The 143,719-nt window shown below is 43.2% G+C and overlaps 7 protein-coding genes, 2 long non-coding RNA genes and 1 other non-coding gene across 22 annotated transcripts in view; 5 read left to right on the forward strand and 5 right to left on the reverse strand.

Moving 5' to 3' along the window:
• Nucleotides 1-16,934: 16,934 nt before the first annotated feature.
• Nucleotides 16,935-23,738, reverse strand: LOC133907301 (carbon catabolite repressor protein 4 homolog 1-like). Of its 3 annotated transcripts, none has more exons than XM_062349310.1 (12): nt 23,409-23,738; nt 20,219-20,978; nt 19,475-19,561; nt 19,308-19,391; nt 19,150-19,236; nt 18,971-19,057; nt 18,623-18,676; nt 18,456-18,547; nt 18,250-18,364; nt 18,020-18,170; nt 17,719-17,874; nt 16,935-17,178 (listed from the first exon to the last, which is right to left on the reverse strand). In XM_062349310.1, exons 1-11 carry the CDS (start codon nt 23,564-23,566, stop codon nt 17,729-17,731), a joined length of 1,821 nt encoding a protein of 606 aa, XP_062205294.1. In that variant the 5' UTR covers nt 23,567-23,738; the 3' UTR covers nt 16,935-17,178; nt 17,719-17,728. The 3 variants fall into 3 exon arrangements, with proteins under 3 accessions (XP_062205294.1, XP_062205296.1, XP_062205295.1); XM_062349312.1 differs by having other exon boundaries at nt 20,219-21,013; nt 23,409-23,545; XM_062349311.1 differs by lacking the exon at nt 16,935-17,178 and adding an exon at nt 17,187-17,315.
• A 10,492-nt stretch (nt 23,739-34,230) lies between these two features.
• LOC133907638 (protein S40-7-like) lies at nt 34,231-36,174 on the forward strand. Its single transcript, XM_062349705.1, has one exon. The coding sequence runs from the start codon at nt 34,313-34,315 to the stop codon at nt 35,075-35,077; it is 765 nt and encodes a 254-aa protein (XP_062205689.1). The 5' UTR covers nt 34,231-34,312; the 3' UTR covers nt 35,078-36,174.
• A 4,819-nt stretch (nt 36,175-40,993) lies between these two features.
• Nucleotides 40,994-44,501, forward strand: LOC133907082 (probable prolyl 4-hydroxylase 6). 2 transcript variants are annotated; one of them, XM_062349092.1, is made up of 7 exons: nt 40,996-41,369; nt 41,474-41,531; nt 41,635-41,739; nt 43,317-43,374; nt 43,477-43,652; nt 43,722-43,782; nt 43,980-44,501. In XM_062349092.1, exons 1-7 carry the CDS (start codon nt 41,101-41,103, stop codon nt 44,288-44,290), a joined length of 1,038 nt encoding a protein of 345 aa, XP_062205076.1. In that variant the 5' UTR covers nt 40,996-41,100; the 3' UTR covers nt 44,291-44,501. The 2 variants fall into 2 exon arrangements, with proteins under 2 accessions (XP_062205075.1, XP_062205076.1); XM_062349091.1 differs by having other exon boundaries at nt 40,994-41,369; nt 43,477-43,782.
• A 288-nt stretch (nt 44,502-44,789) lies between these two features.
• LOC133907081 (glycerol-3-phosphate acyltransferase RAM2-like) lies at nt 44,790-48,976 on the reverse strand. Its single transcript, XM_062349090.1, has 2 exons — nt 48,177-48,976; nt 44,790-45,855 (listed from the first exon to the last, which is right to left on the reverse strand). Exons 1-2 carry the CDS (start codon nt 48,819-48,821, stop codon nt 44,950-44,952), a joined length of 1,551 nt encoding a protein of 516 aa, XP_062205074.1. The 5' UTR covers nt 48,822-48,976; the 3' UTR covers nt 44,790-44,949.
• Nucleotides 48,977-65,024: 16,048 nt separating this feature from the next.
• Nucleotides 65,025-66,188, forward strand: LOC133907619 (thaumatin-like protein). Its single transcript, XM_062349691.1, has 2 exons — nt 65,025-65,225; nt 65,312-66,188. Exons 1-2 carry the CDS (start codon nt 65,150-65,152, stop codon nt 66,094-66,096), a joined length of 861 nt encoding a protein of 286 aa, XP_062205675.1. The 5' UTR covers nt 65,025-65,149; the 3' UTR covers nt 66,097-66,188.
• Nucleotides 66,189-75,628: 9,440 nt separating this feature from the next.
• On the reverse strand, nt 75,629-78,890 carry LOC133907895 (uncharacterized). Of its 2 annotated transcripts, none has more exons than XM_062350001.1 (8): nt 78,649-78,890; nt 78,001-78,098; nt 77,696-77,743; nt 77,568-77,614; nt 76,951-77,017; nt 76,825-76,868; nt 76,341-76,398; nt 75,629-76,049 (listed from the first exon to the last, which is right to left on the reverse strand). In XM_062350001.1, the coding sequence occupies exons 2-8, from the start codon at nt 78,079-78,081 to the stop codon at nt 75,999-76,001; spliced, it is 396 nt and encodes a 131-aa protein (XP_062205985.1). In that variant the 5' UTR covers nt 78,082-78,098; nt 78,649-78,890; the 3' UTR covers nt 75,629-75,998. The 2 variants fall into 2 exon arrangements, with proteins under 2 accessions (XP_062205985.1, XP_062205983.1); XM_062349999.1 differs by having other exon boundaries at nt 78,654-78,888.
• A 7,962-nt stretch (nt 78,891-86,852) lies between these two features.
• On the forward strand, nt 86,853-89,392 carry LOC133906944 (uncharacterized). The gene is made up of 3 exons (XR_009907880.1): nt 86,853-87,162; nt 88,251-88,370; nt 89,213-89,392. It is a non-coding gene; the product is annotated as an uncharacterized LOC133906944 (long non-coding RNA).
• A 4,025-nt stretch (nt 89,393-93,417) lies between these two features.
• Nucleotides 93,418-93,556, reverse strand: LOC133908121 (small nucleolar RNA Z247). Its single transcript, XR_009908092.1, has one exon. It is a non-coding gene; the product is annotated as a small nucleolar RNA Z247 (small nucleolar RNA).
• Nucleotides 93,557-111,705: 18,149 nt separating this feature from the next.
• Nucleotides 111,706-118,687, reverse strand: LOC133907499 (uncharacterized). Its single transcript, XM_062349552.1, is given in 10 exon segments — nt 111,706-112,594; nt 113,950-114,057; nt 114,195-114,368; nt 114,821-114,863; nt 115,106-115,250; nt 115,327-115,435; nt 115,832-115,960; nt 116,072-116,168; nt 116,793-116,857; nt 118,379-118,687. Coding segments are annotated over 9 exon segments (1,101 nt in total). The 5' UTR covers nt 118,637-118,687; the 3' UTR covers nt 111,706-112,594; nt 113,950-113,976.
• A 22,179-nt stretch (nt 118,688-140,866) lies between these two features.
• Nucleotides 140,867-143,719, forward strand: part of LOC133907058 (uncharacterized) — a 4,617-nt gene continuing 1,764 nt past the window's right edge. For 2 of the 9 annotated variants that reach the window (XR_009907910.1, XR_009907911.1), the window contains exons 1-4: nt 140,902-141,720; nt 142,784-142,911; nt 142,993-143,154; nt 143,317-143,719. The exon at nt 143,317-143,719 is cut by the window's right edge and continues 75 nt beyond it. This is a non-coding gene — a long non-coding RNA (uncharacterized LOC133907058). Of the gene's footprint in view, nt 142,912-142,992; nt 143,155-143,316 lie in introns of all 9 variants that reach the window. The other 7 variants (XR_009907917.1, XR_009907915.1, XR_009907912.1 and 4 more) reach the window with 7 other exon arrangements.

A 143,719-nucleotide genomic window follows, 5' to 3' on the forward strand; every position in this document is an offset into this window, starting at 1 on the left:
GAGAGAGAAGAGGGAACAGATCCGAGGTTCCACACCCTCTTGCAGGAGAGCTTCTATGTCTCATATCAGAAGCTAAAGGTTAGTTTGAGCGTTCACAAGACGCTCAACTGGAGGTATATGAGGATAGCTGCAGGGGGAGCAGATGTGAGGCGTCACTTTGATTCTATTCTAGGACTCACTGACCTGCTGACAAATGTAGATCACTATGTGGAGGACTGGGTGAGAGTATTCTATGCCACAGCCTGGATTGCAGAGGATCGATCGTTTGTGCAGTTTATGTTCCAGGGAGACTTTCAGAGATTATACAGGGCAGACATTCTAGAGGCCTTGAGACTGCAGGAGTCTGACAGGAGCCTGCATGAGATCGTTTATCCAGGTGCCAGTGCTCCTCTTCGTGGTCTGACTGGAGGGATTTTCCCGACTGATGATCAGATCCGCCCCTTGTTCAGGCTACCGTTCCCTCCAGGATCTCGGAGACTGCCAGATTTGCTGATCCCTGAGGTGCGAGTCATTCATAATGCACTGAAGCACAGTCTGCTACCGAGGATTGGGAACGCCGAGTCGATCACTAGCCTTCAGCAGTGGCTTATCCTATCTATCTTCACTCACCAGCCCTTCGACATTGTGAATTTCATTCTGTGTGAGATTGAGGATGTGATCACCGATGGGATGACGATGGTCAGACAGCAGCCATATGTGCATATCATCTCCTTCCTGCTTGCTCAGACCACCAGACCACCAGAGTTCTTTGAGACATATGAGTCCTCTCGATCCTTCAAAGTATATGCTCCAGCTCCTCCTATAGATAGACGTCGTGGTCAGCGAGCGATGGCTCAAGCCCAGGAGCAGATCCCCCCTGAGGACAGAGAGAGAGAGCAGCTTCTGAGGATGAGGCCCTTGCAGAGGCCGAGGCTGATCTACCACAGGCTTTCTTAGACATAGCCTCTGACAGTGACTCCGACTCTGCGGATCACGAGTTTTTGCCACCTCTACCTCGATGTCATGATCACGAGGCAAGCGGGTCTGCTCAGGGTATACAGCATTCAGCCTCAGTTCCCTCAGCACCTGAGCCGACTCCCCCAGTGCCACCTCCTGCTGCATCATCTTTGGAGTTCTCTCAGTTCCTGCAGCAGATGCAGCAGCAGCAGCAGATGTTGGTACAGCAGCAGCAGATGATCATTCAGCAGCAGGCAGCTCAGGAGGAGAGGCAGCTGAAGTATCAGGCTGATATCATTCACCAGCAGGAGCAGCAGACTTTGATTATTCAGTCTTTCCAGCAGCAGCAGCAGGCCATGCTTGCAGCACTTCAGCAGCAGCAGCAAGCTCTGTTGGCCGACAGGGAGACTAACACTCGGATCTTCTCATACCTCCTTCAGCAGCCTGGACAGCAGCTTCCAGCATCAGATCCTAGCCCTCTCCCTGCCGGCACCACCAGTTTGCTCAGCACTCCGGAGTCCAGTTTTCCACTATCTGCTTTTTTGGCTTCCGGAATTCTCTCAAAGCCTGTCGGGACATCTCAGAGGCCAGTGTTACCATCCCTGACTTCACCTTTGCCCACTGGTCCTCTACGCTTTGAGGATACTCCGAAGCCGACAGTCCCTGAGCAGCAGCAGCAGCCAGTCGTGCCTCCACCAATTTCTGAGCCTGCACCTGATGCGCCCGATGCTACTCTTCAGTCAGTGCAGCGTCAGCTTGATGAGGCGACAGCAGCTGCGGGGTACAGTCCGTCTAGCTCCAATGATGGCTCCCAGTTTGTCGTGGCCCCCTCTTCTACAGCAGATCCTCAGTCTCCTCCCGCTCCAGATGCTTAGTTGTGTCCTAGTTTCCTCTTTTTGGTGCTTCGTTGCCAAAGGGGGGGAGTCTAGTGATAGGGGGAGTGGGTAGAGAGAGAGTAGCTGCAGGTAGCTGTAGGTTTTTGATTCAGGGGGAGAGAGCTTAGATCTTTGGGTAGTTTTAAGTTTGGATTGTTGGATCTTTTGATTTTTTGATGTAATGACAGGCCATTTGGTTTTCTATATGGATGTGCTTCGCTTGTCATTACATTACCTTCTTGTGCGCGTAATTCCTTTTTTTTTCTATCACTTTTTCTTGCTCAAATTGATATATGCCGATGATTGCATAGTTTGGTAGATTGCTCTTCAATCTCACATCCTTTCTTATAATATATGTTGTCATCAATCACCAAAAAGGGGGAGATTGTAGCATCTAGGCTCCTAAGAAAGAGGCAAGAGTTTCGGTGATTAATGACAACCATATCATTGTGACTAATATTTGAGCTTTTGAGCAGTGTAAAGGATAAAGAAAATTTATTTGACAATGATGCCTTGATACTCTTGCCCGTTAAAAAGCTTATATGGACAATCAAAGGACCGGAACTTGAAGGATAAGGATCTTCTAGATCTAAGTGTCACAAAGAGATGAAGGACACTTAGAGTAGTATAGGTTCTATTTCTATTTAGTCTTTTGACCGTACTATAAAGAGGGGTTAAGAGTTGTAACTTGACCTAGGTGAGTCTAGATATAGTCGATACACACTTGTGACTTTATATTGCTAGGTCAATCTCAAAAAGCTTTTTGTTCAGAATCTAGAAGTTTGTTGAGATCTCCCCAACCACCTCCACACTGAATCAGGATCAATCCCAAACCCTAGGTGTTTAAATCGTGAGCTCAACCCTATCCGACAAGCCGCCGCCATTGAAGCCCAAACCTCTTGCCCACGCCACCTTCCCCTATACAAAGGAGCCTGAGGAACCCTAGCTCGGTTCCGTAATTCGTTCGCTACTCTCTACCCTTGCTCTCATGCCCTAGCGCCGCAGGCGTCAAGCTGGAACCCTCCTCCGCCGTTGGATCTAAAACCGATGTTTGAGATTAGATCTATAACATACCCCTTCATTGGCCAATGGAAATTCGCCACATGTCATGTCTAAACCCAGTCAGCACAACTGCCACCTCAGCCTGCCCCGTCAGCAGCCACCTCAGCCGAAGCGTCGACGTGTCAAGCCACGTTAGCAAGCCCATTTACCCAGTCAATCAGATTTATTTTTAATTCGGGAAAATTGTCATTTTTGCAAATAAGCCTTTGAACTTTTCTGTATTTACCTAAAAGCCCATATCTTTTTACATCTTAGACTCTAACCTTTATTATATTTATAATAAGGCCATGTCCTCTTAGTTTTTATTCAAAATAGGTCATTTTCTTTTTCAGATTCAACCTTAAACTTATTTTTAGCATAACTTTCTCGTTTTAGCTCTGATTTAGATGATTTTCGCGTTTGCGTGTTCGTAGTAGCGTTTATTCTCTTTTAGTACCTTTTTCATAGATGTTAACTATTATTTGGTGTATTATTCTTAGCTAGTTTTATTGTGTATTTTTTGGTGTGTTTCAAGAGCAAATGAGGAGCAGTTCGAGAATCTCCAGGATGAAGTATTTGAAGAGTCTGAGTAGCAAGTTAGAAGAGGCAAGTGTCCTTAACATTCTGAACCTAGTTTTTCAAATGCGTTCTTTATTTCAAACATGCATACTGTTAATTTTGAATCACATTTACTTATAGCACCCTGGTCCATATATTCATTATTACCTAGTTGTCAGTAGTGGTTATGATGGGTAGCTTATGCTTAGCTTTGCACAAGGGTATGGATGGGTTGTTGGTTAAATATGACTAATTAACTATGCAACTATAAGTTGGAAAATTCTGGTAATTGTATAGCAACATGGAACCTTAGGCCTTGAGCAAAGAGGTGTTGGTGATGGTGGTTATAGTTATGTTGTTGGTTTGTATTTGCTCAAGTGATTTAAGTAAGGACTGGTTCGTGGAGCGACAACCCAAGAAGTATCGTATCAACCATGATGCTTGGTATAGATAGGCCTGACCTATTAATTAGCGAATCATCAACATAGAATGAGCCAATGGTGGTGTAGTGGAAGGGAAGAATGAAACTTTCTGGAGCTACAAGGCGCAAGAGGGGGCTTCTGGGTCGTATGATGCCACTTTAACAGCGGTGAAATCTTAGCGGGATTATTCTTGTTGGGAGGATGCTTTGTAACGACCTTATAGTGATTTTCTGGGTGACACACCATAGACGTGTGCTAAGTGTCTTGCAAACACGTTAACATGGAAATCATAACTCGTGGGGAAAGCTGGACAACCTCTACAGAGTGTAAAATCTGATATATTGTAGCATCTAGGCCCCTAAGAAAGAGGTAAGAGTTTCAGTGATTAATGACAACCATATCATTGTGACTAACATTTGAGCTTTTGAGCAGTGTAAAGGATAAAGAAAATTTATTTGACAATGATGCCTTGATACTCTTGCCCGTTAAAAAGCTTATATAGACGATCAAAGGACCGGAACTTGAAGGATAAGGATCTTCTAGATTTAAGTGTCACAAGGAGATGAAGGACACTTAGAGTAGTATAGGTTCTATTTCTATTTAGTCTTTTGACCGTACTATAAAGAGGGGTTAAGAGTTGTAGCTTGACCTAGGTGAGTCTAGACATAGTCGATGCACACTTGTGACTTTATATTGCTAGGTCAATCTCAAAAAGCTTTTTGTTCAGAATCTAGAAGTTAGAACTCAAAATGGTTTTGAAATAGATAAATTCAGCGAAACTTCAATTCACCGGATGATCCTCTGTATCAGAGTGAGTTCACCGGAGCAAATTCCTAAGAGTTCTGACTTGAAAAATTATTGAAGACCACGCTGGATAGTCCGGTGTTCGAGAGGTGAGATCACCGGAGAAATAGAAAGCAGTGAAGTCCAGAACTAATTCCACACACCGGATAGTCCGGCGAAGCAAAACGTGATCACCAGATGAATTTACACAGAGAGGTTGCAAACTATCATCTGGCCCATTTCAATGCGCCGGATGATCCGCCGTAAGTCCGGATTAATCACCGGAGGTTTAACAGCTAATGGAACAGTTAACGGCTATTTTGTCAGAAGTATTAGCACCCGATATTCCGATGTGAAGCATGTTATTCACACCGGACCTTCCAGCGTTAAGAAAAAGTTCTGGGTTGTTAGGCAACGGCTAATTTTCGATCCTTAGCCTATAAATACCCACCCATTTAGACCTCTCAGCATCTCTTGCGACCCTGTAGCAGCTCATACACTTGGTGTGTCATTTAGAAGCAAGAGAGAGTGCACTTGTGTCAATTCTAAGTTCTTAGTTGAAGATTAAGGACTTCTTTGAGTGCTTGAAGAGTAACAAGTGTGCATCTAGCTGTTGTCTAGGCTTGGTCTTTGTCAAGTGAAGCTTGAGGCTTGTTACTCTTGGTGGTTGGCAACACCTAGAAAAGATGATGTACTTGGTTTGATACCCGCCAATTCGGAGATGGAGAAGGGGTATTCAAGAGGAAACACTTGAGCCTTGGTGACTCAAGGGGGAGCTACATCCTTGGTGGATGCTCCAACGAGGACTAGGGGGAAGTGTCAACTTCTCGAAATCTCGGGAAAAAATCGGTGTTCTCTTCCCCAACTATTTACTTTCCCGCATTTTACTTTGAGTATCTTTGCTATTGCGAGTCCTTCTTTAAAATTCTCTCTCTTGGTTATTTTGCTTATTTAGTTGCCTTGTCCTAGTTTAAATCACGTAATCGCATTCTCTTTTATCTAGGCGAAGGTTTTATTTGTTTAAGCGGTAGAAGTTTTAATTAGCGCCCAATTCACCCCCCCCCCTCTTGGGCCATTCGATCCTTTCATATATCAATAGTGCTCACGGTCATGAGAGACTTTGGATACTCACATGATTAGTTGGATGGGTTTGGATCGGTTTGGTTGGTGGGTGGGTTATTACCTGTGATAGGTATCAAGTCGGTTGGTTTAGGAGCTCGATGTGGTTTTCAGGTAGTTTGAAAACATATGAAGATGTTTCTAGGAGATGGAAGTCTAATGATGAATCACATAGTTAAATAGGATGCTTTTATAATTCTATGTTAGCACAGTTGGCGTTTATGCAAATTTAGCATGTTATAACATGTTTCTTTATTTAAGCTTGCATGTCATTTATTTCCCACACTTGCGGAGTACGATATGTATTCACACTTGCTATTTCCATCTAAATATACATCAAACGCTACTCAGACAAGGAAAGAGAATCAGACTACTATATCAATGAAGATGAAGATTGTTAGGCTGGTGGAGTCCCGGTCAATTGCCTGTGGAAGATGTGAGCTTCATTGTGTTTTGCTAGTATGCTTTGAGGTCTTTCTATTTTTGTTTAAGTATTTCCATATCTAAAGTCTTTAATGATTAGATCATTATGTTTCTTGCTAGATATGACAACATAAATATTACTAAATAAGCATATGAAAGCTAAATCATATAGTTGAGCTACGGAAAGCAAATTAATACTAAGAGACTCTACTAAAAGCGCATTAGAGATAGAAAGATCATTAGAGATTACCACCTTATCCAAATCTACCACATTTACTTTAGAATTATCACCAAAAAAATGACTTTATCATAATAGCCTACTCCATCTTTTAGTAAGGTAAACATATTTACATTGCCGGTCATATATTGTGTGCATCTACTATGAAGCATCCAATGTTTGTCACCGGCTTTGTAGGTACCCAAACAAGTTTTTGTCGAATATCTAACTATAGGGTATATATGCATAAAGAGTATACCATATACGGATAAGGTATGTCATGTGCATGCTTAACAACTCAGGATATTATTGAACTGAATCTGCGGTACCTGATACTCTTAGAAATCTAGTAGGCGCATACTAGAAAGATCTTGATTGGTTATCCAACTCGAGAACAACTAGCATCCCAGCCGAATTTATCTGATCTTTCTCGATGGAAAAGATGAAGGACTCCCTGTCGACTACGTCGAGATATGAGACAGTACAAGACCCATACATAAGGCGGGGATCCTAACCCCCGAAGGGAGGCTATCTTTCCTGAGGAACACAACTCATATGCAACTCGACGCAAGCATTAGGGCCATAGAGGATACTCGGTGACTTCCTCATTAGTCTAGTTTAAATCTCATCTATTTCTTGTAATAGATCTAGACACATTGCTTGTACTCAAGTTAATACATATACATCATCGACCACACAGGATATAGGGTATTACTTCAATTGGAGGCCTGAACCTGTATACATCGCGTGTGCCTTATCTCCTATTCAATTCCTGAATCACGAAGACAACCCCGTTATTCTTACGGACATACGGACATATTATCCAGAAAAAACCCTCGACATTTTTGTACCCTTGACATGAGATACAAGAGCTTTAGGCATCCAAAGTTGTACCTTAAGTTCCAATGAATTTAGTCATAATTTTACCACTCTTAAGCTTATGCAATAAGAAATTATTGTCATTGAAAGTAGACTTGTAACTGAAGGTAATGTAGGGAGGGGTGAGTAGGAAATGAATACTTCCTTGTGTGATAGCCGGTAACTTCACAATATTGGCAATATGAACCATGTTTCTTAATTAAGCAACTCTTAATTTCCGATGACTTGGTGATCTTCTGCATCGGATTGTGGAAGCACCCAAGACTTCTCTTGGTGTAGTACATTGTATTACTCATGAGGATTTTCTTGTGCTTGTACTGTCCCTTAGTCAATGGGCCACACATAAATTGAGACTTGTAATCTCATCTTTAAACTCTTTCTCTTTTGCATAGTTAGTCTTAGAAAAAGATATAGTATCACATGAATAGGAGCAAGGTATATTAAGAAGATCATTACAAGAAGTAGATGTATTGACCTTAACAATATCAATAGTAGACGATTCATTAATGCTAGGATCAATGGCATCATAAGCTGGCTCAAATTCTTGATATTTGTATTTCAAGTCTACATGCTCAAGCTTTAGCTTTTTGTTACTCTCTTTAAGAGACTTGTTAGATGTAACTACTTCATCATATTTTTTAAGTATATTGTTATATTGAGCAAATTACTCATCATGACTAGAGCTAAGCTTACCATTAACATTTTCAAAAGACTTGATTTTAGCATTTTTGCTTCTTGATGATAGTAGCATAGTGTTGAAGATTCATTTTCGACGATATGTCTGTAAATAACAGGGTTACCTTCGTTGATCAGGGACCAAGCAAGACACGAGAGACACAATGCAGATAGGTTCATGCCTCCTATTGGAGTAGCACCCTACGTGCTATATGGATGTTGATGTATATGTTTTCTCTTGAGTACAAGTAATAGAGCTAGACATATTACAAGGAGTAGATCAGATATAAACTAACCTAGAGATGAAGTCGTCGAGTATATCCTATGATCTTGATGCTCGCGTCGAGATGTGTATACCTTGAGTTGTGGTCGTCTTCTCCCTCCGGGGGTCTAGGTCCTCGCTTTATATAGGGCTAATATACCATCTCCTATCTAGCCGTAATCGATAGGGAGTTCTTCATCTTGTCTGCCAAGACAAAGTAGATACATCCAGAAGAGACACTAGTCGTACTCGAGTTGGGTAACCAATCGAGACCTTTCTAGTATACACCTTCTAGATTTTTGGGTGTATTAGGTGCCACAGATTTGGTTTCACAATTTCCAGAGTTGTTAAGTATGCGTGCAGTGTACTCTGTCCGTATATGGTGTAATCCTTATGCGTATAGTTAGATATTTGGCAGTAGCCCCTTAACTTTGCTCAGGAGGAAAGGTTTCCACAAGTGCCCACTCGAGTACTGCCAAGTCTAAGCCTGGTCGAGTAAGGTGGATTAGGCTTGCAGTCGAAAGAATCGAGCAAAAATGGATCTTGTTTTGAGTATCGAGTGGAAAAGCCATTGGGTCGAGCGTCCTACTTTTAACCACACTCAAGACTCAATAAAGGACTAATTCTCGACTAGTTGACACCTGAATCTGACTAGAGTTAAAATACCTTTGAAATTTGAACCGTTGGGGTATAAAAGCATTTAATGTCCGTAGACGGGTGTGTGTAGAGATTCGCCCAACGCCATCATCCTGCCTTTCACGCACACCGATCAAGGCACCATAGAGACGGGAGTGATTATCAAAAAGATGATAAGCTTTGGGCTATTTAACCGCACAAACCTGGAATGTAACAATTCTTCATCGCTCTCTCCGCCAGCCTTCTCATACAAGCTTCCATCTTTCTTCGCTCAAACACATGTTATTGCTGGAAAACTGACATCTATGGATTCCGGTTCCCTCGTGAAGATCTCCGCTCCTTCCTCGCTAGAGAAGCAGTTTGACGCGAAGACCGTCGGTGCCTTGCACGAGCAGCTAGACGAGATGAGGTGCCTAACTGATGCTTGGGCGATCTTGTCGATGCAAGAATCAAGACTAAAAGAGCTTGAAGCTGAGGGAATAGTGCATCATCACGATCTGGTTGAGTGGAGGCTTGCATCTGCTGAGGAGTTCCCATCCTGCTTATTCGACTACGAGATTATGGTTTTTGAGTCCTTCTTTCGCTGCAGTTTCAATGTTCCCCCTTCTAAGTTCCTCCTTTCCGTACTCAATTTCTACCAAATTGAGCTCCACCATCTGAATCCGAACTCAATCACTATGTTGAGTGTTTTTGTCCATCTGTGTGAAGCTTTTCTTGGTGTCAAGTCGAGTATGAATTTATTCTAGTATCTCTACCATCTGAAGAGGAACAATGAGAACAAATGTGTCGGAGGTTGTGGCTTCCAACTGCAACCTAGATTGAAAAACTCCTATATCCCAATCACTTTAATCTCCTCCTAGCAAAAGGATTGGAAAATACACTGGTTTTATATCTCCAACCCCGACCCAATCCACTCTCCCTTAGTATATAAAGGCCTCTTTCCCCTACAAAATTCATCCTAGTAGAAGAAGCACCGTAAATCCAACCACACTACCTACTACGTCACGAAAATTGGTGAACTCAGACAAAGTGGCATAACCGGGTGGCACGTGGCCAAAGACTTCATTAGTCGGAGGTTGAGTCCTTCGAAAGCATGAGATCACTTTGCCTACAAGTATTCTGGAGACAAAGATAGCTCCAAGGACGTGGCTGGAGGTAAGATTTATATAGCAGTTTGCTGCTTCTGTTATCGCAGTCAAACTCTTTCGAGTGACTTTTTTTTTCTTTTTATAGCTCCGTCTTCTCCAGATATTGCTGCTCGATTGGGCAAACACTTCTCTGAAGAAGCACAAGAATGCTTTGTACATCCCTACTCCCTCGCAAACCCTCGACCAGAGGTAAGGATTCCATTAAGTAAGAAATTAGCACTAATTGTTGCTTGCTCAACATGATTCAACTTTTTGATTTCAGGTCCCAGACTTTCATCAAGAGCATATCCTCACGACTGAGGTCCTTGATCTTGATGACACTTCCTCCTCTTGTTTTTCGGTAAAAGGTTGATTAAACTCAATAGAGATGGCTAGCCAAACTTCGGAGGAAATAGCTTCAAGATAGCTTGGCATGTGAACTTTCCAATAGACGAAGTTCTTTCCCTCAAACTTTATCACACTACCGCCATTCTCAGGGGCCATTACTCTAGGATGTTAAAGCTATCATGAGAAAGAGGCTATGATACCAATTAAAATGATTGAATAGCCCATGAGGGGGAGGGGGCAAATTGGGCTCTAATTAAAATACTTTTACTAAAGTCTAGAACAAGTAGCAACCTTAGTGTAGATGAATACAAATGCAACTATACGATCAAGCTAGATGAAATCAAGTAAACAAGAGAGCTAGAACAAAAAGTAAATTGTGAAATTGAAAGCTTGCAAGAATATAAATGCTCAAAGTAAATACGGAAAATTAAAGAGATGGACAAAAAGATACAGATGCAAAAAGGCCAAGTGCTATCAAGATGGCCAAAAGTCCTTCCAATGTAAGAAAGTCAAGAAGGAGACCAAGGAGAAGAAGAAGATGATAGACCTCTCCAAAAAGACATCCAACATCCACACCAAGCCCAACTACAAAACTAAGACCAAGAGCAATCACTACAAGATCAAGAAGAACAACAATAATAAAGTAGTTACACACATGGTTCGGAGAAATGATCAGGGATGTAACCAACCTATTTGGGTGCCCAAGTAAGTCATCATCAACATGAAGGGGCCCCAATCAGTTTGGGTTCCAAAGAAGACTTGAAGCTCATAAGTCGACCTGGAGATTTAGAGACTTGGCTCACAAAATGAAGTGAAGGTTCAAACAAAAAAGCCAAGTATACAAGATTGGACACATTGATGAAGATCATGATGATCATATACCCAAATTCTCATCTAAAGGTAAACAATGCAAAGGTACTAAATGTTAAATCCTCTAAATTGATGAATTCACTTTTCTTGTCTAGGATTGCATGCTCTCAATTCAATTTGTTGCAATGGCTAGTGTAGGTTTTTCATATGGTAAATTGTTTGAGTTTCTCTCTTTCTTATGAGTAACCTACATAATTTATTAGTTGTAATTTTTTGACATGGCATTAGTTTTAGAATTGGTATCTTTTATGTGACATGAATCAATCTATAAGGTACCCTCCCTATTGTTATCAATAATAATTGCATATCTCTCATAATTATTAAATACTTATATGCACATATTTAGGAGGAGTATATCCTATAGATTGTGATTTTGAGACTAACATGTGTTTCAAGTAATATCTTTTGTAGTCTCATAGAGTGATCAATAAGTCCCCAGAGGTAAGCATGCTTAAATGCTTCAATTGATATCATTGTCAATTCAAGAAGACCGTTTAAGCTATATCCATGCATGATATGGTTTAAACTTTCTACCTCTACTTATTATCTAGTTGTGTATGTATTGCTACTTTTCTATAAGTGGTATTCACATGTGGATCTCATTATATGTATACACACATGTAGGAAGAGTTTAGATTATATCATGTGAGATTCATGAATTATGATCATTGTTTGTCTTTTTCAATTGATATCAATGCCTCCTTTTATTACAATTGATATATCTTTTCAATTGGTATTAATTTCTTATAATTCTTCATAGGTAGTATCATGGATCATGTTTTATGAAGCTCTCTCTTAAATACTCTAATATTTTCCCTTGAGTTTAATATGTGCTTGTAGTCTTTTGTGATTATTGATAAAGGAGGAGAATTTTGAGATTAAAGTAAGTTACAAGAGAAGCAAGCAAGATGCAAGAATCATCTCGGGTAGATTGTTGACAAAGGGAGAAGCATCTCGAGTTGACAAAGGTGAAGAAACTCTTACAAGGGTGGATCAAGGGAGATAGTGGCAATGGAGAAAAAGGAAGAACTATCTACATGGTTTTCCACAATAAAAAGGGGGACATAATGTTGAGGAAAATTGTAGCAAAAAGGAGATATGATGTTAGTAAGAACATGGTTGTCCTTACAATCGGTATATTAATTTATTCTTACCATGCATCCAAGCAAAGAGGTATGGTCTTGTGAACTTTTGATATCATGTATTTTTTTAATTGATATCATTTGCCTCTTGCTTTGGTTATGTTGTCATCAATCACCAAAAATTGGGAGATTATAGTGAAAATGACCTTATCAGGTTATAATTTTGATTTTGGTGAATAATGACAATATAGTCATTGAGACTAACATGTTTGTCAAGAATATATGTTAGTAGATCTTATGGATGCAATACATGAAGAAACCATCAAAGTCGGGACAAAGTTTAGATTGAATTGTATAAGTCCCGACTTTGAATACTCCAGTGTATACAAAATGACTATACCGGATGCTCCAGTGCTCAGGACTTTGTATACACTGGAGTATTCCTTCCGGGTATGTTATATTCGCCGGATGGTCTGATGCTCAGAACTTTATACACACCGAAGTAATTAATAGAAGAGTTGATTTTTGAAGGAAACTGAAGTTAGGTACACTCGATGATCCAGTGTTAGAAGAGTAAGTACACCAAAGCATTTAACAGAAGCTGTGCAAATGAGGGAAAGAAATATTTCAACACACCGGATGGTCCAGTGATGAAGAAGTCAACACACCAGAGTGTTTTCCAGGAAGATGTCAAAGCAGATAAAGGTCAATACACCAGAAGGTCCGATGATCAGAGGTATTACACACCGGATTAATTGTATAAGAGAAGAATTGGCTTGGCTTGGCGCAAGACAACACACTGGATAGTCCGGTGATGGAAGTGAATGATACACCGGATAATCTGGTGTTCAGAATGAATCTGAGTGGAGTTCCAATAGCTAGTATCCACTGACATACACACCAAATGGTCCAGTGCTTGTACTACTGTTGTCACCGGATCATTCAGTGTTCACAGTAAAGTTAAGCCATTAGAGCAATGTCTAGTTGGCGAGTTTGAGGCTATAAATACCCACCCACTCGGTCATTTGAAGGTGTTAGAGTCCAGAGAACCTCATACACACTTGAGAAGACATCCAAGCCATCAAAGTGCTAAAAGTGTTCATCCAAGGTAATTAGCACACCATTAGAAGAGTGATTAGTGCTATTAGACCTAGAGAGAAGTTTGCTAGGTATTGCAACCTAGAGGGTGGATTAAAGAGTGATCCAACTGTGTACCGAGAGTTACGTTGGTGCTTTGGAGTCTTGGTGACTTGCCGGTAACTTATTGACCCTCTAACTTGGTGTGAAGCGGTGGCAAGAAGATTATGCAGGGACGCGGAGACCCTTGTCTTTGTAACTAAAGCTCCGAAGTGAAGACGACGTACAAGTGACCAGAAGAGAGGCTAGTGGTGAGACCTCGCTTTGGTGGCTTGGTGATTCATCGTGCTTGAGGTCTTATCTTAGTAACTTGGTAGCTCAAGAGCCGTGACCGAAAGAGTCTTGGCGACCGAGAGCATATCCTTTGTAGAGCTCGAATATGGACTATGGGTAGCTTGTGTGCCACCGATACCTTAGGATAAAAACTCCTTATGCCGAGTTTATCTCTCTACCTTATTTATATTTTCGCATTTATATACTTACAATTTACCTTGCTAGAGTATGTTGCAATTCTCTTGAGCAGTAGAGTAGATACATTAGATAAACCTAGAGTACATTTAGATAGAAATTAAGATAGTTTTTAAGTGTCCTAATTCACCTTCTCTTAGAACGCCATCGTTCGTCATAACTAATTATATCCTTAATCTTTAATTAAGAACTTTACAAATCACTCTAGTACACTCTCTTGCTTCTTGATGACACACACAGTGTATAGGCTCTTCTGGGTTTGTAAGATTACTTAGTGAGACAAAATGAAGTGGTATTTATAGGCTAGAAGTCCAAATCTAACTATTGTCCAACCATCTATATTTCTGTTAACCCATCTCATACACACCAGACCATCTGATGTGCACTTTTCCCCAAAAGCTGGCAGAGCCAACTGGCACTAGTAGTTACTACTAAAATTTACTCCAATGTAGTATTCAACTCCTCACTGTACCGAGACACAAACTTTGGAAAATACTCTGGTGTGCATATCACAATCCATCCGGTGTATTCAACTTCATCTTCTGAGAAAATGCACAAGTTCTGTAAAACACTCTGGTGTGCATATTGCTTCAATAGCGGACCATCCAGTGTATTCAATTCCATCCTCTTGAAGAATTTACACTTCTCCTGCAAAACACTCTGGTGTGCATATTGGTTCAACACCGCCCATCCGGTGAAGTTTTCATCTCTACACAGAACCAAAAATGCTCCAGTGTGTATAACCTCCTGATCACTGGATTATACGGTGTATGCATTTTCTTCTGAACTCGTCCAATTCAACTATTCTCAAGTTCTAATTTCTCGACACCTCATCCATAAGCTTTCTAGTGTTAGAATTTTATAAGTGTGTATCTAAACAAGTCTACACTCAATTTGATCAAGCTATTACTTTTAACTCCTCTTTATAATATGGTCAAAAAACTAAGAAAAAAGACATATACTACTCCAAATGTTCTTCATCTCCTTGTAACATTTAAAAATAGAAGATCCTTAATCTTGATGCTTATATACTTTAATCATCTATAGAATCAACTTAGCGACCAAGAATATTAACTCATCATTGTGAACTAAATTTTAATACCTTCAAAACACATTTGTTAGTCATAATAATATATTTATCATTAATTACTAAAGCATTTATCACTTACCTAAATGTCTGAATGCTAGAACTTACTTTCTTGCAGGTACTTTTATACTTTATTATTACATTGTAGCGCTAACCAATCTGATTAAGAGACCTTTCAATTCGGTTTCTAGACCAACTTTGCAGACATAGTGCCTTTTAGGCCTGCTTGGTACTGTGGCGATTTTAGGAAATATTTTTCCTTTTGTTAGATTTGGATACCACGATTAGTTGTGAATTGGGCGTAGCTGACTTACTTAGGGTTGTTACGGTGGAACCTACTTAACAGAATTCGAGTCTTAAATTTAGTATAGGTGTTTGTATTTTTCTTGACATTAATTTTTAAAAAGGATTAATATATGTATATATGGCGCGTTCAGTAGTTAAAATATATGCTTGCGCTATATGAGGTTATATATCTCTAAACGTGTTTTAAGTGGATGAGGACCTTGTACTCTTAAAAAAATACCACGATTAGTCAAGATCATATTTTTAGGACTTGTAGCAGGAAAAGTTACTAAAATCAATAAAAGCTACCATGACATACACACCGAATCTATAAAAATATTAGGGTGACTGATTGACACATTTTGAGTGACAAAAGATGTTCCAACGATCGACAAAAGGATCGGCCTAGTGTAACAATGACAAAATGAAAAGATTAGAAGGACCATAAAATTCCAAGACAATTGTTTCGGATCTATCAACCCCGGCGAACTAAAGTCTCGTTTAAAACGTAAGATGTTTTGTTCTCGACCTTGTAGGAATTTGTATTACTGTTTCAAAATCCCTGCAAAGAGATCTCGTGACAATTGTTTCGGATCTATCAACCCCGGCGAACTAAAGTCTCGTTTAAAACGTAAGATGTTTTGTTCTCGACCTTGTAGGAATTTGTATTACTGTTTCAAAATCCCTGCAAAGAGATCTCGTGACATTGCTCCGCGTAAGCGGTCAAATAAGGGAAAATTTTCTGACGTGCCCTGGCTTTGACTTTTGGCCTGCCTTCACGTCTCTGTCTCGCTGCACATGGGCCCGGAACAGAAGCTTCTCCAGACGCATTTCATGGTCCAGGTCGTAACAAACGGCCTGCCGTTCAGCTCAACACAGAACCACAAGGTTGACCGTAACGAAAGTCCTTCGTCCAACATGGCAACATCTACCAAGCACCCTCCAAGATCCCATAAATACGGAGTATATATCTCTTATCTACTGTATAAAATACGAGTCAATTCTCACCTCACATTTTCTACTTAATCTCATCTCATCTAATAAAAGTATCTAAAATTCAAATAATTTATCTAATTTTGCTAGCTACTGTCGTCTTTCAACCTTTTCATTACGAGCTACATATATAAAATTAGTTTTACTAATAAAAATTAAAAAAATTAACAACTAATCTTCTTTTTACCCCATCTAAAATTATGACATCATTCCCGACATATTTATTTAACAACACTCTCATAACACATCTACGTCTCCATATCATATTTATACTTAATATTATTTTATTTAATATTTATATTTTTGTTGTAAAACCACTTAGCTAATTCTCCATAAATCACCAGCAGCCATGCAAACTTTGTTTAAATCGGCAACGTGTTCGGGTGCCGGATGGTAGGTCGAAGAAACCAAGGAACCGACCTGTACGCACGTCCATGCACGGGCTACATGTTCCCGCCAACTCAGTGACAAGGCGGCACAGGCCAACAACCGCGTGGACCCTCCCTCCGTAGTTCTAGAGGTACCAGCAGCACACCACCACCTGGAAATTTTTTGCAATCCATTTGCACGAAAGCTCAGACGAGCTGAGGAACAATCTCAGTTTGCACGGAGCAAGAATTGTGAGTCCAGAGGCCACAGCAAAGGGAAAACAGACTCCGGTGAGATTAAATCCGAGGCCACCAAAGGGAATGAAAAAAAGGGCTTCAAATCTGTCCAATATTTCTCTCTGAAGGAATTTTTTTTCTTCTATAGAAGGTAGTAGTACACAGGGGCTGATTAAATATCATGAGTTGAAATGTGAGATGGTAAACCAAGTTACAGGCCTCCTCTCCCCTTTCCTGAGGCAACCTTTTGCTTCGTTCCACGAGGACCCGCCGCGCTTCAAGTTCCGCCGTGGAAGAGTGTCCGAGTGTTCCACCACCGATGATGCTGATGTTAACCTTTTGTACAAGACCTGGAGAGAGAGAGAGCTTTGACCACTTGCAGGAATAAAAGGTTGTTGTAATATTCCCAGGCCGAAGGGCTGAAATCACTTGGATGGTGGTGGCTCATATATGAATCAATTGGCTTAAACACATGGTTGTAAAGGAGCTGCACAGAGAGTGTTGTATCTGAAGTATTTCCCAAAGCACGTAGCAGAAAGTTGGCATGGTTCGCAATGTTTTTATTTATTTGTTTATTATTTTGCAGCAAGATCCAACAGAAAGAAACCAACAATGATGAATCTACAACGTAAGTGAAGTCTTGTGATTCAAAAAATATAATGGTGCAGAGAAACAGTATCGCAAGCATCAGTAATATAAAATTATAAAACGCAGAGATGTGAAGGTTTTTGTGCACTTGACTACTTATCACCCACAATGGGAGCAATAGAAAAATAAAACACACTGCAGGTAAAAGAATCTTCCTGCTAAGCTCCATGTTCGTGTGAACAAAGCCAACATGCAGTTCTAATAAGATGCAGTAAGACGGCACTGATTTCCTTGTTACATACCTAACATGTATCACCGTCTGATTCTAGGCTTGCACCGGAACTCGGCTAAGAGCGCTATGTGATCTGATGACCATTCAGGTGAAGGAAGAGCTGTGTCTTTTCTTAAGCTTTCCTCATCCAGAAGTTCCAATAATGACTCTACTGTCAACAAATCCGCTGAAAGAAGGGAGCAAACATGACCATAAAACAGTCAAATCGCAATAGCTGCTTAATCTTATTCCAGAACAATCGAGATATCAAAGCTGCAATCATAGAATAATAGGACTACATATGCAGTGAGCGAGGCACACCATGCACCAACCTGTGTAAAATATGTAATCGACAGTTCCAGTAAAATCTCTTGTGCAATTTGTGAAAAGTGGTTCATTTGTTGTTGGGTCCATCCTTCTCCGCTGGTGATCCAAATCATAGCCAACACCTACCATTCTTGCAAATGAAGAATATGCACTGACCTGTGAACAAGCAACACCTTTGGTAAGAGCTTGACCGGGGCAAACAAAGGATAACAAAGCCATGACAGATTAAGTGTACCAGAGGAAGCTGGTGGTTCAACTTGCTCAGAGGGCGTAAAATTCCAAGGGGGTCTATGGCAAGATCTGGATGTAACTGATCAACTTTGCCCACTGCAAGAAGCCCGTGTGGAGTACTGAAAGGTACAATTGAGTACTTAGAAATTCATAGTTCAAGAAAATATAAAACCTGGTAAATATTGCTCTTGATGGAATATTCACACGCACCTCCCAGGGGTTGAATTAAAGTCTCCACAGACCAACATAGGAATGTCTGCACTAACAGCTATCTTTTCCAGTCCTTTTAGGAGGGTATGAACCTGCAAAACTTATAATTACTGTCGACCTGAATCTTTGAGATGGACTGTAAGTGCACAGAATGTGATGATACAGACCTCCCATAACTTCACATCTTTTAGGTCTTGGTGGACATTTATGTGTGTATTTGCCTGCATAAATCATTGTAAAAACAGTGAGACCCAACCCCCATAACAACAAAATTCATCAAGTCTGGATTGATCTGGAGAATTATATAAGCAACATGAAGAGTCAAGGAAAGACATAATACAATGAAAACAGAGCAACATATAACATAAAGTCTAAAGCAAAGCAGGTTTTGAGATCTAGAGCAAAATGGTAAAATGGTAAAACACAGGTATAGTTCTTCCTAAAAGTTGGTCATCTGACAGATTGGAAGGAGCACAACTACTTTTTACACACCAAAAGAAGAGTAATTCACGTACCACACAAAGGAGCTGTCTTTTACCAGGATTTTCGGTTCCATGGTTACCGAATTTGGCTTCTAAAACCGCAATTAATGCAATGTTATCCTTCAGAGGATATGGAAAAGGTTATAATCAAAATTCAGAAACAGAATTAGTGACGTGGCATGTAATACATTTTTTCTTTTTTTTCCCCTTACCTTGATCAATCGACTTAAAGCTACTCTTTTCTGAGCAGCAGGAATAATTGCATCTGTTAAAGACTGTGCAGCCTTATTGAACTCAACCTACACAAGCAAGTGCAGGAATTTGATAGATGCAAATCAGCATATAAATATGAACCCAGTGGTGGTCGTACCTCATATTTTTTAACATGTGAAAATTTATCTTTACGGAAAAAAGTAGCACAGCCATCAATGGCCAGAGGATTTCCAGAATACACCTGTAACAACAACAGAGCAGAATAAAATGCGACAGCAAAAGGTACTGAACCAAATTGACAAAATATAAGCAACTCAAAGATACCTCTATTGTTCTTTTCTTGTAAAGCGCCTGATATCCATGCTTGTCAAGCTCAGGTGCAAAAAAATCTTCGAAGTGGTTTAATTGTACCTAAAAACAGAAGAATTTAGCTTAATTTGATGAGCGTACACACTTAATGGATTTAGTTATCAAAAGATTCCACCATTTATGCTTTAGGTTTTAGCTTGCCTTTTCTTTACTACATCAATTTAGTTCAAAAATAAGAGACCGATCATGCAAAAAATACTTAACACAACTGCCAGCAGCTTCAGAAACCTTTCGGAAATGTACAAACACAAAATATCATGGCAGCTGAAACATTTGGCAAAACATCATAATCTAAGAGAACTCAAAACAATCAGAATAAGTGAAGGCTCAAAGATAGCTCTAGCAACTCAGCAGAAATATCTAAAAAAGTGTAGACTGTTAGCTACCATTCTTACGCCCATTGGAACACAAAATCGTATCATGCTAGACTCTGTCAGCTGAAACAGCTGACAAAACATCGTAATCTAACAGAACTCAAAACAAGTAGAATAAGTGAGCACCCAAAGATGGCTCAAGCAACTTTGCAGAAATATCTAAAATATTGTATACTGTTAGTTACCATTCTTACACCCATTGGATCACAAAACTTGTATCATGCTAGACTTGCTTAGTTTATTATCTCACATATGTCATAACAAAGAAAAGAAGAAACCACATTGCAAAAAAATTGAATTGGAGAGGTAGGTTAGAATATGATACCTCCTGAAGACAGATGATATCGGCATGATAACCAATAATTTCGCGCAACAAATTTTGTCTTCTGTAAGTCCATGAAAGTGCCCATGTTGGGCAGTAGCTATATGCCTCACCTGTAGCGGATGCATCAGCAAGAATATTGTAGGACAGCACAGTGAATGTCCCCAAGGCCGAAGTCTGGCTGTCCAAATCCAAGTGACCGATAACATCTCCATTCACTTGGATAAGGCGACGTGGAGTAGGAGTTGGTGCTGGGATTACACGTGATGTCATAATTGAAGTTGGAGTTCCCACTTGAGCCTTTTTTTCTGCGTCCACAGCTACACACTCGAATTTTAGTGCATGCCCAATATCATCAGTAGTCGGTGTATACGTCCGCGAGTGCCCCACTTCAAACCAAGTTTCACCAGAGTTCTTATCAGTGCCCGAGGGATACAAAGGCACAGGCCCATTATTAACACCAGGGCTCTGTCCAAAATTTGACATTGAACCAGACCCAGAAGTACTTAGAACCCCAGAACCACCACTGCCAAATCTGCCAAATAGCTCCTCTTCTTCAGCTCCATTTTCATTCAAAGAACTACTAGCTCGCTCATGCAAAACCTTGTGGTGCTGCCAAGCATCAGAGAAGCATTTAGCTGAACAATGGTAGCTCTTAGCAACAGGTATTTTTGACTTGACACAACCTAGGCACTGAATTGTTGCTTGTTCCATTGGATGTACACTGCAGATAGGGACTTTCCGATCGCTTTGTATGCGATACCTTCAAGTAAGAAGTAAAATCAATATAACCACAACCTATTGGACACATGGAAAGCTTAGAAAAACATGCCTCAAAATAGCAAAATCAAGAACAACAATCTGAAGAGCTGATTTTTTTTTTTTTTGGCACGTGTCAGCTCATTCAAACTTGCTATCAGCATCTCGCAAAGCAGTTTATTCGGACAATTTGAGTATGTAAAGTTTTGTTATCAAAATCTTGCAAACATGGCAAGAGGAAATAAGTTGGCTTGATGCCAGTGACATGTCAAATCACAAGTGTGCTTGTACATGAATGCTGACTTTCTTTTAGTTTGGTTTCGGTCCCAGAATCAGCTAATTTTGTTATTGCCTTTTTTATTAGGTTAGAATACATAATAAGCATAATTTCTACAGTTTGGAAATAAATCACAGGAGTATTGCAGTCCCTTGTTGATCATCCGTAAGGACTTACATACCAATAAAATTGTAGTCGGGAATTTATGTAGTCAGGGAAAAATCATTTCAGCATAGCATCCATAATTGTCGATTCTTAGTATTCATTGCACATTTTAACCTCGATGGTACCAGTATCATCAAAAGGGTACTCCCTTCACTTTTTTGCAATATTTGCCAATTTAGTTGGGAAGCGTTATTGCTAAACGATTGTCCACTGAGGAAATCAAGAATGTAGTTATTGCAATATTTTTACTCCCTACCCCTACTTCAATGCTGTGAAAGAGGTTAAATGATTGTAGCATGTCATTAAATAAAGGGATAATGTTTGCCCATTAAGGAAAACAAAATTCTAGTTATTGCATAGTTTCACTCTCTATCCCTACTTTAATGATGTGAAAGAGGTTAAATGATTGTGGTATATCATTTAATAAAAGTTCTGTCACTATTTCTCATTAGTTTTTCTAAGAGAAAGTGCTTCAGTGGTCTATACACATAGTGAACTTGGACAAATTTAGTGAAACAGAGGGGGTACAAACAATTAGTCATGCATGAGATCCAAATAAGTAGTTGAATGAAAGGCCCTAGAATGAAAATTGACCAATAAAAAAATTGAGTCAAGCGAACAAAATCAATGAAACTATAAGATTGCTGCAGGACCAAGCTCCACACTTAACCTCTAAGATCTGAAATCTAAACCTATGCTTCTAACTTGTACAATTTGGCCTACTTGGCATTCAAAATAATGTAAATAATGAAATAAACAAAAGTACAAAGCATTCATGCACAAACATGATCAATCCTGAATAATGAAACGGTTTTTCAAATTCATCTACAGTACATTAACCCTGTCAGAGTGCTAAAACATATGTTAGAACAGTTTTGCATAAAAAAATAATGGTTCAGACAAGGCAGCATAGAGAGATCATGGAATTTTCATGGGGTGGGATGATGGGGGCAGTGATAGGTCAAACAAGGTAGCAAGACACAGGTAGTAAAAAAAGAAGGGGAGGTCTGTTTCAAATTGGCAGAATAACTTTCAATTGAACTGCAAATAAACTAAAATATGGTATCCACTCTAATTTATAGTAACAAAGAAATATTCTTTCTTTTCAAGCTTCGGAGACAAAACAATAATAAAGTTTTCAATCAGTATTGCCCCCTAAAAGTTCTCCTAGTGAAGTTAACTAACTGTTTAGTTCAAGGGATATCCCAAACCTAAAATCATGTGACCCATAAGCTCGTGGCTGCCTAGTGGAAATGAATGACCTAATTCTTGCACCAACTCATCTGACAAGGGGAACAAATTGCTACCCCTAGTGGATCCGGAAAGGTTAGTTAGATGGCCTCAATTCAGTTCCAAAATATTTAGTGAATGCCCCCATTCTGGCATGAGGATATTTTACAGGGCAAATAGCCCATAATAGAACTCCTATGATGCCTCCTATCTAACTGTCTATAGTTCCAGCCACATATTTTGTGCTTCCAAAATTCAAATAGGTCTTAAATCAGATGGCCAGTTGACTTGTTCATCGAATTATCCGCCTGCTAGCTCTAGCTGTCTCCATCCCTGTCCCTGTCTGAGCAACTTGATGAGTGATGGTATGATTCACAAACAGGTTCAAATTTATACATTTTTTAGTCCTGTACCAAATTATGTTTCCAAACCTAAAATCTGTCTATGTGACAAGTGGAAATGGCGAGCACTGTCATTTTACATTCTTTAGAGTTCCACTCCTTTCCAAAATAAAGGAGGCTTTTGTTCGATCGAGAACTTTGATTGCGCAGTCGTATTTCATATATGCACGAATTGGTTGAAAAAATGTGCACTCTCATGAGTTCAGCAAGTTCTCAAGCTTCTAGATAACTGCTAGAAAGCCCTAAAGTTGGTTGAAATTCACTACCACAGGCACACAAACAAAACCTGCGCATTCTAAAATGCCACAATGTCATGTCCTACCAACCAAAGATTACAAATTTACAATCAGCAGCTGCTCACCATCTGTACCGCATGAACTGGCCATCTGCGGGCGCGGTATCGGGCACGTCGTCGGTGGAGACTCCGCCGTCCGGCCGCCGCAGCAGCACATACGGCGTGATCTCGCAGCCCACGATCGGGATCTCCGACGGCAGGTGCACCCGCACCACGCTCAGCATCCTCCCTCCCTCCTCCCCTGCTCTCTTGTCCCCAGCCCCAACGCCGCCTCGGCCTCCCTTCTCCTGCAGACGCAAGCCCTAGATCCCCCACCGCCAGGCGGATCCGCCATCACCTGCCGCCGCCGCGCGCCGCCAGCGTTGCCTCCCCCGATCCAACACCCGCACGCCTGCTCCTGCGCAAAACCCGGGAAACCGCGTCAGGATCCCGCCGCACGGGCAGGGGCGAATGGGAGATCCGGGCGGGGAGTAGGGCCTCGCCTGTGGAAGGTTCTGGAACGTTCTGGGGACGCAGGGCGGGGGCCTGGAAATGGTTGCTAGGGTTTGGGTTTTGATCTTCCTCCTCTCTCCCTCTCTCCTCTCACTATCTGTTTCTCTCTCTTTCTGTCTGTTTGTCTGCTCGCGTCGAGCTGGGAGTTTCGGATTCGTGGGGTTCTCGTTGGAATTTTGGGTGCCGCTGCGGGTGGTCGTGCCCCTGGGTATTTGTAGATTTGGGAAATGGTACACGGCACCCGGAACGAACAGGGTCCGCTGTTTCTGCTCGCATGCCCGGATGAGCCTGAAGGAGCGCGTGTGACGGCCCACCAATGCTCTACGTGTTCTAAGTTTGCATTATAGATTTTGTAGATAAGTTTTTTTATAAACTTGTGAATAAATTTTTGTTATAAATTTTGTGGATAAATTTTTGTTACAAGTTTTGTGAACAGATTTTTTATTACAAGTTTTCTGAATAAGTTTTGAGTTGAACTTTTTTCTTAGCCTGTGGGCCTGTCTGATCCGCACGCTTTGTCGTTTGCTATCGGAGCACGTTGCTAGTTCGTTCACGCGCGGGCACACGCGAATTAGCATCCCCGAGTTATCCAGGTGTGGGCAATCGAATGGGATGAACTGAAATACTAAGTAATAGTGTCTTCTTTGGACAAATTTAGAATGGGGGCAAACCTATAGTTTTAGATATTGCCTAAATTTCTATTGTAATATATGTATGAAATGTAGCATAACTGTAATTTTTTCGAACAATGATAATTGTGATAATTTATGATATTAGTTTTTTAGGCAAGTATGCTCATTTCGTTTTTGAATGTTCAAACTCAATATACAAAAGGTAATTAATTATCAAGGTTTGGATTGATTGACTTCGGACCGCCCAAGAACATTACTTATTTGTGACAGGGTGGTATTTAAGCTAAATTCATACATAAATGGTGGGAAAAAATAAGATAAAACATAGAATACATGGAATGGTACATGTCTAAGGGCCGACCTAATATCCCAGGCAGGAGCCTGGGATTGGATCATCCAAGCCAGCTTGTAAGGAAAAAAAAAACCCAGCTAGTTATTTACAATTGTGATTTTACTCGTCCTTTGAATTGAAATCCATCGGTTTGAAACCTTCGTATTAAGAACCCTTCTTGCATTATATAGTATCTAAGTGCCATATATTTCAAGGCACGAGTCACATACTTAAAAAAAAAAAAATCGGAATCTAACTAAAAGGAATTGTTACGGTCCTAGTGCCAACATCAAAATGAGCGAAAAACTAAGAGGAAATATTCTCGCAAAAAAAGAACTGAGAGGAAAATATGACAGTTTGTTCTGAATTTATGATGCCAAGAATGTCAAAAGCTGTCTTTCCAAAATTTGGCGGGTTCAACCAGCTTCTATGATAAAATTTTGTTAAGGTAGCTGTATTATTTGCACTCTAGTTTGTTATTGGTCAATCTTCCTTTTCATGTGCTTGTTTGAACACAAACGAAATACCAGCGCCATACATAGATTTCATAAAGAAATCTCTACTGTATAAAATATAAGTTATTTCTCGCGTCATCTCTTTCTCTATCCTCCTCTCATCTAATAAAAAAACCTTAAAATTTAAATAATTTATCCACTTTTGCTATCTAACATCGTCCTATAATCTCCTCCTCTCATTACCCGCTACAGATATGAGACTTATTTTACTGATGAAAAAATAAAGAAATTAGGAGATAAATTATCGGATAATCTTCTCCTTTTTCAGAACCTATCTAAAATCAAACTATAGCATCGCTCCTGTCGTATTTGTTCGGCGTTGCTCCTATAGCGCATCCACATCTCTATACCTTAAGTTTATGTTTGATTTTACCACGTTTAATATTTATGTTTTTTGTTAAAATGCACGAGCACTTAGCTAGTAGATCAACAAGTGCAATCCAAGAAAGTAATAATGATAATCTACATAATTAACAAATGCAGCCCTGCTTTGTGGAAATGGAGGTTGGACGCTAATTCTCCATTAGAGAACCAAGCTATTAGGCCGGTTGGACTATCACAAAGTGTTAGCAATGAACCATGTTATCCAATCTATCAACATAAGGATTCAATAAATTGCAAGGAGATAACCATATTATCTTGAGCTTGTTTTTTTTCTGCCTGACCCCCAAACAAAAATGATACACCTACTTAATCCCGACTTCCATCTCATTTGTTTTCCTAACAAAGCAACTATATTGGTGCTTCCATCCAAGTTTTAATGAGAAAAATCTTGCAGTGGTTTCATTAAAATATATCAATAGCTGAAAAGATTTTTTGTAAAGACGGTGTTGCATGAGTATCCACAAAAACATAACATCACACCAGTTATGAAAAATCAATTTATGAATCTTGTTACTATGTCACGAACTGTAGGAGCAAGGTTGGTGTTCATTGAATCATTGTCATTTAGAAGATAGGCATTACAATTTGTACAAATCCAACCCTAGTTTCTTTATGCTTCTACTAGTGTTTGACATAGCTCTTACTACCAACTCCACCTTGATCTTAGTATAAAAATCAAGGGTAGTCCCAACTAGTCATATAAAAACCTCGTGTCAAATGTCCTACGATAAAGGGGAAGCATTGGCCACTAGAGCAACTGCAACATGGAACTAGCGGCCACTGGAATTCATCTCCGATCTCTCACCCCTGCTCTCCGGAGCTCTCATTGGCGCTGAGTGGGTGGGGGATCCATACTTTTTTAGGAGTAAGTTTAGATTTATTTAATTTCTTCTGTGTTATTTTCTAGTTCAAGTTGTTCTAGTTTGTTCTCCTACATGTTTTTCGTTGGATTTTTCTTACCCGTGATGGGTTCTATCGAACCAACTCACTCGGACGACAACGGCGATGCCTACACTAAGATTGATTCCTTGTCGAGATAGTTATAAATGAATTCACTCTTGTTTTCTTTTGACGAATGACATTTGCTACCATGGCGCAAGTCCTACTAGTCCATGGAGATCATTGAAAAGTCTATTTCCTGCTTTTGTGATGTCAGCATTCGTGTTGTTGTTGCAAGATCCTAGGTCATTGGCGAGGAAGATCAAGAAGTTTAGCACATTCATTGCATCAAGAACTTGATAGCAACAAGCTATTCAATAGTATCTTCAATGTAAAAGTTAGGTACTCATATAGTTGCTTGCTTTATTAATAATATAAAATAGATGGTTTTTTTAAAAAAAACATAAAAACCTCTCATTTTTTGAGTTGGAGCTAACCTGCTAGCCAAACACCCCCACTACACTAAAAAAAGCAGGTCATCCGAGCCGGGTCATCAATGTCGGATAGGCTAGAACTGATATTGATGAAGTATCAGTGCTGGTTCATAACTTTTCGCGCTCGATTAATGATTAAGCCGTGTTGAACTGGCACTGATACTTAATATTAGCGTCGGCTTGAATTATAAGCCGCACTTATCAGTGCCGGTTTATAATTCGAACCGACACTGATACTCTCAGTGGACCTAAAATTTTAATACACCCTGATATTTTCTTGTGCTCAGATCCGGCTCATCTCTTTTTCTCATTAAATCCGGCTCATCTCTTTTCTCTCTACCTTATCTCTCTAGGCTGGCACTCACCGGCTAAATGTCACTCTTTCTTTCTCCCTTATCTCTTCACCGGCGTCTCTCCCCTCACCAGCCTCCCCCCCCCCCCTCATCGACCTCCTCCCAGCCTCCACCACCAACAACTCCGCCCCTTGCAAGATCCACGACGGGATCCAGCGGATACGGCCATGGATCTCACTAAGGTCGGAGATCAACACGTCATGGTGGTGGCAGGGCCCGAGCGGCGACTGACGCTACTGGTGCTTCGGCTGGCGGTGCTAGAGAAGGCTGCGAGTGTGTTCGGCACGAGCCGGAGTGGCAACAATAGGCAGAGTGGACTAGTGGTGCTGGAGAAGGCGGCGAGCGGGCTGGGCATGAGCTGGAGTGGTAGCACCAGCATCCGTCTCGTCGTGGGGTCGTTCCGCTTTGTCTTCCGGCTCGACGACACCGGCGCGAAGACGGCCAGCAGGCGGAGCGCCTGGCTGTGGACCGGATGCAGCTGGAGCTTCCTGTCTGGGCACATTGAGGAGTGTGTCGGGGGTAGTCGGCAAGGAGTGTGCAGCCAGCGTGTCCAGTGGCGGTGGCCTTTGTGCTCTGTCTTGTATTGGACAGAGCAAGGCTACGAACCGAGCGACCGGGGGTGGGGGGGGGGGGGGGGCGAGCGAGCACGACGGGGGCAGCATACGAGCTGGCTCGAATCGAGCCAGCTTGTTTACTTTTTTTTTTGCTCCCAAGAACCACTTTTAGTGCTAGTTGTACAACTGGTACTGATTATGGTGACTTTAAGTGTCGACCCATTAGTGCCGGATGCAAAACTGGCACTGAAGGGCTCTTTGGAGCTGACACTAAAAGGCCTTTATGTAGTAGTGTTGACATCTCCAAATCCATAATGGATCTGCTCCATCATGTATCTATGGAGTGAAGCTATAGAAACTGGAGCAGAGCCCTATCAAAGGGGCCTTAAATCAACTTATTTGGACGTGCAACCCTAGATTCTGCTGAAATAACTAAGAGCATAAGACTTATTAAGTTGTTGAATTACAGTTTACAAGTGTGGGTTAGCAACTTACCTACTAAAATAATTAAAAAAACAAAAATCTTAGCCCACTAAAGTACTGGTGTGTCTGATAGCATTAATAATTTAACATAGTCACAACTATCTAACTCATCGTTTAATTTAATCAAATAACAAAAATACATAGTAAACTAACCACCATAAATAATCCTCATGATGTCGGGAGATAATCCCTGATAATGAATCCTGAGTATACCGAACGACGGACGCGTATCCCCACTATAAGCCACCATTTCAAAACCCAACTCAAGAGCCAACCCACCTTATTAGCACACATATTGATCTTGGCTAAGATCAAATTCATTTTTCCTTTGCCCTCTTAGCACTTCTCCACCAGAGAAAGAAGGTACTCATTCTTAGTCAAAAGCTTTTGAACTTGACCTCTAACCCAATTGAGTTTATCCTGAAAGATGGTACAGATAAAATAATTTAGCTACACATCCTTAGAACTCCCAACACTCTCTAATCTAGATTCTAGCTCCTTCAGGTGTTTATCTTTCAGTTCAACATCCTTATAAGCAAAGGGCAATTCTTACAAGCACCTAAAAGAGTAAACCTAAACTCCTTCTCAATGAGCTTCTTCTCGGCACTCTCAAGCGGACTGATGACTTGAGAATGCACATTACGAAGCTCGGCAAGTTTAGCCATGACAATCAGGTAACTCTCACACTCCTTAACATCAGGCCTGGACCTAAGCAATGCAAGTTTAGTAGAGACAGGCTCATACTTAGGCCTAAGATCCTTCAACTCACACATAGCTTTCTTAAGTAACCTATCTTGGCTAACGAGAGTATCATTCAAGGTATCGACTTGGATGAAAAACTAGTTGTAGGAAGGCAATACCTCAAAAAGATCTAGCTCAGGATCGCTATCGTCGTTGTTGTTATCCGCCATGAAGCAGAGGACAGTGAAATCCTTAGCCTTCTTCTTGTTCTTTACTTATGGTTCATCCTCCTCCAAGCTCTCCTCATTGCTGGAAGAAGTATCAATGTCATTGAGAGCAGCCACGAATGCCCTAGGAGCCACCTTGGCCGACTTCTTGGCCATCTTGTCACGGTTCTTTTTAAAGAATGGCTTCTTATTCTTCTTCTTATGCTTGTTGTAATCGTGGTCGTCGTCCTCCCTCTTCTTGAGCTTAGGGCAGTCCACCTTGAAGTGGGTAGTGTCACTACACTCAAAGCAGGTGCGAGAACCATCCCTCCTCCGGTCTTGGTGATGGTTGTAGAAGCGAGTGAACTTCTTCATGATCAGCGCAAGGTCCTCATCATCCAACGTGTTTACCTGCTCCTGTGTGACAGAAACCAAGGAACAAAACAAATCCACTCGATAAAGTGTTAGCATAAGAGAAACCAGCTGCACACTGATTGCCACCACCAGGTCCGAAAACCAACGCCATGTTATGAGATAAGGGATTTTCGAGACCGATCCGAGCAGCCTTGGCTATCTCGATGAATTTGAGCTTGCTGAAGAGTTCATCACAAGTCAATGTGTCATAACTTGGAGACTCTTCAATGCTCGAGATCTTTACATTCCATATGCTACGATCAAGAGTATAGAGAAGCTTGATCACTCTCTCGTGATCAGACTATAACAAAAACACCAGTTGATCAAAGATTGCTAACAATCTCATCAAAACGAGCAAACATCGCATCTAAAGACTCTCCGGGGCCTTGCACAAATATTTGGTATTCTTGGTTGTATGTGCTATGACATCTGGCCTTAATTTGATTAGTGCCTTTATGAAAGACACTCAGAGTATTTCAGATCTCCCAGGCAGTATGCAGGTGCTGGACCATGTCAAACTCATTCCAACTCAGTGTAGTGAACAAAATATTTCTAGCCTTGTTGTTGGCCTCATATTGTTCGATTTGAACTTAAGTCGTGCGAGCATCAGGGATCTCGTAGTTATAATCAACTACTTCCCATATTGCACTTCCTTAGCTTAGAAGATAAGCCTCAGTGCGCACCTTCTAGTAAAAAAATCACAGTCATCAAACAGCGAAATCTTTCTACTTCTCTCCATGTTGCCTACCGACAATAAAGCCGGTTAAGATCAACAAGTGATCAAACCGGCTTTGATACCAATTGTAGGAACGAGATTGGTGATTAGAGGAGGGTGAATAGACGCATCAATAAATTTCTTACTAAATCAACAGCCTTCTTCTATTTGGATCACCTAAGCACCTCAAAACTCAAGCGGAAGCAAAAACTCATCCTCCTCTCCTCTAAATCTGTAGTATAATGCTCTCATATAGGTGGCACAAGGGGCTCAAATATTTTGTTCATCATCTCTTATAGCTATACCTCTCTATTTATAGGCTTAAGGAATTTGATCCTCAAGTTCCCTAGTCTTTTATTAAAATACTTATCTTTTGTAGTACATTTCTACCTACCACCAATGACATTTTAGTCTATTTTTTTCTCTATTTATCGAACGGCTGTGGCACCTTTATGACTTAGCTTCATATCGACACAAGCTTTGTGATAGTATCACGTACTCCTCCAGTCCTCCCACGGTTTTGAGACCAAATCGTGAAATCCTAGCACGCTTCTCAATGTGTGACTAGACGCCACTTGCTTCCACCTGAATCTAGCGCTCTGATGATAACGCGTGTCCTCCGTCCTACGATCTTAACCAACGGTAAGTATCTCCCGCTCTCGATTCCTCGAGCCGCCTTGTCACTTGCACCGGCATCCCATTCGCTTGACTTTGTTAACATGCCATCTTTATCATCTGTTTCATGTTTTATTTTACCTTCATGTGTATATCTAGATCACCCTTGACTCCGCCCAACCCTCCTTGATCATCCGGCACTAAGCACCAGCTTAGCCCCGATCACCCGCCGTCGAACACTAAGTTGCATCCGTCACCTGCACACCTTGAAACAAGTAAACACATTTCTCTCCACACTCCAAAACATCTCCAAGTTAGCACAAAATCAACAACTTCAACTCAGAGCACATCCTGTAGAAAACGTGAACACCGAATATTTCGGTGTGTTCCGCTCCTAAACATCGGACCATCCGGTGAGTGTAACCCTATCTGTTTTAGGAAAACTTTGCTCTCTGCAGGAAAACAAGCTTCCGGTGATCTCATGTCCATCACCGGATAATCCGGTGTATGCCAATACACTGAACCATCATTTTGCAACCTCTCTGCAACAAAGGTCCGGTGCATTCTCTGGTATTCACAATCTCAGCACCGGACTATCCGGCGTACATACTCAAACTTGACGTAAAAAATCTCCCATCTGTAGAAAATACTTCGGCGCTCTTAAAGTTCATCACCGGACCATCCGGTGTTTACCATTTCTGCTTCAGCACTAAAAATGCTCCGGTGATACCCTCTGGTGTAGCCATCACATTCACCGGACCTTCCGGTGCATTGATCTACAATTTCGCTCAAAAATTGCTCTCTGCGAGAAATAATTCAGCGAGTACACACTGCTCACTGGACCTTCCAATGAACACTGTTCAGGTGTGTGTAATTTTTCTACGTACAGAAAATAATCCGTTAATTCCAAACACCGCAAACTAGAATTAGATATAAACAAGAACAAGCATTTATAAACACATGCTAATCAAGTTCAAAACACATCAGTTGTTGTTAATATCTCATAATATACGAAACAAGATACTTCTCCATTTGGTTTCTCGGTTAACATGCCCCCCTAGTTACGATGTTATTTAAATTGTATTGCAAAATTTAAGTTAAAAATATCTAGTTTCATAGTTCCGGGTAAAAATTGAAGATTGGCACAAAGTTAGGGGGTGATTTGGAGTTTTTGGTTAATGATAAATACCCAAAATTTCACTTTTTGTGATTTTGGAGAGTATTAATGCAAGTTAATCCGACATCGATAATGTTAACATTGCACGCATGGACTCACCACCCCTAATCCTATAACTTGTTTTAAGTCATCCACTGGTAATAGATTGTCTCTAACTACGCACTATAGTTTAGAAGTATCCTACGCGCAATCACACTGGTTTGTGTGGACATAAGTATAATATGTGTACGACCTTCTGCAAACAAAAAGAAAAAAAAATACATTTTACTCGCTCAAAGTACCACACCTGTCTACTTTAGCCCTAACGTATGTTTTGGTCTAATTAACCCCCACATGTTTAATACCAGATTAATTCACACCCTCAACCAGTTTTGGTTAGTGGTTCAATGATTTTGCCACGTGCCCTGCCACATCACATATAACCTTACATCTTGCTCTTCTTCTTGTTCAACTCTCTCTCCATCTCTTAATCTCTTTGCCTCGAGCGCTGCATCGATCCGTTGCTCCTATCCTCTTCTGTGTGCCGCACCGCGCTGAGGTTGTGCTCTTAACTAATAATTGATTTATTATCTCCTTGCATTGATAATATATTAGGCCACGAAGCCTTTGATGAGCTTTACCGAAACGGGAAGGAACTTGTCTCCGCGTGCTTGGCGCTGCTGCGGGAGTTCATGACGTGGACAACTCCCAGCGTTGCACAACTAAGGCACAACTAAGTTAAAAATCTAATTAAACAGTTAGTTATTGAGCTGACCTAGGAGAGAATAAACTAAAAATTAGGAAGTAAATTGAGATACGCTTTCTAGCCTTTTGATATACTGAAAAATTAAAAATTTATTAAAAACTAATAACAAAAATCATCAACAGAAACCAAAAGCTAGAAGATAACTTTCCAATTTAAAGACCAGAAACATGAGTCCAACCAAATAAACCTGGATATCCTGAATGAGTTCCAGCTCAACGACCAAACCTTCGGTCCGCTGATACTCGCCGATGTAAGGCCATGTTTAACCGTTTCTCTTCGGGGACTAAAATCTCGTTGTGAAAGGATTTTTGTTTCCTTCATCGTTCCAACAATTTCTTGTCACGATTCCTTTCACAATAGAATTCGCAGGGTCATTCCATTCAAGATAGGATTCTCTTCTTTCTCTTCATAATTTTTCTCGAAAGTAAACTGTTGAAGATGAAAGAATATAAAGGAAATAAAAACAGAGAAGAGAATCCAGAAGATAATAAAATAAAAGAAATATGGTGGGATGGTCTAAAGCACCATTGTGACCAGTGGCGGGGTAAAGCAGGCGACGGTGTCAAGTGCGAACGACACCTGCGAATTTGGTGTGGCCAACGGCGAATCGAACTAGGAAACGTCGCATCAGGTGTGTGTAGTGGCGAATGGAGTTCAGGCGAAGTCAAATCGAGCCGTGCAGCATTGAATCAGGCGTGGACAACAGAAGCCATGGGTGTGGGGAATAGGGGAGACAGAATGAGATAACTCCACATCATCAGAAAGAGTAGTAGGAAGTACTCTTTTTATTTGACCGTGGAGGCCACTTTTTAGGCGTGTGGAGAGTGATGTGGCAGACCAAATAGCAATGCAACCTCCACATCATCAAAGCTGCCAAGATAAACCTGCATAGGGGTAGAGTGACCTGATTTAGGAACATTGGGGAGTTAAATGAACCAAAGAAAATTTTAGGAGGTTATGGGGACTCTGACCTTACATTATAGGGGTAAAATGTACTTATTCTAAAAACAAAAATACCCTAGTATGCAATATTGCTAAGTGGGCTCACTAGTTGGGTATCTCTATAAAAAATCTTTGTGAGATCTTATCTATATGATTCATCCTATGATTTAATAATTGAGTAAAAAATAGAAATAATAAGTAAGTACATGTTATTTAAAAAATCTTTTATAAAATCGTATAGAATTTACTTCTCTCACCATGCGCCGGCCAATAAGAGTGCGGTGCCACGAGGCTCCAAAGTCTGCCAGCGTACTGCCCCCACCTCCTGGCCCCGCCGGCCCTCGCCGGACGATATCCCATGGACGCCGCCGGCCGGCCCCGACGCTCGCCGCCCGCCGACCGCTTCCTCGGCCTCTTCTCTTCCCCGTCCCCCTCTGTGCCAGCTTCCTCCCCCTCCGCTGGCGACGAGCTCCTCGAGGGCGACCTCCTCTTTCCCGCCCCGGCCTCCTCGGACCCGCCGCCCGACGCCTCCAAGAACCCGGGCCGCGTCCTGCGCGGCCACCTCGGCCTGCTCGCCGCGCTCCACGAAGGAGACAGGAAGCTCCTTGCTCGCGGCGGAGGGGGCGGCGCAGCATCCGTGGCCGTGTCCACGGCCACGGCCGGCACCTCCGGGACGCTGCTCCGCCGCAAGGCGACCATCGCCGCAGCGGCGGCGGCGGCGGGGACGTCGTCTTCCGCGACGCCTTCGCGGTCCCCTGCGTCCGCCGCGCGCGCCATCCCGGCGGCCCCCAGGCCCAGGGACCCGGAGCTGCCGGCCGCGGCTCCGTACCACCAGTCGGCCCCCGTCCAGGTCCCCGTCCCTCCCCCCCGAAGGAGCGGGCGAGGGTGGGACGAGCTCGCCAGTGGGCTAGGCAACGAGGCCGACGGTGACGAGGAGCTCTTCCGGGGTGACGCCGCCATGCTGCCCCCGCACGAGATGGTGGCGCGCGCGTCCGCCGGCAGCGGCTACGGTTCTCCCGGAAAGCCGTCCTCGATGCTGGAGGGAGCCGGCCGCACGCTCAAGGGCCGCGACCTCCGGCGCGTGCGCGACGCCGTGCTCCGGCAGACCGGCTTCCTTGACTGAATACGGTAAAGGTGGTAACTATCTTTTTGCCTTTGAGTTCAATAAGTCAATTGTGCTGCATGATCTCCGTTTTAGTTTTGGTCAGGATCATGCCATAAATCTTGAAGTGTTTGTGCCTTGTGTTCAAGGACAGGTGAAACAAGAAATTATGGTTAAACCAAACCAAAATAAAAAAGGTTTTTGGTCCAAACTGTTTCCAATTTTTGTGTCATTGGGGATGTGTGAGATCATCTCCTGTTGTAACTTCAATGAGCGATAAGCAGGGAGGATAGATGTTTGGGGTCAGGATGCTCTCTCTCTCTATGGTGCAGGAGAAGGGACCAAATTTTGTGAGGATGTTTGGTGATTTTGTCATTCCAAATATCCAAACTCCAAACCAATGCACTTTTTGCTGCATTGGAATTTTGCCTTCTGAAATCTTGTGATAAAACTTGAGTCTTTTGATACTCTGCTACTGTTTTTATTATGCTCTCCAGTACAACGAGATGACTGGAAACTATGTTTGTAACTTTGTATGCGGTACTATGCTATATCATGCGGTGATTTGTATGGTTCTCCTTCATAGGCTCTGTTGTATGAGAAATGCACTGTGATGTTCGATTGATTGCTCAGCAAATCATCGATGTGTGAAATGCTCACTGTTGTCATGTTCAGATGAATTCACATGTCTATCTGTTTACTATTTAGGTTGCTTAAAAAAAAGTCTCTTGGTGTTATACTTAAGTTTTATAGCCGAACTTTGAGGACATAAGTGATGATAGTGTATGGTATGTTCGTTTCATATGGCATTTAGTCTCTAAACCTTCATCTGTGTAGTGGATATTTTCAATGATAGTGGCAGTGTGATAGAACGCATTGTGTCATCAAATACCCTTGGCTGTTGGTAATACGATGCTCATGATGCTTAGTATCTAAATTTATCTACTTATCATTCCTTGCCAGTGACCTCTCATTCTATAACGAAGTGCATGTTAACATCCAATCGAACCTTCTCTTGTCTGAACATGACCATATTCAGTGTTAGCTTTTCCTGCCTGTTTTTGGTACAAACTTTTCTACGCATTGTAGCTATTTTAAGATGCAGAAATATACATTAACAAACATGGAGTCCATCAGTATTGACTTGATTCTGTTGTGCTTTCATAGTCTGCATTTGTAGCTTCAAAATAAGTGGCTTGGCTTCTTCACCAGACCCTGAGTTATGAGTTATGTTGAGTACTGAGTCATTGCTATACATCAATCAATGTATACATTGGAACTAGTAGGTTCCTTCACCAGACCCTGTTTATTACACTTGTTTTGAGACTCCCAAAACTCGGCATTAACATGTGGTCTCGCGTGTCCGCGCCCCCCTCCACCCAACGCTCTTCGCGATTCAAGCCACGCCGGTCAACGTGCTCCCCGTTCCCCTCCCAAAACGAACTTGTGTCCGCCGCCGTCGTCGGATCCGTCCCCTTCGGCGTCCACTTGGCCCAATCCGCTGCCTCCTCCACTGTCGTGTCGCTTCCTACTCGTCGCGCCAACGGTTCCACCGTCGCCTCACTACTCCCGTGTTGCCCCTTTGTGACGTGCTGCTCCTCATCCACGGAACCGCCACCCCAGCCTCCCTCTTCCCGGATCCATCGCTGGCTCGTCGCCCTTCGCCAGTCGCAAGCCGCCTCCAACGAAGCCGCGCCACACACCCTCCCATCGAAACCGCGTCACCACGTTGTATTCACCGTCTGGCTTGCGACCCTGGGTGTCACCCTCCCGTCGTAGCGATGCCGCCCTGTCGTATTTGCCCTCCGGCACGCGACCTCATGCACCACACTCCCGCTGAAGTAACGCGGCATCGTGCACTTCTCTCCACTTCTCCGCGCCGCTTTTGTATGCGTCTTCGGCGACGGGATCTGATCAGGTCGGCAACCATGACCAGCGAGCCGCGCCGGCGAGCTACGCATCACCACCGTCCCGTCTCCCCTTTCGCGCTTCACTGCCGCCGTCACCACGCTCGTCGTGCACTTTCACCCCCACACCGCTTTTGGACGCAGCTTTAGTGACAGGATCCTATCGGATCAGCGGTCACGACCGGCAAACCGCGCCAGCTTGCTGCGGTCACTAGCAGCACACATCATGTGGTCTTGTTGCTCGATGTTGAATCCCTTAGAGGTACGTCCAATTTATTTCCATCACTTTCAGTCCCGTGGGCAAGTCTCTTCCATTTGAGGATTGAGCTGATGCATTCTTTTTTCCTAGTGCATGCAGTGAGGTTATGCCTGGATTGGCATTGGTTTGGTCTCCAATTCCATTGTAAATTTATCACGTGGATCCTTCTTTTCTCCTCTTTTGTTCATTTGAGGAAATCAATTATGGAAAATGTGGAGTCGTGTACAAATGCAGTTGGTATCCTAGATTTAATTATTCCCGGTAATGGATAATTATGTGTTTATCTATTAATTCGTGTGTTTCTTAGGAAACCGAGTGGCAAAATTGAATGGGTAAGAACATGCAGAGTCACTTCCATGATCGTGTTCTGCTTGCTTGAATAGTGTGATGATAAAATACTCTTATGTTTTGTTCATATATTTACAAGAATTGAGATAATATATTATGGTGTCCTCCATTTCACCTCAGTTGCTACAGAGACGATTTGGTGCTTCGGTGCCGCAAGAATCACATGTGCAACTCCAACATGTAAATTTGTATCATGGTTATTTACCGTCAGTGCATACTTTTACAATCGAAATTGATACCATGATGATGCAAGATATTGTAGTTGCTTTTCTGATCATGACCATATTAACATCTAATGATGCAATCGAGCCTACATCAATCTTTATGATGAGCTGAACACTCGGTGCCACGATGTCTCCCTCGAGTCAGCTGACCAGCTGGTAGCCACACGCTCACAAGACAAATGGGCAGCAAAGATCATTTCAGAGTGTTAGTTCTTATTTCATTGTGTTGGTTAATATTTTTGTCTAAAAAAATAATGGGTTTTACTTGGTTGCATCATGCAACTTGCACGCCGGGTCAAAGAGGAAAGAACAAATTAGAACCTTCGCTCATGATCTTGGAGCAAAAAAGCATCAAACCTTCTCTGTGATTTGATCGTAGTTTCAAGTCAATATACTCTTCAGTAAATAACATCTTAGTCAGGCAACCTTTGGCAATTAATAGCTTTGTCAGGACTATATCTCGTGTATATACTAGTACTATACTTGTCAAGTTGCAGAATATGTTGAGCTTGAGTTACACTCATCTTGTTCATTGCTTAAGCGAACTTATGTTGGTGTAGAATTTCTGGGCAAATATCTAGAACAAGAGTCGATAATTTGTATACATGAATATCTAAGTAACATTAGAGTTTCTCGTTTTATTTCATGATAAATTGTTAATTATTAAGCTGTGAGATACTTATAATAGGGAATCACTACTATATCTATTGATGGAAGTAATAGTTTTTGTATATGTTTGATGTCATCTTACGCAATTTTATTTCCATTGCAACGCAGGAACACTAAACTAATTTTGTATAATTTGAGCCTAGTTGTTGTAACATCCGCTACTAAAACTTCAATTTTGATGAGTTTGCGCCTCCATATCTTTGGGTTAGAAGTTACTACCAAGTTTGAGTTTGACCATGTTAGAAGAAAATACAAATGGAAATTGTGCAAAGCTGTCTCTATTTTTCTTAAGGGAAAGTCTACTGTTAGGACCATTGTATTTGTAAAAACATTAGTTTGTTGTTGGACTGAGATTTAACCGATGGATCATATAAAACTAACTTATGTTTAACGAAAGAGTAACTTATGTTGGACTGGTCTACATTCACCATTCAGCAAAGCTCCCATCATCATAACAAATAGGAAAAATCTATTTTTCGTCCCTCAATTATTGTTGCGATTTAATTTTGGTCCCCCAACTCTAATCCTAGAAATCTTTTGTCCCCCAACATTTAGAACCGTCCGGCATTCGACCTATTTTAGAGTGGTTTTGCACACGTGATCTGACCATGCTGACTTAGCCTCTCTCATATTGGGGTCCACTTGTCAATCTCTTCTTCTCTTCACTCTCCATCCAAACAGGGATGGATCTGTCGTATCCCGAGCTCCTCCTACTCGGTGTTCTCCAAGACGGATCTAGCATTGCGCAGCCTTCTCCTGGCTGCATCTGGCGTCGCCTCCACTAACGCGTGGTCGGGGCCTCATCAGCTTTGCCTTGGGCCGATGCCACCTCTCCCCGCTGCCCTATCATCTCTTAGTCAGATCCACTTGCGGCACCATCTCCTACCACTATCGGTCGAGACGATGCGACCGGATCCGCTACCGACATCGCCTCTTCCTGCCGCTGGGCTGCTGTACAACGCAGCGGAGGTGGTGGTCGAAGTGGGGGGAGCTGCTCCCTCAAGCCGACACCTCCTCACTAAGGTCCGCCGTGGGCACCTCCTCGACGACAAAAATGGTCCAGTGGTCTCCTACGAGTTCCACGAGCTCCTTCGGGAAATCCATGGAGTTCAGGATTTCATCGCTGCTTGGCAAACCGTAATACGTCGATGATGCCATGAGTTGTTGTGTGATCCATGGCCATGTCGCCCTCACACGGGACGACACTGTCGAGGACTCGACGAACCTCTCCGTTGCTCTCGCCATGCCACCGCACATCTTTGCCCTCACCATGCCACCGCACGTCTCCGCCCTCACCATGCCGACGAGCATCCTCCCTAAGCCTAACGACCACCTCGAGCCAACACCCGTCAACCATTCGATGGAGTGCCTCGTCACTCCACAAGTAGCTCGTGTCGTGGACTTGTCGTAGCTGCAGCCTCTACCACGCACAGATCAAGGGATGGCCAAAGTGGCGACTTACCTCTCCTTCTCGGCGCCGTAGTTGTGTGCTAGGAGGGTGAGGTAGATGAGGGCGGCCACGTCGGCGATTGACTGATCGGCTTCTTCACATCTTGTGTCTGCGCACACCAGTCCACGGTGGTTCGTCTCAACATGCCGCTAGGTCCCTTCGTGACACATGGTGCATGTCCCGTCCATGAGCAAGGTGTCAAAGAGGACCGGGAAGGAGGCGGCGTTGAAGAGCACCACCACAAACGGGTCACACGCCACGAAGGAACAAGACATACCTCTTCACTGGCACCTTCATGCCCTCCACTGACCTCAATGGCGGCTATCGCGTGCTCTCCTACCTCGACCCCGCTGAGCCCAACCACGTGCTGCTCAAGACACTCCTCTTCTACCTCCTCTCCCATTGTTGCTAGCACATGATCCCTAAGTTCCACGACGTGTACGACGACCTCTTCGACCTCATGGAGAATGAGTTCACCAGGGTTGGCAAGGCCGACTTCAGCCACTACAATGACGTCGTTGCCTTCTCCTTCCTCTGTCAGTCACTCTTGGGTCGCGACCACAGCGACGCGCCTAAGCTGACCACCAAGTGGGTGCTCTTCCAGCTCAGCTTGCTGCTCAACCTTGGCTTGCGCAAACTCGTCGAGGACTCCCTGCTCCACTCATTTTGGCTCCCGCCAGTAGATCCATCCCCGTTTGTACGGAGAGGGGGGAGAAGAAGAAGAGGTTGACAGGTAGGCCCCAATGTGAGAGAGGCTGAGTCAGCATGATCAGGCCACACGGGATGTAAGCCAGCAGCGCTACATGTGCAAAACCACTCTAAAACAGATCGAGGGACGAGTTTCAGACTGTTTTAAATGTGGAGGGATGAAAAAAATTAATATTATAGTTGAGGAACGAAAATTAACCTGCAACGATAGTTGAGGAAAAAAATAAACTTTTTCCTAACAAATACGTTTCCTAGCACGGAACCCACACCAGGTGGGACACCGTGCGTACGTAATCGCATTCAGTAAGCTCTCCACGGCCATCTCCCCCTAACAAATACGTTTCCGAAGGCGTATTCATCGAGCCAATCCGTGCCCTTTTTCCAGCCAGCAACACGCAAGCCGCGTGGGTTTGGAGACTTCCGGAACGACCGGACTCCTCAAAGCCACCACGGCCCACCCTCTTCCCTCTCTACTCTCAATGACGATCCGGCTCCACATGTGCCCGGGGCCCTCTGTCAGTCACACTCGCGCGTCCTCACTCGGCTTCTTCCCCAGCCAAGTGCCCAACCCCGCACCCGTCGTCCTCCTCCCATCTCGCCGCGCCATGGCTCTCCACCGCCATCTCCCCCTCCTCCTCGCCGCCGTCCTAGCGCTCCGCCTCGCCGCTGGGGTGGTCTCCGCGGCGTCGAGCCCCGCTGCGGGCGCCTTCGACCCCTCCCGCGTGGTCCAGCTCTCTTGGCGCCCCAGGTGGCGATCTGATCTCCCGCACCCCTCTCCCCTCCTCCTTCCCCAAAACTCTGGGTCGCACGCGACTCTGACCTGACGATCGTTTGGTTCCGCGTGTTGGGCAGGGCGTTCCTGCACAAGGGGTTCCTCTCGGACGCGGAGTGCGACCACCTGATCGTGCTGGTGAGTGAGTGCGGGCGGCTGCCGCTCGATCTGATTGGATACTGGGTGAATTCGCTTGTGATGGTTTGGTGCGGTTGATTGATTCGGTGCGTGGTTTTTTAAGGCCAAGGACAAGCTGGAGAAGTCGATGGTGGCGGACAACGAGTCCGGGAAGAGCGTCCAGAGCGAGGTGCGCACCAGCTCCGGCATGTTCCTCGAGAAGAAGCAGGCGAGCATCCCACACTGGATAATTTGTCTTTGCTATTGACGATCATCTTGGAGGTTGGATTAGTTAGAAGCTGGAAATGGATTCGGCACTTGTGTATGAAATAGTGGAAGGGAATACTTGTGCATCTGCATTCATGGTGATCTCAACATTGAAAGTGAAATTAGCTAGATTGCTACGTAATAGAATGCAACTATATGTAGGGGACTATAGCTCTTGTGTGCATATTTGGTGAAAATATATTTTTCCTGTGCGGATTTGGTTATACTCTTGCTAACATCACTAAATGTGCTTGTTCGTTATGGTAGTAGAGAACCAAAAAAGGACAGACACTACATCTGAATAGTGCATTAGCGCATAACGCTAGTGTGCTATATGCCTATATCTATGAATTTGACCTTAAATTTGGCATGTCTTCTCAACATGGCATGGCATTGTACTGCATTGCATCTAGGTGTTCTTTTTTTCTTTTTAGATTTTTGGAACAGTGCATCATGCACCTCTCACGATTTTCTCAAATGAGGTGCTGTACCCTTTCTGGCCTCAAGCAATTTCCTTCTTTTTCATTCACTTCCCACTTCTCTGTGTTAATTTGAGCATTTGCTTTTTTTTTTTTTTTGTTGGATCTGTGAAATGTATGACAAAAACTTGAATTTAATTGGATGGTGGAGGACCTTAGGTATATTTGTTATATATCTTCCAAATCATGGCTTCAGTTGGAATGATCCTGCTCAAAATTTAGCATTTCTGTTTAATGAAAATGGTTTCTGTTAGGGGTGTTCCTTTACTATATATTTGGGTCAGGGTGATTGAATTTTGATTTATGTCATCTTTGCTGTTTTCAATTTGGTTTGCCAATTTCTCTGCACTAGACAACATGAGTAAGAACGCCATGTTTTGCTTGTACACTGTTTGAAATGGTGTAATGTTCTATTGTGGTTTGTCTGAAGCACCCTTTCTCTGTCCTTCCATTTTATATGTGTTTTGCACATTAGCTTTATATTGTTCTGGTTTATTGTCTTAATTATCCTTAAAGTTCTGCTTCTGTTAGTGTAGGACTTTAGTTGTGCTCTCTCACGTCCTGCATACATGCACAGTGCACCATGGTTTGTCATGTTTTGCAGCTTTTGTTGGTAATTTTTATATGTATGTATTGTTATCTTATTGAATAGATTTTTTTGAGCTATTGCTGAATCATGTTCCCTGAATGGGCTTCAGTGTCTAAATTCTATTCATTCTGAATCCTCCTACCTTGATCATTTAGGTGTTAGGACTTGCCAGTTGAACCTGATCTATTCTGTCAGGTTCAGATATCAGACACATGCACAAGCATGCAGGCACACAATCTTCCTTTCTTGAACAAGGACTTCATTATAAGTTTAGGTGTACTTGCTTGCTTTCAGATCAGTTTGACCAATAAGACATGTTTCTTGTTAGCATGTGTTCACATTTGAGGTGCCATGGCACATGTGGGATTAGTAAAACAGTATACAAGCCCTATCTGGCAACTGGCAACAGTTACCTCTGTACAGACTACAAAATGTAACATCAGTATATTAACTAAGCTATTCAATTGGCAGGACGAAGTAGTAACGAGAATAGAGGAAAGGATATCTGCTTGGACATTTCTTCCACCGGGTACCTTATAGGCTTAAATTAAATTATTCAAACCCTTCTGGGTTTTCGTTTTCTTCCTTTTAATTGTCAATAATTGTATTGTTATTGTTCTGGGTTGCTCAGAGAATGGTGAATCCATTCAAATATTACACTACCAGAATGGTGAGAAGTATGAGCCACACTATGACTACTTCCATGACAAAAATAATCAAGCCCTTGGGGGCCATCGCATTGCCACTGTGCTCATGTACCTATCTAATGTTGAGAAGGGTGGAGAGACCATCTTCCCCAATGCAGAGGTAATTTCTTGTCCTTTATTGTTTTACTATCTTAAGAACTTCCCTTGCAATAACTCAGATATTCCACAGGGGAAGATAACACAACACAAGGATGAGACGTCGTCTGAGTGTGCGAGAAATGGATATGCAGGTATAGTGAATACATCTGATAGAACTTAAGTTATTATCTTGACAGTTCTTACCTAATGCAGTATCCATGATCCTCTTCTTGATAATATCTTACTAGAGTCTAGTTCATCAACAGGCTTTTTTAACTTTGCATATCTTGCTTGTACCTTCCACTATGACTGTTTACTTGGATGTTTAACTGTTGGTTGCTCTCTGCAGTTAAACCTGTAAAGGGTGATGCCCTGCTGTTCTTCAGTCTCCACCCTGATGGAACAACAGACCCTGACAGCTTACACGGGAGCTGCCCCGTTATCGAAGGCCAGAAGTGGTCTGCCACTAAATGGATCCATGTGAGGTCGTTTGACCTCCCTCTCAAGCAGGTGGGTTCATCTGACGGATGCGAGGATGACAACGTCCTCTGTCCCCAGTGGGCAGCGGTGGGGGAGTGCGCCAAGAACCCTAACTACATGGTGGGGACCAAGGAAGCACCTGGCTTCTGCAGGAAGAGTTGCAAAGTATGCACAGAGTAAGCTATCAATCCACTGTCTGATAGGTGACATGGCATGTTACATAGTTGTTCCATTCACAGGGTGTATAATAGTAAGAGCTACCTTATCACCTATATATGCCCGGAAATTACAGCTTGAACTCTTTATGTTCTGTTCAAACTTGCGGCCGATTACCCTTTTTAGTTGAGCAATCTAATCAATGACGACGGAGTGAGCAATCGTGTTTCCTTCAGTTTGTGTGATAACTTGTGTTGTCGGAAAGGATACCATCTTCGTTTGGTGAAACAGGAAGAAGGGGTCTATGGAGTATATCAATGATGTTTGGTGTCCATTTACTTGTTGAGCTGTTCGTTTCCCTACTGAAAAATTCAAGAATTTTATGGCCTATGGGTGTGAACCAATCTACCAATTATGGGTGTGAACCAATCTACCAAACGAAATAACTTTACATTATGTTCTTTGCTGTTGGCTGCAGAGATGCACGTTGCTGACACGCACGAGAATAGTTCCTGTCCCCTCATTTTAGTTTAACTCGTGTGATCTTGCATTCAACTCCCAGCTGGTACATTTTCATACAAGAGAAACAATCGAAACAAATAGAAAATTACTTACCATTGCCATGCATGCATCATCACAATGAATTACTCACAAGCAAAGACACGTTACAATCCATTTGTTTTCTAGCAACCATGAGCTTTCTTCAAGGCGGTCGGCGACGGTGGCTTGGCGGCGACGACACCGTCGTTGCCCGCGAGTGCCCGGTACTTGTCCTTCCTGGTGAGGCTGGTGCACTCGTACGAGAGCGTGGCGGCGATGAGCCTCTGGATGTAGTTGGCCACCTCGTGGCTGGTCTTGCCACCGGCGCAGGTGAGCTCCGGCGGGAGCTTGCTGAGGAACGTGACGACGTAGGCCGGGCTCGGGTTCATGAAGAAGTAGAAGGGGTCCATCCCCTTCCACCCCCTCGCTGTCGTGCCGTGGAACATGCTCATCCGGTTCTCCATCGCCACCGGCACCACCTCGTCCGTGAGCTCCGCGAACAGCGCCGAGAACCGCAGCAGGAACGGCTCCCGGCACGTCGTCCCCTCGGGGCAGATCACGAGGTCGCCCTCCGCCAGGAGCTCCCTGATCATGGCCGCGTCCGTGGCGCGGTCCCGCGTGAGCCGCACCGTCCTGATCGGCGACAGGAACTCGGAGAGCCGCGACAGCGAGTAGGTCACCGCCGCCACGGGCCGGCCGAGCGCGGCGGAGAGGAAGATCGGGTCCAGCAGCGTCCGGTGCGAGCACGTGAACAGCACGCCGCGGCGGCCCGAGGCGCGCTCGGCGCGCGGCGGCGGCGGCGCGCCGCGGACAAGGACGCGCACGCCGAGCGCCCAGAACGCGTAGTACACGAGCGGCATGGGCAGCAGCGCGCCGGCGGCGATGCGGAGGCAGGCGAGCGCGAAGCCGACGGGGAACCAGAGCACGACGAGCAGCGCGACGAGCGGCGTCGGGCGGCGCACGAGGCGGCCGTCGTGGAAGATGACGGGGCGCGGCAGCTGGTCCATGCCCAGGGGCTCCACCGGCGCCCGCGGTACGATGTAGGCCTCCTGTGCCATGCCATGCAATGCATAGCCCCCACACGCGCGTTAATGCCCATGCCCAATCAAGAGGACATGGTCTCAACATTAAAAACCACATTACTCGTAGTACCAGTACATTAAAGAGGTGTACAGCTCGAATGCCATCAGCTAGCATCACCTACAATCCTACATTTAGTATGATCTGATGAACATGTATCATGCGAGAATTTCAAACAATTATCTGTTCGTGCCAAACTCTTGCGAAACTTATATGAAATTTCAGTATTCCAAACAGGACGAAGTACAGAATGGTAACGACTAGTTATTAGACTCCTAGATGCATCGTTCTTACTATTTGAAGGCCCTAATTGGGAAGGAAAAAAAAGGACTCTAGAGTTCAAAGGGAAATTTGTCTAGACACGGGACAAGCTCGCTGGCATGTAAAATTCCAGGACAGGCAGGGACAGCGGTAGCAGCACTTCATCACTCTTTTGACCCCAGCTAGTAAATATGGTTAGTTAGATGCACCTAAAAGGTTCTACTACTGTATTGCTAATTTGGATAGTCGTAACCCGAAGTAATAAAGCTGCTGGTAATAGGCTAAGCCAGCAAGATTTGACACATTGCAAGGCTGGCGTTAGTGGCGGCTCATCCTCTTCCCTCTCTTCTCCTTATTCTTTTTTTTCCAGAATCGAGGCCTACAGTCGCACAGGGACTGTATGAGTGCCGGAGGGGCAGCGCCGGGGCTCGAACCCAGATCACTCCCCCGACGGCGGCCTCCAGAGCCACTCGGCTCGGCTGCCACCATTTCTCCTTATTCCTCTTATTCTCCCCTTCTATTTCCTTCATCCTCCTCCTCATCCATAGCAAATATATATATATATATATATATATTATAGAGAGCTCACGAAAACTTCTATTAACTTACGACTAAGTTAGACTAGTGTATGGTTCTCTAAAACCATACATGTTCAATTTTGTTTGCCACAAGTTAGACGAATAACCAAATTTATAAAACATCGCAATCTTAGCTTGCGAACAAAACCAAAGGCCCTAGCCTACCGGCCAAAGTGGCGTGTAATGTAATCAGCGCCTGCCCGGTAGTTAAATTACCAACCAATCCATTAATGTGTGTAGGTTGGGCAGCATATATGCCGTGCCGGGTCCTTAACCAACAAACACTCTTTACCGGGCAAAGATGTGAGCCAACCAGTCATTCTCTACTATTTGTGCTGTGTGTAGTTTTTTTGTTTTTGTTTTTTGTTTTTTTGGGTACTGGTAGTTGTGACTGTACTAGGAGCTGAATTACAGTATCCTTTTCTGGCCTGGGGTCATATGCAAGATGTGAGCAACCAACCAACCTTGGGTGCTCTACTAGGAGCAAATGGAGGCTGGAATTAGCAATACAACTAGAGAAACTAACCTACATACAACTTGATTAAGCAAGTCTGATAGCTCGTCTAGATATGGCGATTGAGATCCAAATCCTCAATGTGTAGTATAAGTTTAAACTACATTCTAAAAAATTCTATAGCGGTTTCCTATCAAACGAGCTCTAAAACTCCAGTTCTGGTTGTGATAGAGCTATGCTGCAGACCGGAGTGGTAAATCCTCGAAACTCTTTACTACTAGCTCGTAGAGGGTCACGTAAGTGGTAACAAATGAATTGGCTCGCATGTGCTGGTCGCCGATCAAATGACTAGTATATTTTTTTTATCTGAAATTTTGAAGGAATTTTGACTCCCTCTTTTATTTTCTTTTACAGTAATTTTTTGTTTTCCTTGTGCCAGCCACGGTGTTATCTTGAATTTATTGTTATCTTGAATTTATTGCACATGCGAAAACCATCCCTGGCTGCAAACACATGCGCGACGCAATGCAACTTGGTACCACCAACATTCACTTCACTGCCAATTAATCTTGGCAACTTGATTTGACAACCCTTGTACACAATTATCGCACAAAATATGGCTATGTTCGCCGAGCACGTTTCTTAGGGGAAATTCTGAAGAATGTCCGTTTGGAACAAAGGAATTTCACGAAAACTTTAGGAAACAGTTTGGTTTTTCTATAGGAAGGATGAAAATTTTCGGCGTTTCAGACAGGGTCATATTCTATTTGTTGCAAGATTCTTGCGACATTCGTGCATTCCAAATATTTCTATGGACGGAGTATAAATATATAAGAGATGAACCATGATGCTTGCATGCATGTTGCGGTTGGTAACAGTGGAATTGATTACCATGATGCATGTATAGAACATGGCATTAATTTTTGGTTAAGTGCTTACGGTGCAGTACGGTGCTACGGGTAATTCGAAGAATAACTGCAGTAATTACTGTACTAACCTTGCAGATGCTCATGAACGGGTAGTCGGATCGGCTGTCCCCGAGGCCGACGTCGGGCGCGTTGCCTTCGCCGGCGAACATCTCCCGGAGCACCTCGGCCTTACGGCGCCCCACGAGCACACCCCGGCGCGCGTCCACCATGCCCGTGGCGCGCCCGCGCCACGTGGCGAGCTCGGTGCCCGCGATGGCGTCGGCGCCGAGGCACTCCCTGAGGAACGGCTCGGCCATGACCCGCGGCGTGGCCGTGAGCACCACGCGCCTGCGGGCGCACGCCGAGAACACCCGCCACGCCCCCGGGTGCAGGTCGGCGGCGTAGAACCGCGGCAGCACGGCGCGCGCCGCGGACTCGATGTCGGAGACGCGCGCCCACGCCGTGGCCGCGAACACCAGCACGCGCGTCGCCGCGGACTCCGACACCAGGACGTGCAGTGCGGCGGCAACGGGCGCCAGGAGCAGGAGCAGCAGCAGCCGCGGGACGCCGCCGGCCTCGAACGCCACCAGCGCGTAGTAAGGGAACGCGCTGCGGGACCGGAGCAGCGTGCCGTCCAGGTCCGCCGCCACGGCGTGCGCCCCGCGGCCCGACGAGTCGCACTTGTCCGCCGTCGGGAACGGCTCCACCCCGGCCGCCGCCGCCTCCACGTCCATCGCGCTCGCCCTGCCCTGAGCTCTCGCCGCGCACTCTGCCTGCTCCCGTGTGCGAGCTCGAGCTCTCTGGCTATGAGTGAGCTTGCGAGCGCGGGCGTATATATACTGCGCGCGCGGCCGCGAGGGCGGGGTGGCGCGCCCGTGCCCGCGTTTGTGGCGAGGTGGAATGCAGTTAGTTGTTGGAGCGGTAGGGGTGGGCGTTAACACTAGGACGGATGCACGGGGCTGCTGCTAACCTCAGTCCTAATCGTGATTAGCCTTAAGCACCCAGAGTCTGCTTGATTAACGATGGAGGTCTAAACAATTTTAAGAGAGACGGGGCATTTCTCCGTCAATTATGTAAAATTTGGTCAAAACTTGCTCCATTATATATATATATATATACGCACACTATGTGTCTAAGCTCGACATTAGTTATTGATATATCTAGCCAACACAACGAATCATTTTTCTTCTGGCACCAATCTAGCTTGCCATTTTTCTCCCTGCAGGCCAATCAGCTCTCTCTCATTCTTTTTTAAAATAATTTTTCTTCTAAACCGTAAATCTAATGGACAAAACACTTGAAGCATCTTACTTAAAAAAGTATGCTTAACAAAATTAGATATATCATGGATATATTTTGATAAAATTTGAAATAACTACAATCATATAATGATTGTAACTACCTGTTACAACTATAAACATAAAACATTTACAACTATATGCATAGTGAGATTCAAACTTATCTATCCAGACTGATTGATTGTAACTACTTGTGATCATATTATAATCGACAACGTTGTAACTATATTATTTAGCATGTTATAACTAGAGTGTATATCATATTGTAGCTAGTCCACACTCGACAATTGTAGGGAAAATAACCATATTAGGCTATGATTATAATTTTTGGTGATTAATGACAATATATTCAATGAGACTAATATGTTTATCAAGAATATATGTTAGTAGGTCTCATAGATACAATATATGAAGAAGTCACCGTAGCTGGGAAAAAGTTGGACTGAATTGGAGAAGTCATAGGAAGATTTGTCTCACCGAATAGTCTGGTGCTCTAGGTGCTGAACTCATCGGAGCATATTTAAAAAATAGGAGGGAGGCCTGAAGACCTCACCGAAAGGTTCAGTGATCAAAGAAGATACACACTGGAGTATTTTATCCAGAGAAGGTTACAACCATTGAAGTTAAAGATCAAGGCACTAGATGATCCGGTGATCAATGTGTTGCACACACCGAATAATGAACAATGCAAATGAAGAAATTCAACACACCGGAATGTCTGGTGTATGTGTTGTATACACCGGAGGCTTAACACCAGACTAATTTACACAAGGTGTCAAGTGTTGAAGAACGAAGTTCATAGTACCAGATGGTTCGGTGATGGATGCTATGTACACTGGAGTGTTATTTTCAGAGAGGGTCGCATTGGCTCGGTTGGCTGAAGTCAACTCACCGGATAGTCCTTTGATGAAGTGATGTGCACCGGATGCTTTCACCGGAGAAATTTACACAGAAGAAGGAAAAACTTGGATGGCTCAGGATAACTCACCGGATAGTTCAGTGATAAAGATGAAGTATACACCGGAGTGTCTAGTGTTCACATAGGCTTGAGAGAGGGTTCCAATAGCTAGTTTGTGAGAGTGTACTCACTGGATGATCCGGTGTTAGTATTATTGTTCTCACCGGATCATCCAGTGTTAACAACTTTTTTGAGTCGTTAGGTTAACAGCTAGTGCGTAGGGTTGAGGCTATAAATACCCCTCCACTCAGTCATTTGAGGTAGCTGGATTCCAAAGAAATTCATGTACACCTGAGAAAACATCCAAGCTACTAAAGTATTTAAAGTGATCATTCAAGGCGATTAAGCATACCATTAGAGAGTGATTAGTGTTTATAGGCCTAAAGAGTGTGTTGCTAGGTGATTGCTGCCTAGAGATTGGATCAAAGAGTGATCCAAGCTTATACTTCTTGGTATGTCAACACCTTGGAGTCTTGGTGACTCGTCGGCAAACTTGTTGACTCTCCGACTTGGTGTGGAGCGGCGGAAAGACATGTGTATGGTGACAAAGAGACCTTTGTTTTGGTGGCTCAAGCTCCAAAGTGATCATGGTAGCAAAGAACCGGAAGAGAGGCTTGTGGTGAGGCATTGGCTTGGTGGCTTTATGGCTCATCTGGGTTTAGACATTATCTTTGTGACTTGGTGGCTCAATAGCTGTGACCACGTGCTGACCGGGAGTATTTCCTTGGTGGAGCTCCAACGTGGATTAGGGGTGGCATTCATGCCATCGATACTACAAGAAAAATCATTGTCCTGAGATTGCTCTCTCTACCTTATTTACGTTTTCATATTTACATTCTTGCAATTTACCTTCTTAGATAGGTTGCAAGCACTTTGATCGGTAGAGTAGACATACTAGATAAACCTAGAGCATATCTGGATAGAATTTGATATAGATTTATCTTGTGTTATTTTCAGAGCCAAAATAGTTTTAAGTGTCCTAATTCACCCTCCTCTTAGGACATCACCAATCCCTTCAATTGGCATCAGAGTTAGGACTCACATCTAGCTCTAAAATTTGTGTTAGAGCTTCACACCTTTTAGAAGGTTTTATTAATTAAAGTGACATTTGAGCTTTAGTCTTATTGTGATTGGTTAGGCTTTGCTGCCTAGTGAGTTGTGACGTTCGGGGTTAGGATGGATTCTAATAGTGCTCCACTTTTCGATGGCACAAAATTCTCCCAGTGGAAAATTCTAATGACTTGTTATTTATAATCTTGAGGGTTGGATGTTTAGAGAGTCACCGAGGATGGAATGAGATATCGCATCACCAACAAGGAGAGGCAATTAGATGCATTAGCCAAGAGTATCATTTTATCATCTATATGTGTTGATGCATTTAATAGTGTTTATTTTCTCACTAATACACATGATATTTGGATTAGTCTTATTGAAATACATGAAGGCACAAATGATGTGCGCAATGAGAAATATCATGTGCTTGTTACTAAGTTCAATAGCATCAAGCAACTACCCCATAAAAGTGCTAATAATATGAATTCTCGTTTGAACATTCTTGTTAATGAGATCAATGGGTTATATTTGACGCCAATTAAAGATGATCAAGTGGTGAGAAAATTACTTCAAGCTCTTCTTCCGAAGTACAAACTGATAATCTCCATCATCGACGACAACAATGACATCAAGAAAATGACTTCAAGTCAAGTGCTCGGTAAGATCATCGCTCATGAGATGACAATAAACATAGAGGTAAAAGCTTCTTCCTTATCCGATACCAAGAACTTTACTCTCACAACCAGCAAGCTCAATGCCAATACATGAAGGTGAGGATGATGAGATAAGAGTAAGAGTCAAGCTCAAGTAAAAATGATGGAGATAAAGATGAAGAGAGCTATGAAGAAGATGAGCAAAGCACCTCAAGCGATGAAAAGATGGATCCTGAAGTCGCCAAGCTCATCTCATAAGTGGAGAAGAACATCAAGAAGATCAATACCAAGATTGATCACCCAATCTCCATAAAGGACTTGGTCAAAACAATTGATCATATCAAGAAGGAGAAGAAGAACAAGATTAAAAAGATGGAGCCAAAGGGAAGAGCCAATGCACTTGTTAGCATAGGAAGATGAGTGAGTGATGATGAAGATTCAAGCTCAAATGATGAGAGCATAACTATCCATTCCTCAAAGAGAAGCTCTTCCTCAAAGTCATCATTGCGTAAGTCATCACACAAGTATCTTACAACTAAAGGTATGAATAGCAATATAAGTGATGATGAATCCGATAAGGATTCTCCCTCTTATGATGAACTACTTCATTTGATCAGTGAGCAACAAAGTGCTCTTAAGAAATAATAAAAAGAACTTAAAAAATTCAATGCACTTAATGGAATTCATGCTATATTTGTTTCTAATTATAAAATTATTGAGCAAATTTAATTTCCTAAACAAGGAGCATGATAAGCTTAAGGCCAAATTTGAGTGCATTGAGTCTAAAACTAAGGTCCCTTTGAAGCAATCTACCTCTCTATTTAATTTTAATTCTAAGATAGATACTTCTACTTCTTGTGATGATTTAATTGCTTTATGTAGCTCACCATTTTGCAATGAGATTTATGTTGAGAATGTTGTTGTAGAATCATCTAACAACCTCATTACACAAGAGAATGATGAGCTTAAGCAAGAAGTGGAGAAGCTCAAGAAAGACTTGGCAAGTTTAAAGGATAAATGACATATCCAACTCCTCAAAGATAATTATGCTTTCATGATAAAGAAGCTTGCGGAGGGGTCTACCATTACATACTTCAAATAGTATCAAGAAGGCCATAAGTACTTCTAATGCAAATAAGTGAAGAAATAGACTAAGGAGAAGAAGAAGATGACGGAGCTCTGAAATAAGACCTTCAACCTCTACACCAAACTTAACTACAAAAACAAGATAAAAAGCAACCACTTCAAGCTCAAGAAGAAGAACAATGATAAAGTGGTTGTGCAAATAGTTGGAAAAAAGGATTGGGAGTGGAACCAACCTATTTGGGTGTCTAAGGAAGTCATCACCAACATAAAGGGGTCCAATCGGTTTGGATTCCAAAGAAGACTTGAAGTATAAGTTGGCTCAGGAATTTAGAGGTTTGACTTATAAAATGAAGTGAAGATTCAAGAAAAAAAAACCAAGTATACAAGATGGACGCATTGATAAACATCATGATCATCACATACCCAAATCTACATCCAAAGGTAAAAGAGTTAAGTGTAGCTAGATTCTTGTTCATGCGTTTTGTTTTGCGTCTAGATCATTTGCATTGTCTTGGATTGCATATACCTATTTCAATTTATTGCAATAACTAGTATAAGTCTTTCATATGATAGGTTACTTGTGTTTTCTCTCGAACCAATAAGCAACCCATATGGTTTATTAGTTGTAGGTTCTTTAAATGGCTCTAGTTTTATAATTTTGTATTGTTTATGTGTCATGATCCAATCTATAGGATAATTCCCCATTGTTATCAATAACAAGTGCATATATATCTCACAAGTATTCAACACTTGTATACACACATTTAGGGGAGTATATTCTATAGGTTGTGATTTTGAGACTAACATATGTTCCAAGTTGTATCTCGTGTAGTCTCATGGAGCAATCAACATGTCCTCGGAGGTATGCAATACTTAAATGCTTCAATTGGTATCATTGTTAAATCTTTATTCATTTAAGATACCTCCATGCATCATATATTTTAAACTTCCTATATTGACATATTGTCGATTTGTGCATATGTTTCTTTCTTATCATATTTATGCACACATATAGATGGAGTTTAGACTATATTATGTGAATTTCATAAATTATGATCCATATGCTTTCATAGCCTACAATTAATATTATTCATTTGTAGTGATACCTATATAATTGGTATCCTCTTATTGGATCATGATTTGTGAAGCTCTCTCCCATGTGCTCTAATTTTTTTTTCTTGAATTCAACATATGTTTATAGCCTTTTTTAGGAGATTATTGACAAATGGGAAGAATTTTAATGACCAAAGTAAAATGCAAGTTTGCAAGATGAACAATATAGAAGAGATTGTAGCAACTAACAAGATGTCTAGGAACACTAAAGTCGACAAAGGGGGAGAAGAAAATAGTTAGGCGTCTAGATTGATAAAAGAGAAGCTCTTGCATAGGCCGTTAAAGGAAGATAGTGGCAATGGAGAAAGGGAGAGCCAGAATAAAGGGAACTAAGTGGTAAGAACATGCATCCAAGCAATGTGGTAATACTTTGTGCTCGCTTATGATCTTTACATTTGGTATCATTTATTATTTGCCACTTCCTTGACTGTGTTGTCATCAATCACCAAAAAAGGGAGATTGTAGCGAAAATAACCTTATTAGATAATAATTATGATTTTGGTGATTAATGATAACATAGTCATTGGGACTAATATGTTTGTCAAGAATATATGTTAGTAGGTCTTATGGATGCAATACATAAAAAAGTCACCGCAGTCGGGACAAAGTTGGACTGAATTGGAGAAGTCACAAGAAGATTTGTTTCACCGAATGGTCCGGTACTCTAGATGTTGAACTCACCGGAGTAAATTTGACAAAGGGGAGAGAGGCATGAAGACCTCACCGAAAGGTCCGGTGATCAGAGAAGATACACACCAGATTATTTTGTCTAGAGAAGGTTGCAGTCATTGAAGTTGAAGATCAAAGCACCGAATGGTCTGGTGATCAATGCGTTACACACACCGGATAATGAACAGTGCAAATAGACAGAATGATTTCAACACACCGGAAGGTCCGTGTATGTGTTATACACACCGGAGGCTTAACACCGGACTAATTTACACAGGGTGCAAAGTGTTGAAGAACGAAGTTCAGGGCACCGGATGGTTTGGTGATGGATGCTGTGTACACCAGTGTATTATTTTTAGAGATGGTTGTATTGGCTCGGTTGGCTGAAGTCAACTCACCGGGTAGTCCGGTGATGAAGTGATGTGCACCGGATGCTTTAATTGGAGCAATTTACACAGAGAAGAAGGAAAGGCTCAGAACTCACCGGATAGTCCGGTAATGGAGATGAAGTATATACCAGAGTGTCTGGTGTTCACAGAGGCTTGAGTGGGGTTTCCAACGGCTAGTTTGTGAGAGTGTACTCACTGGATGATCCGGTGTTAGTACTATTATTCTCATCAGATCATCCAGTGTTAACAACTTTTCTGAGCAGTTGGGTTAACGGGTAGTGCGCAGGGTCGAGGCTATAAATACCCCTCCACTCAGTCATTTGAGGTAGCTGGAGTCTAGAGAAGTTCATGTGCACATGAGAAGACATTCAATCCACAAAAGTGCTTAAAGTGATCATTCCAGGTGATTAAGCACATAATTAGAGAGTGATTAATGCTTACAGGTCTAGAGAGTGTGTTGCTAGGTGATTGCTGCCTAGAGATTGAATCAAGGAGTGATCCAAGCTTATACCTCTTGGTGACTCGCCGACAAGCTTGTTAACTCTCTGACTTGGTGTGAAGCGGCGATAAGACACATATACGGTGACGCAGAGACCCTTGCCTTGATGGCTCAAGCTCCGAAGTGATCACAACGGTAATGAACCGGAAGAGTGGCTTGTGGTGAGACCTTGCCTTGGTGGCTTGGTGGCTCATCCGAGTTTAGACCTTGTCTTTGTGACTTGGTGGCTCAATAGCCGTGATCGGGTGCCGCCGGGAGCATATCCTTAGTAGAGCTCCATTGTGGATTAGGGGTGACATTCATGCCATCGATACCATGGGAAGAATCCTTGTGTTGAGTTTTCTCTCTCTACCTTATTTACGTTTCTGTATTTACCTTCTTGCAATTTATCTTCTTAGATATGTTGCAAGTATTTTGGTCGGAAGAGTAGACACACTAGATAAACCTAAAGCACATCTTGATAGAATTTGATATAAGTTTATCTTGTGTTGTTTTTGGAGCTGGGATAGTTCTAAGTGTCCTAATTCACCCTCCCCTCTTAGGACATCACCGATCCCTTCAACAATACATGTTGTAACTATGTTGTCTACCATATTGTAACTAGAGTGTTCACCATGTTATAACTAGAGTGTCTACCATGTTGTAACTAATACTTGCTTGACAATGTTGCGATCATATTGCAATAGGCAATGATGTAACTAGAATATCTACCATATTGTAACTAGTCCACACTCGACTACCATGTTACAATTAGAGTGTTTACCATATCGTAACTAGAGTGTCTACCGTGTTGTAACTGGTACACACTCAATAAACTTTGAAATGATTACAACTATATAGTGATTATAACTACCCATTGCAACTATAGGCATAGAGCAGTTACAACTATATGTGTAATGAGATTGCAACTTACCTATCCAAATTGACCGATTGTAACTAATTGCGACCATATTGCAATCGACAATGTTATAATTGTATTATTCAGCATGTTGTAACTAGAGTGTATACCATATTGTAGCTAGTCCACACTCGACAATACATGTTGTAACTAGAGTGTTCACCATGTTATAACTAGAGTGTCTATTATGTTATAACTAATACTCACTCGACAATGTTGCGACTATATTATTCAGCATGTTATAACTATATTATTCAGCATGTTGTAACTAGAATGTATATCATATTGTAACTAGTCCACACTCGACTTCCATGTTGCAACTAGAGTATTTACCATGCTGTAACTAGAGTGTCTACCGTGTTGTAACTAGTACTCACTCGATAATTGCATTATTGTAACTAGAGTGTCTAATATGTTGTAACTATATTGTCATAACTAGAGTGTCTACCATATTATAACTATATTGTTCAGCATGTTGTAACTTGACTTTCTCTAAATCATAATTACAACCCAAGTTGTAACTGGAGTATAGCACAAAGCGAAGCTGGATGTCTACTATATTGCAACTGTATAATGATCCTAAAAATTCATTAAAATATAGCCTTCATAGATCTCATTTTGTTAAGCGTATTTTTTTTCAACAATATGCTTTAAACGGATCAAAAATCAGATATGTAGTTCTAGAGATATTTCATTTTAACGATTCGAATCAACAAAGAAACTCCACATGCATGCTTTGGTGGATGGGTTTAGATGTGTACATGACATCAACGGATTGGCTCTCTTGATTTGTTAACTCACGAAAAACTCAGCTGGGATGTGCACAGGAAGATACTAGCTCGATTGGTCGTAGTGGTGCAGTGCAAGTCTATTCTGTGCCTAGGCGTAGAATAGACTTGCGTTGCACCACTACCCAGCCTGGTGTCCATGCTCCAGTGGCCGCTGGACCTCGGCCTGCCCAGCTTCGCCGCCCTGCTCCCCTCTCCGTGCGTGTCCTACCTCCACTGGTGGTGGCAGCAATGGCCATGTCCTGAGCAGTTAGGGGTTGTGGTGCCACGGTGGCCCAAGATCGTCCCGGATGTCCTGCTCCTCTTGGATGCCGCGCTCTAGGGTGTCATCATCGCCGTCGAGTCCATCACACTCGTCTTCGTGATGTGTTGCTTCTTCCTCTTCTGCGGCTGCACCCTATGAAGCTGGCAGCTACGCTAATGCTGCTAGTATGTATGATTATTTTGTATGATTTGTTTGTTTCACTACGTACTTGGTAAATTAGCTATGCAAGCTAGGTTGTTGTCTTGGTAGCGGTAACTATGGTGCTTTGTGATAATTCTTAATCACTAGAATCAATGACATGAACTGTGTGCCAGTATAAGAGTGAGTATTCTACAACTAGAGACATTGTATTGTACAATTTGTAACTAGTTGTAACTAATCTATCTTGTGGATCGTAACTATACTGCTTTTGGGATCCTAACTGGGGGTGTGCGTAGAGATGAATAAGTTCAATTACATGACAAAATAGTACATAAATATATAATTATGAATATATATATATATATTGTATATATATTATATGCCTAGGCTCAACTCTAGTTACTGTTGTGTCACCTCTAGTTACAATCTAAAATTGTAGAGTTACAATTCGCAAGACGAGGAGCTACAACCAGATATAAATAAAAAAATTTGAGTTGCAATTGCGTTATAGATGAACGTAACTCATAACGAATTCCTTTGCCTAATGATGTAAAACCTAAGGAACACGATTGCAATCGTAGTACAATCTAAAATGTAACTCGTTAGCTTCTCATATTGTAATTATGTACTTGCAGACGTGCGGTTGCAACTGCTCTACATAGCGGATTGTAACTGACAGTTGATTAAGTTGTAACTAGAGGGTGGCGCAACAGTAAACTATAGTGCACCTAGACGCAGAATAGACTCACCGTATATACACATACGGTGAGTCTATTCTATGTCTAGGTGCAATTGCAATCACCTTTGCGCCACCCCAAATTACGACTAAGAAAATAGTCAGTTACGATAGCATATATAGTTGAGTTACGATCACATGACAAAAAATATATAATTACTACTAAATTAGATACCAAATTATGACCACATATATTTGTAGTAACTTACATATCTTGTGGATCACAACTATACTGTTTTTAGGATCGTAATTAGGGATGTGCGCCGAGATGAACAAGTTATGATCACAGGATAAAAGTACATAATTATGACTAAAGAAGGTACCGAGTTATGACCATATATATTTATAGTAACTGACATATCTTATGGATCGTAACTATACTGTTTTTGGGATCGTAACTAGTGGTAAGCACAAAGGTGAACTACGATGCGCCTAGACTAGACACATAATATATATATATATATATATATATATATATATAATGTGTGTATGTATATATATGTGTACGATGACGTTATTCTACACCCAAGGTGTGTAAAATAACTATTCTACACTCGGTCCCCTCTATATATCAACCTCCCCTGGGGCGCCTTGCTCAACCCCCTGCAACACCCCGCTCTGTCACCCCTCTAGTCGCCCAGAATGCCTCCCCCGTGGTGCCCCCCTCCCGCTGTCGTCACGTGTCTGCATAGCGTGCTCCCTCGCCTACCGTGCTATGCGGTATGTGTACCGACTTCATCGGCTTCGTTACCGCCATTCACTAATTCTACGTGATCCCATCCCTCCTGCTACTTCCTCTTTCTCCTCAGAGCAGATCGGATCAGACGGTTTTTACGTATGACCACCAAATTGTTGTGTTGGCTAGCTTTGCTTGATCCTTCCTTTCTGAGTTAGATCTTGAGATGAAACACTGCATACAACTAAATTGCTACTAAATAGTACTGAATGAAACTGAATTGTTGTATTGTGCTCACGATGACTGACCCCCCAGGCTACGGAAATGCTACTGAATGCTATTGAATTGTACTGAATGATATTGAATGCTACTGAATGTTACTGATACTAAAGTTTAATTAGTGAGTGCTAAATACTGAATGTTAATTAGTGAGTACTAAATAGTTAATACTATTGAATTCTACTAAATGCTACCAAATTTTTAATACTGAATGCTACTTAATATCACCTACTATGATTTGAATTATTAAAAAACTACTGACAACTACTGATATTACTAAATAAGTTACTGATACTACTGGTAACTACTGACACAAACCTACTGAACAATTTACTATAACTTAAACTACTAAATAAAAATTGCTGACACTCCTGATACTACTAGCAACTACTGATAATTACTAACATTACTGAACCTACCGAACATATACAGACATAATTACTGAATAAAACTGCTGATGAATATTAAAGCATCTGAATCATAAAAAAAATTATTGAAGAATTAATGAATGATAACTACTGTGCAGCGGTTGAGCGAGCTGGGTGCATATGGGGATGCATGGCGAGGCACCAGCAGGTGAGCGAGTGGGTAGCCACGTGGCGCACACGGGTAGGTAGCACGTGTGTGCAGGACGCGCATGGGCTAGGTGGTCAGCACGGCTGGTCGGGCGGGCTTGTGGCTAGCTTGAGCTGGGCTGAGCCGGTGTGCAGAATAGTTATTCGACACTCCAAGTGTAAAATAGCACATGTATGTGTATATATACACATCAATTGATATGCATATATGTATGTATGTATGTATTTGGATTTGGTGTCACGTATCAATTGATGCGCAAGCAGTAACGATATATGTCTATCGCTCAGTTAACTTGTACTTATTCAAGGAGCTTCTTCGACCTGAGTTTCAGACCTTAGACCTAGCTAATTCCTATCAAGCTCGAGATTTTATTTTAGTACATATATCGTCGTACGTGGATCCACGTAGAACACATGGTAGGAGTATTGTAATACCTAGGTGCCGAATCGGTCGGCACGATGATGTGGCACGACAAGTCACTGAATGGGTGTAATTAACCCAAACAGCACAATTAATCCGTTTTAAAAGATGGTGAAGAACCACATGCATAATAAATGGGCTGCCGTTTACGTGTAAGCTTCATCAACGGTACATGGGTTTCGTGTGCAAAACATCCCCTAGATTTCTCTATAAATAATGGGCTACAGTTGAGCGAGAAAAAGCTACAAAACATCCCCTAGATTTCTCTATAAACATCTTTGGTACCTCCAGCTTTTCATGGCAGCACGCGCCATATCCATCGCACCCTTGGATTATATGATCAGCCACCAGTAGTGTTATACTCCTAACATACATCCTGCTGCGGCTGCATTGCTTGAATTACTTACAAACTGTTTGATGAAAAAGAACCATATCCGACCAAATTAAACATCTTTCCAGTTTCCAGACAAATCGAGTTACGACATATATTTTTCTATCTTTTCACCGATGACTCCGTCCTGCGTGGGTCGAGCAGGGTATGGTCCTCTATGTATTAGTTGGTAGAGCACTTGTAAGAAGTTTCTTGTGTGCATACCTTAATTTCTCCTTCATGGCTGTGTCGAATTCACTCGATGTCGGTAGGAAATACTCCATCCGATTGTAAATATAGATCGTTTTAGATTTGTGCATATGTATTAAAAAAATAGATCAAATGATCTTGTTGCTCTTCATTTATTCTGCATTAGAAAAGATAACTTATTCATTTGTGAGAGTGGTATTATTTATTAAACAAGGGCAAGACGAGAACAAAAGAGAAAAAAATGCTTAGAAGTTCGAAAATGACTTATATTTAGAGAATAGTTGAGGAGACTAAAATGACCTACATTTATAAATAGAGGGAGTAGCTCTAGACTGGCCCATACAGAATTTTGCTCGACAGTAGCTTCAAAAATGATCTGGTAATATTTGAGGCTTCAGAAAGTTACTGTATATATCTTCTCTGCAGAATTTGAAGCCATCACCATCACCAATATGGCACCCCCTTCAGAAAGTTACTGTATTTATGGCTGTTGTAGCTACAACTACAACAGCCATAATACACAATGACCGGATCATCGGAGATGATGGGCGCATGCGGCTCTAATGAAGAACCTAGAATTTATTGAGCTTCTCTCCATAAACCCCCATTTCCTTTGTTTGAAACGGTAGGTCTGTAAATTAACCTTTGTCGATCTTATTCCCATTGTTCATTGCTTTGGACGAGAGCCGCTGAAGTATGTACATCTTAAAAATTAGTATATACATCTTAGAAGAAAAAAACCACTTATAAAAATATATATATTTTAGAAAATAATATATACATATCAGAAAGTAGTATAAACATATAAGGATTTTTCATTCGGCGATTTTTTGGTTTCAGAATGAGTGTTTTCCTGTTTTGTAATAGAGATACTGTGATCGCCAGTTTTTCTATTTTATAATGTGTGATTTTCTATTTTGTATTAAGGATTTTACTGTTTTCAGTTTTTCTGTTTTATAACATGTGATTTCTGGTTTTGTAAAAAGGATTTTCTGATTGTGGATTGATTCGATGATATTAGATTAGCCGTTATTAAATACGTATTTAAGACACAACGCGTGAAATAGTATAACTATATATCATTAAGTTGTCGTTGCACTTGTCCTTGTCAAGCAATTAACGGGGGCATGGGGCTCGACGGCTATAGCCATGGTTTGTCTCATATGCTTTGCTGGTCAATTAGCGGTTGGACCATGTTGATGTGGCATTGTTGGTTATACTAGTTGTGTGTGTTATATGAGCCTGTGTATTGTATTGGAGGTTGGTAGGATCTTAACCTTCGTTTGGTGCTAGCTTGGCATTGATTCCATGATCTTGTTCTTGCAAGTATGGGCTAATAGTTAGTTGATTAAACAAGGCCACCTAATTGATTAAAATGAGGTTTATTGTTGTTTAATGGGGGCAAGAAATTAACTTCAAGAGAGGGGGAAAGAAGGGTAGAGAGGAGATGAGAACATTGTGAGTACGGTTTGGTCCATGTGTTAGTTCCCAATTATACTATATATTACTTTGTGTGATGGATCCGTCACGTCGTTAACGGAATTTTAGATAATACGATCTAGGCCCGTGTTTGAGATATAGAAATTAATAATTTTTTCGTGCCCCCAGGGGGATAGTCTATTATTTCTCGCCAAATTCATATGATCCTATCATATTCCCGTGAAAATTGCCGCGTTTCGAACGTCGATCGTCTCCTCCTGATAATTGCAAGTCGGTAACAGTAGCATCATGAGGGATGTAGTGATCATTCTCCTGTGGCCTAATTAGTGAGCGGTGTCGACCTTAATGGTGCTAAATTAATTACTCATTGTTATCAAGAATGGACTCTTGGCACCGTCCCATGGTATCTCCAGTTCATACGAACAGTGCCGAGCATATATATATATTTATAGTAATTCCTCTGGTTACAAATTTTTAAAACTTTGAGTAACAATAGTTTCAAAATACCTTAAAATTATATGTGTAGAATTGTCTTGAAAAATATTTTCATAATATCACAAATTAAATTAATTTTAAAAATATATTCTAATAGAAAATAGTAATCAAAATTATACATTAAATGCTATGTCTTACATGAACGACATGGCCTGTAAGATGGAGTTAATGATGAATCAGCGAAGCGACTCTACTGAAAACTGCCGCTCCTTTGATAAGTACCCCCTCGGTACACAGGCACTGTAGATATCGGCTTGCAGACATGCACCAATCCTGAGCGACAGCTCATGACTGCTCGCTTCTCCGCTGGAATACACACGACAATGCTTTCAACGATGAATCTGTTAGTGCCGTACATGCCATTCGGTGATGATCCGGATCATCTCACGAATCACCAGGGTTTAAATCATTAGATGAGAAACACGGTCCAGCACAAGAGGAGCGTAACTAGTCAGTAGCTGTGCTGCACGATGCCACCGAAAAAGATGCAAACAAATGCGCAGGTCAACGGAAGGAGAAGCATTGAGACGGTTCTTTCGATGGTTTGGCGGGAACGGCCATGCCGGTGGTTCAACTCCCGGTCTAGATCAGGGCACACCAACTCAGGTGACGCCGGCAATTCGGACAGACTCCATTCCATTCCCTTCTCCTCTGCTCTTCTGCCAATCCCATCCATTCCATCTGATTCCGATCCGCCAGCCGTTACCACCCACCACCAGGCCGGGTTTGGTGGTCGGCCGGCCGGCTGGTTCCGGTCAGGCGTCAGCCATCCCCAATTGAATTCCCCTCCCCCCCCCCCCCCCCCACGCGGGATCATTCTCTGTCGATGGAGTACATGCACATTCCCTAGGAGCACTGCTCATGGAATGGGACCTGGTGCTGCCGCCTCTGCGGATTTCAATTTCTTTTACCCGTGAAAAGACAAAAATTCGTGAAAATTCGTTGAAATTTCAATCATTTTTCGTCCTCTACTGTATGGGTTGAAAGAAAATTTCGAAATTAGATGTTTCGTCTTCCTCCAAAATTCATTAAATTTTGACGAAATTTAAATCCCTTACAGTATGGAACTAGTATCTTATTACAGATTCAGAGTTGAGAGAATCAGAGACCACAAAACAAAAAGAACAGGCAGATCAGATCAGCTGATTGGGTGCAATGAATGGGGTTTGCAAATTGGGGCTTCCTGCAACTGTGCTCTCTGCTGCTTGTGCCGTCTTGCTGTGTCAGTAGAATGTGGAGGAGATGGATGCAGGCTCGCTCTGAGTTTCCTTGCCGATGATCAATGGAGGAGCAGCACCTGGTACAGAGCAAGGTGAGCAGGTGGAGGTGGATGGGATCCAATCCAGCTGCAGAATTTTATTGCGGCTGCTTTGTGGACTAGTATAGACACTGTATTATGGCCCGGGAAACTCTGTGAAACGTCTTGCAATTTTTTTAAATTTTTTTTTTGAGAGGCGTGTAATTTTTTTTGGTTGCTGTGCAACACGTCTTGGACTCTTGGGCTGTGAACTTGGAAGTTTGGGCCAGATTAGAGGCTCCAACAGCCCTGATTGCACTCGCTGTCAAACCCAACTCCTCTCACAAAAAGGGGAGAATTAACAAAAGATTATACATTTGATTTCTTTGAAAAAAGGTGAACAAGTCAGAATGCAGTCTATGGTCTGGAAGGTTTCCCGATTCAGGCAGGAATCAAAGCATTTCATGTAAATTTTGTGTAGATCCTCTGAAATTTCCGCATTCGAAAAGGTGAACAATTCGGCCAAAAAAATCCAAGATTAATGTCGTCAGGGTCTTTGTAGCCTAGCTTCTTTTCAATTGCAGTCGTATCTTTTGCACCCGGCAGGCCCTGCACCAGGTGATCATGCATTTGCTTTGCTTCCATTGCAATGCAAGTCACACTGACACACAAAGCTCATCCTATCCAAAGCCAAAAGCTTACTCCTTCCTTAAGACAAAAAGAAAAGCCTTCTCCTCTCCGTTTGTATAAATCTCCGCCCCGCCGTAGCTTCGCGCGCGGCTTCTCCACGGCAAGCTTGAGAGGGGGATCGAGATGGCGCGGCACTACTCGTGGGCCTCTGGCGCTCATCCTCTGCTCCTCGCCTGCGCTCTCATGGCGGCTCTCGCAGGTTGGCCTCCGACGTTCCACGTCTGGTCGTGACGATCGATATCGGACGTGTACGCCGTTCTTGATCAGTGCAAACTGTGGTTGCAGGATCGATCGTGCTCGCTGACGGCATCATCTTCCACGTGGCGAACAAGTGCCCGTTCCCGGTGTGGCCGGCGTCCGCGCCCAACACGGGTCACCCGGTCCTCGCCGACGGTGGCTTCTTCCTCCCGCCGGGGAAGACCAAGCGCGTCGCTGCGCCGGCCACCTGGAACGGCCGCTTCTGGGCCCGCACCGGATGCAACTTCACCACGGGCGATGGTGCCTACGGCAACGGCAAGCCCAAGGGCGCCGCGTGCCTCACCGGCGACTGCGAGGGCCGCCTCGCTTGCAACGGGTCCATCGGCGCCCCTCCCGCCACCCTCATTGAGGTGAACCTGCACGCGGACCAGAGCAAGGGGAGCTCCTACGACGTCAGCCTCGTGGACGGGTACAACCTCCCGGTGGCCGTGTCCACCAAACCCGCCAACGGCACGGACCACAAATGCTCCATCGCCGGCTGCGCCAAGGACGTGAACGCGGTCTGCCCGCTGGAGCTACAGGTGACCGCCACCGCCGGCGGCGGCGCGAAGACGAAGACGGTGGTGGCGTGCAAGAGTGCGTGCCTGGCGTTCGGGCTCGACGCCTTCTGCTGCCGCGGCGCGTACGCGACGCCGGCCGCGTGCCGGGGCAGCATGTACTCGCGGCTGTTCAAGGACGCCTGCCCGGCGTACTACAGCTACGCGTACGACACCACCGCCGCCACGGCGAGCGGGTGCTACGCGCAGGAGTATGTGATAACTTTCTGCCCGTCCAGATGGGGCGAGGAGCCCGATCGTGTGGCCCAGATTTGATGTCAGAATAATCGTATGTACTATGATATTACATAAAAATTACTATTTTTATTTTTTTAAGATATTATTTTAGCATTCAGCACACAGAACAAAGTTACAATAAATTCTTTTATACATGACAAGTTTATCCCTCTCAATTTCTTTTATATTCAACCAATAGCACAAAAGCAATCAATCCACCACACATTGAATTAAAACTTCATTTTTAATAGCTTTTAATATGGACACTATAGTAAAACACCACCTTAAAAACCTAAAATAACATATATTTAAGACTAAAATCAAGATATTAAAATAACATCTATTTGAGAACGGAGGTAGTAGATAACAACACTAGGAATGAATCGCTATTCATCTAAAAAAGAAGGCTTGTCTCCTTTGGTTGATATCCTCCATGATGAGGTTGGCCATAACACCCGACACTACTATAGAAAGGGTTAGATTTATAAGCTGAATCGACAGATCTAACTATGGGCCATTACGAATCGGTGGTGATTACCAATTCTAGCTACGAACCGACAGTGATAATAACTATCATTGCCAGTTCAAAAGCTTGACGATAGAGCAATAATTGAGGTAATACAAACTGGCAGTGATAATACTTATCTCTACCAGCTCGTATTTCAAACCGATAGTGATATGGTTTATTACTATCAATTCAAATTCTCACCGACGGCGCAATTATTAAGCGAAGACGAATCGGCAGTGATAATTCTTTTATGAATCAAGCATGTCTCCCTCAGCGCGCCCCATCTCACTTCGCTTCCAATCTCAAGAAGATGCTCTCGAGGGGTAGTAGCGGTCGAAGTGGAGTGGTGGTCACCGTCTCCACTGCAACCACCTCTACCCCTTTTGTCCGGTTTCCACGCGTCCTCCGAGCTAGTCATCGTATCCCAAGCCATAGCCACCTCGCGATTGCCCAAGCCACATCGTGACTGCCGTCTGTTGAGTCCATCGTGCTCATAATCTCCAGAAGCCACTCCCAAGAGGTAATGGCAGCTGAAGTGGTGAGATGGTCACCGTCGCCACTGCGTCTGCCTCTATCCCTTGGGCTCGGCCTCTCCCGAGCCAACTCACGGCCACCCTCGTTTACCCCCGAGCCATCGTCGTCACCGTCTCCCCATATGAACGAGCTCATCTCCCCATTTTTGAAGCGAATGTTGTGCGAGCGTTAAAGATTGTGGCAATAGTAGATCTAAACGAATGTCAAAAAACATATTCATTTGAAGATGATTGTGTTTTTGGCATTCGATTAGACTTACTATTATCACTGTGAATGTAGATTTATATATTGCCCTTCGTTCAAGCTAGATTATGGTAATAGGCAGATCTAAATAAGTGGCAGAAAATACTTTTTCTTCAAGATGATTGTATTTTTGAGATTTATTTAGATGTATTATTGTCACTCGGATATCGCAAGATGTAAAACGTACATTTCGCCATATAAAATACTCTACATCGAATATTTTGGCATGGGGTCTCTGTCTCAACTTGAGGCTGATCCCCATGCTCAAGAGTTCATGGTAGAGTATTTTTGCATATGTAGATGGATTATCACTGTTGATTCTAGCCTTGAACCAACAATGATAATAAGTACACTGCCGGTTCAAAAATCGGCAGTGATGCCAATTTTGAACCGACAGAGATGACTTTTTTTTGTAGTAGTGCAATTGTTTAGCCGTGTTATGGAAAATCCGTTGGTTTTGCTCCTTCCAAATGTTCCACATTATGTAGATCAACATGCCATCAGATCACGTTAGGGTTGCCTTTGGTGTTTCCTTTGAAATCTCGTGCCACCACTCCGCCATAGTACGGAAATTCTTGTTCATAATGGAACAGAGCTAGCACTTGGGACCAAACGAGGTTTGAAAAAGGGCAGTCAAGATAGAGGTGCATTGTTGTCTCTGGTTCGCTTTGACATAACTGGAATTGAGGTTGGTGAGGCCAGCCCTGGATGGCGAGGCTATCTGCAGTTAGGATTTTGTTTTTGTATAAGAGTACAAGCAAAAAAATTGCATTTGCTTTCCAAATAAGATTTGAGTTGAACGACACGATGGAGCCCTGGAATTATGCTAAGTAGGCACACTTGCAGCCTTGGAATTGCATGTGATGGAGTCTTGGGTGTCGAAGGAGAGGTGGATGTGCTGCATTTGGGACCATAGATCAACGAACTCAGCAATGTGTGTGGAGGGTGTAATCTTACAATGAAGTGTCCTAATCCATCTTCCATTTGACAACTTAGTGGCTACTATATTGTTTTTACTCGTGATCAGAGTGAACAGTGAGAGGCAATGTGTTTTGGGGCCATACCATTAAGCCATCTGTCATGCCAAAATTTGGCATTATTACCATCGCCAATGAAAATTGTGGTGCAAACAGCAAAGAGATTGCGGTCAGTGCCATCACATTGGAGCTCAGACTTGGTACACAACTTTAAATCTCAATTCCAATCATACCACAACCATCTAAGGCGGAGTGCATAGCTAAATTTCTCCAAATTGAGAATCCCCAAGCTGCCAAGTTTTTGTGGCCGATAGACTCGCTTCCAGTTTACCAAACAATGTCCTCCATTCGCATTTTCCACACACTTCCAAAGAAAGGAACTTCTAGTTTTGTCAAGCTTTTTTTTTGCCCATTTGGTAAAGATAAGACCGTGAGGTGGTAGATTGGGATGGAGGAGAGCATCGAATTTACAAGCATCAAGCAGCTGGCCTTGGACATGAGGCATCCTCCCCATCCAGGGAGCCAAGCTCGCTCCCATTTAGTCGATGACGGCTGCAAGTGTGCCTTCATTAGTCTTCTAATGTGTAGCGGTAGGGCCAAGTAGGGGCATGGGAAATGTGCTAGTTCGCTTAGGAAATGGTATTTGATTTGGACGATGTCGATCTCCTCCCACGTAATTGGGTGGACTGTACTCTTGTGTAGATTTTTCACCAACCCTGTTGCTTGGCCAAACGTGCCAATAATTAGGTAGATAGATTGCAGCTCCCCCAGGTCAGGGTTGATAAGATGACTACTCATCAGCATACAAAGACACTCGCAATTTGACGTGTTGAGATCCTATGGGACTATGGATGCCTTGTTTTGTGGCCTATTCGATGATATGGTGTAGCAGATCGATTCCCAGGATGAAAAACATGGGGGGGGGCACCTAGGATGCCATTTAGCAAAGTGTGGGATGTGGCAGTTCCGAAAAGGATGGAAATCCCTCTCCCCATTTCGGTTTGAATCCAAGCCTCTGTAGTAGTTCTAGAAGGTAACCCAATTGAGTTAATTAAAAGCTTTTTCTATGTCCAATTTGAGAAAATGCTGGTGACTTAGACTTGTGGAGGCGGTGCACTACATTTTGCATGTATAGAAAGTTGTCTCGGATGCATATCTTTTTTGATGAAGGCATTTTGGCAATTTATCATGATGTCGTTGAGGTGTGGCGCTAGCCTATTACCAAGAGCTTAGAGAATTTTTGCAATGCTATGTATTAAGCTAATGGGGGTGATAGTCCTACACTTGAAGTGCATATGTCTTTTTTGGGAGGAGGATGATGTGGGTGGTGTTGAGGGCCTTGAAGTGACCAGGGCACAATATGTGGAGGCATTGAAAAGCCTCCAATATATCATGTATGATAATGTCCCAACAATTTTAGAAGAAGAGGATGATAAACCCGTTCTACCTAGGGGCCTTGTCCTTTAGCATGGAGAAGATGGTGCACTTAATTTCTTCCTTGAAAAAGGGTTCATCTAGGTGTTAAAGACTTGTCGGCTCGATGTCCAAGGCATTCTAGTTGAGGGACCACTACCTGGATGGTGGAGAATGAAACTGCTCGCTAAAATGGGAGAAAAGGGCTTAAGCCTTTGCCTCGCTGGTGTGTATAAAGTCTGCATCTGTTTCAAGCACTGGATGCAATTTTTGCGTTGGCGTGCCACCATCCGTAGTCGGAAGAACTTTTTATTCGTGTCGCACTTATGAATCCAGGTTAGTCTAGATCTTTTCTTGATCTAGATTTTATCTATTACAGCTAAACCCATGCTTTGGTCTTTTAATTTTTTTCCGAAGGTCCATTTCTTCCACAGAGAGAACACGGCTCTCCTGTGCGACGTCGAGCCGAAGAATGATCTATTTCGCTATTAAGAACTACAATTTTGTGTTATCAATCTTATTATGGGTTCATTTTTTTTAAGTCCTTATCTAGACGATTCATCTTGATCTGTAGGATTTTGAGGGGCTCTGTTGCAATGTGTTTGGTCCAAGATGCTAGGATTGCCTCCTGGAAGCCTTCCATATGTACCAAATAATTCTCAAACCAAAAGCACCAGTATTTGGCTATGGGGAGCTCGCCTTGTAGGAGGAGAGGGCAATGGTTAGACATGAGGATGGGGAGGGAGTGCAAGAAGCATGTGGGGGAAGAGGAGTTCCCACGCCGAGGTGCAAAAAAATCTATCAATGTGTGTGAAGGTCGGGTTGTCACATTTGTTGCTCCAAGCGAATTTGCGGCTATTTAGGCATATCTCTTTGAGGCTTAAATCATCAATACCCATTTTGAATGCAGTCATGAGCCTTCTATTAAGGTTTGCATTGCTTTTATCTTGCACTTGGTATATGAGGTTAAAGTCCCCAATTAACATCTATTCATCTTGGACGAGCGATGAGAGGTCCTGGAGTTCTTGAATGAAAGCAAGTTAGCGTCTTCCTGTAGCCCATAGAGCCCAGTGATCATCCACGATACGCCATCCACTTTCATCATAATCTTTTCCGTGATGGCATTGTTTATGGTCGCTACATGTGAGATGGTGGAGAAATTGTCTGAGCATGCCAACAACACCCCTCCGTGAGTCTGATGTGCAGGAACACAAAATTTTCGCTGAATTTTGGGCCTAATGTTTGCTCTACAATGTCCTAGTTGATATGTGCGAGCTTTGTCTCTTGGAAGCATAAAATGGTGTTGTTTGAGGAGTTTACTAGCTCACTGACTACGTCTTGGTGGGCAGTGTCGTTGAGGCCGGCACGTTCCTGCTGAGGATGAGGCAATTATGTTGTACCATGTATTAAACTAGGGATGCTACTTAGCTATGCAGGGAGCCACTAACTTGGAAACTAATGCATGGCAGGGGGCAAGGCATGGTGCTCAGTACGTGTGCCCAACGAGTGATAAACATGCATGAAGAAAGAGCAGAATGTAGCAAAAAAATTGTTCAATCTTCTGATTAATACATAGTTGCAGAGTAACAGTGATAACAAGTTGCACAATTACACAATGTGGAACAACAATAGCAGTATATATAACATACAAAGGGACGTGTTCCTAGGGACCGCTTGAAGGTAAATGATGCTGAGGAGGAAGGTCGCTAGCTAGTGCAATAGGTAGGAGTTCACGTCTTCGACGATGGGAAGGATGTTTATACATGGGGAACATGTGCTACCACCAAGTGAGATGCAGCTTCTAGGCCGACTAGGCCACACCAGGGTTGACATGTCGCTTCGGTCTCCATCTCCGCCTCCATCGTGTGGTCTAGTAAGTGGTGCTTTGTCCAGGTCATAGAGCACCATGCTAGCCTTGATAACGGCGCTCAATGAGGGGACCTTTGAAAGAACTAGGTACAAGTTGATGACGAGATCATCCACCTCCTCAGCATAACCAACAATGTCGAATCTCTTCATTAGGACATTGCACGCCTTGATGAGGGAGTGTGCCTGCGGTTTGTGTGCCAGGTGCACACTCCTACGCACACCTACTCCATTGCCACCACTACTATCGCGGGCAAAGGGCCACCTGCGTCGTGGCTTGGGGAGTTGGTGTTGTGATTGAGTCAATGAATATGGTCGTTGCAGAGTGACACCTATATAGTCCTCGATGACGTCAAGGTGGACGATGATGTGGAAGTGGAGGCTTGAGCTCGGGCACACCGATTGTGCATTGTGCTACTCGCAGTGGGCTGCCGTCTCCATGTGCACATTGCGAAGGGTGAAGCGGTCGATCATATGTATGATGTCAGGTTTGTGCGTCGAAGCCCACACGTTGAGCGTGTGCGTGTCCTCCCTATTGAGAGAAGCTTCCTCGATATTGTACAAGGAACATAACTTCCCCGTGATCTTATCGGCCACTTCGTTATTCCACATATGTATGGGGACTCCATAAAGGCATAGACTGACATAGAAGTCCATGTGCATGGACGTTGTGAGTGCTCAAGCGCCAAGGCCACAGCTCCAGCCACAAGTCATTGGGTCAGATCCTTTCCCGGAGCACCACCCGGTGGCGGTGATGAAGGTGGATGAAGCACAACAGGAAGTCCTCCGGATAGTGTTGCATGACTGACAACTCATCGGGGATGACTTCAAACTCGTCGAAGATAGCGTCCTTCACCACGTTTGGCGACACTCTGGGCCTCGACCCTCCCATACAGACTTTTATTGCATTGTTGGTGAAGAGGGAGAGGTGCCGCTCCAGATATTGTGTGTTGTTGATGATGGTGTGGCTCTCTCTTGACCTATTGGCTGTGTCCCTCGGGGCGGTGGTAGCGGAGGAAGTCAGCACCGGAGAGGGGTGGAGCAGGCTTGCTTGGCGCTGTAGTGGAGGCGCGACGAGGTGCGAAAAAGCGACAATGGCGAATGTGGTGGCCGTTTTAGTGGCAAAGGATACACTTTGTAGGCTCTTTGCAGGCCGCTTTGAAATGGTTTGGCGAGAAGCAATTGAAACACCTTCCTTTCAATTTCCCGAGGAATTTTGCCTGTTGATCCGAATTGAAAGCAGCAGCTACAGGGGTTGGTGTCCGCATTGCAGAAACCCTGTTCTGCCTCCACCAACAGCGCGATTTGACCGACGTCCATTCCAAATCTTCTGCGAGCTTCCAATATGCTCACCCTGCTTCTCCTACTCCGACCCAGATTAGACCACGAATCCCCATCGCAGCCGGATTCACCGACCGACCACGAGTCGGAGTCCAAACCAGCCGCGCGCCACGCCAAGATAAATACGCGCTCGCGCGCGCCACGTCGAATTCAAACCGGCTTGCCCTCTCTCTCCCGTCGGAATCCGACCCGACGCGCGCGAGCGGGCCATGGCGTTGGCGGACGGCTCGCGGACGAAGCACGGGTTCCCGCGTGGCTACCGCTTCGTGCCGGAGAACCTCGAGATCGTCGCCCTCCTCTCCGACCGGATCCGCGGCCGGCCCCTGCCCCCGAAGGTCGCCGGCATCATCCACGACCTTCGCATCCTCGACTACCACCCCCGGGACCTCTACGGTTCGACCTCCTCTCTCTCTCTCTCTATCTCTCTCTCTCTCTCTCTCTCTCTCTCTCTCTCTCTCTCTCTCTCTCTCTCTCTCTCTCTCTCTCTCTCTCTCTGACCGATCGAGCTGGGTGACGTGCTGAGCAGAGGCGTACAAGGAACACGACGAGTACGGGTTCATCTACTTCTTCAGCCTGAGGGAGTTCCCGGCGCCGGGAGCCGGCGGCCGGCGGGGCGACAGCGACAAGAAGAAGCGTCCGGTGCGCGCGTGCAGGTACGCCGGCGGCGGGTGGAAACCCTCGGGCGGTGGCAGGGAGCTGAGGAGGTCGCGGAGGAACGGCGGCGGCGTCGCTGGGAAGATGGTGACTATGGTGTTCTACGATCGCGAGGACTGCGGCATCGTCAAGACCGGATGGGGCATGCACGAGTTCACCGTCCTCGTAGGGCCAGAGAAGGTACTTGGAGTTTTTATACTCGTGTGCTTCTGGGGTTCAAATATAAATACACGTGCTAGTAGTCTCTTTGGTCCAGTGACGTGTAGTGTAGTCTCTTTGGTCTAGGAATTTCAAATTTATTTTACAATTTTTTCATTTACTGGTGAAATAATTGAAATTCGTTGTTCTAGGTCTCCCATATCAATGAAAGAAAATTTTAAAATTAGATATTTCATTCTTTGAAATTCCTAAAATTGAAAAAAAATGGACAAAATTTTAATCCTTTTTTTGGCTACGGAAAATATAGTTGAGTACTCACGTGCAGTCAAACCATTTAAACTTTTATCACGGATATCTTTCTGAATATTGAGATTGGACGAATCAATATTGTATAATTGTATCTTGGTTTTACGTTTGGATCTTAATTTGCAGTTCTCTGACCTGGCCGTGTACCGCCTCTACAAGTTGAAAAACAGCGGGAAGGAAAGCAAGAAAGCAGCCTGGCACGCGAACAAGCAGGCAAACGGCTCTGACCACCGCGTGGCCACCGTCTCCGTCGAGTGCAAGCCCTCCACGTCGACGGCGGTGGCGCCGCTGCTGGGTCAGCCGACCGGGATGTTCACCACGAACCAAGTACTCGCCGCCGCCTCGACCTCACAGATGTCGCTGCAACCCGGCATTGGGCATGCCCAGCACTACAATCATCAGTACGCGTTCGGTGACGCGGCGACGCCGGGGCCAAGTACCTGGTGGCCGCCGGGAGCAGCGAACCCGCAGGCGCAGCAGGCTGACGCGACGCCAGTGCACGGCGCCGGATTGCCCGGTCACTTCCACTTCGCGGGTCCGCCGGCGCCGGTGCCAGTTGCACCAGCCGCTGCGAACCCAGCGGCACAGCAGACTCCCGCGACGGCGATGCACGGCACCGGACAAGCCGGCCACTCCGGTGCCACGCGTTCGCCGTCCACGACGCCAGCCGCTGTGACCCCGCCGGCGGAACACCACTCCGCCCCCGTGTCGCCACCACACGTCCAATCTGCCGTCTGGGACGAGCCGACGGAGGCAGGGGGCCCTTCCCTGCTTGAGGTAGTGCCGCCCCCGCCGGAACTGGCGCTGGCCGCCGAAGATGCCTGCATTGACGACGTGTGGAACGAGCGGTGGCGTGATATGCCGGGCTTGTCCATGCAGACCGGCCTCACCTCTCTCGACGACTTCTTCATGTACGACGGCTCGTGCGACCTCACGTTCACGATGGAGGAGCTCACCGGCCCAACGTTCGTGCCACCACCGGAGATGCCAACGCCGATGGAGGGAGATGACCCTTTCGATGGAGATGAAAACAATCAGGCAGGTGACAAGCAGGAGCCACAAACTATACTTGTTTAACTGCTTAATTACCAGTTGCATCAGATATGCATCTTTCATAATCTACTATAATGATTTATTAACTATTGTTTCTTAGATTGGCCTGGTTCGTTTACAAGCTCGAAATATTACCTATGTCCATCACAGTTGTCAATGGAGTACATGTTTTGAGTTTTGACAATTTTGCAAAAGCTTGCCTTTCCTAGGAAGCAAACTTGAGCAGATTTGAGATTACGTATCCTACATCTGAAAGCTTAGTGCAAATTCTGTCCTGGTTGTAAAATAATTCCAAATATATGCTGCAGAAAAATTCAAGTAATCACTGCATAGTTTCTTTCCCTGATTTCTGGAAGACGTAAAAAACACTTGAAGGTTAATCAAAGGAAACAAACAGCTGGCTTTTACTAGGCTAGCCTCCATGAGCTGATCTTATTCTTGCTTCGATGTAGAAAGTGACATTCGTGTGTTGGTCCGATGAATTTATGGTAAAATGCTTGAAATAAGAAACATGGCGTTCCACGAAAGTGCATTTGCTTGCATCGATATTAATCGAGAAATTAGCAACATGAGCTTACAACCATACAGAAGTACACAGATTGAAAGACTCAACAACACTATCCACCACGCCCATGATAGGATAATATTGACCACTGAAAGACTTAAGAGGAGAAAACCACTTGTTGTTCAACTAGGTATAAATTCTAGTTATAGAACCTTTAGAATTTCGTACATGATAACGGAAGGCTCATCTTACTCAACCGCTAAATGTTTATGTCAGCATCTCTGTCAAAGGGCTCATATCTTAACCACTAAATGTATACATCAGGATCTCTTTCAATGGACCGAATATGCCCATCCCAATCCTAGCTCGGTTTACTCAATCATCACCATAGACGGTTCTCAATGACGGCTGCAATTATATCCTTCAGTGTTCCCTTCAAAATTGTTAAATTGCATTAGACATATGTTGACAACACTAATGATTTCAACACAAAACTGATGGGAGTGATATGCATAGTACCAGTATTACAACGGTCAAATGTTAAAGTTTCATCTGAAATTTTTTATGAGTTTGGAAAATTAACTATCAGTTGTAATCAATATAATCATGCTGGTTCAGTGCTTCTCTGGAGAAACATTTTGACGGAGAAAAGCAATATTGATGAAAGACCATCAAATGTATTAGTAAAGACAGTCATACAAAGGGAAAAGTTTAAAACTCTTACCTGTGAATGATCTTTCAGACCAAGAGTGATAACCAACGATCGAGCTGAGCCACTGCCACTAGAAAAATGGATGTACAAAAGGAAAGTGAGTTCTATGCATGCTGTGTGAAGTACTCAATTTGCAATATTTCTTAGTGTAGCCAACAACATGAAAATGGCATGTATATCGACAAAGGAACATTTAAAAGCACAGAAGTTGAATTGAAAACGCATACTAAGATCATAATCAAAGGTCCATCACTGGAAGACATTTGCACTGAAGTCCAAGAACAGTATAAAGGAGGAGCTTATTGGTGCTAATTATTTTCAAATGGTTATCACTACTACTAATAGAGTAATAGACATGTGCATATATAGACTGGCATACAGGCTTTTGTAGTAAATTGCGCGCAGTTTGCCATGACAAGTAAATGATCATATGAAATGTCATTCAAAGATGTGGAGGGAAACCACGTGCCACAAGTAGATGGTTAAGGAAGCAAACCTTATATGCTCAATAAGTTGGCGTGCACAAGCTAGTAGGAGCGGCTACAGTTACAAAATTCCATACAGTCGTTAGTCCGTGCATGTTAAGACAATACTTTGACGTCTGGCAGTCTAATGAGCTTACCTCATCTCTCTTTCCAAAAAGAACAGCTATGTTGTAGGTTGGGTCCGAGAAAACACTTTCCTCTTTCCTGTTGAGGGAAAGTGTAATCAGAAATACAGCACAGAAGTTCTAAAGTAAAAAAGAAAAAAAATGATAATGCCTACATTCAACATAATGTTATAAAGCCAAACTTGCTTAAGCTACAACTGGAAGTAAGGTACAAATCTCCACAGCACTACTTTTTAACCTCTTATGGAAATGTCATTCAATGAGGTCTTAGATTTAGGTACCTGTCATCTTTTCATGTTGAGGGAGTAACGAAAGCATTATCTTGCATAAAGATACGGACATGTGAAATTCTGAAAGTCAAGAATGGGTATGCATGTGGCTGCAGTGCTCATTAGTTTGCAGATTCTTTGCTACTAGATGACTAAGTACACAAACAAATATTTGTGGAGGGATCCCGAGTATTCTTTCAAAAGAATCAGCATAGTGGCTTAGACTTGAAGGTTCCAATTTCAATAAGTTATGAACGAAATAACATGGAGGAAGCTACTTATGCAGAACTGAGAATGCAAAGAACAAAACTAAACTTTTCATGTTAAGGAGAAGGCATCTGCATGAGATTAGAAACATACTTAGCAGCTAATATGGTTCCCAAGCAACCAATTTGTGTCACAATGACCTGCAGATTTAATAAAGATGAACACCTTTGACATGTGAGAATCAGGATTCAACTGGATATGAATTGAATGCCGCAATTTACCATAAAAGTGTCTTCATATTTGTTGATAATAATGTCCGTCTTATTTCCCTAGAAAACACAAAAGGGGGAAAAGGAAAAATCAAGTTACCTTCACAGTCCGAAAACACTCAGAAAATAAATCATATTATCTCCATAACTAGTGAAGTCCCATAATTTCTAAAAAACTCATGCTATCAGAATTTCACTCCAGGAACAAACCATCGTATTTTAATATACATTACAGTCTCGGTATTCGCTTAATCCGACAAACATTCAAAACAAGTAAAATGAGCATAATTTGAAATCTTGCTGCAGTAAACAGGTACCTTGATGTCCAACGAGAGGGAACGGTGCTGCACAGGAAAGTGAACACCTGGCTGCATTGCAGAGTTCATCGGCACCTCCATCTACCGAATGAGCACAACTGCGCATCAGAACCTCCAAAGCATTAGCTTTACCCCGCTCAACACAACAACCACAAAACATCGCGTTGTAAGAGTTGTACGCATCAAAAGCACTTTCCAAACACAGATTTTGCACGGAGTTTCCGTGTGCAGTTGACTGCAATCAATACTGGGTAGAAATGCAACCAAGCAATCGTTCAAGTACTCGTCCCCCATCCTATTTATCAACTTATTCTTCACATAATTCACTGCCAGAAATACTCTCAACACTAGCAGTTGCTACTGGAGGAATTAGCACCAATTTGAGAAGCTTGCCCGCAACATCATATTCGAGGCTCTTCTTTGTTTCAACAAGCGTAATGGAAAGCTCAGCACGATTTTTCACTTTTCTAGACCTTTCTAAACCTTCCAAATCATTCAATTTCGTCTTAATTTGTCAAAGCTCTTCTACTGCTCTACGATCTACATTAAAAACGTAGACACCTTATTCAGACAATCACACATTCACCTCGAAACGAAAAACGGAGCCAACTGAGCAAGGAAATCAGCAATTGGGATTTGGGGATTCACCTCACCGTGTGCGTGTGGCGCTGAGGCGTTCGACCTCGCTGTCGTCCTGCTCGCCTGCGGCGCGCCGGCGCTCCTTGCCTCCCTCGCCGGCCGCGCGGTCGGGCCTGCGGTCTGCCTGCCGACCGCCCTAGGGTTCCGTTAATTAGGGGAGACGGGGACTGGGTAGAGAACGAGCGGAGACAGGAGAGACCGAGCGAGAGTGGAGAGACGGAGAGAGGAGGTGGGCGTCGGCGTCGGGTGTGGCCAGATTTGCCAAAGCCCGTGTATTCGTGTCTGGCCTGCTGTCGGGCTTCGTCCAAATGTTACGGATTGGGCTCCATTGCTCCAGTCTAGAAAAAAAACGTACTAATAAACCGCATTCAAAACCATCATATGAGATGTATTAACCGATTTTACATGTTAGAATAAAAATCCATATGACACCTTTAAGTTTGATGTGCAGCCGCGCAATCCCATGAGGAAACAAAAGGTTTATCTAATATCCCAACGCTATAAAATCGGGTTAATACACCTCATATGATAGTTTTGAATGCGGTTTATCCACCGTGGAAGCTGACATGGCTGCCACATGGTGATGAAAAATTGGAAATTTTGTTTTATTTTTGTACCAACCATTTTCTTCTTTTATTCTATTTTATAGAGCTGCTGCCATGTGGTGGTGATATGGCTGCCAACTTTTTATTTCTTTTTAAATAATGGGATTTATTTTATGTTAATGACTAAGAGAAAAATAGAAAGTAAGAGAAAAAGATAAAAAAAATATACTTCCCACTATTTAAATCATTTTAAATAATCTTTGCCATATGGCATCCACGTTAGTTGCCATGGTAGCGAAACCACATTCAAAACCATGTTGATTGACCTAATTTTGCAAGGTAAGCGGGTTGAATAGACATTTTCTTTCCTTGTCACACAATCAAACTTTAGGGGTTAGTTGGACTTTTTCCAACTTGTTACTACTTAATTTTTTGACCAAATTGTTACGTATTCCTAGGAACAACCAGGAATAATGGCAGACCTAGCTTGCTGGCTGGCCACGAGAGGAAAAGGGAGAGAAGCGAAGAGGGGGAGAAGGAGAGAAGATCACGAAGCTAATAATGATCATTAGATTTAGGTCTCATTTGGAACAACTCTATATTTAAGATTTTTTAGAATTAGTAAAACCTAGCTCTAAAATATCTTAGTTCTAGAGCTGTAGTGGATTGAGAGTATTTAATTAAGCCAACTGATTTTTATTTTGAATTAAAAATAAAAGTTTAAATCACTTTATTTTATTATACAAATTGTATATTTAGTATGGACCTCAGAGTTAGAGCTGTATCAAACAAAACCCTAAACTCTAAAGCTCATGGCTTTGCCACTCGTTGATTGGTCCAGGTGTCAAGATCTTGTGGGTTGTATCTAGATAGCACCGACCTTTCCAGCCGTTGATCAATGCCGCGGGGAAAGAATCCTCACGCTGTCCCACTTCCCCTGTACTGGAGAGCTCCCTCACCGTCCTGCTTGGCCTCCTCGCTCGCTCCCGCCGCTGCGCACACCTCTTGTTCCTACTGCTCGAGTGCACCCGCACCTCCTTTCCGTGCCCGCCCTCGTCATCCTCCTTTCCACCATGCTCTCCGCGTCCGGACCCGGCGCGTCCTTCGACCCTGTCGTCACCTGCTTCGACTTTGTCGCCCGCATGTGGGCGCGCGCGGGCTGTGCCTTCGGCGCCGCTGAGCTCAACGCGCTGGTTTGCGCCTTCTGCGCCCGCGGCCACGTCACTAAGACGCGCATGCTTTCCCACCGCTATTGCGATGCCAACGCTCGGGTTCAAGGAGGCCGGCCACACCCAGGCACTGGCGGCGAAGTCCACCAGAACTAGATTGTCCCGTTCTCGGGCTGACTCTGCCTCCGCCTTCCTGTTCTGCCACCCCTCTTCCACTCCCCTCCCCTCCTCGGCGCCCCTTCCCTCCCAATTGCATCCTTAATCCAGCTCAGGCATCACCGCTCAACCGATCCCTCCTTCCCTCACCACATATCGAGCTTCCCCAGCCACCGCGGCCTCATCCCCCATTGAGCGTGTCACCCATCCACGCCACCCATCCCCAAAACGCGTCCTCCTCCCTTATCACTCGCCACTCCTCATCCCTGCCGATCGCCGCTGCGCCCCCGCTCGTTACTCCTTTCGTAGCGGCGAGGCACGCGGCGTGTGAACGAGTCCCTCCACGGGAAAAGCGACAGGGGTTTGTGGCCTTGCCTGGCTCCGGAGCAATGCGAGGTGGAACAAGTGACGACGGAGAGGGCAGCTCAATCGGTGCGAGTAACCCAACAGGGTGTGAGGAAGTTGTCACACCCACGACCTAATTTGACAGATTGAAGATGCAATTCAACAAGATCAGCACAAGAACAAAGGGATTCAGTAGAAATGGAGGAGAATGGGGAAAGCAGAGGTCCATTCCCACATAGTTCTAGAGTGTAGCATAAAAAAATATGTCCTAGAGTTTTACGCAACTGAGGATTATATACTCCTCTCCAAATTACAGTCTTAATCACAATTACGCTAAGTAAACTAGCTAAAGACTTAATTCCGACACAGCTGGGCGACAACTCAATTAACTGTTTACCATACGAGAATAACTGTTTTCTTATGAACTCAACGCTGAAAGATAAGCTACCATAGTAGCCGTCCGATCCAAATGAAAGGGTACCAAGATCTCCATCGTCCTTCTTCTAGCTCAGGTCATGACAATTCCCCCTTCATGAGAGAACACTTTGTCCTCAAGTGTTGTTGGTTGAAGCTGCAGTGGTTTAAGTACCTTCAGACCGTCCAGCTGAAGATGGGTCTTGAGGCCACCACTTACGAATGATGTTCCTGTAAAAGGAAGGACAAGCCGATTTGATAAGTCCTTTGTCTTCCCAGGTCACTTCATCAGGTGGTGTGTTTTCCCATTGAACAAGCCATTGAGTTATAACAGAGTCATTCCTGGGCAAGGATCTGGTTTCTAACACCTCAATTAGAATTGATTTGATCCTGATGTGGGCATCAACTAATGGTAGATCCACACTGGGGACAGCATGCGTTCCAATGTGTTTCTTCAATTGACTAACATGAAAGACCGGATGAATTTGAGCTCCATCTGGCAATAACAATTTATATGCCACTTTCCCGATTTTCTGGATAACTCGAAAAGGGCCATAATACTTTGTGGTGAGCTTAAGAGAACCCCTGAACCCAAATGCTGCTAACTTGTATGTTTGCAATTTCAGATACACCATATCTCCTTCATTGAAATCCCTTTCCGTACGCCTCATGTCTGCAAATTTCTTCATACGAGCTTGTGCCTGGGAAAGATTGGTTTTCAGCCTAGTAATGATCTCATGTTTGTTAGACAAGAACTCCCTCGCAGGATACTCTAGCCCAGGTACTGAAATTTCACTAAGCAAGGGAGGAGCATATCCATACAAGGCTTGAAATGGTGTGCACTTCAAAGAAGTATGGTAATTGGTGTTATACCACCACTCAACAAGTGCTAACCAATAGGACCATCTTTTTGGCTCTTCAAATGCCATACACCTAAGGTAGGACTCAAGGCATTGATTCACTCTTTCGTTTGACCGTCGCTTTGTGGGTGATAAGCAGAACTGAAGCACAAAGAAACCTTCAGAGCCTTGAAAATAGCTTGCCATAGGTCACTAAGGAATACCCTATCCCTGTCAGAAACCATGGCTATTGGAAGTCCATGCAGTTTGAAGATATGATCTATAAACAATTGTGCAACTGAACCTGCTGTATAAGGATGGCTCAAAGGTAAAAAGTGTGCATACTTTGTAAGTCTATCCACTACCACCAGCACAACATCTTTTTCATTTGATTTTGGCAACCCTTCAATAAAGTCCAAAGATATATGTGTCCATGCCATTTCAGGAATTGGAAGGGGATCCAGTAGCCCTGGATACATGCATTGTTCCCCTTTGGCTCTTTGGCATACTGGACAAGATGCTACAAAGGTTTCCACTGATTTTTTGAGTCCTTTCCAATGGAAAAGCCGTTTAATTCTCTGGTATGTGGCAGCAATCCCTGAATGACCCCCAATTGATGAAGAATGCAAGGCCTTTAGTATTTTGGTCTGTATATTCACATCTTGTCCCACATGAAGTCTTCCTTTGTATCTAAGGATGTCAGCATGTAGTGTGTAAGCAGATTTAGGATCTGGAGCTACAACTAGTTGTGTGATAAGTTGAGTGCTTTGTGGATCATTTTCATAGCTTTTCACAATATCTTAAACCCAAAGTGGTTGCACTGTGGTGATAGCCAAGCAGCTTGTATCCTTTCTGGAAAGAACATCCGCAACTTTATTCTCCCTTCCTTTCTTATACTCAACCACATAATCTAGCTTATACTCAACCACATAATCTAGCTGCAATAATTTTAGCATGAGTTTATGTCAAATTCCCTCTGCCAACCTTTGGTCTGAAATATATCTCAGACTTTGTTGATCTGTTCGAATGAATAATTCTGTTCCCAGAAAATAACGTTTCCACTTTTTAACTGCTTCTAGAATAGCCAGTGCTTCCAAATCATAAGTAGACTTGCTCTTAGCCATTTTGCCTAAAGCTCGACTGAAATATTCTATTGGCCTTCCATTTGGCATTAAGATAGCTCCAATCCCTTGGCCACTTGCATCAGTCTCCAAGGTGAAGGGCAGAGAAAAATTTGGCAAAGTGAGAACTAGGGCAGTTATTAACATGTGTTTTATCTACTCAAATGCCTGTGATTGCTTAGGACCCCATGAGAATGAATCTTTCCTTAGAATATCATGTAATGGCCGGTAAATAATTCCATAATCTTTGATGAATCTCCTGTAATAACCTGCCAAACCTAGAAAACTTCTCAGTTCAGCCACATTTCTTGGGGTTAACCAGTTTTGTACAACCTCAATATTAGCCTTATCAATAGATAATCCTTACTCATCTATCACGTGGCCTAGATATTCAATTCTGCTCACAACAATTGTGCATTTGCTTCTCTTAGCCTTAAGCTGATTTGCTTGTAATATCTGCAATACTACTGCCAAATGCTTCTTGTGGTCCTCCAATGTCTTACTATAGACTAATATGTCATCAAAGAGGATGAGTACAAACTTTCTTAAGCATTCAGCAAACACATGGTTTATCATAGCTAAAAAGTTGCTGGAGCATTTTTTAAGACAAAAGGCATAACTACAAATTCAAAATGCCCTAAATGAGTTCTAAATGCTGTCTTTGGGATGTCCTCAACCTTCATAAGCACTTGGTGGAACCCAGATCTCAAATCCAACTTGGAAAAATATTTTGCTCCATGTAGTTCATCAAATAGGTCATCTACTACTGGTATGGGGTATTTGTTTTTGATAGTCTGGTCATTCAGCTGCCTGGAATTCACACAGAACCTCCAAGTGCCATCTTTCTTCCTTGCTAGAATGGAAGGTGAAGAATATGGGCTCTCACTGGGTTGTATCATGCCTTGTTCCAGCATTAGTTTAACAAGTTTCTCCACTTCATCCTTCTGGTAATGGGGTATCCGGTAAGGTCTAATGTTAGGGGGTATGCTGTTTGGCTTAAGAGGAATAGAGTGAGCACAATTTCTAATTGGTGGTAGTTCTGAAGGTTCAGTGAAAACTTCAGAATATTCAGATAGCAATTTGTGGATATCTCCATCCATAGTCTCCTCAGTACTAGTGCCCCCTAGCTGCTCATTGATAAAGAAGATATATCCCATTGCTCCTTTTGTGAGGACCTTCTCTACACCTTTACTGTCGAGTGTACACTCTAACTTAGGTTGCAGACAATCCTGAAATTGCATCTTTTCAGACCCATTCTTAGTGATTGTTAATAATCTTCTTTTCAAATCCATGCCAATGGGACTATGTTGGTAAATCCAGTCACATTCAAGGATAATGTCATAATTTTCAAGCTCCAACATCTAAAATATATCCCTGAACTTAGCTTTCTGAATTTGATATGCACATTGCAGAGCAACTCCCCCAGAATGTAAATTACCCCCTCCAACTACCTTGACAACCTGCAGTGGTGTGTATTGGATTTTACAACCAGTCTTGTTAGCAAATGACACATCAATAAAACTTTGGGTATTGCCACTATCAACCAAGGCTACACCCCTTTTTCCTCCCAAAATCAAAGGTAAGCAAAAGGAAGCTACACTGCTAGCACATAGTATAGCTGATTGTGATATCTGCATCAGTTGAGCATCAGGTGGCTGAGTGTCACATTCTTGCAACTGAATTTCATCGTGCGCAGCATCCAGGTGGTTGACCTCTTCATGTTCCATAGCCATCATATGGGTAGCAGTTTGGTAAAACTTACATTTGGTCTTGTGTTTGGGAGTCCAAGGAGTTGAACACTTCTAGCAAGTGCCAAGCTCTTTAGGCTTTGTGGAGATTGGTTGGAGCTTATCTAGTTTACCCATCACCTCGAGCTTTGGAGCATCACTGAAACTCTTTTGCTGAGGCACAGCTAGAAAGGTGGATCTTCCAGGAGCTGAGTTTGTTAATGTAAAGGACTTCTTGTACATAACAACCCTTTCCAAATTCTCGGCTATTCCATAAGCTTCACATAGAGTACTAGGTTTGTGAGGTCTTAGGTGATGTTTGATCGGATCTTTAAGTCCTTTGACAAAGCATCTTACATAATAATCCTTCTACAATCCTGGGTGTTGCCTTTGCATTCCAGCCATTAATTCCTCAAATTTATCAATGTATATGGCCACAATTGAGTCTTGTGAGAGGGAGTGAAATACTTCAACAATGTCAAACACACCATATTCTGAGAATCTATTGCAAACCATAGTACAAAATTGATTCCACTTCACAATTCTAGAAGATAACCTCAGGCCAGTCCACTAATGTTCGGCACGGCCAGAACAATGAAGTGTTGCTAGGGAGACCCACATGTCGAAAGAAACCATTGCCAACTCAAAATATTTCTCACACTGACGAGTCCAACCAACTGGATTTTCCCCACTGAATGTTGGAAAATCAAGCTAAGGCCTAGCAATAGATAAACTGAATGTGGTGTTTGCATTTCTAACAGCCCATCTGTCTAGAGGGAAATTGGTGTGGTTATTAGCAGGAACTCTAGCATGGGGTGGGATGTAAGTTGGGTGGGAATTAATTCTTCCTTGATTTTGCTGGTGTAAGTGAGCAGTACTATCCATCACAAATTCAGTGTCCAAGAGATGTGGATTGTGCCTAACTGGTAACTCAGTGTAAACCACTCCAGTAGTAGGATCACGAAGAGGAACAGTCTGACTAACGAACTTAGGATTACCTTCGGAAAGTAGATTATCATTCTTCACATCTGGAATCGTCTTGTGCAGCTCCCTTCCTGCTTCCTCGCCCATCGCCCCCACCGCATCTTGTCCATAAGCTTTAGCCGTAGCACGAGATCCATGGTTCATCTCTAGCAGAGTATGAATTGCGCTGAGTTGGTCTTCCATATGGGACATGCGCATCTCAACGCCACCCATGCGAGAACAGAGATCCAACACCTCCTCTTGAATCGTCTCCGCCAATCCAACACTCGACTCGTCCAGATCTTCCACACTAGACATTGTTGTTGCTGCCAGTGCTGCAGCTGACGCCGCCGCCGCCACTGTCTTGGTGTTGCGAGTCATCGCCTCCAGTTCGGGTGTATCGGCTCGAAGTAAACTCCTACCCACAAGTCCACCCGAAGTGTTCTACCGTCGCCGGGATTGAGGATCGACCGAGGGATTTTACACTCGTACGTGACGAGCAACCCAAGTCTGAACTCAATCCGCTGCCCACACCACCGCAAGCTACAGATCGATCCGGCTCACGGAATTTTACACTCGAACAATGCCGAGCAACCCTCGCCAGACATCGATTTCGCTGCCGATTTGCTGAGAATATGAAGGCTCTGATACCAATTTGTCACACCCACAACCCAATTTGACAGATCGAAGATGCAATTCAACAAGATTAGCACAAGAATAGAGGGATTCAGTAGAAATATGGAGGAGAATGGGGGAAAGCAGAGGTCCATTCCCACAAGCATCAAAAAATATGTCCTAGAGTTTTACGCAACCGAGGATTATATACTCCTATCCAAATTACAGTCTTAATCACAATTACGTTAAGTAAACTAGCTAAGGACTTAATTCCGACACAGCTGAGCGACAGCTGGATTAACTGTTTACCATACGGGAATAACCGTTTTCTTAGGAACTCAATGGTGAAAGATAAGCTGCCGTAGTAGCCGTCCGATCCGAACAAAAGGGTACCGAGATATCTCCATCGTCCTTCTAGCTCAGGTCATGACAGAAGCCAATGCAGGCGCACCGCTTGTATTCTCAGTGCCGCCAAGGCATAGCCGTTCGCGCTGCGCGTCGGCCTGAGCCCATGGTACCCTTCGCAGCTGAACCTGAGCATCAACGTGCCTGTGGACGCTATCGTCGTTGCCGACATCCTCAATGACTCCTCCCTCGCGCTCGCCAAAGTCATCAGCAAGCCCGAATCCGTAAGCGATGCACTCCACCCGTTCGACTGAATGCTTCCCAGCCTTCATACTGTTTACACCGTCTATTTAGTAGCTCCGACCATGGGATACGATTCTTAATTTCCTGGTACCAATTCATGTAGCTTTGATTTCCCCTGTCCAGCCGTTAGAAGCGTCAATGGTAGTCAGCCATGGGTTAATGATATTTGCTTACCTGTTTAGTACATCGGAATCATTTAGCATCCGCCATCATTATTGCCTCCTTTGCTTGTCACATAGTATCAGAATAATGAGATTCCAAAATAGAGAGTTACTGAGTGTAATGGAATACATCTTTAACAGATTATTAGCAGCTAGCTGGAAAAATAATCACAGTTATAAATAGAGGAAGGAAATAAAGTTGCATCTCATGAGTTGTAGCTTGATAAGAATAATTAGCCCATCCTCAAAAGGTCACCTTCTAGCTAGAGAGGATATGCTGGGAGAAACCCTGTAGTGTTCAATTTCAGGGATTGCAATCTTTTTTATCTCTTCCTTCATGGATTAATTTGTTCATGAACAAGCGAATTACATTCACAGTGTTCAACTATTAATTTTCTACATGGCTCTCCATAAGACGATTCACTTTGAGTTGGGAATACAGAGCCCAATAATAATTAATTTGTTCAAGTATTATTCATTTCTCTTATCATACGCACATTAAAAAATGTTCCGACAAACAACAAAATGCAGACTAGCTATGCTTCTGAACTAGGGGTATCCGTGGTGGGAGATATCATAATTTACCACTCAATCTTTATCTAAAATTTTTTTACCACTCAACCCGAGTGCCACTCTCAAATGTGCAGTGACTTCGAATTTCTTTAAAATTGTGACTACTTTCAGCATGGCATAATGGAGAGCCAATTACTGAAGGAGAACATAGTTTTACACTTTCAAAAGAAATTGATGGTTAATCTGATATATTCTGATTCGATATATTTAGAAATCACATTCCTGGTCATAATCTGTTCATGTTAAATGTTATTGCCTACCGCTGTACAGTAATTTCATTATCATCTTGATACTATATCAATCTTCTTAGAGTATTAAGCCTTTGTGCTATTCAGGAGTTGTGGAATGGAGAGGGTCAGCACAATGAATTTCTCGGGTACCAGGGACCTATCAGAAAGACAAGTGATATGGCTAAGTTTCTTAGAAACTTTAGAAATCAGATGTTACCAAATAAGGTCAGAATGTTATGTTCATTTTATGATTAATGATTGCGAAGTATTTACGTATTTACCTTTTCATTATATCATGGCTTGATGAAAATAATAATATTCCTTTTGTGGGTATTCTTCCCTATAGTTACATTAACTGATCAATCATATTGGTTATTTTTCCTTCTATTTGTGATTGTTGTGGAGGTGGTGAGAGTCAGGCTAAATCTACGTACAGTACTTTTTGGCAATGATTATGTGTTCATGGTGATATTAGCAAATAGTCACTACCGGTAGCCATGACAATCAACTACTTTTATCTATATCAAAAGTTCACTTTGGTGATCTTTATGACAAATTGCCTGCTTTGTGTGCAAAATTATCGCTGCGATAAATTTCGTTATAGGATAAGTTAATTCCTACATGCACTTATTCAATATGGGTTTACAGGGTGCTTTTATTTGAATGTATGTGTTAATATGTGTAGAAAAATCTGTTGTATTCTTGGATAGGGTCAACTTTTAGGTATGGATATTTTGCTTTCACTTATGCTCCCTGCGCATGGTTAACTTTTAGGTTTGAATTGTTAAGCTCATACTTCAAACAAGATTAAGAAAAGAGTAAATGTGTTGAGAATTATTTTTGTTTTCATTTTACTTATGCTCCCTGTGCATGGACTACAAAGACAGAATTATTGTACGAATACAACTTAACTACATACTGTTGATTAGAGTATATATAAAATATATATATATTTCCAACTGCTATGATGAGTCTGAGACACTGATCATCCTCTTTTGGTCGATGACATTCTTTCACCTGAATTTGGTTATTTCACTTACAGTCTTCTTCTCCTTTCAATTTTTCAGGTTAATTGCTAATAAGTTTATGACAGTAATGTACACCTACATTTGTTTGATGCAAGGGCACAGCCAGTTTGATTTAGCACAGGATCACCACAGGGGTTGTATTATCAATTCCACATTTTTAATTAAACAAGTTCCTGGACTGTGATATTCTTACTACTAGGTAATCCTTGTTACCAATTTCGATTATTGGCTATTTTACATAAATGTAATCGATTATCGGATATTAACATCCACTCACGATAGTCTCTATAAGATTCTCCCAACAAAACAGGGACGGGTGCATCTGGTGAAGACAAGCAAACTACTGAAAATTTTGAAATTCCGTAAAAACCATACCTAGAAGTTCTAAACAATTTTGGAACTTTGCACTGTAAAGAATTGAATGGGCAGAATTCACTGATCCACACATTGGATCGTTTCATATATATATAGCATCAGCTGGTTTACATGAGATCCGATCAATTCGGATCACGACGCCGTGCATGGTCACCACGAGCCGCACGACGCGGACTGCAGCGTAACTAATGCAGTCACTAACAACACGATTACATGATCGTTAGCAAACGGCTCTACACACACACAAACGCATAACTTTAACAGTTCCCCTCAATCACAACCTCGTTGTATCAGGTTGAGATTGCGACAAGTTTGTGTGAATGGAGCCTTGGGCAATGCTTTGGTGAACACATCAGCCAGCTAGTCTTTGGACGAGATGAACCGAACTTTCAATGCCTGTCGGGCAACCTGTTCTCTGACAAAGTGAAAGTCGACCTCGATGTGTTTAGTTCTCGCGTGGAACACTGGATTTGAGGTCAAATAGGTGGCACCAAGATTATCATACCATAGAACAGGCGTTGAGCCTTGATAAATACCAAGTTCTTTGAGTAGGGTCTGGAGCCAAATCACTTCTGCAGTCACATTAGCAATGGCTTTATATTTAGCTTCGGTGCTTGATCGCGACACTGTTTGCTGTTTCTTGGAACTCCAGGACACAAGATTTGATCCAAGTAAGACAGCAAAACCACTGGTAGACCGTCGATCTTCAGGTGACCCTGCCCAGTCAGCATCTGAAAATGCATTCAGTGTATCAGTGGTTGATTTCTGAATCCGCAGTCCAAGGCTAACTGTTCCCTTTAGATACCTAAGAATTCTCTTGACTGCTCCCAAATGTTGATCTGTAGGTGTCTGAATAAACTGACACACTCGGTTCACAACAAAGGAAAGATCTGGTCTTGTGATAGTAAGATATTGCAGACCACCAACAATGCTTCTATACTGAAACAATTCATTTCCTGTGAGTGTTGTTCCCTGATCTGTAGTCAGCTTCTCGCTAGAAGCCATAGGAGTTGAAATAGGTTTACACTTATCCATCTTAGCCCTTCTTAGCAGATCCTGAGCATACCTTCTTTGAGACAATACAACACCTTCTTTGTCAGGTACAACTTCAACTCCTAAGAAATAGTCCAAAAGTCCTAAATCCTTCACTGCAAAATCCAGCGTTAACTGCTGAATGAGCTGATCAGTGGCATCTTGTGAGGAGCTGACAATAATTATGTCATCAACATAGATCAATATATACATTGTCAGGGATTTCTGTTTGAGAATGAATAGTGAGGTGTCTGCTTGTGATGATGTAAAGCCCAGATACTGTAATTTATCAGTCAGTCTCGAATGCCATGCCCTAGGAGCCTGTTTCAGGCCATAGAGAGCCTTGTTGAGCTTGCATATGTAATTGGCCGGCACTTGTGTGTTTTCATAACCAGGAGGCTGAGACATATATACAGTTTCCTTCAGAAAACCATGTAAGAAGGCATTTTGGATATCAATTTGTCTCATGGACCATCCTCTAGAGACTACCAAGGAAATGATAACTCTGATAGTTTTTGGCTTTACAACTGGGCTGTAGGTGTCCAAGTAATCAACACCAAACCTTTGCTTGAAACCCTTTGCTACTAGCCTGGCTTTGTACCTTTCCACTGAACCATCAGCTTTCCTTTTGACTTTAAACACCCATCTGCAGTCAATGAGATTGATTCCCTTCTGTGGAGGAACCAATGTCCAGGTATTATTCTTCAATAATGCTGAGTATTCAGTATCCATAGCTTCTCTCCATTTGCTGTATTGCATGGCTTCAGTGTGTGAGCTTGGTTCTGCAGGGATATGTTCTGAAGACTGAACCTGTGATGCTGAGTATCTGACAGTGCCATCTGTGTACTGTTTGGGCTTCACAATGTTATCTCTTAGCCTTGTGCGCATTGAGTGAGTTGGTTGCTGTTGAGCAATGCTTTGCTGTTGTTCAGTTGTTGAGTGATATGTTTCCTCAGCTGTGGTTTCAGCAGTTCCTGCATTTTCAGAGCCACTGACAACAGCATGATTAGGATCAGTATCAGCATTAGTGAAGGCAGGTCCACTGTCAGTAGGAAAATTATCAACTACTGGACTGCTCGAAGGATTGTGAATAGAAACAAATGGAGAAGTGGCTGTAGTCTGTGCTGGATTGCTTGTTGTCGGATTTTGGCTGATCAGGAAAGCTTCGGTGTACTGATTCAGAGCAGTTTCAGTGGGAAGAGAGATAGGTTGGTGAGGTGTTTGTGTAGGGTGGCTGGTTTGGTTGTGTGATTTGGAAAATGGGAAGACACCCTCATCAAAAACCACATCCCGGGAGATATAAATCCTCCCAGTCTGTTGATCCAAACATTTGTATCCCTTGTGACTAGCACTATATCCCACAAACACACACTGTTTAGACCTGAAACTGAATTTGTTTGAGTTATAGGCTCTCAGGTTGGGCCAACAAGCACTCCCAAACACCTTGAGGGACTTGTAGTCAGGTTGCTTCCCAAGCAATTTATGAAGAGGAGTGTCCCCATTGATGATAGGTGTGGGCATTCTGTTAATTAGGAAACAGGCTGAATGAAATGCCTCATCCCAAAAACGGATTGGCATGTTGGATTGTGCAAGAAGTGAAATGCCTGTCTCGACTATGTGCATGTGCTTTCTTTCAACTAGCCCATTCTGCTGATGAGTGTGAGGGCTAGAAATGTGGTGAGCAATGCCTATATGAGCAAAATATTTGTGCAAGCGTTGGTATTCTCCACCCCAGTCTGACTGAACTGAGAGGATCCTTTTGTTCAGCAAATGTTCAGCATGTCGCTGAAACTGAAGGAATGTGGATTCAACTTCAGATTTGTGTTTCAGGAAATAGATCCAGGAAAATCTGCTGTAATCATCAACAAAGCTTACATAATATCGATAGCCATTTACAGAGACTTTGGCTGGCCCCCAAACATCAGTATGGACCAACTCAAGAGGACTCGATGAAATGTGAATGGAAAGACTAAAAGGCAATTGGTGAGCTTTAGCTTGTTGACAAGCGTCACAAACACTCTGCTCATTATTCTGTATTACAGCAAGATTATTTTTGTCTAAGACCTGACGAACTACAGCAGGAGAGGGGTGTCCCAGCCGTCGATGCCAAAGTTCATAAGTACTCCTAACTGATGAGTAGGCTTGGCAAGAAGAGTTATGTGGAATGTAGTAGAGTCCACCATCACAGGATCCTTTAAGAAGTGTGTTCTTCGTTGCTCGATCCTTAACAAGAAAGTAATTGGGGTGAAACTCAATGTAGGCATTGTTGTCAGAAACGAGTTTGTGAACAGAAAGAAGATGTTTGTTGATTTTAGGCACATGAAGAATTTGATCTAAGGCTAAGGATCGATGAGCAGCAGTAATTGATGATTTACCAACGTGAGCAATGGACAAACCTGCACCGTTCGTGACCTGAACTCGATCATTGCCGGTGTAGCGCTCCCTGATTGTCAGGCGTTCCAGATCGGGCGTGATGTGGTCAGTGGCTCCAGTATCCGCATACCAATTGTTGTCCACGGCGTAGCTGTTCGTGACAGCAGTGGCAACTCTTGCATCATTGGCGACGTAGTTGTGGTCGAACCGGTGATAGCATCGAGATGCATCATGGTTATCGCGGAAGCAGATCTGGCAGATTTATCCACCTTGACTTGAACTGCCCTGGTTGGGAAGTCTTGGGCTACCGCGTCCTCCAGAATTGCGGTTGCCATTGCTGCCACTAGTGTTGCGGCCACCAACACTGCCACGACCACGACCGCGACCCCGTCCGCCAGCACCACGCCCTTGAGTCTTGCTAACTTGATTCACTTGAATGCTGGAGTTGTTATGCTCGAGCCTGAGTTCATAGCTGAGCATGTGCGCGTAGACGTCACTGATGGTGACTACATCGACGCGTGTTGTGAGGCTGGTGACGAGGGGATCGTATTCGGATCCAAGTCCTCGCAGCATGTACGCGATGACCTCATCATCCTCCAGCCGCTTGCCTATCACGGCAAGAGTGTCGGCCAGACCCTTCACCTTGCGGAAGTATTCGTTGACGGAGAGATCTTTCTTTTGGATCGTTGCCAACTGCATGCGTATCTGCATGATCTGTGCGCGAGAGCTCGCTGTGAAAGCTCTCTCAATGGCGCACCAGACTTCGCGCGCGGTGGTGCATCCCACCACTTGCGCGAGTACTCCTTCTGTCAGAGTGGACAGAATTCCACTCATGACGAGCTGGTCCTGCTGGTACCAGCGATTGAACTCAGGATTGATGACTGGATGGGCGATGCCATCGGCGCCGCTCTGGTTGATGATGGACGCCGGACGAGCATAAGTGCCGTCGATGTACCCCAAAAGCTGATGAGTCCTGAGGCAGGGAAACAATTGGGTTGTCCACAGAAGATAATTGTCACCTGATAGCTTCACCGTTACCATCTGGTTGAAGGTAGGGATCGCCGTCAAACCGGTCTGAGTAGACTCGGTGGCGACTAGAGGGCCGGCGCTGTTGTTCGTCTGCGCCGAACTGGTGTCGCTCATGGCTGACACTGAAGTGGAAGTTTTCGTGGATTGGATCGAGGCTCTGATACCATGTAAAGAATTGAATGGGCAGAATTCACTGATCCACACATTGGATCGTTTCATATATATATAGCATCAGCTGGTTTACATGAGATCCGATCAATTCGGATCACGACGCCGTGCATGGTCACCACGAGCCGCACGACGCGGACTGCAGCGTAACTAATGCAGTCACTAACAACACGATTACATGATCGTTAGCAAACGGCTCTACACACACACAAACGCATAACTTTAACATGCACAACACTAGGTGAGATCATATTACAGGTGCATGCAAAATTTTAGGTGCTCTATCGTTTTCATTTAAAAAATACAAAAAAATTGACATGAAGAATCAACAGTGTAAAGAATAGTTCAGGGAAAAAAACAACAGAGCAAAGCATGTGTGATGACATGGGGACAAATAATCTGAGACATCTGATATTGGATATTTGGAACTGTATTGTTTCCTTATAATATGAAAATTGAAAAGAGAAACAACTATGGTTAGGTTGCTGCTGCAATTTAAATGTAGGATGCTTCTTCAGTGTCGTTGTTTAAGTTTTCCAAGCATCCAGACTCAAAAATACTGAGTACTTATACGAGTTAAACATTTGTTTCTTCCCATGACACAGTACACAACTCTGACTTTTTTAGACATGTATGTGATTTTGATTATGAATGATAATGTAGTCAATGAGATTAATATGTTTGTTAAGTATATATTTTAGTAGGTTTCATAGATGTAATATATGAAGAAGTCACCGTAGCCGAACTCAAGAAAGTTTGAATTGGACGAGTTTAGAAAAAGTTGTTAACACCGAATGGTCCGGTGCTCTAAAAGTTATACACATTGGAGTGTTTTTTAGCTCAGAGGAGAAAATGAAGACCACATCGGATGGTTCGGTGCTCAGCAAGATGTGCACACCGGAGTATTTTTCACGGGGAATATTTTGATGCAAAAGATTTGTACACACCGAATGGTTCGGTGCTCAGAGAGGATATACACACCGGAGCATTTCTCCAAAGGACTGTTGAAGACCGAAGATCTACACGTCGGATGGTTCGGTGGTCGGAGATGTACACGTCAGATGGTTGTATCAGAGCATTTTCTAGGAGAAGTTCTCAATAGCTAGTTTGGCGTGGTTGTACACACTAGATAGTCCGGTGTCTTGAAGATCTACATCTCAGAAAATGAACAATATAGAAGAAGTGGCTTGGTCGACTGAAGTATATACACCGGATAGTCCGGTGATGGAATTCAAATTAATATCATAATATCTGGTGTTCACAATGAGTTTGAGTGGGGTTGCAACGGCTAGTTTTTGCTGCTATACACAGTCTGTACTGTTGTCAACGCCGAATCATTCAATGTTCACAGTCTGTTTGAGCTATTGGGGCAACAACTAGTGTGCGGGTTTGAGGCTATAAATACCTCCCACTTGGTAATTTCAGTGTGCTAGAGTCTAGGGCAGCTCATAGATACTTGAGAAGACATCAAATTCACCAAAAATACTAAAAGTAATTATCCAAGATAATTAAGCACAAGATTAGGGAGTGAATAGTGCTATTAGACCTAGAGAAAGTTGTTGCTAGATGTTGCTGCCTTGAGAGGGGATTAAGGAGTGATCCTAGTTTCTACCGAGAGGTACGCCGACGCCTTGGTGTATTGGTGACTCGTTGACACCTTAGACCTTAGAGGCTTAAGCTTGTTGACCCTCCGATTTGGTGTTGAGCAGCGGTAAGTGAAAGTGTCTAGAGGGGGGTGAATAGGCTTTTCTGAAATTTAAAACTAAAAACAGCGGATTAAACTGCCGGATATTCCGGTGAAGTCCGGATACTCCGGTATGGTCCGGAGTATCCGGTCTAGTCCGGAGTCTCCGGCCTGACAGGAAATTTTAGAATAAATTTGGACTGAGGATCACAGCTAGATTCTATGAGATGCACTAGGTCAAGTAGATGTTACTAAGCTAGAACAACAATTAAAACTAGCAAGAATGATACTATAGCAATTTAAATGACAAATGATCAAATGCACACGATCAAGTGAGTTTCACAAGAAAGAACACGAGAATATATCCCGGAGTTCGGCCACCTCACAAAGAAGTGCCTACGTCTCCGTTGAGGAGCTCACAAAGAGCCGGGTCTTCTCCAACCCTATCCTCTTCTAGCGACCACAAAGATCAAGCTAGAAATTCTTACTCAATATGAAGGTGCTTACAAACTTCCCGAGGCACACCACAAGTTTTGGGTGCTCTTCGGGCAACTCCTTTCCTTTTAGAAACCCAAAGCTTCAAAGGAAATGATCGCAGTATATGCTCGATGAAGAACTCAATGCTCAAGTGGCTTGAACTCTCTCCAAACCCACACTCTCAAATTTGTGCAAATTTGGCTCTAGAGATGATTGGAGAGGCTTTGAATGCTCTTAAAGTGCTCAAGAGGTTTCAAGGAAACCAGCCACAGCAAAAGCTAAATGATATGGAGAGAGGAGGCATTTATAGCCCTCTCTCACAAACTAGCTGTTACTGTTTTTGTCAGAGCTTACCGGAGTATCCGGTGAACACCGGAGTCTCCGGTCCCAATTCCAAAAACGGCGTCAGAACGGTCACGAACGTGTCAGAACTAGCCGTTACAGTTCTGTTTAATTACCGGAGTCTCCGGTGAACGCCGGAGTCTCCGGTCCTAACAGATCTTCCAAAACAAACTAAGTCCGGAGACTAGCCGGATCCTCCGGCATCTCCAGGTACCGGAGTATCCGGTGAACACCGGAGACTCCGGTCTTTCCTATTAATTATCAAAAAGATTAAAAGCTAACCGAGAGCCTCTGCCGGAGTCTACCTCGGAGACTCCGACTGCACACAAAACATTTTACCGGAGTATCCGGTGAACACCGGAGACTCCGGTCTTTTTCTTGAAAAGATTAACCCGAAGCCGAGACTCTCTGCCGGAGGCTAGCACGGAGACTCCGGCTGAGCGCTGAGTACCGGAGTATCCGGTGAACACCGGAGACTCCGGACTCAGAAGATTTTCAGAAAGAGTTTCGTGTCCGTGAGTGAATGTGTCTCTCAATTGGGTGATTCTAAAGGATCTCTTGAGCATTGAGACACTAATCAAGCAAATAAATTCATCCATCTAAGAAAAAATCTATCCTAGACTCAATTGCAAAAGTAAAAAGAATTTAAGCCCTATCTTATATCCTTCGTTGATTCTTCAATTGTTTCAACGGGCGTCAAACGTCATTTACCTTCACAACTAATGCTCATACCTGTTCAATACTCACAAAGCATGTTAGTTCTTTAATCGTTTTATCATCAATAAGCCAAAACCCACTTAGGGGGCCTAGATGCACTTTCAGTAAGAAGATTGTACGGGGACGCAGAGACCCTTGCCTTGGTGGCTCAAACTCCGAAATGAAGACGGCGGCAAGTGACTGAGAGAGAGGTTTGTGGTGAGATCTTGTATTGGTGGCTTGATAGCTCAACCTACTTAAGGTCTATGTGGCTCAAGGGCCGTGACCGGATACTATCCGGGAGCAATAGTCTTGGTGGTTGCTCCAACATGGACTAGCGGTGGTATTATGTCATCGATATCACGAAAAAAAACTATTTGTACAGAGTTTGCTCTCTCTATCATCTTTACATTTTCGTATGTATATACTTACAATTAACCTTTGCTTATTTAACTTTCTAAGTAGATTATTATGATTGGCTATGTGTTGCAAATTTTTTTAACGGTAAAGTAGATATATTTAGATGAATTTATAACACATTTAGATAGGAATAGATATAGATTTTTTATGAAATTTTTAGAACTGATTAGTTTTATATATCCTAATTCATCCTTACACCATATTTACTGAGCCCCATGGGGACAAAAATAATAAAATATTTTCTCTATCTAATTCACCTTTCAGCCCGGTGCATAGCAGGCCTGCAGGGGCCCGTAAGGCGCGCCAGCTTTCTAGTGAAACATTAAAGGATAGACTTTCACCACCACTGGAATTATTATATCAATAGTGCAATTTACTTTTTGGAAAAAAATTTCGATGCAAGAATGGATAAAATGTATTGCCCTAAAAAAAGAATGGATAAAGTGTAGTACTGTGTGTTGAGAAACCGTTCTATCCAGATGAAAGAGAGCGGGAGGGGGGGGGGGGTGTAAATATTTCTATGCAAACTGCTATCTCCACAAGCGCCTCCAACAAAAAACTTCTAGTTTCACAGCACTAAGATTTTATTGTCAGGCACTGTTGCAGTTGATCTCTTCAGTGCATAACCGCCCATGTCCCTCCTCAACAGGCACCCGTACAACATGTATAAATGTGTACTGTATCAATCAATAAAAGATACTAACTCTCTTCTATCTATTGTATTGTGTTAATGGAGTTCTAACAGGTACTTCCATTTTGCAGCACAGCACTCCTTGCAGGCTTACTTGAGAACCAGCGAATTTTGTAGTGAGATACCTGCGAGATCTGTACCCATTCCTTCAAACTGCCAACGAAATTCCAAGCAAGACTCAGCGCGCGAGAGAGACAGCGGTAAGAAGATCGATCACCGGCGCCGTCGAACGTGTACACAACCTCCACCGCATCTGCCGCCAACCCGTTGCAAGTTCAATTCCGGGGCAACCACATGCGACGCGCACGATGAGATGGGATGCCGCATGCTGGAGACTATTATTACGGAGATATTTATCAAGCATGGATGGATATTTACTAATAGTTTTTGTTTTTGATGGGTTTTGTTTTTTATGGTTTGCTGTATCTATTTTTATGAAAGCATGTTAGATGTTGGTTTTGAATTTGTGCTATGTGTTGATACTCTGTTTATAGTAACGGTGTAATGATATAATAATGAATGGTTAAGTGCATAGCTCGTCGCCTTAAATAGCAAGCGAAAGTCTTGTCGATCTCACGTCATCGACGGGAACTGCACATCTTCTGCTGCAGCGATCACACGTACGTCGTCGTCGATGATGGCGGCGGGGGTGACCTGCCGGCTGTTGGGCGGGGAGGTGAGCCCGTTCACGGCGCGGGCGCGGGGTGCCGTACGAGCTCAGATTGATGGCGAGTGCGTCACGTTTTGCCATATATAAGGGCATGTTTGGTTGGGTTGATGCTTTTGAAAAGCTGGCTAATGGCTTTTAACCCTGGAGAGGCTGCTTTTGAAAAGCAGCTTCTGTAGAAGCTATGACTGTTTGGTAACGTTGCTTTTGGATGGTCTAGCTGATGGCTTTTGAGCTGATTGAAGTGTAGAATGTCTGTAATACTCTTGACTGTTTCGAGTGATTTTTTTGTTTTTGTAATATGTTTTAATGAGTGTTCTTGATGTTTAGGCATCGAAACTGGCACATATAATGTGTATGTATAAGTAGTTAGTACTATTGTAACATGTACATAGTGATTATCCATATTTTTCGAGCTATTCAAAATAAACATTAGTCCCAAAATATGTTCTAACCATTCCCTTGATTACATAAGCACAAAACCGATGACAAGAAAGTACATATACCCTATCCTCTCATGTTCATCAAAGCATTGGTGATACTATCACAAAACGTATTCATGCCTCTTTCTTTATCTCCTTGGATGCTTGGTTCAGATGGCGTTGCTTGATCAACAGTAGGCATGTAGTTTTCATTCGCATCACATATATCGAAGAGATCATCTCTCAAAGCACTTTCTCGAATAAAATTGTGAAGCGCCATGCATGCATGGATAATCTTCAATTGCTTCCACATTGGATAACTTGTTAAATGTTGTAATATTCTCCACTTCATCTTCAGAACACTGAATGATCTCTCGATCACGTTGCGAAGCGATGAATGAAAATGGTTGAACACCTGTTTTTTACCCCTTGGTCCTGGGTCTTGTCGAAATTCAGGTAAATGGTACTTCTTACCTTTGTATGGAGAAAGGAACCCCTCCTGATCTGGATACCCCGAATCAACAAGATAATATTTGCCTACAAAAGAGATAAGTAGCTTGAAGCATTGAAGACCCTTGTGTCATGCACCGAACTCGGCCATCCAGCCACAACAAAAGTGAATCTCATGTCGAAATCACACACAACCAACACATTCTGAGTTGTATATTGATACCGGCCAATATGTGCAACAATCTCAGAAGAAGGCACAACAACAGGAATATAAGTGTCATCTATTGCTCCTATACAATCATTAAAGTGCGGTGAAAAGCGATTATCTTCAAGTCTAGGATGCAATGCTCTAAACTCTGGATCTCTTGGTTTCATAATATCAATAGTAAGATCATTCACACAACGCAACAAATGTGTCGACTTTCTACTAATTGTTTCAGTAGATCTTTGAAAACGATTCTCAACTTGGCTAATTGACTGTGGACCACCAAGAGTCCATAACAACATGGTCACTGCTTCAGTAGAACTCATACCTGTGGTTGACTTCAAACCATAGTTTGACACTAATGTGTTATGTAGACTATCAAACACAGGCCTTGTCATCCTGAACATTTTGTAACAAGCCCTAGGATTATTCAAAGTCTTGATCACCTGATCATATCCTGTTTCATCTGGTTGTCTATAAGCATCTTTGTTCAAGAAAATTTCAGCATACAATAGGGCTGCATATGACACATTCATGCATTGCTGAATCATTTTATGTTGTTTCATAACAATCTCCAATATTGTTGCATCATCACCATCAGAGGATGTAGCCTCAGAATTATCACTTGAACTCATCTACAACCAAAAACAAGGGCAGGTTACACACTGCAAACAATGATAGAACAAGTATTATGCATGCAGAATACTATACAGTGGTAGAATAAGTCTCATGAGATATATTACACACCAAGTGTCAAAATTCAAAGTTATTACACACTGATAAATAGAAGGTTCAAACAGGAATACAAACAAAGTTGAAGGCAACATTTCATAATAGGATAAATAGGATACAGTAGCATCTCTTCAGCCAACTTCTAGGATAACTACTTCCTCTTTTCTTCATAGCATCTCCTTAACCAATTTAGCCTGCCTTCATTGATCTCAAATGTGAGGAATATTGCACGATTTTCAGCTTTAACAAAAAGCTTTGTAGCCATGAAATGCTCATCACTCCCTTCAACAACCCCGGACTCTTTGGCTAAATTCGTCACTTCCTTAATAGCCTCGAGAGTCAAGTCACCTAGCAATGCCTTGGAGGTTACATAATTAGAAGTGATCACATCATCTACCATACGAGTAAACTGCTTAACCATAGGACTTTTCCCTTGTGTGGGCTAGGAGATTTTTCCTTTCTCTTCAATTGTCTCTTAGCAATCATCTTCTTTTTAGTGCCTTCCTCAACCAATTCTACATCATTCTCATCCTCATCTTGCAAATTGATGGCACCACTGTCCACTTCTTCACTAGGAATGCATGCAGACAAACCAGAGATTTTGCTCTTGTCAAACATGAACTCAAGCTCCTCAAGATTTGCTGGTGGACCATATTTAAGTGCCTTCTTTTCTCTATATTTCTGAAATAACACAAAAACAAAATGAGTTCAATGTGGTAGGTAATAGAACGAAATTGAATTACACAACCGAAGCACATAATTGAAGTACCGGCGTGTTTCGTTCCCACCATTCATGACTAGCTGTTCTTGTACCCAATTTTTCATCCCACCAAAGTCCAGTGTCTTGGAGGCATTGAATCCAAAAGTTGTACAAAATCTTCAAATTGTCCTAACGGTTTTTCAGCTGCTTAGCAGTGTAATATCTCCCTGTCCTAGTTGTAAACTTCTCAACTGCACTGGCATAGCCTTTTGAGTTCAAAGACCCAAGAGGTCTATTACCAGCCTTGATCTCCTCATCAGATTTTGCAAAAGACTGTTATGACATGGGGATCCCAATTGGCTACGCATTTTTCCTTCTCATCAGTCATCTACATGAAATAAACAACTAGAATATGCTGCAGCTACAAATGGTGATGAAAAAAGGTTCTACGTATAAAGAAAAACATGGTACTGTATATACAAGAAAACATGGACACATTGCATGAAGAACAATTGCATCTAACACATTGTAATATACCAGATCTGCAAGCAATACTTATATATAACAGAGGATTACTACCTTGGTGTTCTTCGGCGACATGGTGAGCTTGGCGTGGGGGGGGGGGGGGGAGGGGGGCTCGGCGTGGGGGCGCTCAGCGTGGGGACTCAGCGTGGCGGCGCTTGGCCTGGGGAGCTCGTCGTGAGGGGCTCGTCGGGCTCCTCTGCTTCATCGGACAGCGTCGCGCCAGCGTGGGGCGCTCGGTGTGGGGGGTCGTCGGGCTCCGTGGTTTTGTCGGGCTGTGTCGTGCTGGCGTGGGGCTCAGCGCTGGACCTTGACGAGGGGGATGTCGGGCGCGTCAGCCTGGGGGGCTTGGACATCAGCGCAGAGGAGCTCGCGGGCACAGGTGGATTGGAGAGGCGGCAGCTAGCAAACCCTAGTCTCCTGGCGGAGGTGACTTGATCGGGTGGGAGCGGTGGCCCACAAGAATGAAGGAGATGGGTGAAAAAATGGGGTGCCCGGTATATAAACGATGGCAATGGTGGGTAATAACATGTGAAGTCCAGGGGACTGTGGTTGTCTCAACCCGCAGAAGCCTGAGAAGCAGCTTGACCTTTGCCTTTCGCTTCCCATGAAAATGTCCTGGAGAGGGGGCTTTTGGCTTCTCAAAAGCGAGGCGCAAATGTTAGTGTTTAGGGCTGGAAGCTCAACCAAACACGCCTTAGTTAGGCTTGCTTGACCGGAGACTGCAGGTGTCTTGTTTGATGGCACACTACTCCGATCCAGACGAGCAAACAGCAAACCGTCTTCTCACTTAAATTCAACGGTCATCATCGTGCTGACTTTTTGCAGCTGTGGTCGATGTTTTACTCTAGACATGATTTAATTTCTCGCCCCGCTCAAGTTTAAAAGGTTTGATTTTTCATGAGTAAAGTTAATAGAAATACAATTATATAGTCTAAATCATCGCAAACTTCCAGTTTTTCAAAGACATTTCACAAAACTACATATTTTTGTTTTCATATTATCATGACATCAGTTTTGTTGAAACCGATGTCCCGAACAAGGAGAACCTTCTCTTTGTAGAGAAAGCCAAAGGCTTCTAGGTGTGACAAGTGTTTGGAGGTAAATAGTCTCAATCGATTCCGCCCATCTCGGGTACAGTATGGTCCTATTTATAGTCCGTACTCAACCACTCCACGCTAGGGTTTACAGTTTTACCCCCTCACCTGCTACATTCCCGGAATATTCGGGGGCATTATGGTACAATCAAGTGTATTTACCTAATTACAACTCTGCCCTGGGCAGTTAAGTGGGCCTCGACATCCAATCGTGATCTTCGACCAATCTCATGATTGTGCTAAAGGCTTCTCAGCTATCCGCCGGAGGTTCACCACGGGCTTCGCTCCTCCCTTTCGGCACCGTGAATCGACCTTCGGCCTCCGGCCGAAGACACGGTGGTACCTTCGCCCACTTCGGTCAGCAAAACTGATGGTGTAGCCTTCGGCTTCCGACCGAAGGCCTGTTGTCGCCTTCACCGGCGCGGGTAGCTAGGACCGCGGACGCACCTCCAGGCTTCGACCGAAGGCTCGTCCTGGCCTTCACCCGTACGGATGAAGGATTTGGGCCAACCTCTGGGCTACGACCGAAGGTACACCATGATCTTCGCCTGCACTCCTTGAAACATCCCTGCAACACCCAAGCGCGTAGCCACCGGTAGACTTCAAGTTACCCTACAAAGGGGGAGGGCGAGAGATCATCCCAACATTAGCCCCCTACGGGTAAGGTTCATCTTCGATGGGCCGAGCCTGTAGACCTGAAGATGTGTCTCAACGTCGTCCCCTTCGGCCCGTCAAAGGCTTGCGGGGGCGGATGCACTTCGGGAAACTTCCGGGCGAAGTGTTGGTTGTTGTAACAATCTACATTTATTATTATTATTATTTTTGGTATGACCGTCTTGCCCCTGAACAACTGTTTCGCCTATGGGCATTAAATGTCTTCGCTGGACACCGAGACGTCATTTCCCACTTCGTTTCGAATTCTGACACACCTCGTTTTAACCGCCCTCCTTGCTGCTATAAATACAGGTCCAATGTGGTTTCTTTTTACCGTGCGCCATTGCTTGAGCTACAACTCTCGTACGAAGTGTCACATTCTCTCCTCCGAGTTTTTCGCCATCTAAGATATTTCAACTCAGTCCGATGGCGCCGAAGGCTAGGTCTAACAGCCCAAAGACATATTGGATTGGGCAATCGAAAGTGGATGACGAAGTGTTGGTCGGCTTCGTGAAGGAAGGACTGATCAGCGACGTCTCAAAGGTTAGGCTCCCTGGGAACCACGAGACACCGGAGCCTGCTGAAGACGAAGCTGTCATTTTTGTTGACTATTTTCGCGCAAGCCTTCGCTTGCCTTGCGATGACATGGTGACCAAGGTACTGAAATTGTTCAAAGTGTACCTACACCAACTCACGTCCAACGCCATTGTGAGGCTGAGGCTATTTGCCTGGGTTGCTCGATCTGAGGGAGCAAAAGCATCGGTCAGGGCCTTCGCAGCTGCCCACCAGCTTCATCACCAGCTGAAGCCCGTATTCGCCCGAAGCGTGCAGAGCGAAGCACATAATGGGTGCTTAAACTTCGCTTATCGCGCCGGGTTGTCCACTCCTGCCATCGTGTACAAAAATAAATGGCCAAAGGACTGGACACAGTGGTGGTTCTACCACAAGGTAGATCAACAGGAATTTCTAGTTTCGAAATGCGAAGAGGTGAAGGGGAACCGCGCCCCTGACGTGCAATTGAAAGCATCCCAGCGGACTGCTCTCGAGGCCTCAGCCAGATGCGCGAAGTATTTATCCACCCGGGACCTCGTAGAAGAGTTTATAGCCGCCGAAGTGTGGCCCCTCAGCCAAGATTGGAGCATCCCGGAGTTCGGAGAGAAGGGGCCTGAGGGGCTCTGCCGTCCCCATCCTTCCGTGCATGGCTTCACGGGTACACATTCATTTACTATTATTAATGTTTCTGGATGCACCTTCGCTGTTGTTTGCTTATGTTTTTTTTATCTTCGCCAGACTTGTCGGTGTCCGAAGTCGAAATGAAGGCTACGATGCTTCTCGGGAAATTCACACCGGGCGAAGCCCAGTTGTGCGTTGAGCAAGGTCTTGGCTGAAGGCTCAATCGAGTCTTGAAATAAAGGGGCCTTTCCTACAGAGATAGGCCGAAGATTAGCGCGCTCCTGCAAGGTCCTAGAGAGGGCTCCCCGGCAGAAGATATCAACGAAGAACTTCCCACTGGCGCTTCAAAAAAAATGAAGACACCCGGAACGCTCGCCGCAAGGAGGCCGGAAGAAAAAGGCTCTGGCCCTTCGGAAAAGGCCGCGTGAGGTTGCCATCGACGACTCTCACGAAGAGGCAACTCCTGAGGGTACGGTGGCACTGCGCGTCATGCCCTTAAGGCAAGAGGTGCCCGAGGGCACCCAGGATCCCCGCCCCTCCCCGAAATCAGGGTTCTGCTCTCGCGTGGACCTTCCCACGCTGATCCTGAGCGACGAGGAGGAGGATCCAGCAGAAACACAAACCATCGTTGAAACTGCTGCCAGGGACACCGAGGTCGAAGGGGCTGAAAATATCGAAGCTGTAGCCGACTCTTCGCCCTCCTCGTCCTCGAGCTCGTCCTCCGACACGGAGGAGTCTACACCCACCATGCCCCACCGTGACGGGAAAGGGTTGATGAGCCACGGTGGGTTGATTGACGCGAAGGCTATCGAGCCTGAGGCGTTTAAGATTTCTTCGTTTGAGCCAAGCTCTAGGGAGGTCAGCGATGCCAAGAAGATTTTTAGCACCTTCGTCCTGCTTGAGATTTCCCTTGCCCGGAAGCCCGCCGCCAAACTTCTCGACGCTTCCGATGTGGCGATTGCGAAGGTATATCCGTATGTTCTATTATGTTTGTATTTCCTTGTTATTTTATTACTCGCTCTCATATCTGTGCGATGTCCCAGGCTGTGCTTATCTCGCGGGCTCAACGCAAACAAGCGGAAAATTACGAAGCCCACACCCGGAACACGGAGGCACAAATAGACATGTTGCAGAAGCGTGCGGAAAAAGCCGAAGGCCACAAACGCGAATTCACGCGCCGAGAGAGGGAAGCCGAGGCACGCCTGGAACAACTTGAGAAGGAACTAAGCGCCCTCCACTCAGAGAAACAGAGCGCCGAAGAAGAGGTCAAGTGCTTGCGGTAAAATTTACAATCATCCGAAGCGGAAGTCTCTGACCTGCAGGCGCTCTGCACCGCTGAAACCGCTAAAGCACAGCGATTGCAAGAAGAGCTGAACGAGACGAAGGCTTTGTCCAAAGATGCCTTGAATGCACTTAGGGAGCTAGAGCCGAAGGCCGTCGCCGCATGCAAAACCATCAGCAACACCTTTGAAGGGATTGGTGCTTCGGCCACGCCCCCAACACTTGATATTGTCGGGCTGGGTGGTCTTATAGGGTGGATTAATGAAACCAGCAGAAGCCTTCTCCCTGCAGCTCAATTGTATGGCGACTTCTGCGCAATGGTCTCTGCCCGAAGCCTTGTACAATCAATTGAAATGACTGGCTACGACCATCACATTGCACTCCAGAAACACACCTTCCGGTATCCAACAAACATGTCTACTTCGGTCGTGTCGAGGGCATCAAAGGCCACTGCCTGATCATTCACCACCAATTATTGGTGCAGACATGGCCGCGATCTTGCCCTCCGGGAGGCGGAGATGAACCGCCAGCGAGTACGTTGCTTCTTATTACCAGTTTTATTTAATTGGTTCAGTCGTGTGCGCTTTGAAGAAATCTTTCTCTTGCAGGTGAAGGCGAGGGACGATCCTTCGGCTAAGGCTACGACTGCAGCGGCCGAAGAGACAGGGAAGGTGTGACGAAATTGCGCGAAGCGTCACATTGTCTATTGAAATTTTGTTATAACCTGGGGCGATGTAATATATACTATTTTTACTTGTTGCGAAATGTTCTTGACTATTTGCGCTCCCTACGCAGGTCCTCCCCTCGGACACTGTGCAGGTAGCCGAAGAGGCTGTTCCCATTATTATGATGCGGGACAATTTTTTTGTGTCTTGGTCTTGTTGGGACTCCTTTCGCCGCCGCCATCCAGATATTGAATTCGAGCGGTACTGGGAGGCGAAGTGTAGGGCATACGATGCGATGAATAACAGAGCCAAAGCATTTTGGAGATCCTTTAGCCCTTCGGCTTTGGTTACCCACAGAGCTGAGTGCAACTCACGCCGGATTGCGTGCGGAGACATCGAACCTCCACCTACTCTCATCAATTCGAAGCCTGAGCCTGAAGACGACAACGGACTCCTGCCTCGCCAGCCTCAGCTTTGCTACCGCTGAGGGCCCTCTTCGCAGTTAGTGCAACACACTGAAGGCGAGGGCGCCCTTCATGCATCTCCCTCCGCTTCGTCTTCTTATGTTGGGTCCCCCGACTTTTTAGCGAGAAGTGCGCCGCCTTCTTTCAGGTCGAGCAGCACTTCGGCTTTTCTTCCGAAGGTTTGTTTTTCCTTCGGTGCAGGGGCAGGCACTCTTAACCCCCAACTTTTTAGCGAGAAGTGCGTTGCCTTCTTTCAGGTCGAGCGGCACTTCGGCTTCTCTTCCGAAGGTTTGTTTTTCCTTGAGTGCGGGGGCAGGCACTCTTAGCCCCCAACTTTTTAGCGAGAAGTGTGCTGCCTTCTTTCAGGTCGAGCGGCACTTCGGCTTTTCTTCCGAAGGTTTGTTTTTCCTTCGGTGCGGGAGCAGGCACTCTTAGCCCCTAACTTTTTAGCGAGAAGTGCGCTGCCTTCTTTCAGGTCGAGTGGCACTTCGGCTTTTCTTCTGAAGGTTTGTTTTTTCTTCGGTGCAGGGGCAGGCACTCTTAGCCCCCGACTTTTTAGCGAGAAGTGTGCGGCCTTCTTTCAGGTCGAGCGACACTTTGGCTTTTTGGTAAGAGATTTTCTTTTAGGTCAAAAGGGTACAGTGTCTTGTCTTGACATTTCGCACCTCAAGTTTTGCCATCAACTTCCGGCGCGCTCCCCGTCGATTAGTGTGCCGCCTTGTTCTGAAGGGCTGGCATACTTCGACGACGAGTTATTCGTACTCAAACCAAAGTGCATTCTTTTTTGGGGGTATTTCTATATATATTGATATTTACAAGGGTCCCTGCCTCATTAAAAACCTCATGCCCTAATGAAGGGTTCCCCCTGTGAGGAAAAGAGTGCAGTTCCGTACATTTTTGATTACATGAAAAGAAAATTACATAAATGTTGCCTTAGCACGGGTGCTTCGCCCAGAGGTGCGAAGACCTTCACCGCTATTACATGTAGAATTTGCGAAGGTTATCCGTATTCCAAGTATGCGGGAGCTCCTCGCCCTCTAGAGTAGCCAAGTGATACGAGCTGGGCCTTAACGACCTTTTGACCAAGAAAGGGCCGTCCCACTTGCTCTGCAGTTTTCCCACTGATGAGGCATTGCTGAGTCTTTGCAGCACCAAATCTCCAGGGATGAAGTTCTTTAAGGATATTTTCTTATCTCTCCACTTTCTTGTCTCCTCCTGGTACTTATTCAAATTTTTGGCAACCTGCAATCTCACTTCCTTGAGGGCATCTTTTGATGTTAATTCTTCGCTTTGCTCCGATTCATTTATGACCCTAAATGATTTGTTCTTACATTCTTCCGGAGTCATTGCCTCCTCTCCGAAGAGCAGGCGAAACAGTGTGAAACCGGTTGGTCTTGTTACCGTTGTTCTTATAGACCATAAGACCTTCGGCAGCTCTTCGACCCATTTTCCTTTCATCAGACCTTGCAGACGCTTCGCAACACCGGCGAAGACAATACCGTTCGCTCTTTCTACGGCTCCATTTGACTGTGGGTGATATACAGACGCAAAATGGACTTTGATTCCCAAGCCTTCGTAGAAGTGCCTGACTATTGGAACCGATGTCTCGAACAAGGAGAACCTTCGCTTTGTAGAGAAAGCCGAAGGCTTCGGGGTGTAACAAGTGTTTGGAGGTAAATAGTCTCAATCGATTTCGCCCATCTCGGGTACAGTATGGTCCTATTTATAGCCCGTATTCAACCACTCCACGCTAGGGTTTACAGTTTTACCCCCTCACCTGCTACATTCCCAGAATATTCGGAGGCATTGTGGTACAATCAAGTGTATTTACGTAATTACAACTCTGCCCTGGGCAGTTAAGTGGGCCTCGACATCCAATCGTGGTCTTCGGCCAATCCTATGACTGCGCTGAAGGCTTCTCAGCTATCCGCCGGAGGTTCACCACGGGCTTCGCCCCTCCCCTTCGGCACCGTGAATTGATCTTCAGCCTCCGGCCGAAGACACGCTGGTACCTTCGCCCACTTCGATCAACAAAACTGCCGATGTAGCCTTCGGCTTCCGACCGAAGGCCCGTTGTCGCCTTCACCAGCGCGGGTAGCTGGGACCGCGGACGCACTTCCGGGCTTCGACCGAATGCTCGTCTTGGCCTTCGCCCGCACGGATAGCTGTGACCGAAGGTATGCTATGATCTTCGCCTGCACTCCTTGAAACATCCCTGCAACACCCGAATGCGTAGCCACCGGTAGACTTCGAGTTACCCTACGAATGGGGAGGGCGAGAGATCATCCCCAACAAGTTTCAAAACACAATTTTTCAAAGACATTTCACAAAAATACATATTGTTTTTTCATATTATCATGACATCAGTTTCAAAACACTTTGCGTCATTTTTTCGTTATTTGGTTTGGTGCCACTGGAATAAAAAACTTCTTCAGGTTTTTCCAGTACGACGGGCCAAGCAATATTAACCAAAATGCACTCACAAATTAATCAACTTTTTGTCCAATTGACAAGATTGTTCTAGACTTCTAGTACATACTAGTTAATAACCTTAATATTGGGATTAGTGTTAATAACCTGATTATTGGGAAGAAAAAAGGTATGCCAGCTGAATCGAGATTTGGACTAAATTTCTCACTTAATTGTACTAGTACCACTCAAGTAGATCTCTAAATTTTTTGGACCGTTATTTATCGTGGCTTTTGACAGTTTTGGTTGGCATCAGACGAAAGCAAATTTTGTAGATCTTATTCAGAAACATCTTCGTGAAACACTATCTATATTATTCATTTTTTTAATTTAACGGTTAAGCAGAAAATAGAGAGCGAAGAACACGTCGTAACAGAAACGCCATTTCCTCCGAGGTCCGTGCGCAGGCCACGACCAATGCCCGAGCCGCGCTGCGGCTACTGGAGGAAGCGTTCGGGGATCGCAGTAATGGTAAGACCTTCTTCTCCAGCCGCGACGCGGCGCCGGGCCTCCTGGATCTGGCCCTCGGCTGCTTCCTGCCGGCGATCAGGGCCTGCGAGCAGCTGCACGGGCTCACCCTGTTCGACGCCTCCGCCACGCCGCTCCTGCAGAGGTGGAGCGAGCGGTTCGTTGCACTCCCCGCCGCCAGGCGCGTCCTGCCGGAGACAGGTGAAGTGGTGCAGTTCACGAGGTTCCTCATGGCCAAGCTCGGGGTCGATCTTCCCAAGTGATTAAGCGTCATCTCTGCTGTTGCTATTTACAGTACTTATAATTATGCATGCTGCGTTTTTCTTAATTAATTCATGTAACCCATTTTGATTTTTTGTGATTTTTGTACTTTGAGTTCTCTATCCCGTGCATAAATGGTATAAAAACTTGTCGATCATGTTTGTTTTGTTCTTTCCCTAAGAATATGTGTATCGACGATGCATGTAGAGGTATATGTCACTCGCAGCTGATGATCCAGTAGATATGCAAATATTGCCCAAAATTCTGAATTTTCCTCCACGCATCCAAAAGATCGAGCACCTTATTACCTGTCCCAAAGATGGGTAACTTTGCATCTCGCTCGGTAAAATTTGAACCGACGATCATTTTCTTTCTGAACATGCGAGCGATGTGTGCGTTCTCGAACCATTCAAGATCCTTCTGGACTACTTTGTATTAAGAAAAAGAAAATTGACAGCCTAACCACGATGGCAAACTATCAGCCAAGTAGAACTAGTACTGACAAACTTTACAGAACTAATACAATTAAGTTTGAATTGGTGATCATTTCCAATATTGTCCGAATTGTTCATCCCGAATGCAAGTCTGTTTCACAATGAACAACTCAAAATTCCACGATGCGAAGTTGCTCATTGTAAAAAGGAAATCCAGTAGATGGAGTTAGCCACAATCAATTGGCTACATCATGAAAACTTCACTAGTCTGTCCTGAAAATGCAGCTATGCAGGGAACGCACTTGTACATGTGTTTAGATGCATCCATATATTCTACTGCGTTAGTATTTGTCTTCCTTCAATATTATATATTACTATTGCTTTTGAAAAAGATTGGATGGAGAAGAAAAAGCGAGTTTTCATGGCATGAATTCATTTCCAACGGATGAAACTGTTCATCTTAAAGGGAGCTGCAGAAAGCATGCAAGATTTATGTAGTGTCAGTCAAGGATTGCCAAATTTGATGGTCATGAGGTTGCGCTCAGTGAACTGTTTGTCGAACTCTAATAGTACCAGATTACTTATTCTGACAGTTCCTTTTATTGACATGTAAGTCTGTAATGGAGTTGAGTTTCAAAACTAAATACATTTCATTCGGAATTACAAATGTTCAGAAAAAATGATTACACATCTCTCAATCCATTTGGTCAATTGGTCACCACGAGAACCATCTGGTTGAAAACATCATGTCCACAATGCGAACAACCAACTAATTTTTTTCGTTGTTGTGCGAGGAAAATGAATGTAAACTATTTAGTTGAGAACCACAACATATGGCAGTAGTTTCAGTTACCAAATTTTGTCATTCTCCGTCTTCTGTACATACAACGGTGTAGACGCTGGATATAACTGTTCCTTCGCAAAAGCAACAATCCTTCATCATGAATAATTCCTGAATGCAGGAGAAACACTTTGTTCCATCGAATAAAATCCATCAGACCAACGTGGATGTAGTCAATTAACCGCAGCATGAGCACTCAAGTAGTCTATGTTGAAACTGCAGCTATGTTACCTCTGGTGGCTAACATGTCTGTAAATAGGTGCATACACGTTACATTGGACTGGCCTGGTATTTATCTTCTTCCAATATTCCATATTGTTTTTTTTAGATAAAGGAAATATTCCATATTGTTGTTGCTTCATGAAAATATTGGATCGGGAAGGGAAGACAGAGTGCATGTTAATGCACAAGGAATAGCAATGTCTACGGAATATTCAAACAGAGTTGAGTTATATACTTATATCGAAGGGAAGCCCTCCAATCTGCAAGAGCATGTAGTCATTCAAGACTGATGTATCCATTCAAGGAGTGCGGACTCAGCAAGTTGCAACCATCTTCTATGTGTTAGTAGCATGAATCCATTATTTGCATTTTTCTTGAGAGTTATGCTTCCACTTGGCGAAACTATCCTGTCATCATTCTAAGCGTTTAATTGAAGATAAGAGATGAAATGAGTGCACAGAATCATATTCCATGAAAAAATTCTAGTCTAACAATAAATAGCAGACATGTTTCCAGCGGTATTTCTGAGACATTGCAACAATATTTTTGATGGGATTATAAGATTTCGCCATGTTTGGAGAAACTTGAGGATTTTCCATACTTGTAAACTTCAAGATTTACCACCATGTCTGTTTGACATGTGAGGCCACTTATGTCATTGACATATGAGTCATGGTGGCAGATTCTGAACCCCCCTCCCCCCCACTGTATGTGATAACATATCATCGCTGGAATCCTTATGGCTATGGACTTGCTACTCGCATTAGTTATGGTCCTACTCCACTTAATTTCTTTGTGACTTCTGCTCTTCTAAGTCTATTTCCAGCACATTGAAGGAACAAACTTATCGTTGCATGCCTTCTTTTTTTTGCTCCTCAAGAATGTTTATTGACAACCCTAAGAGTGTACACACATATAATCTTGCATGCCATCATTTCTAAATTACCAGCGCGTATGTTCCGGCGGTGAATCTGCCGTGCTTGTCACGCATCATGGTATTGCAGGCCAGACTAGGCATCAAGGGGCTTGTAGCACTCGCACAGGGGTTGACAGTTCTTGGACACTCTGTGACGGCGAGGATAAAAGATGGGTTGTGGAAGGACATGACTGCATAAATTCCATTTCTGGCCTTTGATAGCAAGAGGAAAAATTGAATCCAACCAATTCTCTGCCTTTTGTCTTCGGTCTGAAATAGCGGAAGATTTCAATCTGAATTTAGACATTCAAGCAGAACAGTACTAACAGTAAGGGCGCAGGAAGCGTTGGAACACCTGAAATAGATTGAAGTATTCTAGCTATAATTTTACAAGAGAATCAAACATTGTGAAATTGGTTTATGTTTCATTATAAATGGCAACGACATTCACAACCAACACAACAATTAGATGATGATGAAGAAGACGATGAGACACTGATGGGAATGTCTAACTCGCTGCCACATGAATCAATTTGATTATCTTCCGATTATATTATCAAAGAAATGCTTAGCTATCTTTTCTCCTTCCAGTTTACTACTAATATGAACCTATTTAATTCTGTTACAAGTTATTGAAATCTGGGTATCCCCTATTGAGGGAAGATTACTACTAATAGAAAAGCTATGACATGCTGTGATGGTGTGACCGTGGACATGCTAAAAAAGCTACCCATTGCAGACAAATGAGCAAGAGGCAAATATAAAGTATTGACACCTTCCTGATGTACTTCATGGTATCTAGAAAGTTAAACGGCCAACGTGCCAGTACAGATAATTAATGATTACCAGATGTGAGCAAAAGTTGCATTTTACTCATTTTCCAAATAACCTCAATGCAAGTGCATAAACATCTTTCTTCTTTGCTGATGTAGATTCAATAACCAATTTCACCGCCTACAATTGAGAAACAGAAATTCAGAAAGAGAAGAAAGAAAAATAATCCTGCTTCAAATATTGTGTGTGCAGTTAAAACATAATATTCCAAAGTTTTGCTGAAAACTTAATGTAACAACGAAGAGTTGAATGTGCACCGCTGAAAGAGTGTGTCCCTTTGTCGTCAGTTCTCTAAGTTCATGCTCAAGAAATTCCTCCGATGGAGTTTCATCAACTGAAATTAACTTGCCCTCTATGAGCACAGTGATTTCTCCTTTTGGCTGCCGAGTTGCAAAGGCTTCATTTGCTTCATCTAAAGTTCCATGCCAAAACTGCAAGATATATGCAAAGTTCAAGACAGCATAGCGTAGCAAAACATAAATCATAAATTTAAAAGGAATGGGATGAATTTGGGCTTATGTTTGTGGCCATAGTCCCTCATGTAGCAAATAAGGGTGCCAATGCAGATAGCATGGAGTTAAAAATGGAACACAAATAATTAAGTCCAACTGGATGCCAAAAAATATGTGAGTGGGACTGGATGTGTTCTTTTAGTTTTCACCAGTCAGTACCAAGTATATCAAGTACCAACTGATCAGTTGGCAGTAGGTTCAGCAATGTAGCTCCAGACTGCAGCACTACAAGTCAAAACACCTTTCTACAGAGGAATATAGCATCTACTGTAATTACCAGCTGAAGCATTTTTATTGAAAAGTGTACTAGCAACAGACAATATGATGGGAAAGGGATAGATAAATTACAAAAGAAAAAACTGGAAGACTACCTCTTCATGTAATTTGGTAATCTCCCTTGCAATAACACATGACCTTGCAATAACAAATGAAAACAAGAAAGATCAACATATTAGAAGGCTAGCACAAAAGAGCACCAGAGTTGCGACTTTTTGGTATTAAATCTGCTAACACAGCAATTAATTATTGCAACACAAATATATCACATTATACCCATACATACAGAAACGATATTACTGCAGCTTCCATACTACATTTTCAAACAAGAATGATTTCTAAAGAATGTATTGGCATGCAGGAGTGACAGTATCTGTTACCTAGAATCACCAAAAGATGAAGCAGCATCAACAAGAAACTGATGAATGCCATGGGGAGGAACATAGAATATTTGTGTTGCAGCTTCACGAGCAGATATCTCAAGCCTGTCTCTTCTCGACCGAGTATGCTTTGGTAAAAACCCGACTAAAATTAAAAATCAGGATTGACTCAACAAATTGAGTAACATTAATAAAAAAATGAGTACAGTATCAGAATTTACCGAATGTGAATTCATTAGATGGCAAACCCGACGCAGAAAGAGCAGCGGTTGCAGCAGAAGGCCCAGGAATGGGAATGACAGGGATGTTCTCAGTTGCACATAGTCTAGCCTGTGAACAATGGAACACCATGCTTAACATCAAACAAATTTAGGAGCAGCTTGCAAAGCAAGAATTAGATGTTGTTCATTGATAATAATCTATTTTATACTGTCAACTAGCTGATAACATATTCAATGACAATGTTATGTTCAGGGCAAAGTGGCTAGGAGGTAGCTATTGTTTGCTTCTCATGAGAAGAGGATAGGCAGAGATATTCATCTAATAGATAGTTGCGTGTAAGATACAATTTGCAAAAGTAAATGAGGTTGATCGACTTACCAGTTCCATGCCAGGGTCTCTAATGCCTGGAGTACCAGCGTCAGGATAGCAGGCAGATATATTCATCTAATAGATAGTCGCGTGTAAGATGCAATTTGCAAAAGTAAATGAGGTTGATCGACTTACCAGTTCCATGCCAGGGTCACTAATGCCCGGAGTACCAGCCTCACTTATCAACGCAACCGCTTCTCCTTCATGAAGCCTCTTTATTATACTGGGCTCTCTCTCACGCTCATTGAACTTATGGAAGTTAAGCTGCAAGCTTACAGCTTAAATTTTAAGTTGAATTTTACATATACCGGAACGTGGTGCAATATTCAACCACTTGTAATCACACATGAAAAGTTAAGTATACAATTAACTCACAAGAGGTGTCTTGATGTTGTAATGTTGAAGCAGCTTTCCAGAATGCCTTGTGTCTTCAGATAGTATCACATCAGCGCATTAAAGGACACGCAGTGCCCTGCAGGAAGAATCATCCAAGCTTAATGCCAGGAATATATTTCAGAAAATGATCAATAGCATGATGATTCTAATATATAGCATGTAGCTCCCAATTAAAACTTGCCAAATCATTGGTACAATTCAAGGTGGGAAAAACTCAAGATTCATACACTATAACAACTTAGAAGATGTTTCGCTGAAATCAAGTCTTTTCTGGTCTCCCTCAGATTAAAGTTAACAAGGCTTGAAAGGAATACTGATGCCTGCTGTTCTATACAACTATTTTTTTTCCTTCAGTATGAATTTAGAACAAACATTACTTTGTTGCTCAACTTTCTCTTCTGTTAAGGAAAAGGGTAAGTCTCTCTAATTGCCTCCTCACAAGCTTTAGAGAGAGTTTATTAGGAATGTATAATCATAATTCAAACAACATTAGGCAGAGCTCCTGCCCATTCGCTCAGAAAAAAAAATTATTGCCTGACATTAGTTACCTGACTGTGTGGCATACTTTTTAGCATCAGAAAATACATCATAACCTAAAGAGGCCTCGAGGCATAAGCATATCTACCCAAAGCTTTTTCATGTGCAAAAAGGTTAGGAATTGAGGCTATCAAAAAATGATTAACAGCTGAAACAAAGATACCTTAAGGTGATATCTTCAAGGTTCCCAATAGGCGTTGCCACAAGATACAGACCTGACTCCAGATCCTGCAGATTAAAATGAGGCAACAGAAGAAAGGCATCATGAAACAAGCAATAGACAATAAGTCAACCAGGTATTTATCTCTGCGAAGCGAGCTAATGCCTGAAGTGAGAGGGAAGAAGCGAGGTGGCAATGGGCAGTCCTGCTTGCCCTCTTCTACATCTTGAATATTTCCCACACCAATGGATATAATTTTGTGAATGGCTTTGATGCAGCCATGCAGAGCACTCATAGAGGTCAGCTTCCAGTAAGGAATTCACCAACCCATTTATCAAGCCACATCCCCCACAAGGCTACACACATAAAAACCTTTCCACTTATTATGTTATATCTCTAACCAAGGATGCTAACCTCGGCGTGCAATCAACATTCAAAAAGGAGATTCCTTTCAGATTTTTTCAATTAAGAAATCACTTGAAAACACTCCTCATATGGAAAGCGAAAACCGAGCCGAAATGCAAATTCTTTGCATGGGTACTCATCCAAAACAAAATACTGACTGCAGACAATCTTGCAAAAAGAGGTTGGCCTCATCATCAACTCTGTAAGATTTGCCTAACACAAGATGAAACGCCGAAGCACTTATACAAAACCTGCCACTTCACTCGTCAAGTTTGAATGAATATCACAGCTTGGATGTCGTTTACAGAGCTGCCAGATCTCTAAGAATACAACACCATCGGAACTTGGAGGAAAAAAGCATGCCTGAAAATTGAGAAGCCCCTTCGAAAAAAATTTGATGGAGCCATCATATACTTCTGGTGGAACATTTGGAAAGAACGAAATAGGAGAATTTTCCAAGGAGAATGTTTAACTGTGCTGCAGGTGGCATACAAGATAAAAGGGGATATTGATATGCACACAATGTCATATGGACACGCTTGAATCTGATCCAAGTTGTTAGTATTCAAGTTTGTAAGCACTTTTTATTTTGCGCTTTCTACCTTTTTAGTTTCTGTTTCGCATGGGGGGTGGGGGGGTGGGGACGGTATTCCCTCAAGGCTTCCATGAGTTGTACTCTCTCCAGGAGCCTCTATAATGTACTAAACCTTTTGTTTGTTTGTTCCTTCTTCTAATATATGCTCGGCAATTCTTTTGCCGTCCCTTAAAAAAACACTCCTCATATGATCTACTGCCACGAAATTATGCCCACAAAGCACCAGAATAACATCTAATCCCAGTTTAGCACACTATAACAGTATAACGTGTCACAAAACACGCTTTGCTTACACATAATAATTGCAAGGTGTCATAAGACTCACACAACAAAATTCTACTTTATTCACCATAACTTCTAACATGGACAAACCGAACTAAGTGTACTAATTTTGTGTTCTGAAACTCTTTTGTTTTTGAGGAGTCAGTGTTCTGGACACAAGCCATAAGCCAAGCCAATCTTCTAGCCCTTATGACCTGCACTGCAAAACCACAATGTCCGCACTAATGGAATACTCCACCAAGCACTACTCATAAATATCGGTTCAAATACCTAGGCATAAACGCTGGGGTTGGGGACAGGGGCTGACCGGTTTTGAGGCGGGCGGCTCCAGGGAGCCGCTGGAGGCGGCGGTGGAGAGGCGGCGAGCGAGCAGAGCCACCGCAGAGGCGAGGCGGAGAGGGGAGGTGACGCGGCGGCGGCGGCGGACGGTTAGAGCTGGGTCGAGCGCTTGGAGGCGGAGCAGCGACGCCATGGGAGGCGGCGGCGCGGGGAGAGGGGAGGCAGGCGAGCAGCCGCCGCTTCGGTTGCCGCAGGGCGGGGAGAGGGTGGGGGGTCGAGATGGCATGAGCAGTATACACCGTTGGATTCGATCATAACGTTCAGATGCGGATCCAACGTTAGGATTCAGGTTCAATGCTTTATATGGAAATTTTCATTTTTACTGTTAAATTTCGTATTTAAATGGGGCTTCAATAGATTGGTAAAAGAAATCAACCATATCTTACAGATGACAGATCAGCTTCTGTACCTACGTAATTGTGACTGCTTGTTTAGTTTTGAGCTACCCTTATGTTTTATTCATCTGGATTCCTCGAGGAAATTAAGATGTTTTTCTGGATAGTTTATTGAGAATTATGATTTTTTTTTTTTGCTTCTTGTCATTTTTTACTCAAAATTTGGTGCAATCTAAGTAAACACCAATGCTCAAAATTAGGTCAAAATGATGAATTGATATATGGTGACTGGTGAACTAAAAAAATGTGATCCCTACTAGTAAGACTCAGTTGTGATTTATATTCGATGCTGGAATCCTATTTAGTGGCATCAAAGAATTCTGTTTTATGTGTCAGGCGAAATTGTGAGCATAAATTATGTTCATCAATTATTGCTCATCTTGTCCTCCTTCAATTCTTCTTTACATATATTTCTGTGCAACAAAACCAAAAAAAAAAACAATTTTATAAATGTTGGTGTCAAGCAATAATTAGGACCTTTTGTTGGCTCAAAACTTCTTGGACTTAGGCCATGTCACATATGGTTTTATTATTATTATTGTATAATCACATACTTTAAAATTGAATAACAGGAGATAATTTTTAAATTCTCCTAATAGAAATAGAGAACTGCTGTGGTTCTTTTTTCATAAAAGTAAACTGAAAGAGAAGGTAAACGAACAAAAAATATAAAGTTACATTACGTACATCATTACTTGATTTTTACTGATATCGACACAACAAAAAACTTTCTTTGAATGATATCCGCACAACAAAAATCTGAAATTCTCCCTGGCACAAAGAAAATTAGTGATCCAAACCACTAACACAGTCCAAATACTAACCCAGCAATTATCAAGTAGTAGTTTGCTCCAGTGCTCTTTTTTCATGGCCCAGTGCTTTTATATAGTCTGCTTCAACTTATTGTACAGTTATAGCTTTGTGTACAATTTTTTTCAGCTTGTTTCAGTGTGGTCTTACCACCTTGTAACACATTTTCCCCCTTTTATTATTTATATAAAATTACCACTTTAGGGGCTTCTCCTTCTGTATTCCCCTCAAAAGAAATTATCAAGTAGTAGACATACAGCTTCAAACATATCCGATTCATGATGCATATATGATGGGCCTAGTAGTTAGTTCCAAGGACAGTTCAACATACTAGATGCATGATGAAAATTTCTAGACACAAACTTGCTCTTGTTCATTTGTAATGTGTGTTACCTCCTCTGTAAACAAAATCTATAGGCATAGGGCTTCAAATAGAAATCTTTCCGCATAGAGAGGGAGAAATTTTGTGTTCTGTTCTTAAAACAACTGCTTGGATGGATGAATGATCAGTTGAGATTTTAGTATAGAGATTGATGTTTCTACTAATTAAGCACCATAGCATTTGCAAACATGACACAAACAAAACACTGTCCTTTTTCAGTTCAAAGATCCGAACAGCCGAAGGAATTGGGTGCACTGTAAACAGAGAACCCGAAAGGACTTTCCGGATACTAATTTGCCCGGCTCTTCTTTTCCGCCAATGAGTCAGTCAATATGCCGAGCAGATGCTCGTTCCAAGGGAACGCTTACTCGCCACAAACCGTCGGTGTCCGGCCACCGTCGGTGTCCGGCCACCGACGGTGCGCGGCGCGGCTGCCGGAACACGCCCGCCACAGCAGAGGAAATGGCGCCGCGGCAGTCGTTTCTTTGTCGACCACCTCGGGTGTCGGATTGAAGGCAGCAGCAGCAGCCTAGCTCCCGCGGTGCCCGGACTAGGCGACCACGACTGTGTAATATCCCGTAGCCACTGACGATCGCCGGGACGAGAGACAGTAGAATCACTGGTCAACTTTCCTGTGTCCGCCGGCGAGGAACGCCATGACTCTGATTCAATTCATTTGTATAAGATCTAATTCCCTTTAATCAATATAAACGCTAGCCTTAAGATCAAACACATCACCATTAGCGGAAGTGTGATCGACTTACTGGAGCCGGATGACGCTATCTAGGATTGACGGTGAGTTGATGTAGGCGAAGATAGTTGTTGCAGTGCCATAACTTATATATGTGCGCTGCGCGGAATGAGATCACAACTATACGTTGGTTGGCCCCCGATTAAGACGTGCGGGTGGAGCGAGGTTCCCCTTTTCTCTCGGTCCAATTCTGTTAGAATACGTTAAGGTACCGAGATCGATCCAACAATTTATTCGGTGTCCTTCCTATGTACAGAGTGTTGGCTCATATGCCTTCTCTCACACACTTACATGTGGGCCATGGCACATGCCAACGCAGGCGTTACATGTTAAATTATTTTAACCGAAAGTGGCCATGTAAATTATCAAAATGGTTCTTATACTAAAAGATCTATGTGTGAGGTTGCAATACCCTTTCTTCTTCCTTCCAAAAAAATCTGTATATGCATTATGAATAGACCCCAAAGGTTAATTACTAGCACATAGAGTAAAGATGTGTGTTTTATACAAGCAGGCCTTTGTTACAGCTAGAAAACATGCATTAATGCTAAGCATGTGTGAACGCTGCTAGCTAGCTTGTTCGAGAAAGTGCATGTGCGTGTGTTACCGTGTGCAATTGCTCAAGTATTTACGACTGACCGTGTAGATGGATATCAAAAGTATAAAAATACGAGTTGAAACAATTATATACACAATATAAAAAGTGTTCAAGAAACAATCAGCATCCTCATATCTGTTAACATTCAACAAATCTAACAATCAAGATTTATTTGATGGTGTTTTATTCAATCCAATAGCCGAGAATGAGTGTCATCAACTGTTGAAAATCCTCGGATCTGAATTCAATGGTCGAGATTACGTTGTCCCTCCACCATTCCCTCACTTAGTTAATAAATCATTAATTTGCTCTCTAAAATTTGCTGCCATGAATCCCGGTTGTTAATTTCATTCTAAAAAAAGATAATGCAATCAACTGGAGATCAAATTTAGCCCACAATCCCCTAGACATGGTCAGTTGCCTATTAATTAATTTAGAATCACACGTAATCATCTCCCTTCCTAATCAATTAGTCCATCAATTTAAAAACCATAGCCTCTAGTATTTTTTTCGGCACACATTGTCAATTTAGAAACTTCAATCAATTAGCTCCCATTGGCCGACAAGCATGTCGCAGCGGTGTCCTCCTCAACACGCGTGTCTAAACAGGATGACCCGTGGGTGCTCCATCCCAACGACGACTACGATAACACGGTTGAAACAAGCGATATCACGCTAGACAAGATGAGACATGTGTTCTTCAATGACATTGTGCTTTCCACGTTGCCTGACACTGATGGCCGAGAGTGTGTGGCTATGGTCGTGCTTATGAGGTCCACATAGTTCGCATTTTGCCGGGTCAGGGTTGATAGTGTGTGGACGATGCTCGACTCCTACCTGGAATGCTCTATGGACTCCGTTGTACACTACAAAGAGAGATTCTTGGCAATCAACTGCACAAGAGATATCTCCATCTGTAGCAGCATCGCCGCCGGTGCAACCCCGACAGCGAAGCTGATTCCATCACTATCGTCACCTGTGCAGCTCAGCCATCGTAGCTACTTGGAATCAAATGGTGAGCTGCACATGGTTGGTGTCATGGTGAACATGCTACACAGGGCACAATGCTTTACTTATAGTAGCGTGATCTACAAGTGCAATCTCCTGGATCAGAGGCTAGAGTGCTATAAGGTGAATGATGTTGGTGACCTAACACTATTCGTGTCGAAGCATTTCAGTAACAGCTTCAGTGGAACAAGCATATCCAAGTACAAGAGGAACAACATCTACTTCTCTGAGCCTTTGTATGTGGATCAATATGACTTGGCCTATTGTTTGGAGACCGTTGATATTGCTACAGGCACATTGAAAGTAGCAGCTTTCCACTAGAAGATGCAGGGTTCCGAGGCACTAGGTTGGATTCGACCGAATCTCTGGAAGGGAGGTATGGCTATTGATTGAAGATTTATATAGTAAGGCAAGTGGTTCGAAAGTGTTTCGTTCATGACTGCAAGTGGCGACAAAAAGTGTTAGATACGCTATATTTGGGTATTGCTACTTGGCACATGGTTTCTTCAATTGGTGGTGCTATTTCGCTGGTTGTAACAAACTATTTAATTATCTTATTTTCACAAGTTGTGTTATTACACAATTTGATTTGCTCTCAAAACATGCATCGTCATATTCGGTTACTTGATTTACGTTAACTCAGAATATAACAAGTGTCCATACAATTCAGAAACTATAGTTGTACAATTGCTTGCACGTGTCGCACATGCGCGGTTGCTAGTATAGGTAAATGGCTGAACGGTGTCGCCGACTGGATTTTGGAGCACCATAGGTCTAGTACGACGTTGCGGCCCGAGATTGAGATGAATGGGAGCACCTGTACAGGTGTATAAATAGCCAAATCTTGTGAACAATCAGAGGGCAATTCAAAACACAGAAGAGAGCTGCGGCTAAGAGAGAAAATACACACATGAGAGTATTCTAGTTGTTAAATCATCAAGAGAATACGAAAGGTAGAAAAACGAGAGGGGAGATGCTTGTTCCAAGATACAAGGAGCTAATATGCAATCCGGTAGGTTTGTGTAGTGAAGCACAAGATCGGTTGAGTTGTGCGATGCACGTATAAAAGATGTTTGGTTTTACTTGGTTAAATCAATTTGTGCTAATATGATCTTGTTAGCTTTTGCAATTTTTTTCCTTACATTGCAGACTGCGGAAGCACGACGCTGATGTCGTGCCTACATCGCCATGACGGTGGGAGCGGCATCACTGCCGAACAGCAAAGAGGGACTGACGCTGGTGCGTTCTACTACGTACGTGAACGGCACTACGTGACAGCCGACAGCGGTTCGGCATGCCGCAGTTGCCACAAGAGATCACCACATGATTAGAGTCTGATCGAGGAGCGGGTGGACGATGCATCAATTGTCTACTATGGTCAATGACGTGCCAGAAGTCTAGAGTCTGGAGCAGCCGGTCGGCGACGCTGTGGTTACAGTTTGGCAGCAGCTAGTCAACGACTATAAAATGCACATGCCAATGCCATTGGCAAGAGCTGAAGATGATTTGTTCAAAATTTTCTGCAGAGAAGGATGAGAAATTAAGCTCTTCTTTTCTATACGATTGTTCCTATAAAAAGGAAAGCATGTGTAATGTATAGCAGAAGGGAGAAATTAACCTCATGAAAACTTTCCTTTGTATATATCTCTCTCCAAATTCCTGTGTTTTTCTATGCTGCATCCAAACATTTCATTGGAAAAAATTTCCACAATTTGAATTCCTATATGGTTGCAAGTGTCAGGCAACCTCAATCTTGTGCTTTTCTTATTCCTATGTTTTTGAGAATCATGTGTTGCAAAGATGCCATTAACTTAGAGATTGGAATCAGAGGAGCAAGGTAGATTGTTTGCATTGTGGGCCATATAGTACACGAGTTTCACACAAACTCCTCAGTGTGCACATACCCCCCCCCCACATCGTCTCCTAGAGTGACGGGACGGGCGATACCAGCACCCACCGAAACAAATCCCCTCACCAATCCATCGACGTTCACCGCCGCCGTTGTCGCCAGCCTATGGTAGCGGTGGCACAAAGCGTCTGCTCACAGCCCCCCTCTCCTCCTCCCACTGCCCCCTTTCTGTTCTTCCTCCTCTCATTTGCTCCCCATATTGGGGGTCCTCCTGTCGTCGTTGCACATTTCCTCTTGCGAGACTGTTCAAATATGATCGTTGTGGACGGTGTCAGTGGTTGCCACGATGGCTGTTGAGGCCATATCAGCAGTCAACATGTTGGTTGTCGGCCTTCTTGGTGCGGATCTCATGCCATGGAGCCGGATCTGGTCAAGTCCTTTGTCTTTGTCATCATGGCTAGATCGGGTTGTGCCCCATCAGGGGGTTGGCTGCGTCTATGGTGGTTGTCGTCTTGTCGTTCCCTGTTGTCAGTGTGTGGACGCTGGAATTCATGCAGCGAAAGAGCTGTGCTTGGTGCCCAGGGAGGTGCTCCACCTCCGCATGGTTCAGCGGGTGCCCTTCCTTTCCACTCCGGAAGTTGTGCAGCGAAAGCATCACGCTTGGTGTGGGGGAGGTGTTCCACCTCCGCACAAGCTGGCTGGCTCGTTGTCAAACTTTTTGCCAGCTTGTACTATTCCACCTTCATAAGACGATGGCGAGGCATGGTCACTGTGGCAGTTGACGAAATAAGTTCGTGGATGCTTGTGTGCCGTCTTAGCGGTAGAACTGTTTTTCCTACGGAGATAGTTTGGATCTTGAACTTTGCTTTGACTTCCCGGGGTTGTCTTCCAGTTGGTTGGCATGAATGTGTACCATGTTCCCTATCCCAAGGGTGGTTTGGAATTTTGGGGCGTTTATCCGACCTGATACGTAGAGGAAGAAAATAGTGGTTGTAACAGTAAGCGAGCGTCTGGGCATCAAGGAACTTATAAGGGAACCAAGCTAGATGACGAAGACTTCTTCCTTGTTTCTTTTTATCTTTTTATTTCAAGTTTCCATAAGCTGATTTATTTCGGTTCACCTAGGTGTTTGATATGTAGTGGCTACACGTACCTGCATGGTGCAAAGGATGGAACATTATTTCACCTTGAAATAAAGCTTCTGCAGATCGCTTGCTTGCTCGCTCGCAATCCCTATGTGTCGGTCGGTGTAGCAACTAGACCCCTAGGTAAGTGGTAAGTGTTTCGATGATTAATAACAACTGTATCATTGTGACTAACAAGTTTATTTAAGGGTATCAAAGATTTAGTTCACAATGATGCTTGGAAAATCTTGGTCCCTAAAATTGATTTTATGGATGATCAAACGATATGAGCATCAAGATTAAGGATCTTCTAGTTCTAAGTGTTACAAGGAGATGAAGGACACTTAGGAGATGAAGGACACTTAGAGTAGCATTGGTTCTCTTTTTAGTTCTTTGACTGTACTATAAAGAAGGGCTAAGAGTAGTAGCTTGACATAATTGAGTCTAGACTTGGTTGAATGCACACTTGTGAAATTCTAGCACTAGGTAGCTTAGAGAAACCCAGTGATAAGTTGCCGAGGACATAGAACTTGAGAAAATTTAATTTGGATGAGTTAAAAAAAGATTGCAAACGCCGGATGGTCCGGCGCTCAGCAAATTGAACTCGCCGGAGTGTTCTGTCAGAAGAGGTGCTTCAAGTCAATACACCGGATGGTCCATCATTGAGGTTGAAACACGTCGGAGCTTTTTATACAGAACCGAAGTTTTGTGCAGAAAAAGTGGTTATACACGCCGGATGGTCCGGCGTATACATAGTGACTTTAGCGGAGCAATTTTGCCAGAGAGAGTTTTGCAGCCAATCTGGCGTGCGTACAGGAGGCTTCGCTCGAGTGTTTCAAAGCAGTGACGGCTATTGACAGCTGACATCCACTAGCTTTCAGAAAAGATTCACGCCAAATGGTCCGGCGTATGTGAGCTGGTACGCGTCGGATCATCTGACGTTCACAGAAAGTGTGGGCGGTTGGACAACGGCTAGATTTGGACCTCTAGCTTATATATACCCCTACACTCGATCTCACTTTAATCTCTTGCAACCCAGAGGAGCCCATACACTATGTGTGTCATCAAGACGCAAGAGAGAGCACTAGAGTAATTTGCAAAGTCCTTAATTGAATATTAAGGACATTATTAGTGCTTAGAGAGTAGCAAGTGTGCATCTTGTTGAAGTTTAGGCTTAATCTTGATCAAGTGAAGTTATTGGCTTCTTACTCTTGGTGGTTAACAACACCTAGCCGGCCTTTGGTGATCGGAGGTGTCTTGGTGAGCTTTTAGAGTTCTTGTGGAAGCCCTAAGAAGAGCAATGTACTTGATTTGATGTCCGCCAATCCGGAGATGGAGAAGTGACAATCATGAGGGAACACTTGAGTCTTGGTGAGTCAATGTGGAGCGATATCCTTGGTGGATGCTCCAACAAAGACTAAGGGGAGTGCCAACTCCTTGATACCTCGAGAAAAAAATTGGTGTCTTCTTGACTATCTCTTTACTTTCCCGCATTTATATTTCAGCATTTACTTTCTTGCAAACTTTCAATTCCGCATTTATTTTGTGTTCTAGCTTGCTTGTTTTCTTGCCTTCCTCTAGTTTGATCATGTAGTTGCATTACCTTTCATTTAGATTAAGGTTGTTACTTGTTCTAAAATTTGGTAGAAGTTATTTTTAATTAGTGCCCAATTTATCCCCTCCTCTTGGGATATTCGATCATTTCAATTGGTATCAGAGCTTTATTCTCTTGATAGGCTTAACATCTTAGAGAAATGGCCCCCGAGAATGGAAGTAGTGTGCTAAGATTTGAGAGAAAGAACTTTACCTATTGGAAAGTTCGCATGGCGAGCTATCTTGAGGGTAGTTCCCCTGAAGTTTGGCAAGCTACTTTTATTGGGTTTGATCAAGCTTTTACTGAATAACAAGTTAGATGGAATGCTAAGGCTAGAAATGCTATATTTAAGGGAATTAGTGAAGATATCTTTTCTAGAGTAAGGAGCAATGAACAATGAATTAGCTCATGATATTTGGACTGGTCTTTGTGAAATTCATGAGGTTTCTAGAAAAATTTGGAAAGAAAGATATCATGTGCTAATGAACAGTTTTAATCAATTTAAGATGTTTCTTAATGAGTTATGCAATGATATATATATTATTGCATGAATATGTTTGTTGAGGAAATCAATTCTCTTGAATTTACTCAATTGTCTCAAAGAGATATTATTTGTAGGATCTTGATGGTGCTTTCCAAGCTGCGATACAACATCATCATATCTCTTCTTCATGAAATGTACATCAATGACATGACCATCATAGATGCCGTTGGGAAAATTTGTGCTCATGAGATATTATTATTTGGATATCAAGGTGATCAATCTTCATCCAAGAAGAATCTTGCTCACAAGGCCAAGATGGTTGACAAGAAGAAGAAGATGATGAATCTCCATCATCATGTGAGAGTGATGAAGATGATGACTTCGACACCGAGCTTGCCCTCCTCATGAGAAGAACCATAAGGATGATATCCAAGTTGGGAAAGAAGGGCTACAACTATGATCCCCAAAAGAACAAATTTTGCTAAAAAGAATTGATAAGTCCGGTGGCGGAGACAAGAAGAAGTGTTACAATTGTGGTTGTTAGGGAACGGGTAGGCTACGCTAGCCTAAAACAAAAAATTTCTACCGCAATCACCCAAGAAACCATGCTAGTAAGAGATCATAGATCGTTACTACTCGACGCGCAGTGTAGCAGAAGAAAAGTTGGAGTAGGGTGATCCAACGTCGTGCGCATCAAACTCCTTGAACAACTTCTCGATCAGATCCGCGACCAGCCCCGCGTAGGTGGTAACGCTCAACCAACTCCGAGCAGGTGGTCGTGCTCCTCGACCAGCTCCCGATCAGGTCTATTGCGGCTCGACCAGTTCTGAGTGGTCGTTTCGCGTTATCCGACCAGATCCGAGTGGTCGCGTTGTGCTCCGCAACCAGATGAGCAGGTCTGTCAACCAGTGTGTCATGGCTGGCGACCAGTCCCGAACACGTCGCGATCAGCTCATCGAGAAAATCAGCGCCACAATAGCAGCAACACCTATACGGTATCCACACGTACCGGGTAGAAATGCCGAGCGCTGATATGCTAGCACCCTGTGCGCGGCTAGGGTCTTGGGAGATCGTGTGAAAAGCTATGGCTAGGGTTTTCGAGTGGCTCAACCTATCCATGTCCCACCCCACGCCTCTCCTTATATAGAGCTCGCTAATGGGCTTCTATGTTGGAAGCCCTTTAGGACTCTAACACCTCATGGATTACAATCCAATCAAACCCATATACGAATCCAATTCACATATTTTTTCCAACCCATTAAGTGTGTGACCCGTTAGGTTCTTGTACAAATGGCTACGACTCAGAAACCCTTTCCAAACCGAAATCAATAGCAGTCACTAGCAAGACATGTTGACTCCCGAGTATACACAAAAGATCATATCGACTGAACCTTGATATACACATGCATTGATCCCTTTGCCTCACGATACTAGTCAAGCTCAAGGCAAGATACGTGCCACCCTTGTGATAGCTTGACCATTCACTCGATCAAGTAGTGGATTCATCATGATTAACTCTTTAATCATATTAGCATGGTCATGCACTTTCTCAATCCAACTACCTCGAGAGGCCCAGAAATATCTCTCCTATTATCAAGGAAAGGCAAATTCCATCGTGATCGTTCACATCCCACGACATGTTTCATGACAAACCCAAAAACTACTTTTATGACTACCCAGTTATGGAATAGCGTTTGGCAGCCCCAAAGTATGTCACTACACATTTTGGGAATGAATGACGATATCTTGTCTAAGAATCCTGCAGGTACACCATTTGAGATAACGACTAATGGCACATAATAATAACAATCCCAACAGTATCTCAAGGTGGATCTATCCAACATTATGCTCTTCAACATAAATATCCACATTATTGATCTAGTATCTCTATACCTATGATCCAAGAAACATGATAATCAATCAATACATATGTTGGTCTTATGTATCATCACAATAATATGCGACCAGGGATTGATTAAGAATAACATCATGATATAAACAAAGAGTTTCATAAACAAGTCACATATTTGCTAATCAAAGTAAATGATAGTCATTCTTGGAATAATACATTATTCAGAAGTACATGAACATAGACGTGTGATACAATCATTTCTATGATTACCTCTAGGGCATATCACCTTCAGTAGTGACTATGACCACATATCATATGATTACCCTCACCCCGATAAGAGAAACAAGAACAAGAGCAAGACCAATGATGCAAGTGAGGATGATGATAAGCACAAGAAGAAGAGCCAAGACAAGAAGAAGAAAAAGAAGAAGCTGTTAAACAATAAGGGTGGAGGCCGGAAGGCTTACATTATTGGTGAATGGGTCTCCAACGAGAGCTCAAGTGATGATGAAGATAACAACTTTGCGGATCTCGCCGTCACCAATGATGATCCACCGCTTCCTTCACCACCTATATGCCTCATGGGAAAATGTAACAACAAGATGAGTAGTGAGGATGATGATAGTAATAGCGATGATGATGGTCTTTTCCCTAATGATCTATCTAATCTAATGAATGATTATGCTACTATCATTAAGAAGCAAAAAACTAAGATCAAGTCTCTTGAAAATGTTAATGCTAAACTTAGCTCTAGTCATGATAAGCTACTTGTTAAATACAATGATGTGCTTAAGAAACATGATGAAGTAGTTGCATCTAGCAAATCACTTGAAGCTAGTAAAAAAAGCTAAAACTTGAGCATGTAGACTTGAAATGCAAATATCAGGAATTTGAATTAGCTTATGATGTCATTGATCCTAACATAAATGAATTGCATACTATTGATATTGTTAAGGTCAATTCATCTATTTCTGTGATGATCTTCTCGATATGCCATGCTCTTCTTCATGTGATATTATATTGTTTTCTAAGACTAACTATGCAAGGGAGCAAGAGCTCAAAAATGAGATTGCAAATCTCAACTCATGTGTGGTTCGGTTGACTAAGGGGGAGTACAAGCATAAGAAAATCCTCATGAAGAATGTAATGTTTTACAACAAGAGAGGCCTTGGGTGCTTTCCCAACCCGGTGAAAAAAATCATCAAGTTACCAGAGATCAAGAATTGCTTCATCAAGGAAGTTGGTTTATATTGCCAACATTGTGAAGTCATCGGTCACCACACAAGGGAGTGTCCAATTCCTACCAAACCTCTCCCTACTTTGCCTTCTAAATATAATCCATTTTTAATGATCATTATTTTCTATTGTATACGCTTAAAATGGAAAAATTATGGCTAAATTCGTTGAAATCCAAGCTAAGGGTAAGCTTCTAAGGCAACTTTGGGTGCCTAAAGCTCTTGTGTCTCACGTTAAGGGTATCAAACTTGTTTGGGTAACTAAACAACAAGCCTAATCTCTTATGTGTATGTGAACTACAAAGCCGGTGGTAAGCATTAGGTGCTTGATGGTGGATGCACACAACATATAACCAGCAATATAAAGATGTTCACCTCACTAGAAGATGAAGTGAGCGATCATAACAAATTCACATTTTGTGATAATTCTAAGGAAAATGTGATAGGTTTGGGTAAGGTGGCAATGTTCAATGAACTCTCTATCTCTAATGTGCTTTTAATAGAGTCTCTTAGCTTTAATTTATTTTTCGTAGCTCAACTATGTGATCTAGGCTTCACATGCTTAATTAGTAATGTTGATGTTGTCATAACTAGCAAGAAGCATAATAATCTAATCTTTATAGGCTTTAGACATGAACATATCTATCTTGTGGATTTTTACTCTAATGAAGCTAGCTTGATAATATGCATCTTCACTACATCGTCGACTTGCACACATTGGAATGAGTCAACTCAAGAAGGTGCTCAAGAATGAAATAGTGGTTGGTTTGAATGATATGATATTCGAGAATGACAAGTTGTGTAGTGCTTGCTAAGCAGGGAATCAAATTGCAGGCTCTCATCCATACAAGTCAATGATATCTACATCAAGACCATTAGAACTTCTACACATGGACCTCTTCGGACTAACTACCTATAAAAGTCTTGGTGGTAATCTTTATTTCCTTGTCATTATTGATGATTATACAATATATACTTGGACTTTCTTTTTAAATAACAAGAGAAAGACCGTTGAGATCTTCAAGAAGTTCACGAAGATGGCTAAAAATGAATTTGAGGCCACACTTGTGAAGATCCAAAGTGACAACGGGACAGAGTTCAAGAATACACAAGTTGAAGAATTTTGTGATGATAGAGGCATCAAGAATGAGTTATCATCAACCTAACCTCTCAACAAAATGGTGTGGTGGAGATGAAGAACAAGATCTTAATCACTCTTGCAAGAGCAATGTTGGATGAGTATGGTCCATCGGAGAAGTTTTGGATGGAAACAATCAACACGACGTGTCATGCATCCAATCAAGTGTATCTCCACCTACTATTGAAAAAAACGCCATATGAGATTCTTATTAGGAGGAAACTCAATATCTCATACTTCCGGGTGTTCGGGTGTAAGTGCTTCATCTTTAAGAAAAAAGAGCGCCTAGGGAAGTTTGAGCGTCGTTGTGATATTAGTTTTCTTGTTGGTTATGCATCTAACTCCAAAGTATATCGAGTATTCAACAAGGTCACTGGTTTGTTGTGGAAACATGTGATGTAGAGCTTGATGAATCTAATGGCTCCCAAGGAGAAAATGTTTCTTGTGATGATGTAGGTGATGAACACTTGAGAGACGCGATGGAGAAGATGATAATTGGGGATATCAAGCCGAAGGATGATGATGAAGATGTACCTTCTACTTTCACTCCACATACCTCCATGACACCCCAAGTTGATCAATATAACAAGAATAATCAACCGCTTTCATCACATGATGTGCATATCTCTCAAGAGGAAGCTCAAGCTCAAGATGTTGGACCACCTCAAAATACACCTCAAGAATCACAAGTGAAGCAAACACATATTTTCAAGGATCACCCTATTGACTTGATCATTAGGAGTCCATCAAGGGAAGTACGAACACGCTCTCGTTAATATGCTTTATTTTATGAACATTACTCGTTTGTCTCTTATTTGGAACCCACACATATAGATGAGGCTCTTAAGGATCTTGACTAGGTGATTGCAATATAAGAAGAACTCAACAATTTCACCCACAATGAAGTATGGATTCTTGAAGAGATACCTCAAGATAAGAATGTGATTGGAACCAAGTAGGTCTTTCGCAACAAGCAAGATGAACATGGTGTGGTGGTACGTAACAAGACAAGAATCGTCGCTCAAGGATTTGCACAAGTTGAAGGTTGGATTTTAGCAAAATATTTGCTCCCGTGGCAAGGCTTGAAGCCATTCATATCATTCTTGTATTTGTTTCACATCATAACATTAATATTTATCAAATGAAAGTGAAGAGTGCATTCTTAAATGGCTTCATCAATGAACTTGTTTATATTGAACAACCTTTCGATTTTGAAGATCCTAGATATCATAATCATGTTTATAGGTTGCACAAGGCGTTTTATGGACTCAAGCAAGCCACAAGAGTGTGGTATGAACGTCTACGTGACTTGCTCATCAACCAATGATTCAAAATCGGGAGGGTGGACACTACATTGTTCAAAAAGATCATTGACAATGAGCTTTTCTTATATCAAATTTATGTTGATGATATAATATTTAGTTCAACTAACAAAGAGTTTTGTAAGAAATTTGGTGACATGATGTCTAGGGAGTTTGAGATATCAATGATAGGTGAGCTCAAGTACTTCCTTGGATTTCAAATCAAGTAATTCAAGGAATGGATGTTCATCCATCAAGAGAAGTACATGAAGGACATCCTCAAGAATAGCAAGCTAATCAAGACTCCCATGCCTACCAATGGACATCTCGATATGGATGAAACGGGTAAACCGGTTGACCAAAAATTTTATCGCTCTATGATTGGGTCACTTCTTTATCTTACCGCATCTAGACCCGATATTATGTTTAGTGTGTGCATGCGCGCTTGCTTGCAAGCTAATCCTAAGGAGTCGTATCTTAGCGTAGTTAAGAGAATCCTTAGATACCTAAAGCATACACCTAGCATAGGCTTGTGGTACCCCAAAGACGCTAGTTTCTTACTATTGGGATACTCAGATTCAGACTTTACTGGATGTCGTGTGGATCGTAAGTGTACTTCGGGTGGATGCCACTTGCTAGGGCGGTCCTAGTTTCATGGTGTTCTAAGAAGCAAAACTCCGTAGTCTTATCCACTGCGGAAGCCGAATATATAGCCGCCGGAGCATGTTGTGCTCAAATCCTTTATATGAAGCAAACCTTGTTAGACTTTGGTGTTCGTCTAGAGAAGGTTCAACTCCTTTGTGGCAATGAGAGTGCCGTAAAACTTACAAACAATCCCATTCAACACTCTCGCACAAAACACGTTGATATTCGCCATCACTTCCTAAGAGATCATGTGGCTAAAAAATATATCTCCCTCAGTAGTGTAAGGTCGGAAGATCAGTTGGCGGATATCTTCACAAAACCTCTTGATGAAGCTACATTTTGTAGATTGTGAAGTGAGTTGAATGTGATAGATGCTTCTAACGTCATGTGATGCCTTATCATATAGATGCTTGTCTAACCTTCTCAAGATAGTGGTGAACATGGGTTTTGCTTGAGTTGGTTGTCCCCTAGTTTCACTCAAGGCATGTTGTTAGGTTCACCATGAAGAAGCTTAAGAAGGGAAGTAATATGACAAGATATATTTATTTTATGATATGTATTCACATGTCATATAGCTTGCACTCACGTTTACTTTCATGCACTTGTTTTGCATTGCACATGCATTGACGGTAGAGATATTACAAAGGAGAATATCACTCTTTGAAAGTATTGTTCGCTCTCAGTGTGGACATACACCTCTATAAATATCATTAAAAAGATGTTTGTGCTTAGTGCCTATTGAGTCATATCCTAGCGAATTTAAAGCTTTAATATTTGAATTCATAGGCAATATGACTCATACATTTCCTTGGAGTTTTCTCCCTCCTTTCTTATTAGTTCTTATTGTCTATTTCGAAAAATATGTATGATATAGCCTTTTTGGGCAAATATTTGAAAATAGGTGTTTTAGAGGGTAAGATCTTCACTCGAACTGGTCCAAACATGTGTCTTTGTTGTGTGTTTATTTGAAGTTTGGACTCAGTGAGAGATTTTAGTTTAACGGAATGTTTCTCTTCTCACCGGATGGTTTGGCGTTCCCTGCTTTCTTCTCAGCAGATCATCCGGCGCTCAGTGCTCTATCAAATCTGCAATTTCACTGGAAAAAGGTCTGGCATTTGCTCAGAGTTCATCACCGGACCTTCCGTCACTCAAGTCAGTGGCTGCCTCTGAGATGTTTTGGAAAACAGTCCGACGCGTGCAAAGTTTTCTTCACCAGACCTTCCGGCGTTTGAAAAACGATTTTGGCTCAGTTTGGAAAGTGTTCTGGAAATATTTGTCTGGCGTGACTCTTCGGCATTCAGATGGTTAGCAGTGGATCGTCCGGTGCTCACATTTTTCCCAAGTCCCGCCTATCATATATGCTTTCGGGCTTGGCCGCATCCCTCTCGTCCTCGATCTGTTGCGCCGCTGCCCGTACCCTCGTGCCTCTCACCGACTCGCCTCTACGCCATCGCTGCTGCGCCGCCGTAGGTTCGCCGCACCACCACCGCAGCTTGCCCTCACCACTGCTCCACCACATCACCTCATAGTCATCTGAAGTTGCCACTCCGCTCTACTCCCAGTGCCGCCGCCGTCGCGTCCAGTTTCACCATCCACCACCGCCGCAGTTCTCCGACCATCGTGCTCCTCTCTCACCACCGGTTCGATCGTCAGTTTTCTTTGTGGTCAGCAATTTTTGGCCGGATTACATGTTGTCTTGCCCTAGATTTGATCAATTCGAGAAATCCATGCAAATTTGTGCTAAATTGGTTCAATTCAAGTCAAATACCATGCAAATTGATCATCTCTAGTTTCTTGTTCCTAAATTCGAAGCATGTTCGCATCAATTCACATCAAAATCTTGCTTAGGGTTCAAATTTGGGTCAAATTCATGCAAATTTCTTAAACCTGAAGCATTCACTCATCTTGTTATCATTGTTCAATCTGTCAGATGGGTCATGAGCACCGCGACAAGAGCAAGGCAGTTGAGCAGCCTAAGAAAAAGAAGACAAAGGCATAGAAGGAATGGGATCAATCTATAGTTGCTGTAGATGCATCTGATACTCAACGAGGATTTCAGATTAGAGAAAGTTCTCAGTCGCGTTGGTCCACCCGCACTTGGTCTACTGCAGGTTTGGGCTCAACGCCTTCTGGTCAGTCAGGTAGCCGGAAGCGGGCTCGTCAGGAGCCAGCAACATAGGAGGAGGAGCAGAGTCAGGGGGAGCAAACAGAGCAGCCTCAGGCACAGGCAAAGGTTCATTTGCGTGACTTGATGTCTTTCAAGTCACCAAAGATTAAGAAGCCGAGGTTTGTGCCAGTTGAAGAGTGATTTACCCTGCAGAGTGATGAGGGGGGTAAATCCTAGGTTATGGACTCTTCTACAGGAGAGCTTTCACATGACTTACTTGAGGAGGAGGGTCAGTCTAAGTGAGAACAAGATGCTCAACTGGTATTACATGCAATTGGTTGCAAGAGGAGTGGACATAAGACAACACTTAGATGTCTTCCCTGGTTTATCAGCTCTGCTCACGGATGTGGACATATATGTTGAGGAGTGGGTTAGAATTTGTATGCCACAGTATGGATCTTGGATCTCACAAGAGAGGGATTTTATTCAGTTCATGTTTCAAGGAGAGCAATTCAGACTCTACAGGACCAACATCTTGGCAGCGTTAGGGATTCATGCGAGTTCCAGGTACCTTCACAAGGTTGTTCACCCAGACGTCGCACCCCCCCCCCACGTGATGCTCTTCTTGGAGGCATCTTTCAGATAGATGATGAGATCAGACCTTTGTTCTGACAGCCTTTCGTCCCAGGTTCACCTTGTTTGCCAGATATGCTCACGCTTGAGGCGAAGACTTTTCATATGGCCATGAGACAGAGTTTGCTGCCTAGGATTGGCTATGCAGAGTCGATCACCAGTTTACAGCAGTGGCTGATCCTTTGCATCCTCACTCACCAGCAGTTTGACATTGTAGATCTTCTTTGTGAGATAGAGTATGTGACAGCTGACGGGATGACCATGGTTCGAAAGCAGCCATATGCACATTTCATTTCACATATGCTTGCTCACTCGATCAGGTTTCCTGAGTTTTTTCAGACCTACGAGCAGTCTCTCACTCATTTCGGGTAGTACTCACCTACTGCACCTTCAAATAGATGTCGTGATCAGCGTGCCATGTTTCACGCTCAGGAGCAGATTCTAGTTGACGAGAGAGAGGGCAGCTATTGAGGACTAGGCCCTAGCTAAGGTCGAGGTAAATTTATCACATGCCTTCACTAATGTGGACAGCGACTTGGATTATGACAACATTGAGTTCTTCCCACGAATCGCTAGGTCACACGACGCCGAGGCAGGAAGATCTTCTCAAGCAGTACCACAACCTTCAGTACCTGAGATAACACCTCCAGTAGCTCTTGCTGCATCACCTTTAGAGTTGATATCTATACTTCAGCAGTTGCAACAGTAGCAGGCCATTCAGTCATAGACATTGCCATTCAGGCCGAGACGCAGAGACGTCATGAGGAGGCTCAGGCGAAGCTTCAGGTAGATCTTATGCGCTAGCAGAAGCAGCAGATGGTGCTCATGCAATCTCTTCAGTAGCAGCAACAGGCTATATTTGCAGCACTTCAGTCCGACAGAGAGAACAACGACAAGATGTTCAGTTTCATCTCAGGTTGTTTGGGATCTCTGTTTCAAGCTTTAAGCCTTCAGCTGCCAGCTGCACCTCAAGCACCTGCTCCAGCCTCGAGTCCTCTCCCAAATAGTGTCAGCGGTCTTTTGGGTACTCCGATGTCATGCTTCCTGCTCTCAGTACTTTTCTCCATCAGAGTATTTTCTTAGCCTGCTGGGACTTCTCAGAGGCTAGTGTTTACTCCGTTGATGACTCCTTTGACCATTGGGCCTCTCAGTTTTGAGGACTCACTGTAGCTGACCATCCTTGTTCAATAGCCGCCAGTTTTGCCTCCTGCTGTCTCGCAGCCTATGTTTGATGAGATAGATCCTATGCTTAGAGCAATGTAGAGCCAAATCGTTCAGGAGATGGCAGTTCAGAATCACGGTACTTCCAGCTCTGACCCTTGTCTCGACATAGTGTCATCAGAGGTTCCTTCTCCTTCAGCTTCTGGTCAACCTTCAGCAGGATCGCTCTCACCTGTCATTGATGCCTCTGCCGCCAAGCTCAATTCTTTCGCGTTCGAGTATGAGTCATATTCCAGCTCTTAGTTCGTGGTGAACCCTTCTTCGGCAGCGTCGACTCCTCCGTCTCCTCTGACCTCGGGTGTTTAGTTGTGCTCTCTTTTTGGTGCTTAGATGCCAAAGGGGGAGAGTGTTTAGGAGTCCTAGGGGAGAGAGTGTTAGAGTTAGGGGGAGTTCTAGTTTCAAGGGGAGCTTGGGTAGTTAGGTTCGTAATGTTGGATATTATTGGGTTTTGATGTAATGACAAGTTATTTAGCTCTCTCTATTGATGTGTTTCACTTGTCATCACATCGTGTTCCCTTTCGTGCTTGTTTCGTTCATATTCTACTAGCATGATAGGCTGATGTAGTGCTAGACTTTCTCTTGCTTAATCGTTATATGCCGTTAATTGCCTAATATGATAGGGTGTATTTCAATTTATATCTTTATCTTCTTATTTGTGTTGTCATCAATCACCAAAAAGAGGGATATTATATCATCTAGTCCCCTAGATAAGTGGTAAGTGTTTCGGTAATTAATGACAACTGTATCATTGTGACTAACAAGTTTGTTTTGAAGGGTATCAAAGATTTAGTTCACAATGATGCTTGGGCAATCTTGGTCTCTAAAATTGATTTCATGGACGATCAAAGGATATGAGGATCAAGATTAAGAATCTTCTAGTTCTAATTGTTACAAGTAGATAAAGGACATTTAGAGTAGCATAGGTTCTCTTTTTATTCTTTGATCGTACTATAAAGAGGGGCTAAGAGTAATAGCTTGACCTATTTGAGTCTAAACTTGGTTGGATGCACTCATGCACACTTATAAAATTTTAGCACTAGGTAGCTCAGAGAAGCCCAGGTTGCCGAGAAGGTAGAACTCAAGAAAGTTCAATTTGGACGAGTTTAGAAAAGATTGCAAATGCTGGATGGTCCGGCACTCAGCAAATTGAACTCGCCGAAGTGTTATGTGAGAAGAGGTGCTTCAAGTCAATACACCAGATGATCCGGCGTTGAGGTTGAAACACGCCGTAGCTTTTTATACAGAACTGAAGTTTTGTGCAAAAAAAGTGGTTGTACACGTCGGATGGTCCGGTGTACACATGGTGACTTCAGCTGAGGAATTTTTCTAGAGAGGGTTTCACAGCCGGTCTGGCGTGGTTGTGCACGCTGGATGGTCCGACGTGTGTACAGGAGACTTCGCCGGAGTGTTTCATAGCAGTAATAGCTATTGACAACTAGCATCAGCTAGCTTTCAGAAAAGGTTCAAGCCGGATGGTTTGGCGTATGTGAGTTGGTACGCGCCAGATCACCCGGCATTCACAGAAAGTGTGGGTGGTTGTTCAACGGCTAGATTTGGACCTCCAGCCTATATATACCCCCTCACTTGATCTTACTTTAATCTCTTGCAACCCAGAGGAGCTCATACATTGTGTGTGTCATCAAGAAGCAAGAGAGAACACTAGAGTGATTTGCAAAGTCCCTAATTGAATATTAAGGATATCACTAGTGCTTAGAGAGTCGCAAATGTGCATCTAGCTGAAGTTTAGGCTTGATCTTGGTCAAGTGAAGTTATTGGCTTGTTATTCTTAGTGGTTGGTAACACTTAGCTAGTCTTTGGTGATTGGAGGTGTCTTGGTGAGCTCTTGGAGTTCTTGTGGAAGCACCGAGAAGAGTAATGTACTTGGTTTGATACCCGTCAATCCGGAGATAGAGAAGTGGCAATCATGAGGGAGCACTTCAGTCTTGATGACTTAAGGGGAAGCGATATCCTTGGTGGATGCTCCAACGAGGACTAGAGGGAGTGCCAACTCCTCAATACCTTGGAAAAAAATCTGTATCTTCTTGACCATATTTTTACTTTCCCGCATTTATATTTGAGCATTTACTTTCTTGCAAGTTTTCAATTCCGCATTTACTTTGTGTTCTAGCTTGCTTGTTTTCTTGCCTTTCTCTAGTTTGATCGTGTAGTTGCATTACTTTTCATCTAGATTAAGGTTGTTACTTGTTCTAGAATTCGGTATAAGCTATTTTTAATTAGTGTCCAATTCACCCCCCTCTTGAGCTATTTGATCCTTTCAGTCGACTTGTTGCTAGCGCTAGATCGGTCGACCGACGTGTCATCTTGTGATTGGCTAGCAGGGGAGGTGGGTGGGATGAAATTTGCATTGTTTTTAAACTTTAAAGATATTTTCTGACGATGAGTAGTATAGAACTATCATATCCGAATATCTCAGGGTTTTTCGTAATTCTCGGGACATATCTTTATCTCTGAGAAGAAAATCCCTGGACGAATGAAAACCGCCTGTAGATACCTAGGATATCTCGTAAAAAGGTAATTTTATCTCCAAGAACGAGAAGGAAGACTCCAGAGGACGTACGCCGCCTCTATATATACGGAGCCTAGAGACCCTACGGAGGAGAGACACAACTAAGATTGAAGCCATTACACGGAAGGAAACCGTTGACTAGGATAGATCTATCTAGGCTAGCTATGCACTCCTTAACAATCTTAAAGATCAATAAAAAAACAAACATTACATAAGGCTATTATCCTAAGGGATGTCTGAACTTGTATAAAACTTTATATGCGTGTTCCTTTGATTAGTCTATTTAAAGTATCTTCTATCTCTTTTACAAATTTATAAGATTGACGGTTCATCCATCATGGACATTTTCTTTCAAACCGACCCTTCGTTTTGAAAACTTTTTGCGCTATAAAGGATCTGATGCAACTCCTACTGCAAGTGAGAATTAGCTGAGTGCAAAACGAAGCCGCACATGACTTAGCGCACTTAGCTAGGAGGAATGTTCATATTGCTACGCGGTTGAGACAGTGGCCTATTTGTGCTGCCCAAGTGCTAATAAAAGATATATTAAGCTCTTGTTTTCGCTAGAAAAACAAGATCTTATATAAATATATTTTGGTCTTTTTTAAAGTCAACAATTTAAATACATTTTTTCATAAAATCATTTACAATATGTTGAACAAGTTATCACAAATTGTTAAAATAAGTCTAAAAAATTGTTGAACATGGCTTTGAAAACGTTGAATTATGTTGTACAAATTATTGAATCAAATCCTTTTAAATGTTTTCTTTGAGACCAAAATCCCTTGAATTTTTAAATTCGTATGAAAATGCAAAAATATATACATCTAAATTACTATGATTAAAATACACATGTAATAGGAAAAAAGAAAAAGAGAAAAAAGAACGCTGATGGGCGTAGCGGGCTGGCCGATCTCTCGTTGCCAGTCGGCCAGCCAACGTACAGGAGCCCTCGACTTTGACTGCCCTGCCCTGCTCCTCTTCCTCCCCGCCGCCGTCGTCGGCGTCGCTGCCGAAACCCGCGCCAATCCCCCTTATTTTTCTTTCTCCGGCGTCTCTCTGGGCGCCCTCCCACTCTGGCCCTCGAGTCACGCGCCTCTTGCCCAGACTCCTCTCCTCTCCCGCTGCCTTATCTCCTCGAACGACTTCGCCCCCTTCGAGGCTGCCGGAGTTGAACCTCACGCCGCCCCTCTCACGCTTCGCACCGTCGCCATCCTCACCCTCGCCTCGCCCCTACTGAAATTGGGTTCCTGCAATCGACGGAGCAAGCACTAAGCAGTGGTCATTCGTTTCGTTTTCGTTTTCGTTTTCGTTTTTTCCCCCTTTTCCGTAGAGTAGAAATGACGCCGCGTGTTATGATTTTCAGTAGTTCGGCAAAGTATATGTATTGTATGCTAATATAGTCCAGGTCAATTCGCTCATGGTTTCTCTCTTGTTTCGAATTTTGTTGCTAGAGTAGTGGTCATTCTTTTCGTTTTTCTTTTTTGTAGAATAGAATATGTTATGATTTTCTGCAATTCGGCAAATGGTATAATATGCTAATCAAGGACAGGTCTATTCGTTCATCGTTTTTCTCTTGTTTCGAATTTTGTTGCCAGGAACAGGAGCATTCCATTCTCCCAGAAAGTTAGTTGCATGCATCTGTCTCAGTGGGAGGTGAGGTCATCATCCCTTTACATTGGTTTGTAGTGTGTTCTTGGATTAACACACTTTCAAGAGAATTTCATTTCGCCGGCCTAGTAATTACAGGATATTAAGCTTCTCTGTTTGCGCTTCGCTTTTATTGATGTTAGCACTTTCATGTTTGATTTTAGTTTTGTTGTGCAGGAGTACATGTGTTAGGGTGCACATTGCACATCCTGTCATGCAATAGCTTACTATGATACCTGTGGAGATCCACCACTATAGCTGTTAGTGGGTTGCTTTCTTCTGGCTATATCATCCCAATTCCCAACCCAAAGTTTGAACTTTTTCTTAACCCTTGGTGGATCAGTGGCGGATCCAGGAATTGGCAGTTGGGTATTCCCAAGTCAAAAAAATTGTCCAATCCAAAATTACCAAAAGTTCACAATAGCATAAGTTAAAAGTACAAATTATTCAAACTAAAGATGTTCCATACTTCTATGTAATAAAGAGACATACAAAATATTTAAAGAAAATTACAATGTAACTTTAATGTTGCGCACTCGCGCTGGCCGTTGGCGTGCCTGTCGCCGCCCGCCGCCCTCGCTCCTGCACCCCTTGCCGGTTGCCCACTGGTCTATTGTTGGCGTGCCACTCGCCGCCAGCGCCCCATGTGGCTGTGCCTAGGGTTTGGGCGATTTGGGGGAGATCGGAGATGAGAATGCGAGGCAGGCAGGCAGAGGCAGCGAGTGCCGAATTGGCCAATTGGGGACTCGGGTGGAGGAATGTGGACTGGGCCGCTGGCCTGCTGGTTGGTTTGTTGGGCAGCAGGGCAGGTAGAGTTGTTGGTCATTTGTGCTAAGGACTCAAGAAACAAAGGATATGGCCCAACTAGAACTATACACATGTATATACCTACTGTATACTTGATTTTTTATCCAAAAGAGTTGGGGAATACCCAACCATCATACTGGATCCGCCAGTGTGGTGGATTTGATAAAGAAAAGTTTTTTTAGATATGATTGCTACCAATTAACATTTCACACATCCCAATTGTCGGAATGCTTGGATTTCTAAGGCTTATACCCCTATGCAGCTGCCTTGCCGTCATCTTCTGTGTGCCAATTGGATTGAGGCCAAGATGTGTGTTCAGGCCAGTATACACGGCAGCCATGTGAATGGGGCTTAATCTTTCTCTGGTGGTGGCCGTGTGGAGTTCACATGGTATGGATTAATTTTGGTGTCTGTACTGAATTTTTCTTCAAATGAGGTGATGAACTTGATGACTTTTGGGTTCGCATGTAGTCGCTTGAACATTGAGGCCAATATTTACTGAAGGACGTATTTGATCCATGAGAATTCATTGCCAAAAAATTATGATCTCGCTGCCTGACGAGAAGATGCATGAGATTCTTCTGTTGCAGCAGCTATTATTCCTGTCCCTATTAAGGAACGATCAAGTGCCATGTAAGTTGTTTCAATTTTGGTTTCTTGTGCATGAATTAATTTTCACCTATCGTGATTGAGACATTCTAAGTTCCTAATTGTGTGTGGAGCGGTACCCAAACCCTGGAAACTTCGTAACCTGTCTGCATGATGCATTGGTTTTATGTTTGGTACTTGTTACAGGAGCCATAGCATAGAGAATTTTGAAGAGCATTGTGAAGACTTAAGGGGGCAAGCTTTAGCCTTCTACTTCAGGTTTTTGTGAAGATTCATTGGCGCCGTGGTGACAAAGAGTAGCAACTGTTATTCTTTTTTTTTCAATGCTTGGTGGATTTGACAAAGTTCCAAGAAAAGGTTTTTGTTAAGATTCATTGATGCTGGAAGCAACAAACAGTGGCAACTGGTGTGTTTGGATCCTTGATGGATTTGACAAAGTTCCTGTGAAGATTCATTGGTGCAGAAGGCGACATATCCCTTTCGATTCTTCAATGGACGCTCTTTGTTCTGTTACCACTATTAATTGTTGTGACAAAGTTGATACAAACCCAAGGTTGAAGAAAACTGTCAGTTTACCACCAAGTTGTTT

Source organism: Phragmites australis, chromosome 24, assembly GCF_958298935.1.
Source record: "Phragmites australis chromosome 24, lpPhrAust1.1, whole genome shotgun sequence".
NCBI lineage: Eukaryota > Viridiplantae > Streptophyta > Magnoliopsida > Poales > Poaceae > Phragmites > Phragmites australis.

Excerpts from the sequence above, each read along its gene's own strand:
- LOC133907081 (XM_062349090.1), bottom strand. The coding sequence starts at position 48,821 with ATGGACGTGGAGGCGGCGGCGGCCGGGGTGGAGCCGTTCCCGACGGCG. Across the intron at positions 45,856-48,176 it reads CGTTCATGAGCATCTGCAAG|GAGGCCTACATCGTACCGCG; the intron begins GTTAGTACAGTA and ends GGCATGGCACAG.
- LOC133907638 (XM_062349705.1), top strand. The coding sequence starts at position 34,313 with ATGGACGCCGCCGGCCGGCCCCGACGCTCGCCGCCCGCCGACCGCTTC.
- LOC133907619 (XM_062349691.1), top strand. The coding sequence starts at position 65,150 with ATGGCGCGGCACTACTCGTGGGCCTCTGGCGCTCATCCTCTGCTCCTC. Across the intron at positions 65,226-65,311 it reads TCTCATGGCGGCTCTCGCAG|GATCGATCGTGCTCGCTGAC; the intron begins GTTGGCCTCCGA and ends CTGTGGTTGCAG.
- LOC133907301 (XM_062349310.1), bottom strand. The coding sequence starts at position 23,566 with ATGCTGAGCGTGGTGCGGGTGCACCTGCCGTCGGAGATCCCGATCGTG. Across the intron at positions 19,058-19,149 it reads CTTTAAGTCGATTGATCAAG|GATAACATTGCATTAATTGC; the intron begins GTAAGGGGAAAA and ends TATCCTCTGAAG. Across the intron at positions 18,365-18,455 it reads TTTAATTCAACCCCTGGGAG|TACTCCACACGGGCTTCTTG; the intron begins GTGCGTGTGAAT and ends TGTACCTTTCAG.
- LOC133907082 (XM_062349091.1), top strand. The coding sequence starts at position 41,101 with ATGACGATCCGGCTCCACATGTGCCCGGGGCCCTCTGTCAGTCACACT. Across the intron at positions 41,532-41,634 it reads GCGACCACCTGATCGTGCTG|GCCAAGGACAAGCTGGAGAA; the intron begins GTGAGTGAGTGC and ends TGGTTTTTTAAG. Across the intron at positions 41,740-43,316 it reads TGTTCCTCGAGAAGAAGCAG|GACGAAGTAGTAACGAGAAT; the intron begins GCGAGCATCCCA and ends TTCAATTGGCAG.
- LOC133907895 (XM_062350001.1), bottom strand. The coding sequence starts at position 78,081 with ATGGAGGTGCCGATGAACTCTGCAATGCAGCCAGGTGTTCACTTTCCT. Across the intron at positions 77,615-77,695 it reads AATATGAAGACACTTTTATG|GTCATTGTGACACAAATTGG; the intron begins GTAAATTGCGGC and ends TTAAATCTGCAG. Across the intron at positions 76,399-76,824 it reads CAACTTATTGAGCATATAAG|TGGCAGTGGCTCAGCTCGAT; the intron begins GTTTGCTTCCTT and ends CCATTTTTCTAG.